General features: G+C 41.7%; 3 protein-coding genes, 4 long non-coding RNA genes and 1 pseudogene across 10 annotated transcripts; 4 read left to right on the forward strand and 4 right to left on the reverse strand.

Annotated features, from left to right (window-relative positions):
* Positions 1–9,316: 9,316 nt before the first annotated feature.
* Positions 9,317–58,764, reverse strand: LOC147911381 (uncharacterized). Its single transcript, XR_015551222.1, has 15 exons — positions 52,731–58,764; positions 37,515–37,660; positions 30,419–36,033; positions 28,662–29,675; positions 28,198–28,415; positions 26,841–26,948; positions 23,217–23,306; positions 20,928–21,228; positions 20,426–20,547; positions 19,546–19,619; positions 15,544–17,912; positions 14,573–14,785; positions 12,498–12,675; positions 10,521–10,639; positions 9,317–9,784 (listed from the first exon to the last, which is right to left on the reverse strand). It is a non-coding gene; the product is annotated as an uncharacterized LOC147911381 (long non-coding RNA).
* Positions 26,905–35,299, forward strand: LOC147911382 (ral guanine nucleotide dissociation stimulator-like). 4 transcript variants are annotated; one of them, XM_087428169.1, is made up of 10 exons: positions 28,369–28,466; positions 28,725–28,918; positions 29,514–29,624; positions 30,280–30,470; positions 30,614–30,990; positions 31,763–31,978; positions 32,346–32,449; positions 32,935–33,004; positions 34,624–34,692; positions 35,117–35,299. In XM_087428169.1, the coding sequence occupies exons 1-10, from the start codon at positions 28,374–28,376 to the stop codon at positions 35,297–35,299; spliced, it is 1,608 nt and encodes a 535-aa protein (XP_087284295.1). In that variant the 5' UTR covers positions 28,369–28,373. The 4 variants fall into 4 exon arrangements, with proteins under 4 accessions (XP_087284292.1, XP_087284293.1, XP_087284295.1 ...); XM_087428166.1 differs by lacking the exons at positions 34,624–34,692; positions 35,117–35,299 and adding an exon at positions 26,905–26,985 and having other exon boundaries at positions 28,359–28,466; positions 32,935–33,451; XM_087428167.1 differs by lacking the exons at positions 34,624–34,692; positions 35,117–35,299 and adding an exon at positions 26,924–26,989 and having other exon boundaries at positions 28,359–28,466; positions 32,935–33,451.
* On the forward strand, positions 36,028–37,190 carry LOC147911383 (uncharacterized). The gene is made up of 3 exons (XR_015551223.1): positions 36,028–36,282; positions 36,484–36,584; positions 36,891–37,190. It is a non-coding gene; the product is annotated as an uncharacterized LOC147911383 (long non-coding RNA).
* A 444-nt stretch (positions 58,765–59,208) lies between the features above and the next one.
* On the forward strand, positions 59,209–82,603 carry LOC147911384 (uncharacterized). Its single transcript, XM_087428024.1, has 4 exons — positions 59,209–60,045; positions 60,725–60,924; positions 81,968–82,364; positions 82,405–82,603. The coding sequence occupies exons 2-4, from the start codon at positions 60,876–60,878 to the stop codon at positions 82,601–82,603; spliced, it is 645 nt and encodes a 214-aa protein (XP_087284150.1). The 5' UTR covers positions 59,209–60,045; positions 60,725–60,875.
* LOC147911385 (uncharacterized) lies at positions 71,343–74,433 on the reverse strand (annotated as a pseudogene).
* Positions 76,582–78,456, reverse strand: LOC147911386 (uncharacterized). Its single transcript, XR_015551220.1, has 3 exons — positions 78,368–78,456; positions 77,926–78,014; positions 76,582–77,616 (listed from the first exon to the last, which is right to left on the reverse strand). It is a non-coding gene; the product is annotated as an uncharacterized LOC147911386 (long non-coding RNA).
* Positions 82,604–87,901: 5,298 nt separating the features above from the next.
* Positions 87,902–89,549, reverse strand: LOC147911387 (actin-like protein 9). Its single transcript, XM_087428025.1, is given in 4 exon segments — positions 87,902–88,665; positions 88,668–89,205; positions 89,208–89,420; positions 89,422–89,549. Coding segments are annotated over 4 exon segments (1,623 nt in total). The 5' UTR covers positions 89,530–89,549.
* A 21,867-nt stretch (positions 89,550–111,416) lies between these two features.
* Positions 111,417–118,936, forward strand: LOC147911388 (uncharacterized). The gene is made up of 3 exons (XR_015551219.1): positions 111,417–112,233; positions 114,549–114,641; positions 117,799–118,936. It is a non-coding gene; the product is annotated as an uncharacterized LOC147911388 (long non-coding RNA).
* Positions 118,937–136,188: the final 17,252 nt, after the last annotated feature.

Below are 136,188 nucleotides of genomic sequence, written 5' to 3' on the forward strand. Positions count from 1 at the left end.
AAGAAATATTACACAGTGGAAGACACCATTCTCCTTCCTCTCTCTTTCCTCCCCAAAGGTAACTACTGTCTTGAAGTTAATATATGTATTCTGTACACATTTTCTCTTGCAAAAAACAGTTGTCCCCAATTTGCTGAGATTTTTTATGTGTCTATCAAAGATACGCTTCTGAGCAGATGCTGTTAGAAACTCTGTCCTTTCAAAGTAAAGATGACACGTCAACCATTAGTTGAGAAACTGCCTGCTTTTTAGACATCATTTTTAAAAGAGCGGTTTGAAAATATCTCCATCATGTTACCATTGATCCTCCCTATTTGGAAGAGTTACATTCTATTAATTTTTAGCAAACACTGCATGAGCCAGACTGAACCAGTGCTCCTAGGGGAAGGACAAGGTTAGGTTTCTGCAGTCTTTGGTCGTGACATGTTTGGGAACCTATCAACGCATAGCCTTGTTTTATGTTTGTCTCTTTTGAAAAGACCTTATTTAGTATAGACTGTAGACACATTATTTGAACTCCCAGCCAATATCACTATCCATAACCCATGCCTGAAGGAAGCTCATCTAACACAAGTGTTTTCTACATAGGGCCCATCACAGGCTTCTTGTGCTTAGGAACACTGCACAACACTTCAGCACTATGTTTGCGGATCATTACAAAGAGGAAAAACAGCAGCAAGAAGCAAAAAAGGTGAAAAACGTACCATTTAATAGACCAGGAAAAGGACACTTGTTGACCTGAGAGCTGAAACAAGAGTGTCACCTTGTTCTACCTCAGCTGGGAACGTGCGCCTCAGGCAACTCCCACTTTCTGCCACTCTGCACCCGTCCAGGAATTACCAGGGAAAACACAGTGTGTGTTGGGTTTGGATTCACCTGTAAATGTTAGTGACTAGGTGAATTCACGAATATCAAATTACTGAATAAGGAGGATTGACTCTGTTCTGTTGCCAAAAACAATGAGTGTGTGAAACTCATACTTCAGAACTTCAACATGGAAGGCTTTCTAATCTGCTTTAAAATCTACATGAAGAGTTTCATGGTTTTGAGCCATTTGTTAAAAATGTCAAAAACATCTTCTGATTGGTTTAAAAGAACAACTGATTGACCTCAGGAATGGCTGTGTGTACTCACCATCTCTGATTTCTCTCATTCTCTCTTGAACCCATTCCAATGAACCCCCACCACCCCACTACAACTCTTTTTTCCAAGGTCACAAGTGACCACCACATTGCTAAATCCTACAGTCATTTGTCAGTCTGTGATTTACTTGATCTACCAGCACTTGACATAACTATTCACTATGTATGTTAATAAAGTCTGGTAATAGCCAATACATTATTTTGGGACAATCAGATATTCATTTGACAAAATATTAATAAATATTCTATTTGGTCTCACACCACTCCTTAAAAATCAACTCCAAATCTGAATATAATAAACAATAAAAGTTGAATGAATATTAAAAGTATTAGATTGTTTTAAAAAGATTATAGAACATCTTTATATCTTGGATAATAGACAGTCTTGCTAAACGAGACTCAGAAAGCAGAACTCTAGTCGACAAGATTCATAAAACTAACTACAGCAAAATACAACTTTGTAAGACCAAAGGCACCGTAAATTAAGTAAAAAAACAGAAGAAAACACTCCAACATGTAATCAAGGGTTTCTCTGCAGACTATATGAAGAACTCCTGTAAACTAATGAGAGACAAACCATCCAGTGGAAGTGTGGCAAAGGATACGAACAGCCAAACAATTCTCAGTGGAGGAAATATGAAATGCCAGTAACCAAGAAGTGTTCAACCTTCCCAGAGATGACAGAAATACAAAATAAATCAACAAAGAGACATGCCTTAGATATCAGATTGACAAACATTTACAAAGTTTGTTTCAGGTGTTGGTTACATGGAAAAATGAATCCACTCATACAGTACTGAAGCACAACTTTTGGAGAACAAATTGAAAATACCTGTTGAATTTCTCAAATGAGCATTTTCTATGACTCAGCAGTTCTGTTTATTAGTATCTGCCCAGGAGATACCTTCACACAGATGCAAAAAGAAACATGTATAAGAATATTCTTCATAATATTGTAATAGCAAAAAATGGGGACAACCCAAACGTGCACCAAAAGAAGAATGGTTCAACAAGACGTAGTTTATTCATAGTAACATGTCAGAGTGACAAAGAATGGAGTAGATCCAAGCAAATTGTTACAGAAGTATCTCCCATATAGTTTTGGGTGAAAAGAGGAGGCTGCAGAATGAGGTGCATATTATACCATTTTCTTTAAACACACAAAACAAAAAGAAAAGAATATTTTTTCTACAGCGACAGATATATGTGGGGCTGTGGTTAAAGGAGCCTTTAGCTTGATCCATATATAACTTTTAATTAATTAATGTTTTACAAAGGTACTGCTTCATATATTATTTGTATAATGAAAAATTAAAATACATAAGACTAATTAAGTTCATTCTTTCCTACTAGAGAATTTCAGCTACCCCAAAGTAACTAAGAAATCAGAACGTCCACAGGAAAATGTCAGCATAGGTGGGGGACAATTGAGCTTGGCTAACATGAGCAGACATTTTTCATACATTAGGGGAGCTGATATTTTGCTGTAGGACCATCTTTGCCATGCAAACCTTGGGACAAAAGTGCAAGTATTTGCCAGGATACAGCCAAGATATAAAACCAACCAGGTCTTGAAAATAAAACGGAAAAGCCCAGTTGTCACTCTAAATCTACCTCTTCATTGGCCAAAACCAGCTTTGAAGCTGTTTTAGCCTGTTTCTCCACGAACAAGAGCCACAAAATTGACGGGCCAGCATCACCACCTCATGGCTCTGCTTCTCATCGCAGGGTCCATCACCATACCCTTTGGCCCCCAAATCTCAAACCAAGAGTTCTGTCTTTTGGATATCCCTTCAAAGTTAAATGTTTTAGAAATACAAGAGACCCAAGTAGGGTTATGGATTTTTTAATTTTGACAAGTCAAGATTTTTTAAGAGACTACTATCTATCATCATTGCCAGTTTGTAAAAGAACAGCTATTTAAAACCAAGAAATCAGAAAGGCCATAAACTCATATCAGAAGACAGTCCTGCTTATCAAAGAACAGTTGAAAGTGGTATACACATTTCATAAATACGTAAATATCCCATAACTATATTAATAATTGTGATCATTAGTTAGGCTGTTAAATAGGTCAACTTGACCAGGTCATGAGGTGCCCAGATCGCTGGCTAAACGTTATTTCTGAGGGTGTCTGTAAAAGTGTTTCTGGAAGAGATTAGCAGTTGAACTAGTGGGCTGAGTAAAGCAGATTGCCCTCCCTGTTGTGTGTGGGCCTCATCCAACCCACTGAGGGCCTGAATAGAACAAAAATGCCGAGGAAAGTTGAATTCTCTGTCTCTCTCTCTCTCTCTGCCTGAAGGTTTGAGCTGGGCCATCAGTCTTCTCCCGCCCTTGAACTGGAACTTATACCATTGTTGTTCCTGATTCTCAGGCCTGTGGACTCAGACTGGAACTACACCGCCAGCCTTCCTGAGTCTCCAGCTTGCAGACGGAAGATCATGGCACTCCTATGTCTCCTAGTGGTTCTGTTTCTCTGGAGAACGCTGATTAACACAATCATATTTACATACTTCTCCTTTATCAATCTGTGTCTCAGCTTTATCAATAAAGGCAGAGCTGGAGACAAGGTCTTGTACATAGATACTTAATTTGGGAGGTACCAGGAGTGAGAGAGCAGGGAGAGGTCATGAGTAATACTGTCCTTCTCATGGAGAGGCAGCCTTCCTTTGATCCTCATTGATCAGACTGGCCAGACGGCTCTGTCAGGTTCCAGGCACCCCCAGGAAACCACTGCTTGTCTGTCCTCACTCCTCCTTGTACATGGCCTGAAAATTGGCTCAGAGAACTTATGCAATTCACCAGAGATAGACTCAAGTTGGCCTGGCAGAAGAGGCATTGAAAAACAGGCTGACACATGTTCTGGTTCCTTTCACATCAGATTTTATTCTTCCCTTTACTCACTTATTCTTTCAATAAAAAAGTCTCAATATCTACCATGTCTTAATAATGATAGCAACATTTATTGAGCGCTTACTGTATGCCTGGTACTGTTACTGCTTTATAGGTATTATTTCATTTAATCCTCACAACAGTGTTGTGAGGTAAGTGCTTTTAGGATCCCCCATTTTACAGATGAAGAACAAAACACAGAGAAGTTAAATAATGTGCTTGAGGCCACACAGTCAAGAAATGGTGGCGCTCAAATATGACTCGGGAGTTTGGGCTCCTTCCTAACTGCCAGATGTCAACTGTGTTTCAGCTGCTCTGCTTCCAGGTTTCAGGCTCGTGATGGGGCATAGAGAGAAAGAGAATGCACACCGGGAGACAGGTGGGTGCCATCCCAACCCAACACAGTAAGTCGGATGGAAGTGGGCACCCAGGTGCCATCGGAGCATGGAGGGGTACTCTCACCCCAGAAGTTGGGGCCACTGAGCTGACTCTTGAATGACAGAAAGTGGAGATGGGGCGATGTAAGTTGGGGAGGAGTCCAGGCAGCAGAAATAACAGAAGAATACCACTGGGAACACCACAGAAGTGTAATGGTTTCAAATTTCAGTGCACACGCTCAGGTGGCAAACCATGCCATTGCCTTTTTTCTTTGGGACCTTAAAGTCTATTAGGATCCCCCATTCTCTAGGTGTCAGAAATAATCTCCTTCAATTCAGAGGCTGAGTCCACCCTGGCCCTGGGACCGTGTCCTCAACTGGGGGCTTCTGTGGAGCCATGGTATGTATCTGCATGGAGGACAAAGGTGGAGAAACCATCGTTACTCATCATCAGTCCACATGTTTCTGCTGACACTGCCCACAAGGGGTCCTTGACACAGAATACCGACTTGCTTAGTAAGCCTGTCTTATCTCCTGCTTCCTTGACCTTCTGGCTTCCTTCAGTGATGGCTCTCTCTCTGCTCTCCTTCACTGACAAGCTTCTCCAAAGACTCTCATCACCATGTCTACACTTCTTCCCCTCCCAGTCTTCATTCACTATTCAACACACAGTGATGTGTATTCTGTTCCTACAACACACCCAAAATGTTCTGCTAAGATCGCCACTGGGCTCCACGTTGCTAAATCCAATAGATGCTCTTCTCTTCATCTTAGCTGATTTCCTGGCTATATTCAACTTTCATGACCCGACACTTTCCTACTTTTCTTTCTACAACGTTGACCACCTCCAAAAGTCATCCCTGATTTTTCTCTCATCTCCTTGATTTTACCTCTCCCCAAACATTTAATCTATCAACAAGTTCTATCAATTGTATTGTCAAAAATTACACATCAAGTCTATCAACTTCTCTGCAGTTCCGCTGCTAACACAGTGGCATATGCTACAATTCTCTCTCCCCTGGATGAGTGAAACAGCCTCTTCACTCATCTCTCTGCTTCCACACTTGCCTCCAACAATCCAGTCTCTGCACAGTAGACGTGGCATCCTCAGTTCTGTGCAACATCTCATCATGTCTGGCTCCAGGAAAATTCAGTTCTGTTTTTCTTATGAAAATCTTTGGTTTTGTAAGATATCCTTGATGTTTTCTGGCATATAGTTTTATTTATCTTCATTTTTACTGTCAAAAGACACATATAATCACACACACACACAGAAACTCTCATTAAGGGCCTATTACTTGTAAATCATTAGCTTGATATAGTGAGACATAAAAAGTAACCTCATTCTTTTAAAAAGTAACTTGATAACAGGGACTCTGGCTTAAGGAGCTCATGAATTGGTTGGAGAAAAAATAAAACAATGAAAATGTAAGCAAAGAGAAAAAGGTGTAAACAACAGTCCACCATAAAATATCATCACAAGATGGCACAAGATTAGTTGCCAAATTAAATATGAACAAATTATTTGCTACAGAAATTCACAGGAAGGAAAATACTGGAAGCTGGACTGGAAAGAAAAAACTTCAGGGAAGACAGAAAATAAATTTGAATTGGCCCCTGAAGAATGAGTAGGATTTATAAAAGCACAAAGAATTAAAAAGTCATAAAAGCTCAAGTAAACTAGTTTTGCTAAAGAAGAAAGTATGGTTTACTGAGTCATCAGAAAGAAGGCTCACAACAGAATGAGGTCAGCTCAGCGAGGACCACGAATGCCAGGGTGAGAAGTCTGACTGATTTTATAGGCAATGAGAGCCACTTAAGCATTCGATGTAGGGCTTCCCATGATCAATGTGGTACTTTAGGAAGATTATTCTGGCATGGTGTGAGACTGAAGGATGAGAGGAAGCTGTCACTAATCCACTCAGCCTCCCTATAGGGAGCTCTCATTTTTTTTACATAAGCTTTGTGAACAGTTATCCTCCAACAACAGTTTCTGGATGAGCATCTCCAGGATGGTCATGGCTGCACATATCTTGTTTAATTGGAAGAGACCACAGATAACTAAATCACAGGCTGACACATTTATGATGAGACTGAAGAAGACAAGTCTTTACTCAGCCTGTGTCCACTGGGAAAGCAGGAGGTGCCCTCCACTCTGCTCCCTCCTCCCTTACATCCAGACAAAACACCAGCATCTCCAGGCCACCTCCCTTTGTTCCAGTCAGGTTCATCTGATGCTGTTCCTTACCTTCTCCTTATATCTGACGTCACTGCTCATGCTATTAGGTCCTAAGACTTTGGGACTTCAGCTCCTTTGGCCTTGCCTTTCTTTGGCTATGACAGCAATGGTCATCTCTTTACAGCTGAGACAAAGACCAATTATTTGCATCTTGGTCTCTCCTCTTTACCTTTTAGGGCTTCATCCTCTGGGGCAGATGCTACAGAAAGAAGAATGCCAAAATGTTTTTGCTATGTGATGACAATAAGTTATTTCTACTCTTCAAAGCCCTGTAGATCTATGGGCAGGTCTGTGCATTCCGTAGAACAATATCTTGAGAATGAAGCTCAAAATGCACTCACTCCCATTCTGTGCCAGGCATAAAATATACCCGCCAGCAGAAAACTAGGGGATTGCAACTCCAACACTTCAGTCTCAGACTTACCTTTAGTTTATTAAACACTTTAAAGGATATAACAGTTAATGATGTATCTTCCTGCTCAAATATTATCAATATCTCCTAATATTTCCAAATAAAATCCTTTGGGAGGAAAGAAACTAATACTTTGGGGGATGTCTTAAGTACCAGGCCCTCTTCTAAGCAGTTTTCATACATTATTTATTTCATCTTCTAAACAACACTTTTAGGTGGGTACTATCCCCGTTTTACTGATGAGGAAACTAATGTTGAAGAAGGTTAAGTAATTTGGCCAAGGTAACACAGAATGTAAGGAGTGGATTCAACCTAGCCCCATCTTCACTGTACCACCCGGCCCACTCTGCCTTCACATGGCATTCAGGCTCCGAAGAGTGTGGCCCCAAACTGCCTCTCCAATCTAGTACACATTTTCCCATCTTTTATTTTGTTATATATAAATCACAGTTGTTTGTCCAATCTAATTTCATGATTTCAAAAACATAACATCATAGAAAACCAACCAGCAGCAGTTGCTAAGCTGAAATACACATACTTTACAACCTAGCAATTCTACTCCTAGGTAAATACCAAGAGAAACATGCACATATGTTCATCAAAGACAGGTACAGTACTCAGAGCAGCACTACTCACACGAGTCAAAAACAAAAACATGGGCATAACCCAAATATCTATCTACAACAGAAGGGACAGATATTTCTACAAGGAAAATATAAATAGCAATGAGAACAAACCGTAGCCATACACACGTATGAATCTCACAAACATAATGCTGTGTGAAAGAAGCCGGGCACGAAAAAGTATATGCTCTATGATTCCATTTATATGAAGTTCAGAAACAGGCAAAACTTATCTGTCCCACTGGAAGCTGGGACAGAGGTCATCTGCCCCCAGGTGGAGGGGAGCAGATATGACTGAAGAGAGATGACGCCTCAGCACAAATCAAGGTGGTTGCACCAAACTATATTAGAGTCATCGTAGTCTTCACAGGCATGACCTCACGCTGGAAAAAAAAAAAAAAAGCCAGTTTTACTAAAGAACATTCCTTTTCTGTTGTGAGGAAGATCAGCCCCGGGCTAACATCCGTGCCCATCTTCCTCTACTTTATATGGGATGCTGCCACAGCATGGCTCGACAAGCAGTGCGTCGGTGCGTGCCAGGATCCAAACTGGCGAACCCCGGGCCGCCGCAGCGAGCGCGCTCACCTAACCGCTTGCGCCCGGGGCCGGCCCCTAAAGAACGTTCTTGATGGAGCAGTAATATTATTTTTTTAAAAAATTTTATTTATTTTTCCCCCAAAGCCCCAGTAGATAGTTGTATGTCATAGTTGCACATCCTTCTAGTTGCTGTATGTGGGACGCGGCCTCAGCATGGCCGGAGAAGCGGTGCCTCAGTGTGCGCCCAGGATCTGAACCCGGGCCGCCAGCAGCGGAGCACGCGCACTTAACCGCTATGCTACGGGGCTAGCCCGTATGTTATTAACTTTATTCAATCTTGACCTTGAATATACCTCTTTTTAATATTTTGATATAATACGTAGTATGTGATGAAATGGGAAGTAGGCGGGAAGCACTTCTGTTACGCACTGAAGGACAATGGCTGTCTTGAGGAGAAGCACTTGTGTGACAATCTGAGCTGACCTAGCCACTCTTGATAGAACGTCATTTTTACTTGAAAGAACGACTGACAAACTGAGGTTATTCAGTTTTGGGTATTTGGCACACATTTTCTCAAAAATTACCTCCAAGAGCCTATCACTTCAAGGAAAACAACTGACAGTATTTGTTGACAATGACAAAATTCAAGCTCTCAGCCAAAATTATGGAAAACTTACACTTGATACAAAGAGCTTGACAGCTTTCCACTATGTAAGACTTTTCTGATAGGTCGGGGGCAGCGTTAAGCACTGTATGGTATTTTGTTTTGTTTTGTTTTCGTATAATGAAATGTGTCAACACTTGGAAGATCTGCAGAACTCAATGAGCAGAGGTCTAGAATAGTAAATCCTTAGAGACGGAACAGTGGTTGCTTGGGGCTGGGTCAAGTGATGGAGCAGGAATGGGGAGAGATGCTAATGTGCTCGGGGTTTCATTCTGCGGTGTTGAAAATGTTCTAAAATTAGACTGTAGTGATGGTTATAAAACTGTAAATATACTAAAAACTACTGCACTGTGTACTTTAAGTGGGTGAATCGTATGGTATGTGACATATATCTCAAAAAAGTTATAAAATAAAAACTCTACCACCGTAATAACATTGTAACATCTGGAGTTTATTTTAAAAAAAACAGGTTGTCAACCCAAAGGCCATGGTTTGCTGACCCCTGTTTTATTGTACAATGTACCATCATCTTTGAGTTTATCATTCTAGAACATCTCTGGTGTCCAGTATTTCAAAGTCTATCTTTAATCTACTATTTTTTTATTCTCCCAACATGCCCTCCTTTTATCTGTGCATCAAAAAAATGTTCTTTAAAGTGAGAATTGCCTCTATTAGTAAAACAAGCTTACTTCTAACCAACACTCCACAATCAACACACACAACAACAACAATAAAAGATATCAGCTGAGGCTACAGTCATCTGAAGACTTGATTGAGGCTGCAGGATCTGCTTCTAAAATCACTCATGTGGCTGTTGGCACGAGGCCTCGGTTCTTCACCTCAAGGATTTCTCCATCTGTTGCCTGAGTTTCCTCATGACATGTCAGCTGACTTCCTCCTGAGCAAGAAATCCAAGAGAGAGCAAGGAAGACACCTCAGTGCCTTTTCTGGCCCAGTTTCTGAAATGTACAACATCACTTTCACTTTCTTCTATTTGTTAGGAGTGAGTAGTCAAGTTTTGCCCATACTCAAGGAGAGGGGAATTAGCCTCCACCTTTTGAAGGGAAGAATATCAAAGAATTTGTGGACATATCTTCAAACCACCATAGCCACCTTGGCAGTATACAAACAGGCTCTCATCTCCTCTGTGGGAAGGCAGAGAAACTGGGGACCAGGCCCAAGACTCAATGGTCAGAACAGCCAAACTCCAAAGAAGGATAAATTCCCAACAAAGGTAGGTCTGCTGTACCAAGGTCAGGGCCCGGTTGGGAAAAAGATGGATGGAGTTATCTAGATTGATGTCCCTGAAGATCCTGAATCCCCAGATTCCCCTGAACCCTCTGAGCCTCCAAAGGTAGCCCACTCCTTTCCATTATGCACTAACCTCCTGTCTCCCACTTGCTTGGAGATGATGCAGAGGCTGCTTCCCCACAAGACAATGTTCACCCACCCACCTCCATCTCAGTGGGGTGTGGATATTCAGGATCTGCCCTTCCTGGCCACCAGGACTTTAATCCCTACAACTGTGATTTAATCTCAAAATTAGGATTAAGTCACAACATAACCCAGCTGCTGACACATTGAGGCTGACAAGGGAGCAAAGGGACTATGCCCCAGGGAGCTACAAAACCTACCCAGCATGGACCAGCATAAGTCAGGAGAGCGTGTGTGAGACTGGAGTCTAGGGTGCTTGATCAAGAGGACTGGAACATAAGTTGAATAAGGGAGAGTTGATCCATTTGCAAGCTCTTTCCTAGGATCCAGGATTCAACACTTACTCATCAAGAAAATGAATAGGCAAGCTACAGATTGGGGAAAATATTCTCAACACATGTATCTGACAAAAGACTTGTGTCAAGAATATATAAAGAACTTCTACAACTCAATAATAAACAGACAATCCAACTTTTTTAAAAGGACAAAAAACTTGAGTAGACAGTGAACAAAGAAGAAATGGCCAGTGAACACATGAAAAAGTTCTCAACATCATAAGTCATCAGTAAAATGCAAATTAACCCCATGAGATACTTCCACACACCCATTAGGATGGTTAAAATGAAAAAGACCGACAACACCAAGTGTTGGTGAAGATGAGAAACAACTGGAACTCTCATATTTTGGTGTGTAAAATGGTACAATCACTTTTAAAAACTGTTAGGCAGTTTCTTAACTGAAACCCAGCAATTCCACTCCTAGGTATACATCCAAGAGCAACAAAAATTTAGGTCCACAAAAAGCCTTGTACAAGAATGCTTGTAGGAGTTTCATTCACAATAGTGCCAAAATTGAAAACAGCTCAGGCGTCCATCAATAGAAGAGATAAACTGTGGTATGGTCATATAACAGAAAACTACTTTGCAATAAAATGGATTGAATTATTAATAATCATAATTTGCCTTTTTATTCATATATCACATAGTGATTAAATCTCAACCTCTTTGAATCCATTCCCTCATCCATAAAATGCAGCACCTTCCTTGCTCACTCTACAGGACTGTCATGAGGACCAAATTGGTTAAAGTTGGTGAAAGCTCTTGAACTATGTGCTTCACCTTGGAAATATGGTACAGTGGTATAGTCCTAGTTCTAGAATGCTTTAGACTTGCAGTCAAGGAGTTGTTATTTGTGCACTTATCTTACAGTCACATGTCATCATGCCTTGAGGGCAGTAACTTTTACAATTGGCTTTCTTTCACTGGTATTTTGCCTTATTTAAAAAAATATCTTCCCAACAATTTATCACAAATGGTCAAGCAGATTGCACACTAAACACCCAAATACCCACCACCCACATTCTACAATTGCTAACATTTTGCTATATTGCTTTCATCACTTATTTATGCAGATATCCTTCCATCAATCACTGCATGATGGGTCAGTTTATTTTTTATGGTATTTCCTTCTCTTCTCCCTTCTTGACCACATCCTTGATTCTGACCTCTTTGAAGCGTTTCTTTGGCAACCCTGCCTGAAAGTAAGATTTCCAATCTCTGGGAAATATAGTCATTTTACACTGATTATGTCTGCCATGTGTGGTTACTATTTCATGTACTTACATCTTATTTCTCCACATCAGTGGTTCTGAACCAGGGGTGATTTGTACCCGCCAGGGGACATTTGGTAATATCTGGTGATATTTTGGTTTGTCATGATGTCAGGGTGAGGTTCTGGCATCTGGATACCAGGTTTGCTGCTAATCATTTTATAATAGACAAGGCAGTCCCCACAACAATGAATGAACCAGCCCCAAATATCAATATTGCCAAAGTCAAGAAACCATGCACTAGATAAGTTATAAGTCCTCCAGCTTAGCAGCTGAGGGTGCCCATTGAAATACAAACCTGGAAAATACCCAAAAAGAATGTTAAATATGTGGTTAGACTGAGAGTGACCAGTCGCAATCTTTCCACCCATGATTTCATTATTCTAGGACACAAGTTACTTTATTCAATAACACTCTGTGGAAACTTCATGACTCCTGGCCTGTGTAGGTTCTGAAAGGGTCTTATTTTCATTGTGGTCCATGAATTTTTTTTGCAGAGACAACCCATTTTGAAACACATTCATCCAAGCAGATGCCTTGTGAGGAAGAGTGACTGGTGTGGGCTTACCCATAAACTGTGTCTCTACCCTCCGTTTCCGCTCTGTGCTTTGTTTCTGAGCTGCACCGTATGCTGCTGATTGAACACCCTGAAGACGCAGAGTCAGCACCACAGCCGCTTCTTCTTTGTTTCCGGCAGTTCCATAGGCAGTAACGTTTGCGAGGAGATCAAAAGAATTAGCTATCCCCTGCCATAAAATATAGAAAATGTCACTAAGGAAAATGGAAAGAGATGCCTGAAACTGAATATTCTGTGCCCAAGACCTTTCTCTAGAGATATGGAACTAAAGAAACACCTTCCTTGGGGATGCTTGTCTTCCTACATATCGAGATGATAGGTGCATTGCAACAGAATGCTTGGGAAATCAACGCAATTGTTCAAACCTAGTAGGAAGTAACTCTGTTCTCCTGTTATCGGGTCGCTTCTCGAAAAACTATGGATGAATACAGCTCTGCCTTCCTGTCCCACATTCTGTCCTTTCTGTCATTATTTTTCATGTATGTGTTGCTTTTCTTGTTCACGGTCTCCCTCTTCTGCTGTCTGCTATTCTCTTACCGTAAATATTCATTGTTAACCAATTGAGTAAAACAACAACTATATTAAAAAATAGTAAAATGAATGGAGTTAATCAATATGGTAAAAGAATGTGGTGAAATATCAGTGACTTCATGTATTGGGCCAGAAAAGAACACCTGTTTTCACCTGTTTACCTACTGAATTAAGCCAAATACATATAAGTCTATGGGCGTCTAGATTGAGGAACTTTTAGGGGGTGGGTGGAAGGAGAGAGAAGCATAGTATCCTCACTGCAGACTCACAGGCCCTCTTTTGGAAATAGTTTTAACTATTAAAATCTCTCCGAACCTCCCGTTCTCCTAGTGATTTGGATACTTATTCTGTATGTGCTCCCTTTTCCTTCGAAAATGAACTAGGATTCCAGTGATCTGGCCTGCTAGCCAGATGATTGAGAGGAAACCCTGGGAGCCATTTGTGATGGTTCTCAACCACCCTTGTATATTAGAATCATTTGACAAGTTAAACTATATAGACAATAGGGCTCTAACCTCAGAGATTCTGATTCATCAGAGACCCAGGTATAAGTACATTTTGTACAGCCTTCCAAGTGTTTCTAATGTATGGTCAAGTTTGAGAATCACCAAGCATGAAAAGATATTAAAATATTAGAAAGGATTTCAAACCTTTAAAGAGAGTGTTGCATTCCCATTTCCACACCTATTTGAGAGCCTCACTAAGTCAGAGCAAATCCATTTATTGTTATTCTGATAATTTGTGAAAGTCAGCTAGTAAAACACACACTAGAATGGCGATTTGGACATTTTCTTTATACCACAGAGATCTGGGCTTCATAGAAATATGTGTATTTAACTTGGGCAGCCAAGACTTTGAGTGGCTGATAGTTCATGTGACCATGATGTTGACTTAAAGCTAATTATGCATTTATAGATGGTGAGTACAATTTGCCAGTAGTTTTCTCAGGACAAGTCAATATGTAAAAATCAAAATCAGTTATAAGAGATTTAGTATCTGAATTGACCACTTGAGGGATATTTTCTGACATTCAACACATTTAGTATTAAAGAAAGGCATGCTCAACTGAGATTCAGAAAAAAAGGAAATTTTTTAATGCCATGACCTATGAGTTATTAAAAGATATAAAGCTGCATTAATTAAAAATGTTGTTCCTGTTAGGGAAATAAGAAAATAGGTGAAACGAAGAGAGCAGAGAGTGTAAGAACTAAATTCATGTGTGTGGGATGCCCAGCTCCAGGGCTACAATAGGGCTAATGGTCACTTCCCCACCCAATTCACAAAAAAATTGCAAAATAGTACACAGAATTTCTATACACACCTCACCATGTTTTAGTTATCACATTGCATTTTGAAAAGGAGCGTTTTAAATTAGCGGGTATCTAACGAATAAATAGAGCTGGTACATTTAGGTTCGTATTTGGAAAAATATCTACCACACAACATATTGAAAAATGTTGCGAGAGTCTTAAGTATATTCTATGTCTGCCCCTTCTCATGCCCAGTCCACAAGATGATGACGGTATGAAACTCACCTGGACTTCACAGTCTCTGGAAAATTTATTTTTGCCAAGTTGAGAAGAATTAGGGTTGATTTCTAAGAATGAAAAATAGAAGAGAAGCTGGAGAGAGTTACTTCCTCAAGGTCAGGAACTATTTGACCTTACAAGATGAAAAAACGTCTCCCCATTTTTCTTCTCACATTCCTGTAGCATCAAGTATCTAAACGTGAGACAGGATCAAGTTTTCTAAAAAAAAAAAAAAATGTTTTGGAGACCCAGGGAAACAGAGTAGCATTAATGAAGAATGTTTACCTTCAAATGTTCCTGAATATTTCTCTCAAACTCCTTATACCATCTCTATAGACTATTCCCTATACTAGCCATGGTCCCTGTTTTATTACATAAAACAGTGTAACCTATCACCAGCATTGGTGGGCAATAATTCTTGACATGATTTTTATGGCGTGTCCCCTGCCACCTTTTTTGACTACTGTTGTAGGTTGGGCTAAGGCAGTGGTTCTCAAACTCTGGTGTGCATCAGCACTGCCTGGAGGGCTTGTTCAAACACGCTGCTGGGTCCCATCCCCACAGATTTCAATTCAGCAGGTCTGGGGTGGGGCCTGAAAATTTGCATTCCTGACAAATTCCCAAACATTCCACTCTCCTGGCTGACACGGATGCTTCTGCTTCTGAAGCAAAGACAACTCTTACCCAACTTCATTAGTCTCTTCTCCTACCTGAAAGTGAAAATATCCAGTTATCAACTTGCACTCATTTCCTGACAGGACCATTTACAGAAGAAACCCTTGCTTCCTTAGCTTTCCTCAAAGCCACGTGGCATAAGGCCAGACCCTTCAATAAGCCCCTTCTAGCATCTTCTTACTGAGACACCGAAGCTTCCCAATGGGAGGTGCACTTTGCTGCAGCACATTAATAAACCTAACACTTTGGACGTCATATGCATTCCTGGTGGTCCGCAGGCACTGGGCTTTATCAATACTTACCCGTGCGTTCTTCCTCTTCATGTGTGAAGTTTGACTTTCCCTTACTTGGAGCCAAACCAGGTTGAGGGGTACGAAGGTAGCTTCCAATTGGATAGGTCCAATAATTTTGGGGTGGTCAGTCAGTGGCATTCATCCTCATCTGTGGAATGGAGCAAACAGTTCATAATCAAACCAGCTGAATGTATACGCTCCACCTATCCATTGGCAGTGGTGCCCAAGACGTTTCTGTGGACTGACAGCATCAGAAATATTTAGAGATAATTGTTGAAAATATAAATCCCAAAGTAAATCTCAGACCCAGTAAAACGAATTTCAGAGAAGTTGGGACTCAGAATCTGATGTTTTCAGAAAAACGCTGGGTGATTTCATTCAGCATACAGGTTTGGGAGCCACTGATAAGGACAGCTGGACTGAAGAGATAAGAGATTTTCCTAAGATATTAAGAGCTTAAAAATTATCTGAGTGTATGTTCTTTGGGAGAATTCTTAGCAGTAACAGCCTGCTGTGCACAGAGGCAATAATTCTCCAGTATCATAGAGATAATCAAAATGGGAATAGAAGACTAACCTGTTCATACAATGTCCACATCTAGGACAGGGACTGGATAAATGGGAAAAGTCAACTGTTATGCTGTTACGATTCCCATTTGTTTCCTGGGTTTTAATTTGATAATGTGCACAGGCTTCTCTATCTGCTTAGTAACGTTTCCAACTATGGATGGCCTTGGGCTTTGATTGAAAACCCTGGTCTATTAGGCTGTTATTGCAGAATGAGTTAAGACTCTAAGGTGTGGACTACTTTCAACATTCACTGTTATTTTTTTAAAGCAACCAATAAAAGAGAAAAATCAATTGTAGGCCTGGTGTCACATTTCGGTTCTATGACCTGTTTTCTTCCTGGCATCTTTGCTCACTTCGGTAGGTTTTCTCTAGAATTTCACGTCATATTCTAAGGAACTGGTTCAATTTTGCTGCAACTAACTCTGTTCTGATTTTTGAAGGCTGTTACTCTATTTGGACTTACCGTTGCAATCTTCTGTGCCATTTGTAAAATTCTCCCTTCCAGGACATGATATAAATCCTGTGTCAGTGGTAGATTCATAACCCTTTGTGATGTTATTGCACGTTGCATTTGGGGGACAAGTAGTGGAGACATTTTCACAGTCACAACAACCGTTAGAGTGGAGGAGAGGATAGGAACTCTGTTTAGACCCTGGGCTGCCTCAAGTCAACTTGAGTCTTGGTTACTTGAATCCTTTTATGTGCTGAGTGTGACACTCGGCAAGTGGTACTCACTTTGTAAACATTTGTTCAATGGATGATCAATGAACATGATTGGTGTTGCCAGCTTATGTTATTAGAAAAAAAATTTTTTCTTTCAGCAGGGACTCAAACTCTTTTGGAAAACATTGGAGCAATCCTCTTGAACTGTCCTACTCAAGGTGTGGTCTCTGGACCAGCAGCATCAGCATCACCCGGGAGCTTGTTAAAAATGCAAATTTCCTGGCTCCACCTCAGCCCTACTGAATCTAAGTCTGGGTCCTGGGCTAGGAATCTGTTTGAACAAGCTCCCCAGGGGATGACGATGATGCTCAGGCTTGAGAACCTCTGCATCTCAGCTGCTTCTAGAATAAAAGAGTTCTCTGATGAAAACCCTAAGAATTTTTAATAAGACTTGATTTAGAATTTCTTGACCTTTATTTCATTCTTTTACATCAACTCAGTGAGGTGTCATGAGTCACCCTGTCACTATTTAAAGCCATGGTTTTCCATCAGCCAAAATTCCCAGGTTCATATTGGAATTCTTAAACCTCAGATTGTTTTCAACACCAGTTCTATTTCTAGTTCTTCCTTCTTTATCACCTCACCAAACCTATTACTCATTTTCTCTCTCCTCATGAAGCTTTCTCTCTAATCCCCTCCATCTCCTCTCCTTTTCCCAAGATCCAAGTCCCTTTCATATCTTCTTATCCATTGTCCTATCTCACACCCTTTCTCCATCATCTCTGGAAGCAGATGGCTATGATTCAGGGGCAGATTTATTTGTATAAGATTTAATTTTTAAATTACTTTTAATTTCATTAGTTGTGATATTGAAACTTTTGTATTTAATCCAAATGAGATAAAATTATAAAGAAAGAGATTCATCCTCTAACATATGATAAAGTAAATAAAAATTTTTAAAAATGTGTGCCAAAACATGCATCTAAATTGTTCACCTGGGAGATTATGTACTCATTTGAATAAAATCACTCCATATAATATCTTTTAATTCTTTTCTCTTCCTTTTATTTTCCTTTTTATTTTTCTGGTCTTCTTCCTTTTTTCCTCCCTCTTCACACCTATACATTTTGTCCTTGGACTTTATTACTGAGAAAGACAAGAAAATTCACCTCATTTTCACTTTTTCTTCCAAATAGTATTTTTGAAAAGAAATAAAAGACATACCATCTTCAACTGAAGAAGAAACACCACTTTGAATACCATTTTGTATGATTTCTGACATTTCACTTTGACCAACCACCTGGGGAAAGGATGAAATGATCTGAATCCATTGAGCCCCTATGTAAGCCCTGAGTCCTGAACTCACTAATGCATTGCTTCTGCAGGCCTCTGAAGAAGTGTTCTTCATTGCTGGTGTGCAATAGAGAAGTCATCTTATTTCCAACATTATGATCAGTGTTTGAGTCGGAGGAAATAGAAACAACACTTATTGTGCACTTATTCTGGCGAGTACTGAAATAGGCAGTTTACTGGAGTTATCTTACTTAATCATTGAAGCAGGCCTCTTCATACAGTAACTCTTAAAGCCATTTTAGTGACCAGGAAAATGAGGTTCAAAGAAGGGAAGTCACTTGCCCCTGGTCTCCCAGCTGGTAGATTGCAGGATGGATAGAGTCTGGCATACTAGGGAAAAACCTTCATGGAGGCTATTACAGCACCATGTTTCAATGTGCACGCGCATGATTGTGGACACACAACAGCAGTTGTAATGGGGTCTCATTTTAGGTTTTCCCAGGAGAAACTACTGATGGATAATTCTGGTCTTTAGATTCCATGTAATTTTCAAATCATGTACAAATATTTTGCACCCTCTTATCTTCCTTAACAGCTATAAATCCATATCCTTTCTGAATCTAAATCAGCTTCCATTTTAGCGAGTAATGGAATACTCAAATGCAAATATCGTAGATTTACTTTCCAATGAAAACCTATACATGCTCATTTGATTAAGGTGTTATTTTTAGGGAAAAAAAGAAGTATATTCAAGTAGACAAAAGAGCCATATATATTCTGCAAAATATTGCAAAAATGTTACCTATTGTAGCTGCCCCTCTATGGCCGCAGGAAGTGAGGAAACAGTGAGATTCCTCTCTTCTGGTTATAAAGAGTGAGTATCAGAAGCATTTGAAGGGTCATGATTTTTACATAATGGAAACAATGGACAAAATGCCATTTTGCATTATTTTGTAATAAAGTTATTTATTAATAAAGGAGTGAAGCAATCTGCCTTATCTCATTTTGCCATGAAGAATCTAGTTAAATGAAGCTTTGATTAAAATAATGCCTATCACTACTAAGCATTTATCACACATAAGGCATCCCACAAAATGTCATTCAGATGTTCTATTTATTTTATTGCATTTCCTCAAAATAGCCATATCATGTAAATATTATCATTCACATTTCAAGTTGAGGAAGAAGCAACCTAGAGAGGTTCTATATTCTCCCCAGGTCATCTCTTGGTATCTATGGGAGCAGAGGTTCAAACTCACGATTGTCTACCTGTAGATCAAATAGCATTGGCCTCCATTCTCTGTATGATATTCTCTTCATTACTTAAGAAGCTCACTTACCATCTCTATGCCACACTTTCTCCATCGGAAACAGGTTGAGGACAATGTTTGTCTTTCTTACCTCCAAATGGTTGTAGGATAATATAAAATCACACACAGGGACTGTGTTGAAAACCCAGTGCTGTAGAAATGCAAGAGGTACTAACCACTTCCTTCACCAGCAACAAACCTTGGGTTGAACACTTTTGAATCTCAATGAAAGCAAGAAAGCAGTAGAGTCCTGAGAGAGAACAAAGATAATTTAGGTTAATAGCTGGCATCCACAAATGCCTTCTGGGTCTTGGAGTCGGCCTGGGGCTGACCTTTTTTGGCATCCTGCACATTGCAGAGTTCAGTACTGTCTCTTAGTTTCCGCCAAACCAGGTGCAGAAGTTCAATTAGGGAAATACAGTGTGCCACTGGCATAACTCCAAGATTTCCACTCTAGCCAACGGCCTTTCACATTTTTGGTCGTGGAGAGACCATTATAAGAGTGGATAATTGGCCCTTGGGAATCAGATTCGATGTTTATTAAGGGACTGTTTCCTAGGAGTTTCATTCTTTAGAAAATAAAGTATTGCCAAAAAAAAAGCAAAACACGAAAGTTGGACAGAAACTCAAGAGTGAAACAGAGTCAACAATTAGAGGTGTATTCTTATTTAGTTGGGATTGTCACCAATGTCACATTTTAATGACACAGGATTTTAAGGTGCATGTAAGATTAAGTCTGGTGGCTAGTACTTGTGAAGTCTCAATTTTATGATGCCATCTTTGCCATTATTATTTCCTTGACCTTTTCCCTCCCCTCACCTTTACCTCGACACAAACACATACACACACACACAACCACCACCACCATCAACAACAGGGGCACATGGATGACACAGGATGGATAAGGCGATGCTGCAGCTTAGCAGACTAAAAGAAGATGAGATGATAGTGATCTGAAGACAACTGTCTTTTAGGTTCAGCAGTTTATCTGCAGGCTTGAACTGCACGTTAGATCATTTTCTCCTTGGAGAGGGAATAAGCTGTTTAAGCCCTTACCCCAGAAAAGCAGCACTCCTCTTGTAGCCAGAGATTTGAGCGCTGTTTCCTGACAAAAGTCAGAGACACACCTGATCCCTTATTTCTCCCACCTGTTTCATAGAATCTTCAGCGATGATGGTCTAGTCATGTAAAACAATACACAATTTTCCTTATTACCAAAATTGCATGATCATTTTAGCAGAAAATCAGGTAAGCAAAGAGAGACAAAAATGAAAACTGAGTCAACTGTAAGTTCATCTTTCAAAGATATTCCCTATTAATATTTTGGTGCTTTGTCTTCCAGCCAATTTTCCTCTTATGTAGATAAACATAAAAATTTCATTTCACAACGTTGGTATCCTATAATAGCTAAACTTAGTTTTTGCTCAAAAAATAGACTCCGATTTGATTTTTAATGTCTAGAGTACTTAATTTGAATTTATTATAATAGCTTTAACCAGCATCCTATCAACAGACACTTAAGAGTTTGGAAAATTTTCAATATTATAAATCAGCTTACATGGAAGTTCTTCTTTGGTTCATCATGAATTGGACAAGGTCCCATTTTTCTCAGACAACAGTGGGGAAGGGCAAGTCGGACCTGATTCCAATCACCTTGTGACGGCCTTTTCCCCAGTTAAGGACTCTTGAATCACAAATATCTCCAAAATTTCCAGCATAATATTTAGAGCTCCGCATACCACTATCTCTGTCTCCTCAAACAGCCCAACAGCTTCACCAGCTCCTGTGGCCCCAGAAAAACCACAGTGACACCAGGGACCTCTGCTACAGCAACCAGTTTTTCTGGAAACCACTCCAACCTGGAAGGAAGAGAATAAATCCCCCTTTTTCTGCCTCTGTTTTATGTTTCCTGTGTGACATGAGCTCTGCCATTTATACTTGTATGACTTTCCAGGGCTGCTGTAACAAAATAGCACAAAGTGGGTGACTTAAAACAAAAGAAATTCAATCTCTCCCAGTTCTGAGGCCTAGAAATCTGATATCAAAGTAGCAGCAGGCCCTTCCTTGACTCCCCCAGCTTGCGGTGGTGGCCGCTAATCATTGGTGTTCATTGGCTGCAGCTGCAACAGTCCAATCTCTGCCTCTGTCATGAAATGCTGTTTCCTCTCCAACCAGTCATATTGGATTAGAGTCCACACTAATGACCTCATCTTAACTTGATCACATCTGCAAAGACCCTCTTTCCAAATAAGGTCACATTCATAGCTTCCAGGGATTAGAACATCAACATATCTTTTGGGAGACACAATTCAACCCATAGCAATAGCCTTGCTCCAAGTCAGGAGAGGTGGGTTTGAGTGTGGGAGACCATAAGTTTATGAGGTGGTTGCAAAACCTAGAAGACTCTGCCTCAGCCAGAGTCTTGTGTGTGTGTGCAGTTGTGCATCTTGCAATTCCCAAGTCAGTAGCCATGTAAGCCTTTCATTTTTTTATCTTAATATATTTTATTTAACCCAACATCTCCAAAGAATTATCATCTCAACATGTAGTTAATATATAATTATCATTGAGGTATTATACATTCATATTTTTATATAAAAGCTTTGAAACCCATTGTGTATTTTACACTTACAGCACATCTCAATTTGGACTAGCCCCATTTTAAATGCTCAATGGTGACATGCAGCTAGAGTCTACCAGATAGGAAAATATGGTTTAAAAAATAGATTTTATTTCTTATAACGTTTTACAGTTATAGGTTTATCGTTTTAGGTTTACAGAAAAATTAAGTGGAAATTATAGAGAGTTCCTATATATACCCTAATCCCCCCCAACATAGTTTCCCTATTATTAACATCTCATTAGTAATCTATATAACTTATATAACATTATTACTGTAACATTATTAACTACAAATTATTAACTTTAGTGTGGTACATTTGTTATAATTCCTGAACCAGTCCAGATACCTTATAATAAATGAAAGTCCATAGTTGGAATTAGGGTCACTCTTTGTGTTGTACATTCTACGGGTTTTGACAAATGCATAGTAATATGTATCCGCCATTACAGAACCATATAGAACTATGGTTTCACTGCCCTAAAATCCCCTTTGCTCCAGGGCCATAGAGGTGTGTAAGTGTGACCTTTGTCTTAGTCATAGATGTTTGGGGTGATGGGGAATACAGGGGCTCCTTCCAGCTAGTATCCTCTGCTTTAGGGTGAGGAAAGGGAGGAATTTCTCACAACAGCATTAATAATGGAGGAAACCAATGTTGAGGGTGCAGAAGTGGATCATCACAACATATTGATCCCGGAATTAACATGGTTAAAAGAACTGAGGAAAAGGAAAGGAGGTCAATTTTTAGAAAATCAAAATGCAACTTTATTTCTGCATTGATCTTGAGTTACTGATTTGGAATCTTATAAATTCAGCATGACTATTGATTCCCCAGGCAGGGACTCATGGGTTTGTGGTGTTTCTGCACTCATGATTGGTGTGCAGCCATGCATGGGTCACACACAGAATGTTCTGTGGCTGCCCTGGGCCCTGGGTGTGTGAGTCTGTCCCTCCCTATCTTGCACTTTGGAGGCATTGATGCTGGATTGTTCTTGTCTGAGCCCTGAGTGGCATGGGCCCTGTCTGTCACCTTCACCTTACACCTGACATCGCCTCCTCTGATGCAGTTCATTTGCATCACTGCAGAGGTTGTTCATGCAAATGGCTTGTTGACTCAGGCTTGGGACCCAATCTAGCCAAGAGCAGATGGTCCCTGGAACCTTGTTATCAATGGACATGGATGAAATCATAGAGTTTAGGGATACCAAATAAAGGAAATGTGCATACCTCACTAAGACTCTATACACTCGTCCTTGGAGATTACATCCTGTAAGAGATGCATAAACACAGTCTCCTCCTTTCTTCCTTTTCAGGCACCTGAGAATGGCATCAAAGTAGACATGGTTTCATGTCTCCCCATCCCACACAGCCTTACCTGTGGAAATTTGTACAGTTCCAGCAGTGTTCCAATCTGGGCAGAAATTGCACATGTTGTTCCAGTAAGGGCTGCTAGAGACTTGCTCTCTCTCCTACAGGTGTAATTTGGGATGTCGTTGCCCAGCCCTGAGAGCCAAGTGAGTGAACTCTCCAGTGTCCTCTGTTCATAGTGCAGGACATTATAGAGATCAACTCCCAAAGATATGTTGGGTAAAAAATGGTGGTTTCTGTTGATTTCCTCAATGGCAAAAACCAAGGCCACAACATACTTATAGTTCTTGTACTGAAACCTGCTGAGACGGATGGGGCTCCTTAGGGAAAAGACTCAAACCACAATTATCTTCAAATCCAATGTAATCACTTAATTAAGGAAGAATGCCAAGCCAACTCATTCCATCTGTGGCAACAGCTCTCCTGAAGCCTTAGAATTTATAGCTAAATCAAGTAACATCACCTGGGCTCTGGAACATCCTTACTGAATTCCACACACATGGAGAAAAGTGATTAAGTTTATGAGAAAAGTTTAATGAATGGAAAAGCAGATCACATTCAGAGTGCGTTTTGTAAATGGTTCTTTGGTTCAGGATCCAAAATGCTTGTTCATTTGAACACATCATCAAATGCTTCAGAGAACAGCAATAATATCAACATGAGATTGGAGATAGCCCTGCGGAGGAAGAGTAATTACAACTGGAGGCTCTGGGACAAGCAGAGAAGCACGGTGTCTGTGGGTTGAGAATGGTGCAGCAGAAGGCTGGCAATCAAACTGCCTAAACTTCTGCCCCATGAAACTCGTGTATCTGCCACTGTCAACAACCAGGCAACTAGGAAGAGCTTCAGAGCTCCCATGAAGAAGGAATCACCGTAAGGCAGGAACATCTGGGAGAAGTTTGAAGGAGTTAAAACTGAAAACACTTAGGAGTCTAAGAGACACAGCCTTGTACAGTTTAAAAATTGAAAATGTGATTACCAAAACTGACTCAAATATAAAATAAAGAGAGAATATTATACAAATGTGGCCATGTGGTTTCAAGAGAACATTTGAGAAAAAAATTTCAAATATCCACCAGGCCTGGAAGAATTTACATGGGTCGTTGCCTGCACGCCAACTTGGCCAGGAACAAGGTCTCCTGAGCTGGTGTGAATGGAGAGCAGAGGGCGAGAAGAAAAGCATTCAGCCTCTCGTCCTGCAATGAGAACAAGCTCTCCCTCCAGCATCCAGGTGCCTGAAGCTGCGGGGACACATGAGTTGAGCTTGACTTCTGCCCCCAGGAGATTCACCCCAGACCTTCCCTGACAACACACGTGTCATTATAAATAACATGTCAATACATTTGAACATTTAGATGAAATTCACAAATTGCCAGGAAAATGAAAGTTACCAAAACTGTCTCAAGAAGAAATGAGAAATCTGAATAGTCCCATATCTAAAGAAGAAACTGAATCCATAGTTTAAAACATTCCCACATTTCATCGTGGCCAACACCTCTGCTGGCAAATTCCACCAAACATTCAGGAGAGAAATAATACACATTGACTCTAGCTCTTCCACAGAACAGGAAAAATGGGAAAAACTTTTTGATTTATTTTATGAGAATAGCTTAACTTTGTTACAAAAATCTTACAAGGTCATTACAGGAAAGGAAATTTACAAGCCTCTTTTTTTCTGGAACTAAACTCATGTATTCCTAAAAAAAATTAACCTTCCAAATCCAGCTACATATTTGAAGCAGGCCACATCATGACCAAATTTGCTTTAAGCATTGCCATTCAGTGTGCTACTTCCTGAAAAAGGAGAAATAATAATCTGGGTAACTGCGGTTATTATCTATTATATATATCATGTATAATCTACTATAAACAGAACTGGTCATGTTCTGTTTGTTGGCCTGGGTGGTGTTAACACATGTGTACACTTTTTGATAACTTATCAATCTTTACACTTGGGTTTGTGCTCTATTCTGATTGTATGTCATATTTCAACAAATATGTTTATTAAAAAGAGAAAATGAAAGCACAACAACGAATGAAAAACACAACAGTTATCCAATTGAGAAGTGCCCAGAGGACTAACCAGAAAGTTTGGGGAAAACAAACCGAAACAGACCTAACAAGTTAAAATGCAGAGTTATTTAGAGTCAATACAAACCGGAAATTTACCTTATTGAAGGTGAAATTGTAGAGATATACACATGTGCATGTGAGTATTCTATCATGTATACATACATGTATGTGATATACATAGGTACATGCATTATATATATGTATGAGTGTTTGTGGACACACACGCACATATGCTTCTCTCTATATATAGAACTTATAGGGGGTATATATATGTGTGTGTGTGTGTATCTATACATATACATACGGCTGCTCTGGAGAGGGAGGGAGGGACAGATGTTTACTGACCACCTACAAGGTTTCTCAAACTTAATTTTTCCAACATTTGAAATGTCATTTTTTTAAACTTAATATATGTTTCAATAATACATTTGTATTTTAATGTGTTATACCAGTATAATCCCAGCATTTTTAATTTGTTCATTAATGGCAGAATTCTCCAGCTTGTATGCATTCTCTTGATGCTGTGATGTAATAGGCTGGGCGCTCACAGCCTCCCTTTTGTATTCCAGAGGTTGTGTGAAACCTCAAGTTTGTGGTCTCTCTCTGGCCTGCGGATTTGGACCAAGTTTCTGCACGTGCTCACTAGCTGTTCTCCAAAATTCACTCTAACCACCACTGTTGGGAGCATACACAAGGAAGAAGCCCTAGGGTGGAGGTGTGTGTATGTGAGGCACGCAGAGCACTGGGGGTGCCTAAGGGCCAGCTGGGGAGATCCATGGGTGAGGCATACCCCACAAGTCGTGGGAGACTTCTTGATGGAGTGCTCAGTGCAGTTACAGGATCCACATCCTTTAAAGCCCTCTAAGAGTACCTATCTGCCAATGCCTCCAAACTCTTCAACCCATCCAGACTCATATTTTTGTGCTCCAACAGAGGGCTGGAACTTCTCTTCTTGAAACCTGGACTTCCACAAAGGCCCTCTCCTCTGTGTGTCATGATCTAAGACAGTGTTTTCAGGGGTTTCCATGCAGCAGCTGAAAGGAGCTTGAGCTGGTTCACGGGCCACTGTAGGGTCCAGAGCTGGGACCGAGGTCTGTCTGCCTATTACCAGATGCATGGGTGGGTGAGACTCCCTCTGGGTCCCTTGCCATATGGTGCTGGATCCCACTTCTCCCACAAAGGCACTTTTGTCTATGGATGGATGCCAAAGCATTGTTAGTGCAGGAGTAGAAAAACAGGAGGTATCTTATTCCACCATGATGCTGATATCACTCTCCTTTGAATTACAGAGATTCAAATTTGACTCAGTTTTTCAGGAGCCTGCTATTTGCCTACAATTCTCTACAACCTCAGACTCTCCCAGACCCACTCTATGAAGGACATAGAAAGAATGTTCTCAGATCTACTTACAAGGGCCAGGCAAATAAAAGCCAACAAATTGGTTCTGGTCATTCTGCTGGGAACAGAGGGCAGTGGACGTCTCATACATTCTGGTTTGGAAGCAAGACTTCTTGTTCTCTGTGGATGAATAAACAACAAGAAAAGAGAGCCTGTGGTAGGTAAATACATGCTTGATTCATCTGAAAAGTTCATTTCCTCCCCTTCAACTTGAAGGTTAGTGTAGGGAGAGAGCACGGGTAGTTTCCACTGTTCACCTTCTCCCTTAATATTCAGAACAGAGAATCAGTTTTATTTTGGGTGGCAATTCAACAAACTAAAAGATAAAATTCCTAACCCTTCTTGCAGATAAGAGTGACCAGACCAAATTCAGGCCAATGATGTGTGACAAGAAGTATGGAGTGGGGGTTTGTGGAGGCTGCACAGATGGAACTGACATAGATGGGAGGGCCAGCATTAGACACATGTGACACCAGCCCACAGGTGTTGTAGGTATTATCTCATATACACCTGACGATGTTCCTAGAAAGCTGTTTTTAGCACCATCCCCATTGTGCAGGTTGGGAGACTGGGGAGATCTTGAGAGGCACAGTGGCTTTTCCAGGACACAGAACTGGTAGGATAAAAGAGGTGTGACTTCAGCTCTGTCTCCTCAAAGCTGGCCACTGGTTCCACTCCCAAGGAGCTGTGGGGAGGGTGGTGATGGATATTTGTGTACAGTGATGGAGATGACATGGGCAAGGAGGGAGAGTAGCCAACAGCCTAGCGGGGGCTTTGGGTGGGTCTGATTGAAGGAAGGGGCCAAGTAATAGAACCTTGAAGAAGTGACCTCACTTCCTTGGTGACAGCCCCAACAGAACTTATAAGTCTGGTTACCAGGCACCCACACTGTAACCACAGCCTCCTGTCCAGTTCATTTGAGTGGAGACACTCGACACAGCAGGATGTTCTCGTGTTGTCCCGTGACTTTCCGAGGCTCTGGCCCCCGGAAAGCCAAGAATGAGAGCATATTAAGTCGCTTTAGACATTGGCTCAGCCCTCACCTCGAATGTCTGTGGCCTTTTGGCAGGAGGAACCATCAGGTAACAGCGTAGCCCAGGGCAGGCCACTCTAGGTCAGGCCACAACTGTGATCCCAAATGGACAGCCCCACACCCCTTGACCCTCATTGTGTGTGTGTGTGTGTGTGTGTGTGTGTGTGTGTGTGTGTATGTGGGAGGTGGAGTTAGAGAAGGTAGTATGAGGAGGAACCACCCTGAGCAGGAGCAGGTAGCTAAATGGTGGAGATCTGGTTGTGTGTCATGTTCACACTGAAGATCTTGGCTGCAGGAGAGGATGGTGAGTGCTGGGGACCAAGCTCTTCTACCCACATGTGAATCCCAGGCCATCGAGGTGTCATCACATTCCTTCCCTGATGGAGACTATGCAGATGCCCCTCTGTGCCTGAACTGTGGTGGGGTTTCCCTCTGTGGCGAAGTCCAGGCAGGCCCCTGATGCCTCCTGGCCTGACTTCTGGGCACTGTCACTGCAGAGCTGCACCCAAGTGATGGTTGAGGAGCTGGTAGATGGTTTCCAGTTCGCCATCTCCCTGGAGAGGACACAGGTGCACCAGTCCATCAATGAAGAGGGCTGGTCTGAGGTGAGTGTGGGTGCAGAGGTGTCTTCATACCCAGGACTCTGAGAGGACCAAGGCACTACTAGAATGCAGACTCAAATCTGAGTCTCCCCTGGAACCCCCCAGGGTTTTCTCATTAGAGTGTTCCACAGTCCCACTCCCAAAGGAATCTGGACCTCCACTCCTTCCCACCAGCTACACAGGAGGGTAGAAAGTCACCTCAATCCTCCCGCTGGTTCACCATGATGTCATTGAGTGTATGTACCTCCTCCTCTCCCTCAGTGTGAGGATGAGTCCACCGTGAATTTCAATGAGGCCTGCAGGATGCGGGCCCTCCAGACAGGCATGATGGAGAAGCTGACAGAGTCCATCGCACCAGCTTTCCTGAGGAGGAACATCTCTAGCTTCACCACCTTCATGGTCAACTACTCGGCCTTAGACACATCCCACCAGGTCCTGGACCAGCTGTTTACTAGGTGAGTGGCCACTCCCTCCTCAGCACAGTGGTGACTCTGCCCCCTGCCAGCTGTGTGTCCTGGGAGTGTCACCAAATCTCTCTGAGCCTCAGTTTGCTCCTCTGAAAAGTAGGGTGGGAGAGGATAAATTTCATGGGGATCTTGTAGGAACTAATGGGATCAGCCATGGCGGGTGCTTACCTGGTGCCTGGCTCTGCAGAGAGGGCTGTGGACGTGCTGTGGTTGTTCATGGTGTTTATTTCTCTCTTCCCCGTGAAAAGTAGTCTGCCTCACCCATCTCTGAGATGCGGCCTTTCTGAGTTTGGAAAAGCACATGGAAACCACCCTGTCAAGGAGTTGGAGATTCCATCCAGCTGGTCCTGGTCCTTTTCCTTGGGGTAGCCAGTCAAGGATCTCTGGGGCAGCAGAGAGGCCCTAGGCCCACTCAGGTGTCTGGGATGGTTCTGGGTGGATTACATTCATTCAACCATGTAGATTAAGCACCTACTGCATGCAGGACATTTGGAGACAGTAAACCCAGTGAATGAAGGAGACACAATGCGTGGCCTCAATTTCCATCTGAGAGTCAGACATTGACATTAGACATCATTCGCAGGTCTTGTCATCCACCGTCCATCCCAAGGGATGCCCTCATAGCCTCCTTTACATCTGGAGGCATCTCCCCTTATTCCAGCCAGGAGGGCAGAGCGCAGGACCACCTAAAAAAGTGAGTGGTCTTTGGGTCCAGAAGGACGGCCTCCTGTCTCTAAAGAACAAGCTGTGGGGGGAGATGGAGGCTGTGGCTGAGGGGAGCCTGTCAGAAGCCGCATCTCACGCATCTTTTGATTCCCATGGGAAGGCAGAGGTCCGGTGGCTTCCACTCCAGGAGGACAGGAGTCAAAGAGCTATGGATGGGTGCCAGGACCCCTGGGAACCAGAGGGGTGGCTGGGCTGAGTTCTCCCCTAGAAACCCATTCCCACCACAGACCCATTTTAATCTGCCTCCCCTTCTCCACATCTACCTCTTCTGACCACCGCCTCCAGGCCCAGAACAGGAGGTGTGTGAGCAACCTGGTCACAAATCTGTCTCAGTGCTCAATCCAGTTGCACAAGTGCATGGAGGGCTGGGGTGGGCTGTGTCCCAGACCTTCAGGAGAAGAGTGTCAGTGGGAAGAGAGTCACAACAGACTCTGTGTCAACCTGCTGGATAAGCAGGCCTGCCACTGCCAGGACAGCCTCACAGGGGTCAGGGCTGCCATGTGGCTCTCACCTGGATGGAGAGGGGCAGGCATAGGGCCCAGTCCCAAGCCAGGGTGCCTTGGGTGAGAAGTGTGGAGGGAAAGGCCAGGCCTCTGACTCTGTTGCCCAATTGCCTCCCCCAGTGCCATCTCTTCTCTGGTGGGAACCTGCCTGGACCCAGGGCAGGATTTCTGGGAGCTCCTGCACTATCCCTGCTTCAGCATGAAGCTGGCCTCTCTGCATCTCAGCTTGCCTGGCTCGGGGCTGCAGGGCCACGCCTACCTTCTCCAGGTCCAGCTGGAGCATCCACGGCCCATTGAGGCAGAGCTGGAAGGTGAGGCGACTGCAGTCTGGGAAGACAATTTGCAGAGTGTTCAGAGGCTTGGTTCACTTCAAGGCAGTGGGGTCTTTCCTGGCTTTGACAGGCACAGGGGAAGTCAGCTACTTGAGTGACACTGTTTCTTTCTCCTGCTGCAGTACCATCTCCAGAGCTCCCTCCAGCTCCAGCGCCAGAGCAAGGGCCAGCTCCACGGCTAGATCCAGCTCCAGCTCTAGTTCCACCACCTGTGCTAGAGCTGGAGCCAGTGTCACCTCCATCAGTCCCTCCAGGGCCAGAGCCACCACCAACATCAGCTCCAGCCCCAGTGCCAGCTCCTGAGCTGGAGCCAGCTGGACCATTGGCTCCAGGGAGAATCCTCCCTCCACCTGGAGAGATAACAGCAGAGCCAGATCCAGCCCCAGAGCCCGCCTGCCCCTGGGACGTGACCACCAAGAACCTGCTGAGGGAGGAGAAGCCTGACTTCTTGGAGTTCCCTCCCCGGCTGGTGGCAGAGCAGTTGACACTGATGGATGTGGTGAGCAGCGGGGCTCTCAGGGCAGGTGGGGCAGGCCTTCCCTGTGCCATCAGCTGCCCCAGACCTGCCATTTCCTGATCCAGAATCCCATGATCTCGGTCCAACCTCTTGCTTCCCCACTTACCCTCATGTGACCTGAGCAGCCTTCTTAACTCCCAAGCCTTTGCTGTCCTCATGTGGACAGTAGGGATGGACTCTGAGAGCAGCTGCCGTGCAGAGTGGCTGTGCAGGTGGATGAGGTGGAGCAGAGAGGAAGTTGGGCAGAGTCTGCGCTTTGGTGGGGGAGGGGAGCACACTGAAGCGCTGTCTCGTCCTTGGGTAGTTCACTCATTTGCCCAGGAGGCCTCAACAGCCTCAGCACTAATTAGGCACCTCATGTGTACATGACTACAAGGCAGACAAACAAAGCCCCTGGTTGTTGCTGCCTTGGGGGAATGTGCATCTGAAAGAGGAGTCAGACCCCAGGATGGTCAGAATGGGTGGAAGATGCCCCTAGAGATGGTCAAGCAGGAGCCGAGTTCTGGTGCTTGGAGGAAGTGAGACTGGGCGGCGAGCAAATGCCACTTCCCTGCGCCACAGTATCGGTTCCTGGGTCATCCTGTGCTGGGTGCCCTCAGGGGACACAGGCAACACCCAGGGACTCCCACAAGCCTCAGGCCACATTCTCAGCTTCCTGAGCTCCAGCTCTCACCACTGACCCAGCCTGGGACTGGGGCTGCAGATGCTGAGCTGGGCTGTGGCAGGGCTGGGTGACACTCCCTGTCCTCCCCAGGAGCTCTTCAAGACAGTGAGGCCCCACGAATTCCTGGACTCCATCTGGTCCCAGGGTGACAACAGGGGCATTGAGCACCTGGCACCGACCATCCATGCCACCATGACCCACTTTAACAGAGTGGTCGAATGTATCATCACCACCTGCATTGGGGACCCGAGCATGACGGCCCAGGACAGGGCCAGGGTGGTGGAGCTCTGGATCCAGGTGGCCAAGGTAAGATGTGGGAGGCCCTGGGAGCCCCTCTCTGGAGTCAGGGGAACTGCCCCTTCTCCTTTATCAGCTCTCATGTTTGAAGTCCGTGGTCTGAGCCTTTGCACAATCCTTAGGCCCCTCCTGCCAGGCCTCGATGACCTGACTCCTGGTCCCAGTGGTGGGAAGCTCACCCCTTCCTGGGCTCCTTTCTTGGCTTGAGCTGAAATCCTCCTCCCTGGAAGTATTCCTCATCAGGTTCCAGCTGTGCCTTTCCCGGGTTCCCTGAGCTGCTGTCTCATCCAGGACAGGAGACGTCAATGAGGCGACAGAAGCCAGAGGAAGCAGGGCTCCAGCTCCCCCTCACAGCTCATTCTCTTCCCTTCCCCAGGAATGCCAAGGCCTGAGGAACCTTTCCTCTCTCCATGCGATCTTCTGGGCTCTGCAGGGCCCCTCCATTCAACGTTTAAAAGAGACGTGGAGACAGGTGTCCAGGTGGGTAGGCCTCTCTCCATGCGAGCACCACCTGGGTGGACCAGACACCCCCCACAGGGCTGGCATTGCCCTTCAGTCAGTTGGGACCTCCTGGGAGACAGCAAACCCTGGGGATAGGGTCTGACCTGGTTGGCAGGCTTCAAGTCTTTCTGAAAACTTAGGCCAGTGGTTCTGCCTCAGGAATCAGTTTCCCTAAGTGACAGATCATGGCTTGAACCAAATTGAAGATTTTCAAGTGTTTGCAGCAACAGAACTCTCTGTCCACGTGAAATTAAGACTGTTTAAAACACATCTGCTGAGAAAATAAGAGAATGGAGGCCCCAGGTGACAATAGGAGAGCCCCCTCCCCAGTCCCAGACACCTCAGGGCTCAGACGACACAGTGAAAATGCTCATCCAGGCTGTCTGGATCTTCTGGGTTTTCAAACAAAAGGGATTTACCCTCAAACCACTCCACAGTGTTTCTTTCCTTTTTTCCCTCCTCAGGAAGAACTGTCAAATAGTTAAAAAGATCTTCCAAACATGCCACCGGGAGAGCAGGAAGCTTCTCAAGGAGGTGAGTGGAGGCTGGAGATCTGGAAGGACGGGAGGTGAGGTGGGGAGGGACCAGGCAGGATGTGCTTTGGTAAGTTTTTCACTTAAGGTTCCCCGAGAAATAACGGTCTGTCTTGTCCAGCTGGACAGGAAGCGGGGGTGTGAGCTGCAGGGGCAGGTGGGGACTGTTTGGGGCAGGAGGCCTTGGTCACGGGATACAGTGGTGTCGCCTGGACTGTTCCAAGAGGTGAAGAGCTGGCAGAATGAGCAGGTGTCTGGCTTCCATGCGGACCCATCAGCTGGCCCTCATCATCCTCCAGGCTGGCGGGTGGATGGAGTGGGTGGGGGTTCCTTTCTTCCTAAAGCAGCCCAGTCTGTCCTCAGGAAGCCAGGCCCCTGCTGCTCCTTCTGTCTTCACTGCAGCTCGCAGGGGAGGGCACTCTGCCTGCCCCAGGGATGGGCACTGTGAGGTCACACAGGCCTTGTGGACACAGGGGCTGCACAGCCTTGGGCCAAATGGTGGATCTGGGACAGAACTGTGTGCTCTCTGGGACTGTGCACTCTAGCCCGATAGTGGTCACTGCTGACAAACCAGTGAGTCTCCCCCGGTGCCTTGTCGACAAGGATACGCCCCAGATGGCAATGAGAATTATCGAGGAACCTACAGATTCTTAATGGACCTTCCTGACAGATTCTTAATGGCCTCCATCGAGGCCCTGGCAGGAGGGGCCTAAGGATTGTGCAAAGGCTCAGACCACAGACTTCAAACATGAGAGCTGAGAAAGGAGAAGGGACATTAGAAGTTTCCAAGTGAAAAAGGATGCAAATGTCACCATTACACAGTGCCGTGTTCAGCCCCTACACTGTCACTCAGATATGGCACACAGGGGTCCCCTTCCTGAGTGAATGAAGGAGGAGTTCTGTGCAGGGACCATCCTGAGGGGATCCTAGGGAGCTGAGGCCTTTGGCATGGCCTCACGTCCAGCCTGGTGTCAGAGAATCCCAGGGGGCTGGAAAACACAGAAGCCACTTGCATGGGACCCCGAGACACCTTGTGCCTCTCCATCCATGGCTCAGGTTGACTGAGGGCCTCAACACACCCCGAGAGTCCAGAGGACAGGACATTGGTCAGAGGTGTGTCTGGAGGAGGAGTGAAGGCCGGGGGCCAGGGCCTCTGGCTGGGAGGGGGAGCGGTCTCCTCTGTGGGCCCCTGAGCAAGTCACTGCCCCTCTGTGGGCCTCGGTCTCCTCATCTGGGAAATGGAGGGAGATGATCTGTGGTGCAGGCCTCACAGGGGTGATGAGGTACAAGGGGGAGAGGAATGTGCAGGAGCTTTGTGCTCCTCCTCCTCGAGGGGGGAGGGGACAGCACTGGTGACAGTCAGATGACACTGAGTCCTCAGGGGACCCTGGGAGGCATGGGGAGTCCTCCTCACACTTTCCTGATGAGGAGAGAGGCTTAGGGGCCTGGGCAGGCCTGAGGGCACAGAGGAGGGAGTGTTGGAGCTGGGAGTGATCTAGAATCAGGGCACCCTGGAATGGGAGCAGCCATAGACACCAGATGTCCAGGGTCCAAGATCAGGGGCCTGGGAGACATGGGGAAGGGAACATGGCCTCCCTGAGCCTGTCCTTGACCCTGCAGGAGGTGATATCTGTGAGGGCCACCCTGCAGATGGACCCCCAGGGAGCCCAGGAGAGACAGCAGCAGCAGGTGAGGTGGCCTGAGGGGGAGGATCCAGGTGTCAGAGGAGGGGTCACTCACCTCACGGCTGGAGGCCTCCCTAAGAGAGGGGTCCCTCCTCCTCCAGCCCAGCTCCAGGAGCCCAAGAGCCTGAAAGGCCTGCCCTGGAAGTGACCAGGAGGAGGCCTGGAAGGGCTGGGCCCAGGATGGGTTAGGGAGGGGAGGGGCAGGGACCACATACCCTGGGATTTGCCAAAAGCCGCCCCTGGGAGGTGACTGGGGAAGTTGGGTGGTCCTGGAGGGGGTAACTGGGGGGACGCCGCTGAGGGTCCTAGGCTGTTCTCTGTGGGAGTCTGTGGTGGGCAGGAGGCTGGGGTGAAGGGATTTGGGGGAGGGTCCATGGGGGCACCTGAGAGGTGGGACTCATCTCACCACTCCCACCCTGATTTCACAGGGTGTCGTCCCCTTCCTGGGCATGTTCCTCTATCACCTGAAGCTGCTGGACATTGGGATGGCGGATGATCTGGAAGTGAGTGAGCCTGGAGGTGGGGCCAGGGAGCAGGATCCTGAGGTTTGGGAGGCGAGAGCCCTGCACTGGGACCTGAGCTCTCAGTACCTGGCAAACCTCCTCTCATGAGAGCCGCAAGACCACCCCTGGGAGCTGGGGAGTCAGGCCCATCTTAGCAATGTGTGAATAGACACTCCACATAAGCCCCCCACCAGTCTACCTGGGCTGGTGAAGCTCATAGCTGCCTGCCTGCAGAGCTGCAGGAGGCTGTGTCTGAGATGGATTCAGCCTCCCCCTCGGGCCCTGCCCCTGGGGGAGTGCCATCAGCCCCTGCAAGTGAGGAAGCACTTCTGTGTTCCAGCTGTCCCTTCCTCCCTGAGGCCTCAGTCTCCCCGTCTGTCATCAGAGAGGGTGTGCTACATAAGGTCTCTGGCCTCAGCTCCCCTGTCCCTCCTGCTCTGGAGCCCAGAGCCTGGCCCAGTGTCAAGTTCTCTTTGTGGAAGGTCTGCCCTCTGCTGGGCCCTGACATTCCTGCAGCCTGAGAAGGGGTGGGATGGGGGTTGGTTATGGGCTTAGGGGGCTGCTTCTGATGGACATTGGCTGTCTCCCTTCCAGGGAAATCGGGTCAACTTTCAGAAATGGTGTGACGTGAGCAGCTATGGGGAGGGTGGGGATGTGGAAATCAGAGACCTCCCCTGGCAAGACTTTCTCTGGCCTCATCCCTTGGGTCTTACATTTATTGGGAGAGTCAGATCCACAAAGCTGGGCATCCCATCACGTTGGCGGGTGCGGGAGGGGCTGGCATCAAGGACACCTTCCTGGATGAGGAACTAATTCAAGCCAACTGTGAGGACAGGCAAGTCCTGAATGGAGAGGGAAGGAAGGAGGGTTCCCGAGTGAGCACAGACCCCAGACCAGATCCTCACTCCGCACAAGTCCCTGGCAGCGTTCCCCACCCAAGCCCTGTCTGCATCCTGTCCTTCCTCCCAGAAATACAAAGTCATTAGGAGGATCCAGCTGCTCCAGCAGGCTGCAAATGCATATGACCTGGAGCCTGATGAGCGATTTGGGGCCTGGTTCCAGGCCATGGAGCCCATCAGTGTCCATGAGAGGTGAGGGGGACAGGAGTTGGGTGAGGGCAGGGCAGACTCTCTCTGATGGCCAGCTCCAGAGCCTGTGGCCTGGCTCGCTGATCAGCCACAGAACTCGTAGCGTGGTGACCCATGGGGCACCAGGACTCAGCTGCTGGCAGGCTCTGGGAGGGGCACCTGAGGTGTGGCTCCTGGTAGCTCACAGGCCACTCTGTCCTGTAGCTACTGGGTCTCCTGCCAGCTGGAGCCCGCACACCAGAAGGCGAGCAAAATGCGGCTCTTCAGGAGAAAGAGGAACCGGACATCCTGCAGTTCAGGGCCAAGTGAGTGTTGGGACCAACAGCGACTGAATCCAGGGGCTCAGTACAGCTTCGGGCTAAGCATGGGCCTGGATCCCAGCTCCACTGCTGAGCAGGCCTGGGACAGGCCGCTCCCCTCTCCTCTCTGGGATTCAGTTGCATCCTCTGAAATGGGTGATGCTAAATGATGCCTCCTGCATCAGGGACAAACGAGGTGCTGTTGATGGACTGAGCACTCGGTACAGGGTTTGGATCAGAGTGCAGGGGAACAGGGAGTTGTGCCATGAATCTCAGGAAGGATCCCCAAAATAGTCTGTTTCTTCTCTTCAGCCACCATGCCCTTGGTGATGAGCCGTCACACTCTGGAGACCACAAGTGCAGCTCCTCCTGACCAGCAGGGACACTGGCGCCCTCGGGGTGCACCGGGCCAGCTCTTCCCACCCTGAGTGAACGAGGACATCCTAAGACTTTCCCTGGTTTCCCCTAAATCCCCAGAGGGAGGGCACCACCCCCTCCCTCTCCCTGACATCACCACGCCAGCCACTGTTAACCCATTGGGGAGGAGTGATATTATTTCTTTAATAGTAAATGGTAGATTTGACTCTTACATTATATCCTGTTTCTGTCACAGCCTGGGTGTTGTGGTGTGGTTCTTTCACTTCTTATGCTCATGTAAATGAGACACAGAATCTCACTTTCCTCCTTGAATTAAGAACTTGTGTATGGTCACAGCTTATTGTATGTGGGAGAAGGGAGGAGGGCCAGCCTCCTCCCTGGCTACTGAATGAAACCCTCAAGTCCCCCTTCCTCAGAGGACAGGTGGATTTCAGTGTGGTTCACCTGGGCCAGGAGCAGAGACAGCCCCTCAGATCTCCCTGGATGTAGAGGTTGGAGGGACTTTCCCAGGCAGAGCAATAACCACTGAAATGTGGGTGTCTTTCAAATAGCACTTACCAGGACCATGTCCTTCCCCAGGACAGTGGCTGTCTTTCTACAGCTTTCCAGGAAGAAGGAATGTTTTTTGCTTCTCTTGTTGAGGTTTCTTGGATCAGATATTGGAACTTGCCGTTTTCTAATCAGTGTCTGGATTTGCATCAACACTAAATGAGGAAAAAATGTAAAAAGATAAAAGTTTGCATGTGGAACGGACAAGGACAGAGGAAGACCATGTGCAGATGGACTAAGGGCCGACAGGACATCCCCATCAGGCCGCCTCTAGGGCTCCCTGTTCACCCTTCGCCTAGACTGGAATCCTCCTGGGACCCTGGCCCATGCCCGTGGAAGTCCTTTTCCTGCTTGTTTCATGTCACTTGATGATGAAGTGCTGCTGTTCACGCCCAACTCGAGAGCTTTGTGGATCAGATAATACCCAGTTCATAACAGTCATCTCAGACTGTCCCATAATTAGGTATTTAGTCCCAACCAGCACCAAGTAGCAAGAAAGGTGCCATTTCTCAAAAGGAAAATGGATATCTGCATGGTTTTGTTTTAAAATCCTAGGTGCATGCATTGTCATGCTCTTGTGGAGGGCTGCCAGAAGATCCCGAAAACAGCCCTAAATGCCAAAGACCTGCTGATTCATATGGCCTAAATGGTAGAATAGCTTATACTGTACCCTGGACCAGCTTCAGAGACTTCTTTTGCTCTGAGCCCCATTTGAAACTCAGTAAATATGCAAAGTAAATCACTCAAATGAGACACATATTGGCTCCAGAACCCAAAGAGGCCCACAAAGCATTGGATCTTTTTTAATGTTAATAGGTGGAAGATACATCAACTTAACTTTCACATTGAAGGAGGGATCTCAGTATGCCCCAGAACCCTAGAGCCCTACAAACCCACCAAGTCTTCATGGGGTTTATCTCCCACTTATATATCTTACTAAAGCTTCCAGGGTATTTGCTACTTCCTGCCCAACAAATCTATTAGCATGATTTCATGGATTATTTAGCCTCGATTATGACAGAGAGGGCTAGAGCTGAAAGCAACAGTGAATGTTTTGTTGACCCGATGATGTGGAAGCAAATTACTTCTTGGTTGATGTAGAGAGAATAAAGCATTTGCCAGAACAATAGTTACACACCAGTTTTTAGAGACTGTGCTGTTTTGCTCCAGTAAGGAGACTACATCTGTAAAAGCAGCAGCATTTAGGATCACCACCTGATTAAGTGTAGGAAAATCTGCTACCACTCTCCAAAACCCCACTACCATGCATACAGGCCAAGTCAACACACTTGCATCTCTCAAGACTTGCCTGGTGGCATTACTCTCCACAGACTTCCTCAGGGATGCAATATTGCTTTTGATTTATTATTTTGGTTGAGCAGGGCAATTCCAGTGGTTTCCAGTTGGTCTTTCCTATTATATAAGCCATTGTTCTACAGGCAGGGAGCCAGTGTGAAGAGTCTGCTAGTTTGCAAATGTGTTCTTGAGAACTATAAATTCAGGTAAAATTTAGATACAAAGAGAATTCCTATTGGGTTGTATGTGTGGACCCACTGGGCCCACTGTGAGAAGGAATCAGACCAAAGAACTATTTATCATCTAATCTCTATCAATCTCCACTCTGACTATTTGACCAAAAAGCATTTGGGATCCCCAGGAATTAGCATCAACTCCAATTCTATCTTAGTCATTCCAAAAAGATCTGGCTGTTTCCCTCTTCCCATGCACAGATATCTTGGTAAAGGGTCCCAGGTCACTTTCAGAAGGGCAAAGAGGAAGATTTACAGTATACTATGTTGGCAGGGTTATAGCATTCTTCCTCAAAGGGACCCCACTCATATCTCAATTTCGAATATCTATTCCTGCACCAGTACCAAACTGTTTCTATTAATACAGCTTTATAATGTGTCTTGAAAATTGATAAGGCAATTCCTAATATATTCAAAGATTGTTTTGGCATTCCTTTTTTTTTTTTTTTTGGAAGATTGGCCCTGAGCTAACATCTATTGCCAATCTTCCTCTTTTTTCTTGAGGAAGATTGTCCCTGAGCTAACATCTGTGCCAACGTTCCTCTATTTTGTGTATGGGATGCTGCCACGGCATGGCTCGATGAGCAGTGTGTAGGTCCGCGCCCAGGATCCGAATCCTCGAACCCCAGGTCGTTGAAGCAGAGCGCAAGAACTTAACCACTATGCCACTGGGCCGGCCCCATATTTTGGCATTCTTATATATTTGCTTGTCCTAATGAATTTTGGAATCCATTTGGCAAAATCCACACACACAAAAATTCTATTAGCATTTTTATTGAGATTGTTTGGATTTATAAATTAATTCAGGGAACACAGAAATTTTTCATAACATTAAGTTATCCCGTCAGTGAACATGATATATCTACTTATTTGGCCATTTTATATCTTTTATTAAATTCTATAATTTTCTCAGTAGAAGTCTTGTACATTTTTGTTAGTTTTAGTCCTAATCGGTCTCACATAAAAAATTTAAAACTTTTATGGACTCACATTCTCATCCAGCTATTTCCCTTTCCACTTTATAGCCAAACATCTTGAAAGAGTTGTCTACACTACATGTTTCCATTTACTCATCTCACTTCCTCTTAAACATAAAGCAATTTGGATTCAATGAGCTCCACTTCATCAAAACTGCTCAGTCACTGATGACACACACAACTTTAAAAATCCACAAGTTTTTTCCTGACCCTTATCTTGCTTGATTTTTAAAAAATTTATACGTTTTCACTTTCAGTTTCCAGTTCTGCTCGTAAGGAGCTTGGAAGTTACCGCTCCATCCTGATAACAAGTAAAAAGCTGAACAGACTGAAAAATCAACAAACAACTATTCTTGGATCCATAAGACAGGGGAGGACACAGGGTAAACTGCTGCCCCCAAGAGTAGAGAGATGGACAAGCAAATACAGAGAGCCGCAGCTTACCAGAGCAGAGACTCGTGTGCAGAAACCACCTCCAGGACCAGTGCCAGGGTAGGAAAACCTGAACTGTAATGGACAGATTGGTGAAGGCTCAGTGTGGACAACTCTGAAAGTTAAGAACTCTGGGGTGATCCAGTCATAGAGGGGCCCCCAGAACATTGTGAGATTACCTCCAGGAGCTTGACTAGGTTCCCACAGTAAATATCTGAGAAAAATCCCCTTGTGCTCCTGGCAGGAGGAGGGGAAAAGGAACCATTCACTCCAGAGCACTCTGTTCTTCTTAACAAGGCCCACCCTCAGGGAAAACTGCCTAACAAGAGCTTAACCTACTGGAGTATTATCAGAGCCTAACTGACCTAGGGGAGGGGAAATACCCAACTCCAGCCCACTCTAGCCATCCTGTCTCACCTAAGGGGGCAAAAAAAACCCTGAGAAACAGTCATGAAGTTCACAGTGCAGAGGCGTAGGCTCACTGAAAAACTGAGACCTAATCTTAGGACTATAGAATGCTTCCCCTCCCCAACACCTCACTGCCACATCACTAAAGGCCTATTTACAGCAGTTCCTTTTACCCAGTGCATCATATACAGCTATCAAGAAAATTTACCAGGCATATACCAAAACACAAAAAACATAATTTGAAGAGACAGAGTAAGTATCAAAATCAAACATGGCAAGGATGTTGGAATCATCAGACTGGGAATTTAAAACAACTGTGATTAATATGCTAAGAGCTCTAATGGATAAAGTAAACAGCATGCAAGAACAGATGGGTAATGTAAGCAGAGAGATGGAAACCCTAAGAAAGATTCAGAAAGAAATGCTAGCAATAAAAATCACTGTAACAGAAACGAAGAATGGCTTTGAGGAGCTTATTAGTAGGCCAGACATGGCTGAGGAAAGAATCTCTGAGCTAGAGGATATATCAATAGAATCCTTGAAAACTGTAGAGCAAAAAGAACAAAGACTGAAAAAAAAAAAAAGAATATCCAAGGACTGTGGGACAACTACAAAAGATGTAACATATGTGTAATGGGATTACCAGAAGGAGAAAAAAGAGAGAAAGGAACAGAAGAAATATTTGAAAAAATAATGACCAAGAATTTTCCCAAATTAATGTCAGACACCAAACCACAGATCCAGGAAGCTCAAAGAATACTGAGCAAGATAAATGCCCCCAAAAATTACACTTAGGTATATCTTCAAATTATAACCAAAAATAAAGAAAAAATCCTGAAAGTAGCCAGAGTATAAAAACATCTTACCTATAGAGGAACAAAGAGGAGAATTACATCTAACTTCTCAGAAACCATGCAAGCAAGTAGAAAGTTGAGTAAAATATTTAAAGTGTTCAGAGAAAAAAACCCACCAACCTAGAATTCTATACTCTATGAAATTATTCTTCAAAAGTGAAGGAGAAATAAAGACTTTCTCAGGCAAACAAAAATTGAGGGACTATGTTGCCAATAGACCTGCTCTGCAAGAAATGTTAAAAGAGGTTCTTTAGAGAGAAGGAAAATAATATAGGTCAGAAATTCAGATCTACATAAAGAAAGGATGAGAGTTGAAGAAGGAATAAGTGAAAGTAAACCAAAAACTCTTATTTTTCTTATTCTTAATCTATCTAACAGATAACAGTTTGTTTAAAATAACAATGTATTTGATTATGTACACTTACGAATATGTATGCTTATGTGTGCTTACATATAAGTGAAATGAATAACAGCAATGATACAAGGGATGGGAGTAAGGAATTAGGATTATTTTGTTATTATAAAATACTTATGCTACCCAGGAAGTAGTATAGTGTTATTTGAAAATGGACTTGGATTAGTTGTAAATATATATTGCACTCTAGGGTAACCACTAAAAAAGTTTTAAAAAACTGTAACTGATATGCTAAGAAAGGAGAGAAAATGGAATCATACAAAATGCTCAATTAAAACCATAAAAGGCAGAAAAAGAGTGGAAGACAAAAACAGGAACAAAAAACAAAAGAAACAGGGGCCGGCCCAGTGGCGCAGCGGTTAATTGTGCGTGCTCTGCTGCGGCAGCTTGGGGTTCGCAGGTTCGGATCCCGGGCGCGCACCAACGCACCGCTTGCTAAGCCATGCTGTGGTGGCGTCCCGTATAAAGTAGAAGAGGATGGGCACGGATGTTAGCCCAGGGCCAGTCTTCCTCAAGAAAAAAGAGGAGGATTGGCATCGGATGTTAGCTCAGGGCTAGTCCTCCTCACAAACAAAAAAAAACAACACACAAGAGAAACAAATAGAAAACAGTAATGAATATAGTAAGTATATGTCAGCTATATCAAAAAACACTTTAAATGTCAATGATCTAAATGTACCAATTAAAAAACAGAGAACGTCAGAAGGGATCAAAAAACATGACCTAACTATATGTTGTCTACCAGAAACCCACTTTCAATACAAAGACACATATAGATTAAAAGTAAATGGGTAGAGAGAAATATACCATGCTAACAATAATCAAAACAAAGCGACAGTAGCTATAGTAATCTCAGACAGAGCAGACTTTAAAGTAAGGAAAGTTATCAGAGATAAATAAAAGCATTATATAATGATAAAGGGGTCAATTCTCAAAGAAAACATAACAATTCTGAACGTGCATGTGCCTAACAACAGAGTGTCAAACTATGTGAGGCAAAAACTGATAGAACTATAAGCAGAAATAGACAAATCCACTATAATAGTTGGCGACTTCAACACCCCTCTCTCAGAAATGGACAGATCTAGCAGGCAGAAAATCAGTAAGGACATAGTTGAACTCAACAGCATCATCAATCAACTAGATATAATTGACATCTATAGAGCACTTCATCCAATGATAGCAGATTACACTTTCTTCTCAAGCTTGCATGGAGCATTCACCAAGATAGACCACATCCTGAGACATAAAACACCTTAACAAATTTAAAAAAATAGAAATCATACAATGCCTGCTTTCAGACCACAATGGAATTAAACTAGAAATCAATAATAACACTTTACATGTTTTAAATTTACATAATACACTCTTTGTGATGTATATTTCTATGGATTTTGACAAATGCATAGAACTGTGTATACCATCACAGTCATGATCCAAAAAGTTTCATCACCCCAAAAATTCCTGCTTGCTGCCTCTTTGTGATCAACCCCTCCCCACACCCCACTCCTGGCAACCTCAGATTTGTCTTCTATCTCAATAGTTTAGCCTTTCCCAGAATGTCATATAAATGGAGTCATACAATATGATGCCTTTGGGTTCTAGCTTCTTTCACTTAACAAAATACCTTTGAGATTCACACATGTTGTTGCATGAATCCATCAGGGTTACTTTCTCCCTTGTGTTGCTAAGTAGTATTCCAGTGTATAGATATACCACAAACTGTTGATTCATTTATTCACATTTGAGTTGTTTCCAAGTTTTAACAACTAAAAATAAAGCTGAAATAAACATGCGTGTACAGATTTTTGTGTGCACATAAGTTTTTAGTTCTCTTGGGTAAATATTTGGGAGTAAGACTGCTACTCCCATATAAGAATAAGTAAACATATAAGCACTGTATATGTTTAAATTTGTTTGTTAAAAAGACTATTAAACAGTTTTTCAAAGTGGCCATACTGTTTTATAGTCTTATCAGCAAAGCATGAGGATTCCAGTTGTTCCACATCTTTGTCAACACTTGGTAGTGTCAGGATTTTTTTTTTTACCTTCTAATAGACGTATAGTGGTGTTTCATTGTGATTTTACTTTGTGTTTCCATCATGAGTATTGGCATCTTTTCATATGCTTATTTACCATCAATATGTCTTTTTGAGTAAAGTGTCAGTTCAAAACTTATGTTTATGTTTTTTGAGTTATTTCTTGTTGAATTTTGTGAATTCTTTATATTCTGAATAAAAGTCTTATTTTATTGAGGTATAATTGATATATAACATTATATTAGTTTCAGGTGTATAAAATAATGATTTGCTATTTGTATATATTGGGAAATGATCACCACAATAAGTCTAGTTAACATCTGTCACCATGCATAGTTACAAAATTTTTTCTTGTGATGAGAACTTTGAAGATTTACTCTCTTAGCAACTTTCAACTATGTGGTACAGTATTAACTATAGTTATTATGCTGTACATTACATCCCCACTACTTATTTATTTTATAACTGGAAATTTGTACCTTTTGATCTCCTTCACTCACTTTGCTCACCCCCCACCCCTCAACTTTGGCAACCAGCAATCTGTTCTCTGTAGGCATGAGCTTGTTTTTTTGTTTGTTTTAGATCCCACATGTAAGTGAAATCCTACAGTATTTGTCTTTCTCTGTCTGACTTATTTCACTTAGCATAATGCCCTCAAGGTCCATCCATGTTGTCATAAATGGCAAGATTTCATTCCTTTTTATGGCTGAATAATATTTCAGTGTATATATACACCACATTTTCTTTATCCATTCATCCATCAGTGGACACTTAGGTTGTTTCCATGTCTTGGCCACTGCAAATAATGCTGCAATGAACATGCAATGAATATGAAGTCTTTTGTCAGAAATGAGACTTCTAAATATTTTCTCTCAGTCTGTAGGTTTATCTTTTCCTTCTCTTAACAGTGATTGTTTCAGAACAAAAAGTTTTAATGTTTATAATTGCTCACGTTTTGGCAGCATTTGACATTGGCTTTCTCATCCTTCAAGACTCAGTTTCAGGAGGCCTACCTGAATTAGGCTCCTCCAGCTCCCTTATCTTAGCAAATTTCTATCATATTACCCTATACATTTTCTTTATGGCACCTCTCACAAACTGTAATTATTTTATTCATTTATTATGTTTATTATCTGTATTCCCCACTACATTATAAGCTCCGTGAGGAATGGGGGCTGCATCTGCTTTTTCACTAGTACTATCAATGACTAATACAGCGCCTGGCAAATAACTATGGAAAGGAAGGAAACAAGGAGAGAAAGAAGGAAGGCACAAAGGAAGAAAAGGAAAATCTTGAAGGAGAGGTCCAAGATTATTCTGAGAATTCAACTTCAAGAAACTAGCTAATTGTTATGATTTAAATGGAAATAGAAAATACAGGATTGAACAGCAACTCCCCACTTCCAGCCCACCCCCCATCAGCCCTTGGCAACCACCATTTTACTTTCTGTTTCTATGAGTTTGACTACTTTAGATACCTTATATAAGTGGAATCATGCAGTATTTGTCCTTCTGTGACTGACTTATTTCACTTAGCATAATGTCCTCAAGGTTCATCCATATTGTAGCATATGATAGCATTCCCTTCTTTTTTAAGGCTGAATAATATTCCATTGTATGTATGTACCACATTTTCTTTATTCATTCATCTGTTAATGAACATGTAAGTTGTTTCCACCTCTTGCCTATTGTAAATAATGCTGCAATGAACATGGGAACGCAAAATATCTTTGAGATTCTGTTTTCAATTCTTTTAAATAAATATCCAAAAGTAGGATGGCTGGATCATATGGTAGTTCTATTTTCAATTTTTTGAGGAACCTCATACTGTTTTCCGGAGTGGCTGCACCATTTTAATTACCATCAACAGTGCACAAGTGTTCCAATTTTTCAACATCCTTACCAACACTTGTTACTTTCTGGTGTTTTGACAATGGACATCCTAACAGGTGTGAGGTCACATCTCATTGTGGTTTTGATTTGCATCTCCCTGATAATTAGTGATGTTGAGCATTTTTCGTATACCTGTTGGCCATTTGTATGTCTTTTTTTTTTGTGAGAAGATCAGCCCTGATCGGATGGCACCCTAACATCGGATGCCAATCCTCCTCTTTTTGCCGAGGAAGATTGGCCCTGGGATAACATCTGTGTCCATCTTCCTCTACTTTATATGGGACACCACCACAGCATGGCTTGACAAGCTGTGCGTCGGTGTGCTACCAGGATCCAAACCTGCAAACCCTCGGGCCGCCGAAGCAGAGCACGCACACTTAACCGCTGCGCCACCGGGCAGACCCCTGTATGTCTTCTTTGAAGAAATGTCTATTCAAGTTTTTAGCCCACTTTTTAATTGGTTGTTAGTTTTTCGGCTATTGAGTTTTATGAGTTTCTTATATATTTTAGATATTAACCCCTTATTGGATAACTGGTTTGCAAATATTTTCTCCCATTCTGTAGGTTGCCTCTTCATTCTGTTGATGGTTTCCTTTGCTGCACAGAAACTTTTCAGTTTGATGCAGTCTCACTTATCTATTTTTGCTTTTGTTGCCTGTGCTTCTGGTGATATGTAAGAACAAACCTTTTAGCAAGGTACTCCCGGCTCTCAAATTCTGGCCCCAGCCTGCCTTTCTTCTTGGAGCTTCACCATCACCCCACTGCACAGCACAGTCCAGGCCACTGCACCACTCCCAGTCCCTGAGAATGCCATGCACGTGCATGTATCTCTGCATATTGTCCTTTCTTCTTGGAATATTCACCCTCTGCTGTCTACCCAGCAGGTGCAGTATTACCAAAGTCTCTGGTGGCTTTCCTGATCCTCTTCCTCCCAAGGAAGAATTAGTTGCATTCAGCTTTGTTTGGTCCCCTAGTGAAGTATGTACTAGAGTTGTTTACAAAATTGTTTCCTATTCTAGACTATATCCCAGAAATTAATATCTACCAGATAGTGTATGCTATTTTTTAAATAAATTTGGTCATTTTGTCTCGATTTCTTTATCTATAAAATGACAGTGCTTTTAAATTTGCTTGTCAATAATAACCAGCTGAAACTCATTTTTGAAATACAGATTCTAGGCTCCCTCCCATAGATTATGATTGCAGGGTTCCAGGAATTCATATTCGAAATGACCTCACTATGTGATTCTTATAATCAGGTATGTTTAAGAGAACTGAGTTAGATTACTCTAGGGCCCTACCCTGCTCTAAATTTTTTCCTTTTTTTGTCTATAATTTCTTACGGCATAGAAGAGAATAAAAGTGAAGGACAAAGGTGAAGGGCATGTTTTAAGATGACTAGCCGGAGTTTTGGTAACTGACACCCATCCCCTCTCCTTCAGTCCTTATTTTCAAGGGCAATTTTGAAATTTTAAGCCTGGTAAACATGTGGAAATATGATTAGAGTAAAGAGAAAGTAAGAGGAGAAACTGATTCGATGTATATATAAATTACAAAAATACCTTAGACAATTTTCCATCAATAATCAAAATAACACCTTACACCGGTACAATGCTTACAACTTGCAAAATACTTTCCACTTCCTTTATCTTTTTTACACTTTATAACCACACTGTAAGTTCAGCAGGGAAAAGCAGGACAGCAATCATTATTTCCATTTTATACAAATATTTTTTGAGTGCCTATGTCATATGAGGAAAAAATAGAGTATTTCATATAGAAAAAGGCTATGATCTTCTATGCGTCTAAAAGAGGTAAAGTTCTCAAACTGTATATGCCCAGGTAAAGAGTTATTGGACTGAGTTGGAAAGATATATTATCCAGATATTTCAAGGCCATCGAAATCTTTTTTTCCCACCACCTATGCAGAGTTATTTAGGGAACTGCTATAAATGCCCTCTTGACTTTTCAAATTTGAAATAATTTCAGAATTACAGAAAAGTTGCAAAAATAGTAGTTTCCATATACCTTTCATCCAGCTTCCTCTAATGTTAACATTTTACATACCACAGTACAGTTATCAAAATCAGGAAATTAATATTGGTACAATACTAGTGACTAAACTACAGACTTTAAACATTTTTCCACTAAGGTCCATTTTCTGATGCAGGATCTAATCCAGGATCCCACATTGCATTTAGTTGTCAAGTCTCCTTAGTCTCCTTCAATCTGAGATAGTTCCTTGGTCTTTCTCTCTCTTTCGTGACCTTGACACTTTGGCAGAGATACTGGTGGAGTTATTTTGTCACATATCCCTCGATTTGGGTTTGTCTGATGCTTTCTCATGTTTAGATGAAGGTTATGCATTTTTGGCAAGAACACCACAGAAATGGCATTGTGCCCTTCTCAGAGCATAAAGTCAGGAGACATGGTGGTCTCTGCCAAGTTTCTCCATGTAATTATTCCCCTTCCCTTGTCATTAATAAATATCTTAGGGGAAATACTGAGACTATGCAAATATCCTGCTTCTCCTCAAACTTTTACCCACTAATTTTAGCATCCTTCAATATATTTTGCCTCTGATAATTATCACTATGGTGTTTGTCTAATGAAGATTTTCTTTCTTCTTCTTCTTTTTTTTTTTTTGGATATCTGATCTTATTGGTTACTCTTAGAAAATTTCATTTTTGACTGGACTCAGACTTAGAGGTAGAAGCTCTCAGGACAGCCCCCGTCTCTTGGCAATCTGTTCCTGGTGTTTTTCTTTGGCCTCCTTCACTCTCTTGGCCAAAAGTTCAGCATATTCTGCAGCCTCTTCCTTGTTTTTCTTAGTACACTGTTTCTTCAGAGCAATAGGCCGCCGTTTGTGTTGCAGGACACGTGGAGTAACAAGATGCTGAATCCTAGTGGATATTGACAGACAATGTGAAGGATCATCACACTTTTGTGAGGCATGGAAGGGGATGGGCAGTGGAAAATTTTTTGGAGGGAGCTGAGGAATTAGAGTTCCTTAATATCATTTGCTCCTCCTTGTGAGTCCCATTCTTATTACTAAAATTTCACTTTCTGGCATTCAATGTAAAAACTCTGGTGTTAGACACAAGGTGGCAAAAAAAAATTATGTTGCAACGCAATGGGCTTCTTCAGTAACTTCCTGATCTGGTTCTATATTCTCAGACCAAAGGCAAATTGGCTTCCAATAATTGTCAAATTTGCTCCAATCTACTTTCATCTGAGAACTTTGTTTAGAATTCCTCTCTTTTCTAATGTAGTTTCCAAAACTCCATGTACAGTCACTGCCACACTTGACATTTTTTATATTTGGCTACCAAGTTCTCTAAAGCCCTACCTCAGTGACTATATAGTTGGAGTTCTAAGACACTATTGGAGAAAGCCTGTGTAAATGATTTACTATTGCATAACACACACACAAACAAGTTCCCATTTTAGGGCAGGAAAGTCTTTATTGCCTGCTACCCCACCTTGATTCAGCCAGTTTCACTTTCTCTGAGGTTTGTTATTTCCAACCCCATTCACAGTCAAACTGGAGCAGGACTCTTCCAGTTGTAATTGGCTGAAATTCACTTAAACCAGTTTAAGCAAAGACATGACATTGTATTATAAGGATAAATTATGATAAATAATTCAAAGATAGGGAGCAGACTCGACCTTCTCCAAGGACTGAGATCAGGAAGGTAAACTCTCAGGAAGGAAGGCAGCTGTCAGATCCGTGTCTGGTGTGTCAGCACTGCTCCAGGAAAGCACGGACTCTGCAGTCACACTGCTGAGTTTATTCCAGCTTTAGCCCTTCCTTCACTCAGTCCAGCTTCTCAGTTTCCTTACCTATAAAGTAGGGATAACAGCACCAACCTCGCAGAGTTACGACACTCAGAACACGGAGTGACGTGGTAAGTGATCTGAGAGTATTCTTCTTCTACAACACACCTCTCAATCTCCACATGCTGCTACCAAACATGGCAGCCCTAGCCTCAATTTACAGGTTTCTTAGAACAGATCAGCTGTCTGATAACTTTCTCAATCAAGTGTAAATTCTCAGGACAATCTGACTGGTCCAGACAGGGGTCAGGGTTCATCCTTGCTAAAGCCAGAGGCGTTAAGTCACCTAACACTTACACACCTGCTGAGGCCCACCCCTAAACGTCTGTGGATATTTCTCAGTGGTGGGGGATCACAAATCAAAGCTAAAATCCCCCCTCGAAAAAAAAAGAAAAGGATTTTCCAGTACTTCTCTCAACTCACTGCTATTCTGTTCTTCCATAGTCACAAAAAGTCCTGATATGAGTAACTTGCTCAGTATCATATAGCTAATAATGAAGCTGTGGTTCAAAACTAGGTCTGACTCCAAATCCAAAATTTATTTTCACTAAACAATGCATTAGAGTTGTTTATATTTATTGAGACCATACTAAGTAGGTGACCCTGTATTTAACCAAACATTTGAGATGCAAGACTTCGAGTACTTCAAAATTAGGTTTCCTGGGTTTTTTTCCTAATTTTTAATTTTTAAAAATTGGGGTATAGCATATGCACAGTAAAGTTCACAAAATTAAAATGTTCGACTTGATGAGCTTTCTCATACATATGCACTCATATCCACCCAGATCAAGATATGGAACATTCCCATCATTTTATAAGCCTTCCTTATGCCCCTTCCAAGTCAATACCCATGCCCAGAAAGGTAACTACTATCCTGACTTCTATCATCATAAATTAGTTTTGTTTGTTCTTGATTTCATATAAATGGAATTATATAATATGAATTCTTTTGTGTCTATTTCACTCAACATAAATTATTGTTTGCAGCAATTTATTCTTTTTTATTGCTGGGTAATATTCCATTGTATGAATATACTTCACTTTGTTCCAGTTTGAGGCCAAAATGAATCAAACTGCTAGGAAGATTCTTATACAATGCTTTTAGGAGACACCTGCATTCATTTCTCTTGGATATACACTCAGGAGTGAAACTGCTGAATTATAGGATAGGCATAAGTTTAGCTACAATGTACACTGCCTGTGAATTTTCCAAAGTGGCTGTAACCAATTTACACCCCCACCAGCAATAATACTTTCAGTTGCACTATAATCTTTTTTTAAACAAGGAAAATAATATAATCAGTCTATTGTGCTAGTCACATTTCTTAGTTCTGCAAACGTATTTTATTTGAGGCTCTTTTGTTGCTGGTTACAAGCAAGGCTTAGTTTTAGGCTAAGTTGTTACGTAGAATAGATCCTCCTCATTCATTAGCACCCTTACCAAACCACAACCCCCACCCACTGAGATTTCACTAAAAGATACTACCTAGTTTGCCATCCTTTATAGCCGGGTTTCTCAACAATGGCATTATTGTCATTTTGGGCCAGATAATTCTCTGTTGTGGGGGGCTGTCCAGTGCATTGTAGGATCTTTAGCAGTATCCCTGGCCTCTGCCCAATACATGTCAGTAGCAGCCCCCACCCAATTCATTGTGACAACCACAAATGTTTCCAGATTCTTGCCAAATATCCCCTGAGGTGCAAAATCTCCACCCACCACTGCCCTGTTAATAACCACTATTTTCTAAATAAATATTCTGGCCTCTCCACACTTCATCTAAACCAAATGTCATGAGTCAATGCAGTGTTAATACAATGATGTCCATAGTTTTTCAATACTAATGGCACATTAGAATCATCTTTTTAAAAGGGGAGCTTTGAAAGAACACATATGCCAAGGCCCCACCTTAGAACAATGGAATGAAATCTCTTAAGGTAAGTCTTGAGCATTTTTCTTTTTCTTTTTTTTGGTGAAGAAGATTAGCTCTGAGCTAACATCTGCTGCCAATCTTCCTCTTTTTGCTAAGGAAGATTAGCCCTGAGCTAACAGCTGCGCCCATCTTCCCCTATTTTTGTACATGGTTTGCCACCACAGCATGACTTGATGAGCAGTGCATAGGTCCGCAGCCAGGACCTGAACCTGCGAACCCCAGGCCGCCAAGGCAGACTGCGCGAACTTAACCATTACACCACCAGGCCGGCCCCTTGAGCATTTTTATTTTAAAGCTCCTTAGGTAATTCTAAACTTCGGCACAGCTGAGAACTACCTTCTTAACATATTACTCTTCCCAGGAATATATGCTTTCAAATAGATTTCTACCAAGGACTTTTCAAACATTAGTAGAGCATGAGGCATGTATCTGGGGAGTAAAAGACTCACAGAAATTCTCAAATTACACCAATTAAGTGTCTATAGCCCATAACTATAAACAGTGATATCTAGTGTTCAGTTCCCGATTGGAAAAAAAAAAGGTATATGTGTTAATTCTTACAGCTAACTCTAATATATTCAACCTCTCTTTCAAAGGGATATTTCCCATTGTCTTTGAAACACCTTAAATCTTTCACCTAAACAAACAAAAATCCACAAGCCCCCCCAAAAAAACAAACAGAAAAATTCATATTCACTCTCAAGTCAAAGTCAAACTGTCTGAGAGAGAAATTGAGACTCACTGATTCCATTTCTTCATTTATCACCTCCCACTCCAATCTGGCTTCTGGTCCTATTATTCCAACAAAATAGTTCTTGCTAAGGTAAATGACCCTTATGTTACTAAATCTAATGGATATTATTCAGGCCTTAGTTCACGTGACTTCTCAACAGCATTGGACACTACTCACCACTCCTTCCTTGAATCATTTATGCCTTTGTCTTCCATTGCACAACACCCATCTGATATCTGCAACTCCTTAGCCAGCTCATCTTCCTCTACCTAGCCAAAAATTAATTTAAATTCTTCATTGCACACTCCTAGGTTGTCTGCTAAGTCTATTTCATGTATACTCAAGACTTTAATTTCTCCCTACATACTTAACAGTTAGTTTTCAGTCTAGATCTTACTTCTCAGCTCTAGACTTCTATCCAAAAGCCTCTTGGATGACTCAAAGGCATCAGAAACTCAGTAAGTCCTACACCAATGATCTCCACACCTACTCATCTCCAAACATATTACCTTTCAAATGGATGTCATCAATCAGCTCCATCCCATTCCATTGTATGTACAGCTTCCCTCCTCCTCCTAACCTTGAATCCAATTGCATCAACAAATCCTGTGGACTTTTCCTTCCACAGCTACTCTCTCCTCCTCCATAACACTACCCTGGTTCATCAAGTTATTTCTAATCTTTTACCTGTTGTACCTGCCTAATTCATCTAAGAATATTGCATCTACTTTGACCTGCCTCGAATCCTTTTTTGGAATTTACAGCTAAGGTAAATTTTTCAATTTGCAAATCTCATCATTACCACCCAGTTCAAAATCCTTCAAAGGTTTCCCATTGCTCCAAGGGAAGAACCTGCTTCTTTTCCTGGCCTTTGGGCCCTGAATGGCCTGGCCCCTATGCAGCTTCATCTTCCTCAGTTCTGTCTGCTCCAGCAGTACCGAGCTTCTTGCAGTCCCTTATAGGTAGGATGGCAATGTAATTTATCACCCAAACCACTTCTTTTTGTGTGTGTGTGTGTGTGAGGAAGATCAGCCCTGTGCTAACATCTGCCAATCCTCCTCTTTTTCTGCTGAGGAAGACTGGCCCTGGGCTAATATCCGTGCCCATCTTCCTCCACTTTATATGGGATGCCGCCACAGCATGGCTTGCCAAGTGGTGCGCCAGTGTGCGCCCGGGATCCCAACTGGTGAACCCCGGGCCACCACAGCGGAGCATGCGCACTTCATTCACCGCCTGTGCCACCGGGCCGGCCCCCCAAACCACTTCTGAAAGTGCAAAAAGTCTATCCTTGGCAAACTGGGATGTTAAGTTGACACCATCTTTCTGGCCCTAGAATTTTTGCTCATGTTGTGTCTTTTACTGGGAAAGGAGCTCTCCATGTCCCTTTTGCCTATATAATTCTTCAGTTCTCTGACCAAGTCACTTCCTTCCAGGACTTTTCTGACTACGGTTCTCCATTGTGAATCCTCACAGCACTATATGCTTCTTCATACCATTTTTCTCAGTTATGATTTTGCAGTGTGATTGTTTTCTGCACTAGACTTGAACTCTTGAAAGTATGTTTTTGCTCTAATTCCCCTCCCCCACCCCAGCAGAGTGTCTGTATGCAATTTATTGAATGAATGTCAATATAATAAATAAGGAACACAGAGAGTCTGTATTCAAGGAGCTCACAATGTAGTATGGAAACAAATGGCTTATTACAATGACATGCTGCACTTACAGAATACACAATTTGATATCCAAAAAGGGAGGTAAGAGAGCTGCCTGATGTATCTCACATGGTGTCAGTACAATTGTGTCAGTTCTTGATGACTGACTTAAACAAACCTACAAGGTTTGTTCATAGGAGAGATGGACTATATCCACTAACAGTGAGAAAGATACCTTTCCAATGACCTGAAGAAATACGTGGCTAGAGTGTCGAGTGTCTGCTAGGAATGATGGGAGGCGATGCTGGGGTCAGATTGTGAACAGACTAAGTAATTAAAATATTATGCATGTATGCAAATGTATGTAGTATATTTAAATATACATATTTAGAGCAAGGGAGTGATTTCATTAGATTTCAGGTCTGAAAGGAGCCTACAGGGTGAGCTGGAGGGAAAGATATAGAGAAAATAGGGCCTAAGTAAACAAAGTAGTGAGGATTAAGAAGAAGGGCTGAAGACAACAGATATGAGGTAAAATGGACAGTAAATAAAGGACTTGGGGGAGAGGAAAGAGTGACATAGCATCAACACACCAATTTCTTTTTCTTTTTCTTTTTTATTTGAGGAAGACCAGCCCTGAGCTAACATCCATGCTAATCCTCCTCTTTTTGCTGAGGAAGACCAGCTCTGAGCTAACATCTATTGCCAATCCTCCTCCTTTTCTTTTTTTTCCCCAAAGCCCCAGCAGATAGCCGTACATCATAGCTGCACATCCCTCTAGCCGCTGCATGTGGGATGCGGCCTCAGCATGGCCGGAGAAGCGGTGCGTCGGTGCGCGCCTGGGATCCGAACCCGGGCCACCAGTAGCGGAGCGCACGCACCCAACCGCCAAGCCACGGGGCCGGCCCCCAATTTCATATTTTGAGGTTAGCTACTTAACTTTTTTCTTACTCTGTGTGCACACTTAATTTTGTCAGTAGAGGAAGTAAAATCTTTGTATCCACTTCAATGCCTATTAGATTTTATACATAGTTGCCTCTTAGCAATATCTTTAAGAACTTTCCATTTAAAATTTATTATGATTCAAGCATTTATCAGTAAAAATCTCCAAATACAGTGGCCATAAACAAGCTGGATGAGCTATTGGTAGATATCAGAACAATCTAGGATATTTTTCCAAGCACTACCTAGAATGTAGAAATTCTGCATATCAGAAGAGGGGAGGAATGAGAATGTCAGGCACGTGTAATTAGGAAAAAATTTCCTAGGCGACTGACTCCTGCTCCCTGCCCAACACTGGGAACCACAGCTCCTCTCTTATAATTTTTATGATTAAGAAAACAGAAAATGTACAATAAATTTTCAGTGTAGGTTACTTAGGATTTCATGTGTTCTATTTATAGAGGACTTTGTAAATTTAAGTATATTTGGAAAGCTCTTCCTGTTTGGCAAGGACCTGGCGGATGACGTCATAGGTTGAGATTCTAGGGTATTTTAATACTGTCCTGTTTTAGCAGCTTCTAATATGCAAATCCTCTAATTAACAAGAACATAATTATGAAATTAAAACCCCAACTTGGCATCCAAAACATTAACAGAAAGCAAGAGTTATCATTGTTTTTATGGTACACATCTCACAATTCTGGATAAGTGGTTCTCAATCTATCCCCACCTAAGGAAACTCATGGGTTTCCAGCCCTAGAAGAGCATATCAGAAGTAAGGACTCACAAAGAGCTGTCCTAGATTTTGTCAAAGTAATATTGTTTCCAAAGAATATGAAATGTCCCAAATGGGAAATTAGATAGGAATAAAAACTTCTGGTTGATGTTATTTTTCAGGGATTTTTGCTAGTCATGTGTTGAGATTATCAACTGTTTGTCTATTGTTTTTAGTACCCATAGGTAGAGATAAAGACCGAGTTTATTCAAACAAAGTGAAACTGAGAATTTAACTATGCAGATAACAAATGGTCAAACAAATACTTTTGCCTTATTTATCAAGTGACTTTTTAAAAGCTGAACTGGCAAGATTGTTCCAATTTTCTACTTACTTGTATTTCTCGACATTGTCAACAGTCATTCTAAAATTTTGTGGAGTCTTAAAGTATACAATGATTTTACAAGAAATATAAATCTCCAAGATTCAACAGGAAACATAAATCTCCAAGATTCAACAAGAAATATAAATCTCCAAGATGCAATATTTTATTACAATTTTGGCAAGATTTTTTTCCCGCAAAAAAAGGATCTAGAGTTTATATGTAGCATATCACATCCAAATGGCAAGTCAGTAGTTAAAAAAGGTTTGACGTGGGCTTTCAGAAAACATACAAAATAGATTAAGAACATACGGTAATTCTTTTTTGTAAGACAATTATAAAGTGTAGTATAATTGAGGACTTTATTATCTGAATTATATTTCTGATCACAAAATTCTTTATCTGGCGTGGCTACTGTTTTCCAGGGGCTTTTATTTTTCACTTACCACTCCAGTAATCCAAGAAAGAAATCAGAGGCACGGGAAGTTCCTATCATTAAGGCACTTTTATCATATTTTTAATATTAAAAATTAGCACTTGGTTCCTACTTTTAGGGCCTTCAGAGATGGAGATTTGTATGATCTTGTTATTCCTCACAACCCAGCGTTACAGCTATTTAATAACTAGGAAAAAAGGAAAGAACAAAAGAGGTGGAGCACAGACCATTTTGCAAACTGTGGTAGTGTTCCATTTTGTTTCACTCTTCATTGGTCACAGACACACTTTTTTTGGAGTAGACCAAGTGTACCTGTTGGCCGCCTCCTCCTTCCCAAGGGTGAATATACTCTTCCATAAAATGAACACATACTTGGAGTCATGTTTTGAGATCTTTTTGAAGGCTTTGACCCAAACTGTTTAAACAGCTGGTAGACTAAAACTTGAAATCCCCACACGCGAAAAGAACTATTTTGGGAACGCAGCTACCCCGTTCAAAGTCATTTGACTTGGAAGGTTGGCCTTTACACCAAATCAAATAACTGAGGAATGGGGTTAGAAAGTTTCAAAAAGTATCATTAACCTCGAGCGATTCAAGACTGATCTGTGGACGGGGGAAAAAAAATGAAGTGTAAAAGAAATGATTAAAAAAATGCTTTCAAAAAGAATGAAGCGGGACATCCCCAGGCTTGAAGAGACAGTGTTTCCATCGCCACATCTCCAGGGTTGTAACTGAGGCCCGCAGTGACAGTCCAGGAAGAAACCGTCCACTAAGTGGCAGCACGCTACGCTAAGACAGTTATCAACGTCCTTCGAGCAGCTTTTTCGTCGCCATTCGGCAGCGCACCCTCCTCCCGTCCTCCAGGGAGGGACCTAGAAAGGTTGTAAGAGCTTTTTTCTGAACCCACAAAGGAATCAAGAAGTGTCACAGGATGTCAACAACTCCGTCTCTATTTTCCCTCCGTCTCCTCAGGTGCCCCGCCCGCACGGGCCATCGGGCCCCCGAGGCAGCCTCTGTCGCAGGTCGCCTAGGCGTAGGAGGCGGCCGGAGGTGACCACAGTTGCCCAACAGTTGGGGTCCCAGGCTGCCTGGTGTGACGCAGCGGGCCCCTCTCCACCCCTCCCCACAGGCGCTCAGACGGGGCCGGGGGCCGGAGAGAGATGCGGGCCGAAGCCTGGGCGACCGGACCCCACGCACGACCCGGCCCCCTGGGCTTATCCAGCGCGGCGCTTCTGCGGCTCCCCGAGCCCCAACACAGTCTTCAGCATCTCGCCATCCCTCTGCTTCCCCGGTTCCTCTCAGTCTCTCCCCCGCAAAGTCCTTGCGCAACTGTCCCGAGCGACAGCAGCGTCCATACCCGCACGCAGCGAGCCTCTAGCTCCCACTTCCCGGAACTCAACTCCCGGCGGGTAAGGGAGGGCACCACAGCAAGCATCAGCGGCCCGCGGCTGTGGCCAGAGTCCGGCGGCCTCCGCGCGGCCGGCGTGCGCGCTCCCATCGGCGCGCGTGCGCGCACTCGCTCTCCGCCCCACCTCAGCACCAATCGCTTTCTTCCTACGCCCCACGACTCCACAACGTAGCCCCTCCCACCGCCCGCGCGCCGGCAGGAGCGATTCGGCGTGCGTGCGCCCGCCCCCTAGTCCGCCCTCTTCACGCCCAGTGGGGAAGGGGAGTGAGCAGGGGAGCTTACGTCGCGCGGGAGGCGGAGGCGACGGCGACCTCGGTGGCGGCAGCGGCTACGACGGAGACGGCTGCGCTTGCTCTCTCGGCGTTATGGCGGCTGCCGGGAGCCAATAAGCGGCGGGAGCGGGAGCGCGCACGTGGCTGCGGCGACGACGACGGCTCGTCACTTCTCGCTCTAGCTGCCCTCGCCGTTGGTGCTTCAATAAGGAATGCATCGTTGGATCCGCTCCGCAGGGGTCGCGCGTGGGAGCCGCGGGCCGGGGCTTCCCCTTCCCCCTCCCCCTCACGGACTCCTGCTTACCCCGAGACGCCCGGAGCCCGAGGATTCACCCGGCGGCGGAGACCGCGGGCCGGGCGCGGGGGAGGCCGCCGACCTGAGTGGGCTCCCTCCGCCCCCGCGAAGCCTGCAGGCCGCCGGTAAGAAAGGGGGCGGCGGGCGGGTCAGGACGTGGCGGGGGCGCCGGGCGAAGGCGGGGGGGAGGGGCGGCGGCGGCGGCGGCAGCGGCCGGGCTTGGCGCGCGGGGGGCGCGTGAGTGGCGAGCGCAGGCGGCCCCGCGGAGCGCGTCCTAGCGCCGGCGGGCGGCGGAGCCCGGGCCTCCTCGGCGTGGGCACGGCGGGGCCGCGAGGGCAGAGCCGCGGAGCACGAGCGGCGAGCGCTTGGCCGGCGCGTCGCCCCCGCCGCGACCCGGCCTCCCGGCACGTGGGGAGCGGCGGCGAGGGGGAGGGGGCGGCGGCCCAGGCGAGCCCGGGAGGGCGCGGAGCGGGGCCGCGGGAAGTGTGAGGCGGGAAGAGAGACTCAGGGACCGGCATGGAGGCCCTGGGAGGGACGGGGGTGGCAGTGTGCGTCTGGCTGGGAGACTGACTGGAGCGAAGCTGCGATGGACGGAGGAGGGAGGAGGAAGGTTTCCAGCCTCCTTTCGAGCACCGCTTCGGAAACTCAGCAGGAGCAGAGCAACTGTTCAAGGAGCGGGCACAGGGGAGGAGGGTTGGGGAGGTTTGACTTCATTGTTAAGACGCGGGAAAGGCTGGAGAGAGCTGCGTGCGCCTGGAGCTTCAGAACTTAGGGCTGTGAGAAGGGCCTCAGAAAGAGGACTGACTCGGAGAAGGCAGATGAGGGGGAAAAGGAAGTTAGAATGTCCAGAGAAAGCCGTTTTGAGGAGCGAAAGGAAGGTGAAAAGGAAAGAACGAAAAGAGGAGTGAACTTTCTCAACGCAGAGAGACTTTCGGGAAAGAGGCGGTTTGTTAGAGTACCTAGATTTTTAAGACTTGTTTAACAGTAAAGCTCTTTGACGGGTTGGAATTAGTATTTAACATGAGGAATAAATGTTGCGTGGAAGAGTTACTTTTTGGATAACCAGTTCTTGCAAAGAGTCTACTGGACCTTAGTCTCTGGAGAATTAAAATCTCGATCTAGATGTAGAGTTTGCTATGATTAAGTTGGCAACAGCCTGTTTTCCTCCTCTTTTTTTGTGGAATGGAAATCATCGTAGGACTGAATTCTCTTTGCTGAGGTCGGAGGACAGCTCTGCTCTCAGTCGGCTATCTCGGTCCTTTCTGGCTGGGGAAGGATCTGACGTCTCCTTCCCCCGCTTCTTCCTCTCCCTCCCCTGCCAGAGATCTCCTTTGTTTATTCGTGGATGGCTTGTAGGTGACTCTCCAGTGTTGTGCTGAAATCTTGAAAGGTGGGAATGCTGTGTCTTGGTCAGTGATTTCTGCCCCAAACCCGTTACTTAAAAAATCATAGTGTATATTCCATTACCTTTTTTTTTTTTAATGGAATCTCCGCAAGTCCAACCTGGATAAATATTATTTAAATTTTATCATTCCACTGTCGGCTTACCTGTGAAAGTACACATTTATTTTGACCTGTACAGTTTTTGCGAAGATTGTATGATACCCTTTTATTCTTCTGTTCTTATGTGAGCATTTTCAAAACTTTGCCTCATTCAAGTGTATGAAGTTCTTGGTGATATGAATTAGTGTTTGATTAAAGGTAACCTTTTCCCCCCTTACTTGGTTTGACAAAGTATCTAATAAGACTCCGTTTTCTATTCTTGGAATGTATGTATATGTTATATATTACCGTTTTTCTTTAGTTAGCTAGTTATCCATAATGTGTATATATGTATCGCTACACAGCTGCAGTTAGTCTAATAAAAGTTTTATCACTCAGCAGATATTCTGATTTCTTCTGTCAAAAATAAGCACTGGTGTGCTATAAATTCTAGTAAGTAGTCAGGAATGTAGTTAATGGAAGCCTAGGTATTTCTGATTGGCCTAGGTAGATTTGTATAAGTTCTAAATAGACTTATCTTTTTCTCTACAGGAAGTTTTCTTATTTTCTTAATATGTTTTCTTTAGGTGAATCAAAAAGGGTCCCAGGAAACCTGTGAATGTTGAAGAAAATTCGTCTGTGAATTTTTGGTATTCAAGGAGGAGTCAGTATTTATATTCATCTTTTAAACTGGGAAGATTTATATTTTATTTTAAAACTTCTTGATATTTACAATGAATGGACACAGTGATGAAGAAAGTGTTAGAAACAGTAGTGGAGAATCAAGGTAAGCACTTTATTATCAAGTATTTATTATGAAGAGAATGGAAAACTTGTGTGACTCTTTTTAGTTTTCTTAGTAGATGGCAGTTTTCAGGTTCAAATTCTTCCTCTTAGGTATCCAAACAGTAAAAAGTTTCTAATATAAGGAGCTTTGTTGATAATACAGGTTTTAGTTATTTTTTTCCTTTGAGATACACAAAGAAGAATTTAAGTATAGAAGTTTGGGTTACTTAAATCTCCTTGGAGGTATATATTGTTTGGGTTAATAACTGAAGCTAGAACAAGTAGGAAAAGAGATTTAAATTGATTTGACTGTTAGTGCACTCTCTAAATAAAGGCAATAAGAATTTCTTTCCTCATCTTTTTCTGGCATTTTATCTTCTACCTGTGCTGTCCAATATAGTAGCCACTAGCCACATGTGGCTGTTTAAATGTAAATTAATTAAAATTACACAATATTCAAAAATCAGTTACTCAATCACACTTGACACATTTCAAATGCTGAATAGTCCCATGTGGCTAGTGGCTACCATGATGGACGGTGTAGATAGAAAACATTACTATCACTACAAAAAGTTCTTTTGGACAATGCTGATCTGGATATTTGTTAAAGTATTGTTGCAACTCTTTTTTCCTCCTATTTTCTTTAATTTGAGTTTTAATTATATATGAGTGAGTTAAGAGTTCTTACTTGGGCCATGTCTTTTGAAGGAAGATATAGTTTATGGGAATAAGCCATATTAAGCTATTTTAATGTGAAAGAAGCCTCTTCAAATACAAAGACTCTTTAAATTCTTCTGTAGCCCCCAAATTTTGAGTTATCTGCATATTAATAATAAAGTCCATGTAGTTATATATACTTATCGTATGTAGAGATCAGGAATATGGACATTGGAGTGAGACTGCCTGGTTACTTATCCTGGTTCTACTTCTGGTTAACTCTGTGAATGAGGACAAATTATTTAACCTCTGGGGCCAGCCCCATGGCCTAGTGGTTAAGTTTGGTGTGCTCTGCTTCAGTGGCCCGGGTTCAGTTCCTGGGCACCGACCTACATCACTCATTGGTGGCCATGCTGTGGCAGCGACCCACATACAAAATAGAGGAAGACTGGCACAGATGTTAGCTCAGGGTGAATCTTCCTCAAGCCAAAAAAGGAAGATTGGCAACACATCTTAGCTCAGGGCCAATCTTCCTCAGCAAAAAAAAAAAAAGAGAGAGAGAGAAAAAGAAAAAATTAACTTCTGAGGCTTTGATTTTTGCAGTTTTGAAATGGGGATTACGGTATTATTTATCTTATTTGAAGTTGAGGATTAAGTGAGATGCTACATCTAAAGGTCTTAATATAGTTCCTGATATAATGAGCACTCAATATTTGCTTATTATGATTAGCATTATGTTTTATGTAACATAGGGTACTAGATAACTAAAACATTAATTATAGTGATAGAGAAATGTGATGGACAAGAAACAGGAAAGTTTTGGCAGTTAGGAGGGTTTCAGAAAAAATGTTGGGGTAGAAAATGAAGCAGTGGTATATGTATTTGACCTGAGACTTGGGATTTTCTGGTCATTCTAGGAATACTTGAGTTTATCAGCTTTCACAGGTGCACTGTTTGGATAACAAGAACATCATAGAGAAGAAGGAGTAGTTACGGAAAGCAGCATGATTTAGCAGAACAAGTGTTGGTCTGGAGTTACAAAACCTGAGTTGACACCATCTAACTAGTTCTCTGAATGATTTCTCAACTGTAAAGTAATTAAGAGTTGAACTAAATGATTTTGAAGTTTCATCCTATCACTTTTACAATGTGTAATAAAATTTTAGATAACAGAGTTTCTGGTGATTCTAGTCAAACTCTATCTAAAACTTTATGAATCACCAGAGTTGAGAGGTAAATTAGAAGACTTTTGGGGCCGGCCCCGTGGCTTGGTGGTTAAGTGAGCGCGCTCCGCTGCTGGCGACCCGAGTTCGGATCCCGGGCTCACACCGGCGCGCTGCTTCTCCGGCCATGCTGAGGCCGCGTCCCACATACAGCAACTAGAAGGATGTGCAGCTGTGACACACAACTATCTACTGGGGCTTTGGGGGAAAAAATAAATAAATAAAATCTTTAAAAAAAAAAAAAAGAAGACTTTTGAATCTCAGTTTTGATTCAGATCTCTACAGGTATATTGACTATAGTAAGTGAATAGGAGAGTCACATTGTCCCGCATTGTCTTATTCATTAGTGAGCAATGAAATGGTTGATAGGTAGAAATACCTAGAGGAGACACAGGAACAAAACTACCTGGAAAATAGGAAGTAAGCCTCTTGAGAGTAAATCCTCTTGTTGAGTATGCGGAGAGATCGCGTGCTGTTATGTTCTGACCGCTTACCTGTTCGAGTAATCTTTTATATATTTTACTGCCATATCTAAAGCAAAGGTGAGTAGTAAGTCAAATTAGATGGTATAGTTGAAAAAAGTTAAACCCTGTGAAAGCAGATTTACTTACAGGAGTCTTTTATAATGCATACTCATTTAAAATAATTGCAAAGCATATTCTGTAATTATTCTGAGTCATCATTTCTACCATACAAGGTATGTGCTTCTGAGAAGTATGATTGTCGAGTTATCTAATTCTTTCGACTGCCTTGGTGTTTGTTTATCAGGAGGAGGAAGACCTGCTTCTATTTTGCTTTCATTTTCTTCCTTACTGCTGTTATGCTATCCTTTTCCTTTGCTCTACTGTCATTGTTACTAACCCTGAGACCCCCTCCCCAAAGCTTTTATAACAAGGCAGTACAGAGAAGGGAGATTGTGCCTAGTTAGTTAAAAGAGTGAGGAGGTGAACTTTATAGACATAGGGATTTTCTTGCAAACAACAAAAGTTTCAGTAACTATGAATGTTAATATAGAGTGATGAGAGGAGAAATATGCTCTCCTTTTAAAATTAATATACACTGTAAATAGTTTTTAAAGTAAAATTTGATTTTTATTGGCTAGAATTTTTAAATGTATTTTTGCTTTAGCGTTTCTTTTTCCTTTATGAAAATGAAGTTTATGAAATGAAATAGACTTAAGAAGTCATTTAGCATTTTTGGTTGGTATAATCAGCTTTCTACTAAAAAAATGGCTTTTTGATTCTTTCCATGTAGAAAGCTCTCTATAACCATTGACTGAAGGGAAGAAGAATACATAGGAAAATGTCTCTTGGGCTGTGCTATAACGGACAGTTTTGAAACTTATTTACTAAGAAATCTGGGTCAGGATGCACCTGTACATCAGTTTCAGCTGAGCACAAAGTTTATTATGTAACTGAAGTTAAGCTTTCTGAAGATACTATGGGAAGATTTCAGAGCATCAATTCCTCACTGTGTGGATATGTTGTTATTTGCAACCAAATTTTTCAAATCCTGGGTAGATATTTTTTATTTTAAAATTATCTTGAATGATGATTTACTCCAGGACTAGATTTATGGGTAAAGACCAGAAATATATTATCATATTTTGCTCATTTTTGGATGATTGATACATGCTTAATACTCAGAAGAATTTCTCTGCTTGCCTGTAGATTAAATTTTTAATAATATGTTTGTCCATGTAAATTTGAGAATTTCTTTGAATCACTTTAATTAGTCTCTATCTATTATGCTCTTGAAAAATTCTTACAGGGTGAGGAAGGTTGTTAGTGATGTGCCATAATGGTCTTAACCATTTAGAATTAATCTCTAGCTGGCAATTGAGCTTTGTTGACCTGTAACACTTCAATTTCCTTGGCTTATAGAAAATATTTTAATTATCATTTTATGGTTCAAGAATCTTTGGATCTCAACTTTTAAAGTGTTTTGGGTAGGCAGTGAATAGGGAATATGATCACTGGAAATGTTCTAAATGAAAATCTCCTTTTGAGAAATTCAGAGTTTTAAAAGGCTTTTTAAAGGCTTTGAGAAGCCCTAGAGCCTAAATGACCTGTTAAATTTAAGGAAAACCAGTTCAGAGTTAATGTGAACACAGGGCGCAGTGTGCACCATGTGTCTGTTAGTGTCCTGTTGAATCCTACTATGGGATGCTGTTTGTGGAAACGTTGTGTTTCTGTACACACATACAGAGAGATTTCTTGCCATCAACATCAGTCAGTTTCCTTCACTAGATGAATGTGAACAGTGTTAACGTCAACACCAGTTACGATGGTGTTTGCTGAGCTTATTGTGCAGTCATCTCAGAGTTTAAACAAATGTCATTTTTTACATTTCCAGAGTTTGTGCTAAGAAACATTTTCAGGAGGATGGGAAAGTGTGAAATCACAAAGCCAGAATGGCTAGAAGTCATTGAGTTAAGGAAACTGGTTTTTAAAATTTTCTGTGATGTCATTAATTGCAGGAAAGTGTGACTCTCTTACATCTCATTTTTTGTTATTCCCTATTTCTCAGTTCAGCATGTGCTTTCTTCATCTTTTCCTCTTTTTTCTCTCAAATATCCTGTATATGCTACTAAATCTAAGATCATCTAAGATCGCTTCTTATCCTTTGAAAACTCAATAAATCGTTAAGCAGGAGCCTTAGTAATAGGATACTCTGTTTCCAAACAGAATTTACCAAATTAAAATTTTCACACAATTTCCTAGGATTGTGGTTAATCTAGGTTACTGTAAAGTATTTAGGCTTTTTTAACTGATAAGGCTAAGAGAATTGTATATGACTTGACTTTGCAAGACATTACTTTTATCTACATAGGTATGAGATCATGTGGGGGCAAACATTAATGTGTAGTTACCCCTTTTTTGTACAGTAGCCTCCCCTTATCCACGGGGGATGTGTTACAAGACCCCAAGTGGATGCCTGAAACTGCGGATAATACAGAGCCCTGTATATACTATATTCTTTCCTGTGCATTCATACCTGTGATACAGTCTAATTTATAAATTAGGCACAGTAAGAGATTAACAACAACAATAATAAAATAGAACAGTTATAACCATATACTGTAAAAATAGTTCTGTGAATGTGGTCTCTCTCTCTCAAGATACCTTATTGTACTGTACTCACCCTTCCTCTTGTGAGGATGTGAGATGATACAATGCCTACATGTTGAGATGAAGTGAGGTGAATGATCTAGGCATTGTGATGTAGCGCTAGGTTGATATTGACCTTCTGACAATACATGAGGAGGATCACTGAGCCATGATGATGTTGATGGTTGGATGTCATAAGCAGATGATGTCCATGGTTGTTAGAACACAAGCACTGTGATACTGCGATAGTCAATCTGATAACTGAGGTAGCTACTAAGTGACTAATGGGCAGGTAGCTTATGCAGCGTGGATACGCTGGACAAAGGGATGATTCACGTCCCAGGTGGGATGGAGCGAGATTTCATCATGCTACTCAGAACAGCACGAAATTTAAAACTTACGAAGTTGGGAATTTTCTATTTAATATTTTCAGACCACAGTTGACTGCAGGTAACTGAAACTGTGGAAGGCAAAACTGCGTGTAAGCGGGGAAGACTGTCCTGTTGAAATAGTTGCTTATTTAAGATCTTGACGACTGGTGGGTTACATATGATATAGTTGGGTTTAAAAATAAGAGTATTTTTTGTGGTGAAGAGATAAAGAATAGATGGAGAAAACTTTTTTGTATTTTTTAAGGAAAATTTAAAAACATGCAGAAATAGAAAAGTTGCAGCCCCAATTTTGGTCCTTGGACCAGCAGCATTGGCGTCACTTGGGAGCTTGTTCAAAATGTAAAACCTTGGCCCCTACCCCAGACCTTCTGAATCAGAATCTTCATTTTAACAAGATTCTCCAGTAATTCGTATTCATATTAAATTCATACGCATATATATGAAGCGGTTCATTCAGCACCTTGCCGCTTTTTTTGTTACTGATGTTGTTATACATCGTTTTTATTTTCTGGGAACTCCCAAAGAACGGTGTCATAGGCCCTGCCATCAAGAGGCTGGGTACATTTCATTGCTCTAGAAACAATAATGCAACCAATAATCATTGAGCTCTTAACTCTGACTGAGCCAGGCATGGTGCACAGTACATGGTGCATTATGTGAATTTATCACAGTTCATCCTCACAAAACTCCTGTGATGTTCACAGTATTATGAGTCCCATTCTCTAGAAGGAGACACCAGATTTATAACCATTAAAAAAAAAAAAAAGCTATTGGGGCCAGCCTGGTGTTGCAGTGGTTAAGTTCACGTGCTCTCCTTCCGCGGCCCAGGGTTCGCAGGTTCGGATCCTGGGCGCAGACGTATGCACCACTTATCAAGCCATGCTGTGGCAAGTGTCCCACAGAAAATGGAGGAAGATGGGCACAGATGTTAACCCAGGGCCAGTCTTCCTCAGCAAAAAGAGGAGGATTGGCAGCAGATGTTAGCTCAGGGCTAATCTTTCTCACCAAAAAAAAAAAATAAATTTCAAACTTCACTTGGATTTCATTGACTTTTCCATTAATGCCCTCTTTCTATTCCAGGATTCAACCCAGGGTACCATGTTATGTTTAATTGTCAGCTCTCTCCAGTGTCCTCTGTTCTGTGAGAGTTTCTTAGCCTTTGTTTGATTTCCTTAACAGTCATCAGAAGTACTGGCTAGGTGTCCTGTAGAATGTCCCCCAGTTTGGATTAGTCTGATATTTTTGTTAGGATAAACTAGGGTTATCAGTTTTTAGCACGAATATCACAGAGATGAAGTGTTCTTCCAGTCACATCGTATGGGGAGCATAATATCCACGTGACATTACTGTTGATGATAACGTCCATCACTTGGCCAAGGTAGTATTTGCCAGGTTTCTCCACTGTAAAGTTACTGTTTGTTTTTCCCTTTCCATGCTGTATTCTTTGGAAGCAAGTGACTGTGTCTGGCTCACTCTCAAGGGGGTGGAGGGAGTGGGAATTAAGTTCCATCTCCTGCTGGGAGGGAGTATCTACATATATTATAATGGAATTCTTCTGTAGAGAAGTCATTTCTCCCCCGTTTAGTCACTCATTCATTTATATAAGCATGGACTTATGTATATGTATTTTATACTTTGGGCTATAATCCAATAAATTTATTTTGTTGCTCAAATTGTTCTAGCCTTGCCCATTGTGAGCTTTCTTTCGAGTTGGCTTCTGTGTCCTTTTTACACATTCCCATTCTTTTGCCCTAGAGTCACTCATTTCTCCAAAGAGCTCTGGTTCCTTTTATTGGAGAAAAGGGTATTAGAAAGCAGATTTGGGTGCTGGGTATGCTCATTGCTACTCAGGTGTCACTACTTCTAGGCCCTCTCAGCAGACAAAGCAGACAGAGCTAGTAACATATGTATATATAGTAAACCACGTATATCGGCATATCTATAGTTCTTTCTGTATCTGTCCATCTGTATACATATTAAGGTAAACTTGAGTTTGTACTGATGTCTCCAGCTATAATCCTGAACTACAGGATTCATCCTAACCTTCCTTTCTTGCTCCTTTATAATTTCTATCTCCAACAGAGAAACCTGGTTCCCACCATCCTCTACCTACCATCCATACTCTTCACCCTCAGCATATGGGTAAAGCAGGTGCAGAATTTCTAGGCTATTCTCACAGAAGAAACAAATTTACCAACTAGAATACAGTGTTTACGTACAGTGTACAGTTCCTATTATATTTAGCCTTACAGTTTCTAGTCAAAACACCCGTTTTCCAAAGTTACTCAAGTTAGCTTCTGCCCCCCAACCCCCTTCAGTATGATGATATCATAAATTTATAATAATGTTAGATTCATTTGTCACAGTTTGCATTCCATCCTGGGATACTCAGTCACATGGGTTGATTTTTTTTAAACTTGCACGTATTACATACACTCTGTGCTACACGGTTTTGTGGGCTTTGACAAATGCATAGAATCATTTATTCTCTGCCACAGTACTGTCAGAATGATTCCTGGCTACCACTGATTTGTTGTCCTTCCCTACAGTTTTGCCTTTTCCAGAATGTCATACAATGGAATCATGCAACATATGGCTTTCTGTCTCTTTCGCTTAGCAAAATGAGTTTGATGCAAATTAAGGTATAATTTACATGCAGTTTAACGTACAGATCTTAAGTGTACAGTTTAATGCATTTTGATAAATGCATACACCTGTGTAACCTATTCCTCTATCAAGATATAGAACATTTTTCTCACCCCATAAAGTTCCTTCTTGTCCCTTCCCAGTCAATCCCAGCTACTGCCTCACCTCCCTCACGTCACACTTTGATGCAACCACTGTTCTGATTTTTTCCCCCAACAGAGATTATTTTCTGCCTGTTCTAGAAACCTATATAAATAGAATCATATAGTATTTACTCCTTTCTGTCTGGCTTCTTTTGCTTGGCATATTCCTACAAAAAATTTTAATTAATTCACAATAGAAGATGAAATACATATACAGTCTTTCCTATATACCAGGAAGTTTCATAAGTGCTTTACATATATCAACCAATTGAATCCTTAATACAAGTCTACAAAGTAGGCACTCTCATGTTCCCATTTTACAGATGAAGAAACTGGAGCACAAAACATGTTACTTGCCTGAGGTGAGCAGGTTATTAAGTGGTAGAGTCTAGACTTGAACGCAAATGGTCTCTCTCCAGAGTCCATACTCTTAAACTCTATGCTACAGAGCACTGCCTGAGTACCAGGTATGATTTGTGGCACAAGATCTACAGTAATGGATCACACACACAGTCGTTGCCATCATGGTGCTTACAACCTAATGGGGGTTGGGATGGAATAAATATTAGTCAAATAAATAAGTATATATAGAGTTAATTGGATGGTGATATGTGCTGTTGAGATGAATATCTCCCAATAATGATAAGAAATGTGGGAATTGGAGACTTGCTCATTTATCTGGAGTGAGAATGAATGCCTCTCTGTTCAGGGGACACTTGAGCAGAGACCTAAGTGAACTGAGAGTGAGCCATGTGGCTACATTGGGGGATATCAGTCTAGGCAGTACAGAGACCCTGACATTGAATTGTGCTGGGGTGAGGGAGCTACAGCAAGACCAGTATGGCTACAGTGGATGGAGCAAATAGGGGAGTGGTGGAAGGTGAGGTCAGTGATGTGATGAATCCTGATTATTTGGGGGCCCTGTAGGAAATGGTACAGACTTTTCATTATGCTCTCCATGCACTGATGTGTCACTAGGCCAGAATTATTCATGTTAACAGGACTAGGGTGTAGGGAAACCAAAGAGGGATACTGCATATTCAGTCACTGGAAGAGCATGGAAGAAAAGGTGAGGGGAGGGGGGTGAGTCTGGGGTCATAGTGGGCAGAGGGGAGACAGCTGCACCACAGGGGCTGAGAAGAGCTCAAGGGTAACATCCGGACCCCAGTTCTCCTGCAGGGATATAGTCACGGCATGGACTCATTCTCCTCCATCCCTCTGATCTCCTATCTGGGCTCCCCACTGACCAACCCAAACAGAAGCCTAAGGCAAATGAGCTCTTTGATATAGTCCATCAACCTCCCCAAGCACAGAGCAGCGTAGACTAGAGGGGAGAGTGCCAGTGTTTGCCATTCCTTATATACAGAGTGTTCCTCTGCAGTGTATTTCTCATGTGTGTCTTTAGGGATGAGGGTCCTCTGAAGGGTTTTCCATTTTGATGATATTCATAGAGTTTTCCCTTAGTGTAAATTGTGACGTGACTCCCGAAGGCTATCACTGAAGGCTTTCCTATAGCTATTGCATTCTTTAGGTTTCTCCCCAGTAGGTCATCTTCTGGCACACAGTAGAGTCAGAGTTTGTGTTGAAGGTTTTACCACATAGAGTGCACTTAGAAGGCTTCTCTCCAGAGTGAGTTAACGTGTGGGTTATTGAATGCTACTCCATATTGTCAGATTAGAAGGATGAGGGTGTGCTGAAGGCTTTTCTTCACTGAAGGCCAGACTCCAAGAGGATTCCCAGTGATCTCTGTCTCCTGGTATTCATATCCTGTGTAGTTCCCTCCCACTGTGTGGCAGGATCAGTCTGGGTGACCAACACAATCCAGATGAAGAGAGAATATGGCCTTCTGAGGCTAGGTCATAAAAGACTTATGGCTTCTGCATGGGCTCTTTTGGATCACTTCCTTTGGAGGGAACCTGCTTCCATATTGTGATGATACTCAGCACCATGGAGAGACCTACATAAGGAGAAACTGAAGGACCCCTGCCAACAACTGGCACTAATTTGCCAGGGATGTGAGTAAGCTACCTTGGAAGTGGACCCTTCAGTCCCAAAGACTTTAGATGACTGCATTTCTGGTTGACATCTTGCTTCTCATGAGAGATCCTGAGCTAGAACTACATAGCTAATCCATTCCTGAACTCTTGACCTACAGAAATTGTGAGATAATAAATGCTTGTTGTTTTGAACCACTAAATTTTAGGGATAATTTATTACACAACAAATAATTTATACATGCAGTGTGAGTCCCGAAGATGCCCGAGAGATGGCATATCAATGAATGCTTTCCCACAGTTACTATATTCATATCTACCTATTATGAATTCTCTTATGCACAGAAAGGTAAGAGTTAGTGGTGAAAGATTTCCCAAAATGATTGCATTCATAGGGTTTTTCTCCAGTGTGAGTTCTCACATGTTTCTTAACAGATGAGAGATTATTTAAAGCTTTCCCACAGTCACTGCCCTCGTAGGCTTTCTCTCTGTTATGTATTCTCTTGTGCACAGTAAGAGAAAAGCTACTGCTGCAGGATTTCCCACACTCATTAGACTCACAGTTTTTCTCCAGTATGAGTTCTCACATGCTGTGTCAGATGTGAGCTCTTCCTAAAGGCTCTACAACAGTCATGACATTCATAAGGTTTCTCCCTGTATGCATTCTATTGTGGACAGTAAGGGAGGAGCTCGTGCTGAAGCCTTTCCACAGTGATACATTCGTAACGATTCTCCCCAGTATGAACTCTCCTGTGCCTTTTGAGGATACCTCTAGTGGGGAAGACGTGAAAACACTGGTTACATTCATAGGGCTTTGCTCCAGTGTGAATTCTCACATGCAGTCTAAGGGATGAGGGATTACTGAAGGCTTTCCCACAGTCACTGCATTCATAGGGTTTCTCCCCATTATGTATTCTCTTATGAACAGTGAGGTAAGAACTGCTGCTGAAGGATTTGCCACATTGATTGCAATCATAGGGTTTTTCTCCAGTATGAATTCTCTTGTGCTGAATAAGATTAGATTTTGTGCTGAAGACTTTAAAACACTGATTACACTTGTTGAGTTTCACTCCAAGATGACTTCTCTCCTGTTGATTAAGAAATGAATGCTAACTATAATTTATAATATTTTTAATATTCAATGCTATCATAGGAATTTTTCTTCCAGGAATTCTGCTATGTATAACATCATTATAATTGGTGTTTTTGCCACTTTGAGTGCCTGTATATGATTTCTGCTGGTTTGAGTTCTCAGAAGTTAAAAAAGATGGATGCTTTGCCATAAGTCCTTATCAGATTCACAGAGCATCTTCTGATAAGTTTAAGACAAATTTATGTTTGAAACACTCAATATCTGAGTCACATTTATGGAAACATTTACTTGTGTGAACACTCAGGGAAGAAAAAATTTTGGAGATAACTTATGCTTCTCTCCAAATTCACAAGAGTTTCAGGGTATCTCTCCAGAGGGACAACTTTTTCTTGGGAAAATGAATCCCTTGGTAACTTCGTGGCTTTTCTAATTTATGGTATTTTCCTACTGTGGAAAATCAGAAATCTTACCATTTTTAAACCTTTAGATTGTTCTTCTCTAAAAACATGCTGCTTAGAAGTTAACCCTTGGACTTTAAGTAAGAGTCTCCAAATCCGAAACAAATTGAAAAGAAATTTAAGTTGATGAAGGAAAGAAAAGGTAAAATGCACATGTTAGTGAAGGTAGACCCGAAGGGGTTAGAGATTTTCAGGAGGTTTGCAATGAAAGGGACGCGAGTGTGAAAATTTTAGGTTTGTATTGAAGAAGACTCTAGAAAGGTTGAGATTGATGGTGATGGAAAGAAGGAATTGTCAGGAATGTAAAGTGAGAAGGAACTAGACAAAGAGCTCATATGCGACTTAAATTTAAGAAGGAAGAGAGAGATCTTTTTCCCTGCTCTGAGGCCAAAGTAAAGTATGAGATAATGAACAGAAAGTTAAAGAAAAAGAAAAGGAGGTCCACGAGGAGGCTCATACAAAACGTTTTTGGCCTTCTTGTCGGAAAAAAACGTCATTTTACAAATGTCTCTGATTGACATTTCCTAATGTAATACTCCAAACTGTCAAGCCACAGGCCAGAGAGGTTCCTGAGAAAGACTCATATATACCTAGTGCTCACCTGGACAGGTGCCTGGGAGAATTCCTCTTTCCTCTGTCCTCGCTTTATCTTCTTGCTCCAATTTGGAGAGCAGATTAGGTTTATCAACTTGATTCCCTATACATGGAGAAAAGACATATGATGTAGGGGACTCTGCATGGGACAAGAAGCCTCACCATGGAACTGAGGCCCACACTTCTATAGATGAGCAGGTGTGACTTTAGGAGCAGCAGTACAATTATCCTTAAATTCTAACAAATATAGTAAAACTATCTTTCACCAAGAAAAAAAAATGCAAGCATCCTCAGTCAATATCCAGGGTGACGGGGGATAACTGGTCCCAGAAGTTCATGCCCAGTTTCAAATACAGACTTAAAAGCCCCAAAGCTTTTATCCATGGAGAACATGAAGTCAGGCCAAGGAGTAGATCTTCAGTTGATAGGGAAGGCATTAGACCACAAGCTCCAGGATGGTAGGGACCTAATTCCCTAATTCCTAATTCCTAGCACAGACCTCATTCACCACCATATTCCTAATTCCTAGCACAGACCCAGGAACATAAAGGTGCTTAAGAAAGACTTGTGAGAAGTGATGTCAGTGACAGTGGTGGAGTAGGTAACTCTCAAAGTCCAACACTCTACAAAACACCAACAAATAAACTGGTAAAAACTGTCAGAATCAACTTGATTGGAACATTGGAGAGTTATAAAAAGTTTACAGCAACCAGAAGAATGCTTAATCAAAACAAAGAAGTGAATTTGGTAAGAGAGCTCTGTGACACTTTAACTGACCCTGGCCCATCACCTGTTCCCCACCATGGCAGTCACCTTGAAGACAGCAGCCTGTGTTCCTACTACTGGAGGGAGCAGAACGCATTTTATTCTCAAAGAGCTGTGGTTGCTTGTTTTGACCTGTGTGGTGGCTTCCTGAATGACTGGCTCAAAGGGCTTGCTTTTATTTTGTCTAACTCCAAACTCTCTCAGTGCTGAGGTGGCTATGAAGGGTGGAGGGCTGGGGCATGTGCCAAACACATTTAAATGTATTAGCCACTGCTGCCTGGGGCAAGGGAAAACCATTGAACCAAACAAAAGACTAACCAAAAAGTCTAAGAGGAAAGCAGGGAATAAGATGTTTCAGACAAAAAAGGCTTTGAAAAGCTCCCACATATTCCTAGGTATACGTAAGACCACGCACATACCCAGGGCTGGGTGCATGCTCCGAAAAGACCTGAGAAGGCAGTAAGCCCTCACCTTTGATTGACCTTCCTGCTCTGCACAAGCAGCAAGTGAAGGCTAAGACAGAGTTGTCAATCGCCTGATTGAGTTTTGAAAGCCCGCTCCAAAATATACACAGAGACCATTTGCAAAGACTGTGCGTTTTTGGGTTCTTGGTATTTAAGGAAATCTCTGACAAATCACTAGCTGGCCATTAAGCTAACAAAACAGAGACTTCAGTGGCCACACATGACTAATACAGACATTGCAAAATTAGTTCAGAAATGTCACCAAACAAACAACACCAACTACAACAAGCAACAACAACAAAACTTAGGGATGGGGGGAAATCTGATTTACAGAATTGCCAGACTACAATGCCAAACGTCCAGTTTTCAACAACAAAAAAAATGAGTCATGCAAAGAAACAAAAGTGCTTGGCCCATTACAGGAAAAGGAAATTAACAGAAATTGTCCCCAAAGAAGGGACTTTCCAGACAAAGACTTCAAATCAACTATTTTAAGTATGCTCAAAGAGATAAAGGAAACCATGTACAAAGAACTAAAGGAAATGGAACTCTTACCAAATAGAGACCATGAAAAAGATAGAAATTGTTGGGGCTTGCCCGGTGGTGTAGCAGTTAAGTGCACGTGCTCCATTTCGGTTGCCCAGGGTTCGCAAGTTCGGATCCCAGGCGCGCACCGACACACCGCTTGTCAAGCCATGCTGTGGCAGCGTCCCATATAAAGTAGAGGAAGATGGGCACGCATGTTAGCCCAGGGCCAGTCTTCCTCAGCAAAAAAGAGGAGGATTAGCAGATGTTAGCTCAGGGCTGGTCTTCCTCACACACAAAAAAATAAATAAACAGAGTTCTGAAAGAAAACAAACTGTCACCCACAAATTCTATATGCAGCAAAAGTCTCCTTTAAGAAAGTGAAAAGGAAATCCATAGAATGGGAGGAAATATTTGCAAATCATATATTTGATAAATGTCTAGCATCCAGAAGATATAAAGAACTCTTACAACTCAACAACAAAAAGACAAACAATCCTGTTCCCCCTAAAATGGGCAAAAGACTTGAATACACATTTTACTAAAGAAGATATAGAAATGGCCAACAAGCATAAGAGAAGATGATTCTTATCTCATTATTCTTTAGGGAAATGCAAATAAAAGCCACATTGAGATATATACCACTTCACATCTATAAGGATGGCTTTAATAAAAAAAAAAGGAAAATAAAGAAGTGTGGTTAAGAATGAGGAGAAATTGGAACTCTCTCATATTGTGGGAGGGAATGTAAATGGTGCACAGGTGTTATGAGAGGTTCGGTGATTCGATCGGAGACGTAAAAGACACTTTCCACTCCAAACAAATGGACTGAAGGTATATGTTATTATATAGAGGATAGTAAAGGCGACAGTCTGCAAACAGATCAAATAGGTCAAATATTAAGAGGGAAAAAAAACATCAGCCCGACTGGAAAGGGAAAACACCCACATCGGCTGAAGAGAAATGACACAAATCAACCGGAAAGAGAAACACCAGGTTGACCGAAAAGAGAACACATCAAATCAATTACTTCATGTCAAATCCATTACTTCACATCAAATCAGTTACTCACAACATCCACGCCCCACTGCCAGGAGAGCCCTGTCAATCGACGCGGCTGGGCAAGGATCACACGTCCTGGGCAAGGTGTCACTTCCACAGGTGGAACTCTCTCCGGGTCTCAGTCTCCAGTAGTTTTTATACCATCAGTAATTTTCAGAGTAAGCAATCACAGAGTTTGCAGAGCACGCATTTAGTGTTCCCATGCACAAAATGGTTATCAGTGGCGTACGTGCACTGAGCCCCCTGGCTAACGTCCCAGCCCAGTAGTTGTGTATGTGTATTGTTCTCTTTGGTTATCATCCCAGCCCGGCACAAATGGCCAGTCCATCCCGCGCTATGACGCTCCAAGAGCCTTGAAATGTCACAACTTGCAACTCTCTCTGTGGGAGAAGGGCCAGTTCCCACCACACAGAAAGCAGCTTTGTATTTCTGTTTGTGCTGGTGGCTGTAGGTCAACGGAGCAGCCAAACATGGCTGTACTCATGTCAAGACAACAGGTACTCTGCCAAACAGTTTAGAGCATCCTCAAAAAGTTAAAACATAGAATGACTATATGACCCAGTAATTCCATTCCTAAGTTTATACCTGAAAGAACTGAAAACAACTGTTCAAGGAAAAATTTGTACATGAATGTTCGTAGCAGCACTATTCACAATAGCTAAAATGTCCATCAACAGATGAGTGGATACACAACAAGTGGTATATATGCACAATGGAATACATTCAGCCATAAAAAGGAACGAAGCCTGATACACACTACAACATGGATGAATCTTAAAAACATTACGCTGAACAAAAGAAGCCAGACACCAAAGGCCATATATTGTATGATTCCTTTATATACAATGTCCAGAATAGGTAAATCCACAGAGACAGAAAGTAAATTAGTGGTAGCCAGTGGCTGGGGGTAGGCAGGACTGGGGAGTAACTACTTAATGATCATGGGTGTGATAAAAGGGTTCTGGAATTACAGAGTGGTGATGGTTGCACAAGACTGTGACATTATTAAAAGCCACTGAACTGTATATTTAAAATAGTTAAAATGGTCAGTCTTTCTGTTTTGTGAATGTTACATGAATTAAAAAAAGCCTTGTTACCTGAGTCAATAAATAAATGCAGGAATGATGTCAGGCTTACCAAGAGATGCGAGGTTCCTGCAGTTTTCCAGCATCACATCCCTGTACAGTGTTCTCTGAGAAGCATCCAGCAATGCCCACTCTTCCAGGGTGAACTCCACAGCCACATCCTCGAAGGTCACCAAGTCTTAAACCATCACAAACATCATGGCTTAGCCAAGGACCACCCTCACCAATGTTGACAGGAAAAGGGCCGAGGATGACAGAACTAGGGAAGAGGAACCCAAAACACACGATGTCCGGGCAGGTGCTGAGCTCTGCTCTCCTTTGCTTCCAGGCTCAGCCCTCAATGCTCGTCTCCAGTCTACTTACTTCCAGCCACTCCCAAGGTTAGATGCATGTCCACCACATACACGGTTGTCTTTTTCCAGTAAGACTGTGGGCTCTGTAATCTTATTTCTCTCAATCTCCAAGGTTGACAGGCTGGGACACTGAAGAAAACAGAGAAATACTCACTAGTAGCCGTCATAAATTACTTGAGTACAGGACACGGTCATGTCTTTCCTTTAAAAGTCTCAGCAGAACACAATATAGACGGTGACCGCGGAAGAAGCTTTGAAAATGTAAAAAATGTTGACATAGGCTGACATTTTCTGGGCAGCCCCTCACCCTCCATCAGATGCTCGGAGATCCTGGGATGCCTGAGGACCTGGTTTGCCTGTGAGGCTCCAGGCCACAAAAGATAAGTCCAATTTCTGGTCAAAAGAATAATTATCTGGAGAAAGGAATATCTGACTCACCAGTAACCAGCTTGCCAGGAAGCCATGAACAAGACCTTCCTCCTCTGTGCATCCTCTCCGAGGAGAGGCTGGGTGCAGGGGAGACTGAGCTGGAGAAGAAGGAAGGAGTCACAAGATTCCAGGGATGCCCTCTGTTCACAGATTATTCCCATTTCACAGATAAAGAAATTGAGGTTCGGAGGGACATCATTGTTACTTCATCAAGTTTATAGAAGGAATTAGAGGTAAAATTCATAAGATCCCACACACTCACCACACAGGTGACATCGCCACAGACACTCAAACCACTGAAGTCCCAAATCCCCAGAACCACATAATCAGATATCAGTGACCTCATGGATCCTGGGGCTCCACTCCCACATCCCCTGCTCAGCCTCCTCCCCTGTGGGGCAGGGCCCTTTAGCACCTGGACTCTGAGGGCTGTAAGGACCCAAGAACTTACCACAAGTTGGGGACAGAACCATGGCTGCCATCCTGTGATTCAGTAAATGTTCGTGAACAACAGGGCAGTGGAGAACCGGGATGCTCCTCCTCTTATCCCCACAGAACACTCAGGACAGGGCCCTGGAATAAATGGGAAAATACAAAGTATTCACAGCCTCTCTCCCTGTCTAGGTTACTGAGGACGAATCTGTCTTAGCCCGTCCGTCATGTTCTCCTTCAAACATAATATATTTGATACTGGGCCTTTATTTTGCTTAGCAGGTGATGAACTCAGGGCCATGTGATGGCAAAACTTGTCTTCTTCTGCCCCCAATGGTATGACCAATACATTACTGCTCCCCCCATTTTAAGTCCTTGGCTTCCCTGAGTCTCAGGGCACATTCTTCCCATCCGCGTGGTTGTCACAATCACAGTCTCAGCTACAACCCCTGTTCACAGAGACTTTGGCACCTGAGTCCCATTGTTATTTCAACCTCCAGTCCCACCTCACTTGGATGACGTCAGCGTCCATGAGGATGACTCTCACAGCATTAGGAGTTTGTCCCCATCCATCTTGGCCACACATTTCCGTGGGCACCACCCCAGGCTTTGTCATCACCTAACACTGCTCTACCATCTAGAACAATAGTTCAGAAACTTCTCTCTCTGAACCCAAACTCCCAAACATCTACCCTGCTCACTCATTTCCTCCTTTCAGGACATGTGTTCTACCACACATGGCTCCAGTCTACCCACTCTCCTACTTTATTGTTGTCCATCTACTACCTTCTCTCCTCACTTCATACTTACCCAACTTGTATTCCACTGTGTCTCATTTCAACATATTTCCTTATCCCTACCCCCTATCTTCACTCTGGCACAGCAGAACTCCAACCAAGCATGATTCCAATAATCTGCCTGCTCCGTGGCAACATCTGGGCAGGCCAGCCTGCACAAGAGATGTCACGTTGCCACCTCCAGAAAAACATGGTCTCCACCACGCAAAGAGCTCTTGACCCTGTAGGACAATCCCACAAGTCTCTGAAGCTTCCTACTCATCATACCTTCTCTAATGTCTCTAAATCTCTCACATCCTCACCTTTTCCCCTCTGGTAACCAGCTTCCTAAATAGCCCTCAATGATTCGAGCCTCCTGGTTGTCACACTCACATTGAATTAGGGCTGACCTGTGTGACCAACAGAATATTGTGGAGGTGACTTCTGAGGCTAGGTCTTAGAAAGCACTGTAGCTTCCGCCTTGTTCTCTTGGACTGCTGGCTCTAAGGGAAGCCAACTGCCATGTTGCAAAGACACTCAAGCAGCCTGGTGGGGAGACCTACGTGGAGAGGAACTGAGGCCTCCAACAGCCAGCACCACTGTGCCAGCATGTGAGTGAACCACCTTGGAAGTCAATCCTTCAGGTGACTGCAGCCCCAGCTGATATCTTGATGTGAATTCATGAAAGTCCCTGAGACAGAACCTTCCAGCTAAGCTGCTCCTGAATTCCAGAACCACAAAAACTGTGAGATGACACATGGTTATTGTTGTTTTAAGTCACTAAGGTTTGGGATAATTTGCTATGCAGCAATAGGTATCGATGAATACACTCTGACTTTCAGCAGATGGTCTTGCCTCTTACTTCTCAAAGCAATCATCCTAAGGAGTCCATTTTCCTGTCTTGTCACCAAAATCACAACCTGCACCACGGTTTCCTCCCTCTGCTGTTAAAAACCAGGAGCCGTCTCCCCTTCTCTGTAAGGCCATGCTCTGCAGCTCTGTTCTTTGCTCCATCCCGCCTGCCTTTTTAGAATCTGAAGCCTATCGATGATCTCTTATCTACACTTCCCCTTCCAGCTCTCCCACTCTCCTGGACTCTTCCTCCCACCATTTCAACCCTATGCAGTATTTGTAGCGGGGAAATAAACCTATCCTAAGTGCATAGTTTTCTTTCCAGTTACTTCCCACTCTCTCTCCCTCATCACTGCCAAAGTGTTTGCATTCTCTGTCTCATTTCCTCATGTCCCCAACACAGGACACTCTGGTTTCCACCACTTCCATTTCAAGGACAACACTCTTGGTAGAATCATCAATGATCTTAGTCACAGAACAGAGATGTAGATGGTAAATACTGATACTATTTCTTATCTTTCAGATCAATAAAAATCCTTTGTTGGAAAGTCTGTCTGGAAAGGCACTTTCATACACTGCTGGGGTACAACTCCTACAGAAGAAAATTTACCATAATCAAGCAAAACTGCAAAAATATGTATCCTTTCTCCATCATTCCCACTACTAGGAATCCATCTCAAAGATACAGAAATACTAAAATATTCCTCAAAGACTATTCACTGCGACATTATTTATAACAGCAAAGGAGTAGAAACAACACAAATGATCATCAGTAGGGAACTGGTTGAATAAACTATGGGATATTCACCTAGTGAAGAATCATGCAGCCATTAAAAAGTGATAAGATCTCTAGGTAGTTATAGAGATAATTATCCCCAATAAATATAAGGAGAAAAACATCAAGGTACAAAAGTGTATGGAATGATTCCTTTTTAAAAGAAGGGAAAGGCCAGGATATATACATATGTATATGTATACATATAAATGTATATACATTTGCATTTTATATGTATATGTATTGTATGTAATTGTATGTAAAATACAAATGTATTTTATATAATACATATATATAAATATGTGTACATATATACACACATATATTGCATATGTATATTTTTACATATACACACACCTATTTTCTTATATTTGCAAAAGAAACGCTGAAAGGATAAAACAAATGAATACAAACGGTAACCAAGAAGGGTAGGACAATAATTGAGAAGAGGAGACAGGAATTGAATTTAGAATTCCCTAAATATGGCTCATTATACAGTTTTGACTTCGGAACCATATTTTAAAAATACAACCACAATCCTCAAAATGGAAAACAAATAACTCAATGAACCGAATTTGCATATAAATTGGAAACATGACTACAACAGAGTTTGAAAAAGAATGCTTTCACGTGACTTTAAAACTAAGTATATTGCTAATTCAGCTGGTTTCCTACTGAAGGACGTTTGAGTTGTTTCTCTTCTTTTGCTGTTGGAAATAATGCTTCTGTGAATAACCATCGTGTGTAGATGTGGTCTTGTATTTTGGGAGGTTTACATTCAGAGTATATTTCCAGAAGCGGGATTGCTACGTAAAGACAGCGACTCTTCTGGGTGTAATTTTTTATATACACTGAAGCAGAATATCATTAAGTAAATAAATTAATGCTATTCAGAGGCAATATTTTTAGTATAACATATAAGAGATTAATATAAAATCAAAGAAAATTAAGCAAAAAACCACTGTAAAGTTAAATCGAATTAGAAATATCATGTTAAACTCATGATTTAAAAATTACGTATTCTCTACTGCAGAAATTGATAAAAGAAACCTTAACTAAATTGGAGTCAGGAAGGCCTGTAGTGGGAGCTCTCACACCCTCTCACGTATTGTCAATTACACCAAACAGGAAGTGACAGAGACTTGTGTCTTGGACACGAAGTAAAACTGCTTTATTACTGAAGCAAGATTTCTTTTTCCACCTGACAACATCCTAGCCAATGAGAAACATCACAGCTCAACCAACGAAACACGTCGCAGCTCAGCCACCGAGAAACGCCGCAGCTCAGCCACCGAGAAACGCCGCAGCTCAGCCACCGAGAAACGCCGCAGCTCAGCCACCGAGAAACGCCGCAGCTCAGCCACCGAGAAACGCCGCAGCTCAGCCACCGAGAAACGCCGCAGCTCAGCCACCGAGAAACGCCGCAGCTCAGCCACCGAGAAACGCCGCAGCTCAGCCACCGAGAAACGCCGCAGCTCAGCCATCGAGAAACGCCGCAGCTCAGACACCGAGAAACGCCGCAGCTCAGCCATCGAGAAACGCCGCAGCTCAGCCATCGAGAAACGCCGCAGCTCAGACACCGAGAAACGCCGCAGCTCAGCCCAGCTCAGCCAGTGAGAAACGCCGCAGCTCAGCCGCCGAGAAACGCCGCAGCTCAGCCGCCGAGAAACGCCGCAGCTCAGCCGCCGAGAAACGCCGCAGCTCAGCCGCCGAGAAACGCCGCAGCTCAGCCACCGAGAAACGCCGCAGCTCAGCCACCGAGAAACGCCGCAGCTCAGCCACCGAGAAACGCCGCAGCTCAGACACCGAGAAACGCCGCAGCTCAGCCAGTGAGAAGCCTTTGCTGCCTTGACCTTTACTTTCTCCCAATGGATTTTCCTTTAGAACAGCCCCTCCTCACTCCTGCTCTTCTCTATAAAAGCAGCTCCCCTCCTTTCTTTTCTGGATTTGCCTGTGGTTTGCCATAGCATGTATATCCTGAATTGCAATCCTTTTGGCTATTCCCAAATCAATTCAATTTCAGATGAAATAACAGGCAAATTTGCTTTTTAAGTTGACACTACTATATCCACTGAAAGGTCTTAGAAGCAATGATACTCCAGAGGCACTGAGCATACCTAGTGTCCAGCTCTTGGTTTTTAAGACTATTTACCACTAAAAAGAGCAAAGTACTCTATGCACTAATAATAGAAAAATCTCCAGTATATGTTAAAGGAAAAAAGGCAGAGAAAAATGCATAGAGTACTACAATGTTTTGTATAAGTAAAAGGGGAAATGAAAATATATTTGCTTGCATTTACTTAAAGAAAATCCAGAACGGTAAGAATGCATGATAAACCAATAAAAGTAATTACCTATAGGTGGCTAGAGGAAGGAGAATGGGATGGAAAGAAAAGAAGGTGAGGGCAAGACTTTGTAAGGTATATCTTTTTATATCACCTTAGTTTTGGACCAAATGCAAAGAAGAATTCTAATTAGATTTTAAACATTTGAGTATTTTATAAAAAATCGAGTAATTTCATTTTTAACCCGAAAGTCTTCCTGACTCCTTGTGGTGACAACCTAAGCCCAGGAAAGCCCACTGGCAGGTCTTCTGCACAGCGGAGGCTGATGGAACCTGTCGGTACCAGGTCCACACGGTACTCACCTGGTCACGCAGAAATCCGCGGATCAACGAGGACAGGTGGACCCTGAGCCTGGTTTCACCTCAAACTTGAGCTCCATGGATGCTTTTCTTGGCTGAGGGGGGAAAAAAGCACAGAGATTGCTTTTGAGACCTTTTATAGGGAGTAATACAGCTGATGGATGGAAAGCCACCCCATTCACTTTTCTTTTTTGGATTTACTGATTTAACTGTAACTGTTGGCTGAGACTGGATTTTCCCGATTCCTATCCAGACACCTGCTCCCCACTTAGTAAACTCAGTGAATAAAGGAGACACAATCGCTGTCCCTCAAATGTCGTCTGAGAGTAAGACAGTGACATTAGACATCTTTCACATGTCCTGTCCTCCATGGTACATCCCAAGTGATGCACTGTGGTTTCCTTAGATTTCAGCCCAGAGCTGGGCACATAGTGGGTGGTCAATGCATGTTTGTAGAATGAATGCGTGAATGACTTAAAACCAGAAGTGGAAGAAATTGGGGACGGTGGGCTTGGGAGAGACTAGACTCCAGGGGTGTGTGTGAATACGGGTGGGGGGACCTCTCTGGTGCTCTCAGTGCCCCGGGTAGGGGAGTGGCAAGCAGAGAGCACAGAGGTTTACCTACAACTCCTGGAAGGAGGTGGGATTTCTAACAACAGACTTGAGGTAGTGAGCTCCCCACCCCTGAGAGTGTGCAAATGGGAGGGGCACATTTCTGGAGAGTTCTAGGGGAAATTTCTGTCCCAGGGAAGGTTTGGGGCTGGGGAAACCTTAGTCTGGTCTAAATGAGAGCCCTTTGGGTTTGCCAGCAGCCCAAGAGTGGTGGGGGTTTGTGCATCCTCCTCACTTCCAGTTGCATATGGGACTCAGCTTGTCCCACATCCCTTCTGTGTGCATGTGGCTGGCAGCGCCCTGACCCCGTGGTGTGGGGTGGGTCTCCTTTGAGCTCTGGGATGCAGTCCTCATGGTTCTAAATTTGGTGCAGCCCTCAGCCCCTTGAGCTTGGAGGTGCTGCCCCCTGGTGAGAAGAAAAAGCAGTTCCTCCTCATCACTTTGTAACCTTTCGGGGGTTCTTGTTTTGGGTTTTTCATATATCTTCTGACATCCTTTTTTTTTTTTTGTGAGGAAGCTGTGCCCTGAGCTAACATCCTTTGCCAATCCTCTTCTTTTTGCTGAGGAAGATTTGCCGTGGGCTAACGTCTGTGACCATTTTCGTCTACTTTATATGGGACGCTGCCACAGCATAGCTTGACAAGCGATGTGTCGGTGCGCGCCCGGGATCCGAACCTGCGAACCCCGGGCCTCCGAAGTGGACCGTGCACACTTAACTGCTTGCACCACCTGGCCGGCCCCTTGACATCTTTTTGTTTTGTTTTTTTTTTCCATTTTTTTTAATCTTTTGTTTATTGCAGTAACATTGGTTTATACCATTGTAAAACTGTCAGGTGTACATCATTATACTTCTATTTCTGCATAGATTACATCATGTTCACCACCAAAATACTAATTACAACCCATCACCACACAGCTACCGAATTATCCCTTTCACCCTCCTCCCTCCCCCCTTCCCCTCTGGTCACCACCAATCCAATCTCTGTCCCTATGTGTTTGTTTATTGTTGTTATTATCTACTACTTAATGAAGGAAATCATACGGTATTTGACCTTCTCCCTCTGACTTATTTCACTTGACATCTTTTTTTATATATATTTATTTATTTTTTATTGCGGTGACATTGGTTTATAACATTGTATAAATTTCAGGCATACATCATTATACTTCTGTTTCTGCATAGATTACATCATGTTCACAACCCAAATACTAATTACAATCCATCACCACACACATGTGCCTAATCATCCCTTTCACCCCCCTCCCTTCCCCCTTCTGCTCTGGTAACCACCAATCCAATCTCTGTCTCTCTGTGGTTGTTCATTGTTGTTTTTATCTTCTAGTTATGAGTGAGATCATACGGTATTTGACCTTCTCCCTCTAACTCATTCTGCTCAGCATAATACCCTCTACGTCCATCCATGTTGTCACAAATGGCTAGATTTTATTGTTTCTTATGGCTGAGTAGTATTCTATTGTGTATATACACCACATCTTCTTTATCCATTCATCCCTTGCTGGGCACTTAGGTTGCTTCCAAGTCTTGCTATTGTGAATAATGCTTCAATGAAAACAAGGGTGTATGTATCTTTACACATTGGTGTTTTCATGTTCTTTGGATAAATACCCAGCAGTGGAATAGCTGGGTCATACGGTAGTTCTATTCTTAATTTTTTGAGGACTCTCCATACTGTTTTCCATAGTGGCTGCACCAGTTTGCACTCCCACTAGCAGTGTATGAGAGTTCCTTTCTCCCCACATCCTATCCAACACTTGTTGTTTCCTGTCTTGTTAATTATAGTCATTCTGATGGGCGTGAGGTGATATCTCATTGTAGTTTTGATTTGCATTTCTCTGATAGTTAATGAAGTTGAACATCTTTTCATGTGCCTGTTGGCCATCTGTATACCTTCTTTGGAGAAATGCCTGTTCAGGTCTTTTGCCCATTTTTCAATTCGGTTGTTAGTGTTTTTTGTTGTTGAGCTGTATGAGTTCTTTATATATTTTAGAGATTAACCTTGGGGGTTCTTGCTGATTCTACAGGTTGAGGCCGCCTGTGTGGGCCGGGAGTGGGTAACACAGCACAGGGGGTCCAACTCGCATCTTTGTGAACTGGGGATCTTGGCCTGTCTGCGGGGCAGTCCCCCCAGCTGAGGACCACCGTCTGGCCCAGGATGGGGCTGGAGACACTGCCCACTCCCCAGGACGCCATGGGACAGGGTGGGTGGGGATAGCCAGAGCATTCACCTACCCCCATTGTCTGATGGCAGATGTGACAGATGGGTGGGGTGGGCTCAGCGCTCCACAGATAAACGAGTTTCCACTCTGGAAAATTCCTGCCTAAGAACGATGCTGGCAAGTGAGTCAGAGACAGAGACTCAGGCAGAGACAGAGACAGAGAGAGCCTGTGGGAGATGCTCAGTGTACAGGGACTGGTTGAAGGAATGAAGAATGAATGGTTCCTTGGACTGAGAGAAGAGAGAACTTAGCATCTACATGGATAAGCTCTGGCAGCTCGTGCTTGTTTTGTTGGTAAACTGGGAGGACGTGTCTTGGGAGACATGTCCAGGCTGCTGGGCAGGGGTCCTGACGTCTGTGGGGCTGGATGATGGCGTGAGGCAGAGGATCCTGCCTTCAGCAAGGGCCCAGGGTGGCTGAGGATGAGGACAAAGGGAGGAGACAGTTGGGAGGATGCCCAGCTTCCCTATCCTGAGAGGCTGGACTCCCTCTCCAGGCCCCCGCAGGGACAGGATGGGATGGGAGAGGCCTCATAGGGCATCCTCAATGCAGGTCCCAAAGAAAGCTCCTGGGGTGTGTGTCCCAGGAAGAGGCTGAGAGAGGTCTGGGGAGATGGAATGAACTTGGAATGAATTACAAGCAGAATGGAGGGAGATGGGGGTGGGCAGCTGGGTCATGGTGGCGTGGGTAGCCCTTGGGAACATCACTGCCCATTGGTGTCTCAACCAATGGGATGGGACCTGGGGGTGGGTTCCTGGGCGTCTGAAAACCCCAGGGTGGGGTGTCCTGGGGGTTCCTCATGAGGTGACGCTGGGAGAGTGTATTTGGGGAGGGAGTTGGGAGGTCAGAACACAGGGGAGGGACCTAGGGCATTAGTGGGGTCATCATGGGATGGTCCTGGGGGCCAAAGCCTTCCTGGGAGGATTCCAGGGCTGAGGACTGGGGTCAGGAGGTGCACTGAGAGACAGACCATGCAGGGGTATTTTCAGAGGGATGCAGAATAAGGGGCTGGGCTGAGAGCAGTGGCGTCATCCTGAGGGTTTGGGGTTTCAGAACATGGTGTTCTTTGGGGGTACGAATGGGGGATGGGTTGTGGGAGCACTTGGATGGAAGGAGTCTAGGGGAGCAAACTGTGAGGGGAGGGCAGAGTTTGGGGGAGGGGCAACTTGGGGCATGGGATTTGGACGAGGGATCCTTTAGTGGGCCATTAAAGGGAAGACCCCTGATGGTCAGAACTTGGATTTTTGTGGTGAATGTGGGGTTTCAGCACTTGTGGGGAGAATTTTGGGGGTGCTCATATTATCAGAGTATAGGAGAACTTTGGATAAACAGCCAAGAGAAAACCAATGAGGGGGTGGATTTGAGGTGCTTAGAACCAGGGATGTCTTGGGAAGTGGATCTCGGGGGTATGTTTGGGAGGATTAGAAATTGGGGGCAGACTATGAGGGTGCACCTAGGGGTTGCAACACTCATGGAAAGATTCTGAGAGGGGGTTTGGAGCGCCCAGTGCAGTTCCTTGGGGAGGAACAGGGTATGGGGGTGGGTTGAGGATCCTTGATGGACATGGCAAGGGGGTGAATTGGGGAGCTTAGAGCCCAGAGGAATCTTGGGGCACTATGTATCAAAAGAAATAGGTGATGGAGGGGAGATTAGGGGTTAGAATCTGGGGATGTCTTGGGGGGGTGGGTGGGGCCCCAACCTGAGAGTGCCCTGGGGGACACAGATCATGGAGACAGGTTTGACAGAGTGAGGACATGGTGGTGTGTTGGGGCTTGATCCTAGGGGAGGTGGGTTTAGGGAATCAGAACTGGGGTCTCTCCCGGGATGGACCATGGGAGGTGAGTTAGGACAGGGCAGAACCAAGGATGTCTTTAGAGGCAGATCTTGGTGGGGTGGGTGTGTGGGGTCAGAGCAAGGCGAGTCTGGGTGGGTCCAGGAGTGGACGAGGCTGGGCCCTGAGGGAAGGGAGCACAGAGCCAGCTGGGTAGCGGAAGCTTTACTGCCCACAACACTCCCCGCCCCTGCCCCGCGTCGGTAGCACTTTCGGTACACGATGTGGGGGCCCTGCTCCTCATCCTCCTCCCGCAGGACCCAGCAGGACTGGAAGGCGCGCAGCGAGGCCAGGACGGAGCCCGAGATCCACACCGAGAGGCTCCTGCTGGGCCGGGCTGTCACCACCGCGCGGGCCTCGCAGGGCAGACCTCGCAGCAGCTCCGCGCGGAAGCAGCCCTCGAACCCCGCGAAGACCAAGGAGCCCCCACAGAGCAGCACGTTCTGGGCCACGTCGGCCCGCACCTCCAGGGGCACCTTGAGAAGACCCCGTGTGGCCATGGTGGGGAGGCCCACAGGAGACAGCCCTGGGATCGCGGGCGGGCTGAAGAGCAGCTCCGGGCACTGGAACAGCTCCTTGCCCAGCGTGACCGTCCCTCCGGCAGCTCCAGGCTCTGCCGGTCTTCCTGCTCCGGCCGGGCCTGCTCCTGGAGCAAGTGGGCCACCACGTAGCAGTAGCGATGCTTAATGTCCTCCACCGTGTCCAGGTCCTGCTGGCCCAGCTGCACGCCGGAGCCGAGCAGCATCTCCGCCAGGAAGGCCGTCAGGTGGGTGCCCGCCAGGTCCAGGCGCTCCGTGGCGTGGGGCAGCTTGTAACCCTGGGAGACCGGCACCCTGGAGGTGACCCCATGGCCCGTGTCCACCACCAGCCCGCTGACCCGCCCGTGTGCGTAGACGAACAGCACAGACTGGGAAGCCACGTACATGGCGGGGGAACGCAGCGACTCGAAGGCCACCTCCACCAGCTTCTCGCGGTTGGTGGCGGGGCTGAAGGGCGGGTCTGAGAAAAGCAATGGGTGGTCCTGGGTGGCCACGCGGAGGTCGTGCTCCAGCAGGTAGCGACAGATGAGCTCGGCTGCACTCCAGTCCACCACGATGCCACTCCGCACCAGCTGCACCAGCGTCACCTCACCTCGGGGCGCGCGCGCGTGGCCTCGCGGATGAAAGTCTCCAGCGCCTGCTGCCTGGTGGGGGCCGGCTTCTGGGGCTGGCAGCCCACGATGGTGGCCACGGTGTAGGTGGGCCTCGCCTGCCCCGCGAAGCCCACCTTACAGGTGCCTGTGCCCGTGTCGATGACCACCGGTCCGGTCTTTGGTGGCAGCCTGTCGCCCACCGTGCTGGGGGGGATCCTGCTGCAGGGTCTTGTTTCCCGGGGTTGAGCAGGGGGTCAGGCCAGGCCTGGGGGCCTCTGGGGAGGACTGAGACTCCAAGGGGTTGGAGTGATTTGTGTCCATGGCTGCAGGTGGCCGGGTGGGCTGCTTGGCAAAGCTGACCCCTTTCCTCTGGGGTGCAGAGGTGTGGGGGGAAAAGGTGAGGCCGGGCCTGTGGCAGGCACAGACAGAGAGGGAGAGGGGCCGGCCAGTGGTCTGTGACATCACCCTGCCCTCTGCCCCCTTTAGAAGACATCACAATGAAGGGGTGGGGATAGGGCCCCTCCCTGTCCCAGAAAGCTCCTGAGATACTCATCTATTCTGCATTCCCCTCAAAGTGCCAAATTTGGAGAAGGAGGAGGATAGAGGGTGCCTGAGGAGAGATGTCTGACCCAGCTCCCTGATCCAGAACCCAGTAAGACCCAGGAATCCGTCTCTTGGGGCCTTATCTTGAAGTTATTCACATTGTAGTATGCGAGAGCTGGCCACAGGCCTCCTTAGAATATTAAAATATTAATCCTTATAATATTCATCGGAAGGTGATCAGCTAGTGTGGCTTTCTTGTTTCCAAGAGGAAACAGAAACCAGCTTCAGGCGGAGGCAAGGAGAGGCACAGAGACCCCTGTACTAGGTTCTTTGACTCTTCTGCTCTTCCCACTGCCTGGAACAGCCTCTGTGCCCCATTCCTGCAAAGCAGACGTTTGCCTCTTCCAATCTCAGTGGGACACTACCTCCTCCTAGAAGCCTTCCCTGATTTCCACTCCCTCTCTCTACTACATAGTGGCAGTGTGGGGTGTCTTCCTTCTCTCCAGGGATTTTCTCTGCTTCCCCTTGGTGGGGAGGGGGCATCCATGGGGCTACCAAAAGGGGCTTTCAGTACAGATAAAAGGTGATTGCATGTGAGAGGAAGGAATAGTCTTGACCAAGGAGAGCAGGCTGCACAATGGATCAGGATAGTTGCTTCAAAACCTGTTTTTGGTGGTGTTAGGTATCACCTGTTACAACAAATAACAAGTTAAAAATTTGTGTGTGTGTGTTTGTGTGGAGTGCTAGAAATCATCATGACTAGTGCTGAATGTGCTGTGGAGATATCGAGCTGAGAGAGACTTCATTTCCTAGTTGTGTCTAGATTTATTACCGTGGCCAGAGAGCGGGGTTGAGTTTTTATCAAATTAATTAATCAATCAATTAATTATTTGTGTGTGTGGCCATTTTGAAACGTTCATTTACTCAGCCATTTATTGAGGGTCCAGGGGCTTTTATTTCCTCCAGCTTTATTGAGATGTAATTGACATACAAGATTTTGAAAGTTTAAGGTGTACAACATGTTGATTTGATACACTTATGTATTGCAAAATGATTACCACTGTAGCATTAGCTAACACCTCCATCAAGTTACATAGTTACCATTTTTGTGGCGAGAACATTTAATATCTGCTCTCAGCATATTTCAAGTATATAATGTTTTATTATTTCATTCAAGTATATATAATTTATTCATCTTCCAAATGGTAATTTATACCCTTTGACCGACATCTCTCCATTTCCTCCACCCCCCAGCCCCTGGTAACCACCATTCTACTCTCTGTTTCTATGAGTCTGCCTTTTTTATTTTCTGTATATAAGTGAGATCACACGGTATTTATCCTTCTCTGTCTGACATCTCACTTAGCATAATGTGTTCATCCATGTTGTTGCAAATGGCAAGGTTTCCTTCTTTGCCATGGCTGAATAATATTTCTTTGTATATATATACCACATCTTTATCCATTCATCCATTGATGGATGCTTAGTTTGTTTCCATATCTTGGCTGTTGTGAAAAATGCTTCAATGAATATAGGAGGACAGATATCTTTTCAAGACCCTATTTTCATTTCCTTTGGGTATATACCCAGAAGTGGGATAGTTGGATTGTATGGTGGCTCTATTTTTAATTTTTTGAAGAACTCCCATACTGTTTTCCACAGTGGCTGCACCAGTTTACATTCCCACCAGCAATGCACAGAGGTTCCCTTTTCTCCACATCCTCACTAACTCTTGTTATATCTTGTCTTTTTGATAACAGCCATTCTAACAGGTGTGAGGGGATATCTCATTGTGGATTTGATTTGCATTTCCTGGTGATTAGTGATGCTGAGCACATTTTCATAAGCCTGTTGGCCATCTATAGGTCTTCTTTGGAAAAATACCTATTCACATCCTCTGCTCATTTTTCAATTGTGTTGTTTGTTTGTTTTTGTTATTGAGTTGTATGAGTTCTTTACTTATTTTGGATGCAGGCACTTTTTTGGACTGTTCACAATGACCAGAAATATACTAAACAACAGCATCTTATCCATTATTTTCAAATTTAGTTTTCAATTTTACTTTTTAATTCTCAGAAGGCTGAAAAAAACAACAGGAGAAAATGAAGTCACCCATAATCTCACTGCTTAAGAAGTCAGGATTTTGCCTCCGACCTTCTGATGCCCCTGCTCAGAGGTGACCTGATTAATGCTTTGGTGCACAGCCTTTCTGTTTTCAAATATTTTTGGTTAAAGAATAAGAGTAAGCATTTTGGCTAGAAGTGTTTCGTCCTCATGCTTATACAAAGAGCCATAGTGGTGATGTAATCAGATGGTTTTTTTCTTTATCATTTGGAAAGTTTATTGAAATCACACTTTTAAAACAAATTTAAGGAAGGTTCATTTGTGGTAAAATAAACATAACATAAAATTTACCATCTTAGTCATTTTTAAGTGTGCAGTCCAGTGGTGTTAAGTACATTCACATTGTTGTGCATCCAATCTTCAAAACATTTCATCTCATAAAACCAAAACTCTAAACCTATTAAACAACAGCTTCTCATAGCCCCTGACCCCACCATCCTACTTTCTGTGTCTATGAATTTGACTCCTCTAGGGACCTCCTATAAGTGGAATTATACAGTGTTTGTCTTTTTGTGACTGGCTTATTTCACTGAGCATAATGTCCTCAAGGTTCATCCACATTGTAGCACGTGTCAGAATTTCCTTCCTTTTTAAGGCTGCTTAATATTCCATTATAAGTATATACCACATTTTGTTTATCCATTCATCCGTCAATGTAAATTAGAGTTGCCTCTGCCTCTTGGCTATTGTGAATGATGCTGCTGTGAACATGGGTGTACAAATATCTCTTTGGGACCTTGCTTTCAATTCTCTTAGGTATACACCCAAAAGTGGGATTGCTGGATCATATGGTAGTTCTATTTCTATTATTTTGTGAGACCATCATACTGTTTTCCATAGCTGCAACACCATTTTACATTCCCACTAGCCATGTAGAGGGTTTCACTTACTCCACATCCTCGTCAATGCTTGTTTCTGGTTTTTAAAAAAGTTACAGCTATCCTAATGAGTGTGAGGTTGTAATAGAGCTTTGAGCATCAGCATGTTAAAAAGACATATTTAGCTCAGATGGATTATTCCATTAAGAATTGAACAGACTCTGTTGAGGGCCCAGCCTTTAGTGCCGATAGTGATACAGCTGTGTGTGGACGGGGAGGTGTCTCCCATTTCTCCTCCTTGTTCAGCACATCTGCAGGATGGACCCTTGACCCCATGAAAGAGTATTGTGGTGAATTTAGGTTACAGCCACTTAAGACAATAATAAACATTTTTTTCCTTTAAAGATTCCTCATGGCAAGTGAAAGGGGTGCTAGATGACAGCTTGGAAGGGGGCATCATGATGACTTAGAAATGGGTACTATGACCATTTTTTCTGATCAGGAAATAGAGGCTCAGAGAGGTGAAGTGACTTGCCCAAAGTCACACAGCTGGGGCGGGGCAGGAGCAGGATTTGAACCCAGATCTCTGAGATACTGCAGTGACTGACTGTGTGTCTGGGAAACTGTGAGGTCTCAGATCCAGCCCAAACGGTGGAAGTGGAGGCTGGGACTCTCTGAGGGGATATTGTGTCTGGCACATAACAGATGCTAGATCCTGGGATACCACAGCAAACAGGGCAGAGACCGTCATGATTAGAGGCAGCAATGCCGTGATATTGTTAAGACCACAGATCTGGAGCCAGCTGCTGGGGTTTAAACCCCAGCTCCTCCACTTCATGGCTGAGACCAACTACTATTCTCTCTGTGCCTCATCTTCCTCATTAGCAAATTGTACTTAATAATAGTACTGACTTCAAAGGGCAGGTATGGGGAGGGATGAGTTATTTGTGCAAGGTTAAGGTCCGTGGATGGCGCATAGTAAGTGCTATATGAGAGTGTTAGGTAAATTACAGGTAATGTAGTCTGTATGTGGGTGTGTGTGAGCAAATGACAACTGGAAACATCCAAGTAACAGCTTTGAAATGGAATTATATAGGATTAAATGGATTTAAATAGGCATTTCCATTGAAAGGGCATTTCGTGCACACACATCAACCAGACTTCAGATACGTGCAGCGAACTCCTCCAAAGCCCACGTGGGCCGGCATCTCTATCCGCCCGCCTGAGGGTGCTGGGAGATGACATGTACAGCTTCCCGCCGGCAGGAGGCGCCCAAGACCACCAGCGTCTTTTCCTTTCCCTGCAGCTAACTGTGTTCTCTTGGTCAGGAGTTCTCAACCTTGGTTGAAAATTAGAATCACCAGGGGAACTTAAAAAAATCCCCAGATCCTGGCTGCACCCCAGACCAATTGAATCGGAATCTCTGCAGATGGAGAGCAAGCATCAGTGATTTTTAAAAGCTCCCAGAAGAACTTAATGTGCGGCAGTTGGAGATCTACAGATCTGGGTCTTCAAAATTCTTAAATTCTTCATTCCCCCTGATCATCTGAAACATGGACAGTGAGTCTGGCTTGTGAGGCAGTTCTCTCAGACCAGCGGGTCCTCTTGCTTAAAGGTATATGAGAATCTGCAGGAGGGCTTGTTAAAAGACAGAGTTCTGGTCCTGCCCAAAGATTCTGATTCAGCAGGTCCAGGGTGAGGCCTGAGAATCTGCATTTCTAACAAGCTTCCAGGTGAGGCTGATCCTGTTGTTGCTCCACTTTGAGAAGCTTGTAGCCTTGTAGTTTTGTTTCATCTGGGAGATGAAAGGAAAACTCACAATAAAGCTGGAACTACAGGGTTTCATTATTTTATTTCTAAATACATTTTTAATTTCAAAATTTGAAATTACAAAATATTTCAGGCTTACAAAACTTACACACATACACACAGTCAAAGCATCAAAAATACAGAATAAATCAGGATAGCCAATGTGCAGAAACAACCTAAGTGTCCGTCAATGGATGAATGGGTAAAGATGATGTGATATATATATATATGCAATGGAATATTACTCTGCTATGTAAAGGAAGGAAATCTTGCTATTTGCAACAACATGGATGAACCTTGAGGGCATTATACTAATGAAATAAGTCAGACAAAGACAAATCATGTGTGACCTCACTTACACGTGGAATCCAAAATAGCTGAACTCAGAAACAGAGAGTAGAATGGTGGTTACCAGGGGCTGGGGGGTGGGGGAAATGGGGAGATGTTGGTCAAGGGGTACAAACTTCCAGTTAGAAGATGAATGAGTTCTGGGGATCTCAGCACAGCATCCTGATTATAGTCAACAATACTGTATTGTGTACTTGGAAGTTGCTAAGAGAGTAAATCTTCAATATTCTCATCACAAAAAAGAAATGTGTGACGTGAAGGAGCTGTTAGCTGACACTATGGTGGTAATCATTTCGCAATATATAAGTGTATCTAATCAACTCATTGTACACCTTAACCTTACACATATATTATGTCAATTATATCTCAGTAAAGCTGGAAAAAATGCAGACTAAAAAGCCAAGATTAATACAGCATCCCTATTTGTTCTCCAGGGGTTAAGGCAAGTATGCTCAAGTGATCAATGGCTGATTCTCTTAATTTATTGCAGTAGCCTAACACATGGAAATTATATGTCTCAAAATAATCGGGTGGGAGAGGGGCAGTACACAGAATTTACAGATTAAACTAGACTGGCCATGAGATGAAATATGTGAAAGCTAGATGATGTGTACATGAGGGTTCCTTTTACTACTGTCACTATTTTGCATATGCTTGAAATTATCCACAATTTCTAAGTTAAAAGCACAAGTAATAAAATATATGTTCATGTTGGTTCCTGGGGATGGGAACAGACAGTATGCACAAAGTTAAAAGCAGTAGATGGAGGTTGTTCTTAGTGTGCAGCACACTCCCATGGCTATATGCAGACTCATAAAATACCACATTACAAGTAATTTTGTTAGAAAGTAAAGCATATATTGCTGAGAACTCTTTTTTTGCAACATTATTCATACATCCTTCAGAACTTCTACTTCTATGGTCAACTCCCACTATTCTAAACTCCATGGCTCTTATTTCAAGGCCATTTGTCATTCCAGTCCTGCCTTGTATTGCTAAGCTTTTCTGTCAAGTATCCTACATGGTAGGCACTGTTCTGAGTTCTGGGAGATGATGTTTATCAAAACATACAAGGGCATGTTCTCCTTCAAATCAGAGCCAATACTTCTTTGATTTCTCTAGTACTTAAAACAAAGTAGGACACAATAAGGGAAGGAAAGAGATACTTATTAAGCAGCTATAGAAGTCTAAGTTTTAAAGAAATAAGTGAACAACAAAAGTAAGGAATATTTTGACAGGAAGAAATTTGATGCCTTCCCACTGGATCTACATCCTGAATTAGATATGCTCATTGGGTCATTTACATACTGTTTTATGACTACATTTATGAAAGCATTCAACCAAGTACATCATTTTCAGAACTTTTTTTTAACATCATTGAGTTACTGAGGCAATTAACAACCACATAGGGTATATATTGAACTCTTTCAGAGAAGAGAATATTTATTTTAACCATAAAATGTGAGATATTTTAGTTACAGTAAAGGGTAAGGTGCTTTAACAAAGAGATTAGGAAAAAAACACAGTGGTGAGCCGGCCCTGTGTCTTAGCTGTTAAGTGTGCGCACTCCGCTACTGGCGGCCCGGGTTCAGATCCCGGGTGCGCACCGACGCCCCGCTTCTCCGGCCATGCTGAGGTGGCATCCCACATACAGCAACAAGAAGGATGTGCAACTATGACATACAACTATCTACTGGGGCTTTGGGGAGAAAAAGGAGGAGGATTGGCAATAGATGTTAGCTCAGGGCCAGTCCTCCTCAGCAAAAAGAGGAGGATTGGCGTGGATGTTAGCTCAGGGCCGATCTTCCTCAAAAAGAAGAAAAAAACACAGTGGCTTCTATAAGATATAATTGGCTTCTCTTTCATATAACAATCCCGAGGAGAGCATTCAAGGGTGCTGGGGCGGCTTTGATACACAAAGTCCTTTAGGATTATAGATCCTTTCGTCTTCTTGCGCTACCACTTCCCTGAAATATTATCTTCATCTGCGTGCTTGAAGCTGGGTCACAAACACATTATGTTCCTACCCACAAGAAGGGGGACAAAAGAGAGGAAAGCCAGCACATTTTTTTTATTTTTAAGCAAATGAGGCAGAAGTTGTCCACATCTCTTCTAGTCCCATTCTACGAGTGATCACTTAGTCATGTGGGCACTCTTGACCAAAAGAATTCTGGGAAACGTAGTCTCTAGCTAGGTGGCTATGTGCTCCCAAAGAAAGAGATAATGGAATGGTAGGAGGAAGGGGAGTCTGCCAGTGAAATTACTTTAGCTGTACTACCCGGAGAAACTGTTCTCTCGGGTTATTACTCCATTTATACATAACACATTAAGGAACTGCCAAAAGAATTATCATTCTAAGCACGTGCCTGTTGAAGAAAGCACTGTCATATTCTGTTCAGAATTCACATTGCCATTTTCCAAAAATTTACATATGCCCTGGAATAAGGCTGATAAAAGGCTTATCAGTTAACAGTAGGTTTTAATAAATGCTGTTGACTTACTATTTTATAAAATATGTACAATATATGAACCTTCCTCAAAGAGCATATGACTTCAAAGGAGACCAGCAGAATGCAGCATATATAGAATTCTAAGTACACAGTGCGTTTAGCATAAGCTCTGATACAATTTTGAAGTATGCAATATATGTCCTCTCCTTTTTCTCTATTTCAATACTCAGCATCTTCCCAAGAACACCACCAGCTGTTGAAAGACTCTTTAAACAAGGAGAACACCAACTCTTTGAAGAGTCTTCTCCCCATAGCAGAAAGATCATATCTGAAAATCCCTAATATCTGAATATAGTTTGTTCCAGTAATATTCTCCAAAGAATATTGACATTTTAATGGTGGTTTTGGAGGAAAAGAAAACAAATGACTAAACTATAATGGCTATATTTCAGGATTTAGACTCCTATATGAGGGAAGTACTTAAGGTACTCTGATCCTTACCAGCTCTTCCAAGTCATCCAATATAAGGAATCAGCTCATTATAAGCTACATACAGTCTGACCTCCTTGCATTCACATGCATTATTGTGCATTCACATGTACACGATAATGTTTGCATCCCCTACGTCTTGCACAGCTTCAAGTGTGCAGTTTACCCCTGAGGACAAAGCTTTCCCCCCCAACTACACTTTGACACTGTCACCAGGGACAAACTAGTGAGCTTGATGTTCCTTTAAACTAAATTATTATGTTCTTAGAAATCTAGTTTATGACAGTGACCCAGAAAACTGTAAGAACATTGCCTACTTCCAACCTTGAGAAATATAACTTAGTGAACCCAGTCCTTGGCAGTGTCACTCAGACTCAAATATTATTCCACCCACTTGTCCCAGCTGCCAGCTAGATTGCAACCAACATAAACAGATAGATAGATGATAGACAGATAATAGATTATAGATAGGCAGACAGATAATAGATAGACAGACAGATACATAATAGATAGAAAAGTGATTCATGTTCATTTCTCCAAATTCAAAGGCTGTTCAACTATATTCAAAGGTTATTGAAAACGTGAATGGTGCTGAAAGCTTTTTAGGAGTAAAATCTTAATACAGAAAAATAGCATATTCCAGGATTTTATTGTCACATAAAACAACAATTTATTATGACCCCTCACATTTCTGACTTGGCTGGAACAGTCAGATAGTTTTTGCTTGGAGTCTCTCATTGATTGTTTGCAGCAAGCAGAACTGATCTAAAAGCTCTATTGGACTGACATCCAAGATGGCTGACAACTGATACTGGCTGCAGGATGGGAGATCAGCTGGAGCTGTTATCCAGAGCTCCTACACATGGCATCTATAGTGGCTTAAGCTTTGGAGTAAGGTGGCTTTATTCCAAGAGTGTCTAGTCCAAGAGACCAAAAGTAGAAGCTGCTGTTCTCTTAAGGTCTAGGCCTGAAAACTGGCACAGCACTAACCCTGCCATACTCTATTGTCAAAGTAGTCACAGAGCTCACCCAGATTTAAGGAGAGAGGCCATGGACTCCTCTTCTCAATGGAGAAGGGTCAAAGAATTTGCGAACACCTTTAATTGGCCACACACGGCTAGACACTCACTGCAGATGTAAGGAACAGCAAAGAGATCATTAAGAACATTTTTTTTTTGTATTACCAGATAATTAAACTAAAAGTGATATTTCAGAACAAAATCATTTACTTTAAATTACTTCAAATGAAGTTCATCTGGCCTCTAAGGAATTACAAAAAGTCCTGTTATGATTATTACTTGGTAAGTTATGGAGTTCTCTTCAACAGAAGCAAAGAGCTTGATAATTAAAGTGAGATCCTAAGGTAGCAATAAATATAAAAATAAGAACTTAATGGTTATGTTCAGAATACTCTAAATTGTAAGGAAAAAAGTGAATAAGTCTTTCATGAAAAAGCAACAAGGATAAATTTTAATTAATATATCAGCTACCACCTGTTCATAATTCAGAGTGAATTTTAAATAGAGAGATCTAAATTTCTCCAAAGATATTCCATTTAAACATAAAACATTTGTAAACAGAAAGGCACTATGGCAGAGATAGGATGCTTGTCAACCCTATTTTCTCTTTCTGGGCCTTGGTAAGACTACGTACCCCTGCCTCCCTTGCAGTTAGTCAGGGCTACATGATTGGGTTCCAGCCAATGGAATGTGCTCAGAATTGATGTGCACCACTTCAAAAGCTAGCTGTAAAACTACCTATACAATTCTGCATGCTTTCTCTTTTTTGCTTCTTAGCCAGGCAGATGAAAGAGATACAGTGGAGGACTCCCAGTAGCCTCTAAGGGTCAACAAAGATGAGTCATCTTCTGGTAGAGATTTGCCCTGTCCACGTCTGACATGAGCAAGAAAAGAAAATCCTTTGTTGTGCTATGCCAGTGACATATGAGAGTTGCTTGTTACAGCCACTAGCATTAATACACTGACTAATACAGAAAGTAAAAATTAGTATTCCACCTCCTTCCTAAAAGAGACACTGTAATCACCTTTTTTGGAATGCTTAGTGTATCTTGGAAATTCAAAGTTGGCAGGCACCCTGATGATTAGTGATATTCAGCGTCTTTTCACGCGTCTGTTGACCATCTGTATGTCTTAGGAAAAATGTCTTTTCAGGTCCTCTGTCCATTTTTTAATTGGATTGTCGTTTGTTTGTTTTGTTTTGATATTGAGTTCTATGAGTTCTTTATATATTTTAGATATTAACCCATTATCGCATATATCATTTGCAAATATCTTCTCCCACTCAGTAGGTTGCCTTTTCATTTTGTTGATGGTTTCCTTCTATGTGCAAAAACTTTTTAGTTTGATGTAGTCCCATTTGTTTATTTTTGCTTTTGTTGCCCTTGCCTGAGGAGACAAATCCAAAAATATGCTGCTAAGACTCATGTCAAAGAGTTTACTGCCAACATAGACCAATGTCAAAGAGTTTACTGCCTACATAGACCAATGTCAAAGAGTTTACAGCCTACATAGACCAATGTCAAAGAGTTTACTGCCTATGTTTTCTTCTGGGAGTTTTATGGTATCAGGTCTTACATTTAAGTCTTTAATCCATTTTGAGTTTATTTTTGTATATGGTGTAAGAACGTGGTCCAGTTTCATTCTTTTGCATGTAGCTGTCCAGTTTTCCCAACATCATTTATTGAAGAGACTGTCTTTCCCCCATTGTATATTCTTGCCTCCTTTGTCATAGATTAATTGACCATATAAGCATGGTTTTATTTCTAGGCTCTCTATTCTGTTCCATTGATCCACGTGTCTGTTTCAGGGCCAGTACCGTACTGTTTTGATACCATAGTTTTGTAGTATAGTTTGAAATCAGGGAATGTGATACCTCCAGCTTTATTCTTCTTTCTCAAGATTGCTTTGGCTATTCAAGGTCTTTTGTGGTTCCATATAAGCTTTAGGTTATTTGTTCTGGTTCTTTTAAAAATGCCATTGGTATTTTGATGGGATTACATTGAATCTTCAGATTACTTGAGGTAGTATGGACATTTCAACAGTATTAATTCTTCCCATCCATGAACACGGTATGTGTTTTCATTTGTGTTGTCTTCAATTTCTTTCATCAACGTCTTATAGTTTTCGGAGTACAACTATTTTATTCTTTTCAACGCAATTGTAAATGGGATTGTTTTAATTTCCCTTTCTGACAGATTGTTATTAGTATATAGAAATCCTGTGCAACAGGTTTCTGTATATTAATCTTGTATCCTGTAACTTCACCGAATTCATTTCTTAGTTCTAATAGTTTTTTGGTGGAGTCTTGTAGGGTTTTCTATATATAGTATCACGTCATCTACAAACAGTTCGAGTTTTACTTCTTCCTTTCCAATGTGGATGCCTTTTATTTCTTTTTCTTATCTAATTGCTGTGACTAGGACTTTCAATACTATGTTGAATAAAAGTGACAAGAGTGGGCATCCCTGCATTGTTCCTGATCTTAGAGGAAATGCTGTCAGCTTTTCACTCTTGAGTAGGATGTTAGCTGTAGGTTTGTCATATATGGCCTTTATTATGTTGAGGTATGTTCCCAACTTCATTGAGAGTTTTTATCATAAATGGATGCTGAATTTTGTCAAAAGCTTTTTCTGCATCTATTGAGATGATCGTCTGATTTTTATTCTTTGTTTTATTAATGTAGTATATTACATTGATTGATTTGTGGATATTGAACCCATCCTTGCATCCTTGGGATAAATCTCACTTGATCCTGGTGCTTGATCCTGGTGCATGATCCTTTTAATGTCATAATGGCCAGCATCAAAAGACAACAAATAACAAGTGTTGGCAAGGAAATAGAGAAAAGGGAACCCTCATGCACTTTTGGTAAGAATGTAAATTGGTGCATCCACTATCAAAAACAGTATGGAGGAGCTGGCCTGTTGGCGTAGCAGTTAAGTTCGTGCACTCCGCTTCAGCAGCCCAGGATTTGCAGGTTTGGATCCCAGGCGCACACCAATGCACCACTTACCAAGCCATGCGGTGGCAGGCATCCCATGTGAAGTAAAGGAAAGATGGGCATGGATGTTAGCCCATGGCCAATCTTCCCCAGCAAAAAGAGGAGGATTGGCAAGGGATGTTACCTCAGGGCTAATCTTCCTCACAAAATAAAAAAAAAAACCGGTATGGAGATTCCCCCCAAAATTAAAAATAGTAGTACCATATGATCCAGCAATTGCACTTCTGGATATTCATCTGAAGAAAACAAAAACACTAATTTGAAAAGATATATGTATCCTATGTTAATTGAAACATTATTTACAATAGCCAAGATATGGAAGCAACCTAAGTGTCCATCGATAGACGGACACTTCTATATACCATAAAGAAGTTGGGGGGTATATATATATACATATATATATATATACATACATATATATATACATACATACATACAAGGAATATCACTCAGCCATAAAAAGAATGAAATTGTGCCATTTGCAACAATATGGATAGACCTAGAGGTATTATGCTAGGTGAAATAAGTTAGACAGAGAAAGACAAATACTGTATGATTTCACTCATATGTGGAATCTAAAAAACAAAACAAATGAACAAACAAAACAAAACAGAAACAGACTCATAGATACAGAGAACAACTGGTGGTTACCAGAGGGGAGGGAAGTGGGGGATTGGGCAAAATAGGTGAAGGGGATTAAGAGGTACAAACTTCTAGCTATAAAATAAATAAGTCACGGGGATATAAATATACAGCATAGGGAATATAGTCAATAATATTGTAAAATTTTCTGTGGTGACAGATGGTTACTAGACTTACTGTGGTGATCATTTCATAATGTATATAAATGTCGAATCACTGTGTTGTACACCCGAGACTAACATAATAATGTATGTCAACTATGCTTCAATAAAAAACCAAAAAACAAAGTTGATAGGCACTATAGATGTCATCTGACTGATCTATTTTCTTGATGCCAGTACCACACACTGCCACCAATGAATAAAACACTTACAACCAGACTCAGAGAAATACACATTGTAGAAAGCAGCAGCATGGAATCCTATGTTGCCATGACAACAAGAAGATAATTCCATTTCAAAAGGATCACCAGCTCCTGTATGAAAAATAAACTTCTCTTCCAAGCAACGGTTGTTAAATGTTGCATGCAGGAAGGAAAGTATTGAACATCTCACTCCAAATAACTGATTACATCCTTTGGTACCATCAGTACCAACTACAACCAATATGAAAAAGCCACTTTGCTTTCTCCAGGTGTCCCTAAAATGTGAGTGCCAGCAACGGAATGAAACTTCCAGATAGCATATCATTCCCTCTGCCAGGGAATAAAGTAGCTTTTCCTTGAATAGTAACAATCATGCAATCTCAGCAATCTCCTCAAAATGAAATGTTTTGATCTAATAAACTAACCTTATGAATAAACTCATATCCCAGAAGTCTTGCTGTTTTAAATAAATACACCCTTAAAAATTACATGACACTGATGTTCTTTGAGGCTATGTGATAGTAATATTATAGATATAGATTACTTTAGAATTACAAGTAACCCTACAGATCATTCAGTCCAAATTCTTCACATTTTGGATTAGAAAATTGAGACTCAGAGATGCTTAGTGACTCAATCAATGCCGCAAGATGAATTAATACTATTTTGTACTATTATACTGTTTTTGTACTACTGCAGCATTGATACTATTTTTATACTGTGCAGTGTTTTCTATTAAAAATAATCAAAGTACCCACACTTCCAGCAATTACTTACATGAGCAATACTGTAATCTCTAAGGATATTTTAAAATATTTTGCCAATATTATACTTCCGCATGTAGAAGTAACTTCCAATGTAATCTTTTTAACTGTAAGGAGTTAACGAAAGAATAAACTGATGTGTTTCCAAATCTTCCTTGTCCTTCACTGTCTTTTGAAAAACTGGTACTATAAAACTTCATCAAGTTTTTATTAATTGTAAAAACACTATTTTATCTAATGAAAAGTGTCCATTATTATATATCTAATTATAAATATAGTATAATTTGAAGTGTGTGGCTTTATTATCCAGTTGTTTACATTAACTGAGCTACTCAACATTAAAGTCCTACTTTAATGAATAGATAAAAATAATTTTAATTAAATTATTGAAGTACCTGAAATCTAATTTATATACTTATTTCATAAATAGCAATTATACTATATTAAGTTTAGAGTGTTTCTAAACTGGCTGAAAATAATTATTTTGCCTAATTAGGTAGATATGCCATTGAAATTTCACTTACTATTAATTTTCTTAGCAAAATTTTCATTGAAAACATAAAGGTAAATTTCAGTTAAGCCTCTCTTCAAATTAATATTCATTCATAATTAATGAAATTTGAAATAAAATATTTTATATGTTAATAGTGACAACATTTAAATAACAAAAAATTAAGTGTGCAGGAAAATATTTATCATGATATTTTCTAAAATGAAAAGAATAGGGAAGCTTGAAGAAAAGAGCTTACAAACAAATATATCCTTTTCCACCAGCCCCTTGTCAATCTTAATTACTTTCTAAGCCTTAGCATTACAAAATAATCAATTTAGAAAATAGACCTATCAATATTCTGCCCCAAGTAATTCTTCATACATTTTAGATAAAGGTAGAAGAGCAAAACTACAGAGAGAGGCAAATATATAGACTGATATGGTATGAGCTTCCTTCCCATCTTTTACGGCCACGAGAACCTTCTCTTTCTGAACTTTTCATTTCCTCTGTAAATGTCGACCAACCTTAACAGTCTGATCATAAGACGGACCAACTCCCTCCCAGATTCCCCCACCACTGCCACCAGAAAATGCTGAAAAGGAGATTCAGTCTTACTGCCACTATTGGCCATATATTAGGAACAAGACCTGAATAAAAGCAGAAGCAATGGGATACCTACCAGTCAGCTCATCCCCTATGCCACCATATCTAATCTGATGCTTATTTAACAAATGTTAAATTTAACCTTTCTTTGATTTAACCCTTTTTCCATCCTGGCAAAGTTAGTACAACATTGGAAAGAGATTATCATTCATATTTTTTTTCAGAAAGTAGAAATAAATATCCAAAAGGAGTAAATGATTTTAGGAGCAGGAGAAGATTTACAAATTGTCCCTTTATCAAAAGAACAATACAGTCTCCTTATTCACACACATACCTGGGTTGAGTTACTGATAGAATGACATAAAAATATGATTTAAAATAATAATAATAATAATCAGGACTAGATACTGGCCCAGGGTATTTGTCTCTATCTCAGTGTAAAAGTTCTTAGCACAATCATAAAACATAAGTTTTCTTGGTTTCTGTTTGGCTTGGTTTGGTTTCAGAATAATTCTTCTTGCCCATCTAATGTAAGGGAACTGGCAACAAATATTAACGTGAAAATAAAAATTCAAACTTCATTTTAAAATTTATTTCTATTTTTAATATAACCAGAAGATCAAATTTTTCCAGCACCACCACTATCACTTTCTTTTAGAATGCCAAAGTCTAACCCCAATGTGGGGACTTAGGAACCAATCCATCCTTTTGCCAGTTAGGTGGCCTTGGGGAGAAATGGTCCAGGAGCTTTCTCTCCATTTCTTTCCCCTTCCACTCTTCTCTGTAACAGCCTGAGCACATCAGCATTTCTCTATGGAAAAGAAGCAGTCATCATTGAAGATATTTGATGAGCAAAACTGAAAACGAACGAAATGAGAAAGATTAAGAGACTGAGTAACTCACCACCTAGGAACTAAACAGGAGTAAATGAGTACAAAATGGCTCTGAAATATGTGGAAATGAATGGTTGTACTCCTTGGGTATTCTAGATTACATTTTCAAGCACTAAAAGAAAATAATACTTCCAAACTCACTTCTTAAAACTAATTTCAGAATTTCCATTATACTACAGTCCGGATGTGTCTTGTAACATTTACATGTGTAAGGAAGGAAACGTAAGTTGCTCTCATCACGCTCTGGCCAATGTTTAGTGCATTTCCAATGCCAGTCCCTTAGGGACAATGGTCAGCTCTCCTGCCTTTTCTTTTCCCTTAAAGACTAGTAAACACCACACTAGATTAGAAGCCCCACTAATTAAGAAATACAGAAGAAAGAACATTAGTGCCTCTTGAACAATGAATGCCCTACCCTATAAATGGGTAGTCTGATTTATATTATTTGAGTTTAGTTAGCAAGAAGGGGATCAAATTTTTTTAATCCATAGTTTAAGATATTTGCTGTTGCTTAGAGATAGAGAAATGAGAAAATAAAATCCAACCCCCTCAACTTCATCAAGTCACAGAAAAACACCAAACCAGACTAGGATAACAGCCGAGAATTGAAGTATAATTTACCAATGTGAATCATGAAATTTACAGATTCATTTTCTATAAGGAGAGAATTTAAGAATGCATATGAGTATAATTGCAAAATAATACATAAAAGCTTGAGTCTAACAAAATGTTATTTTAAGGGTTCTATAATATGGTTGGATATGCTCTTAAGATCTAATTTGTATATAAAAGATATGTTTATAAGTTTCTTTATAACTCTTTGCAATATGTTATATAATAATTTTACTTGGTCAACAAATATTTTAGAGATAGTTATTACTATTCAGAGGTGGTTCATAGAAATATTGGGTATAATGGAATGCCTCAAACAAAGAGTAGCACTTAAAGAATTTTATGAGAAAAGACAAGACAGAGATTAATAAAATGTATACACTTGAACAGCATTTTTAATGCACTGGAAAGATGCTGTGCTATGTACATGCAACATTTGAATTAATAAAACACTACATATACCCCAAACATCTTTATGTATACCAAAGCCTCTGATAACTAGCTCTGAAAACCTCTATGCATGTCTATGCCTATTTTATTATCATGCACGTGAAAATTAGTTACTCAAATCATTCTGTGTAGCACTGAGAATATCTGAGAGCCTGCTTTTAGAAAGAAAGTGGACAGTCACACTCAACAAACAGATTAAAAATGACAATAGCATTCCTTTTGGTTATTCTTTCTCACTCAGTTCATTCTTGCTGGTTAAGGTATAGAAGGAAGGAAGATAAACAAGTCCTTCTCCAAAGATGTTTACTTGCTCTAGAAGCTACCATGAATTTAATTAAGTGCCACCCATCCCTTCTCTGCAGAAGCCTTAAAAAAATATTAAAAGGCTGTTTAGTTTTCATAGATACTTAGAGTCTCCTAGATCAAGTCTTGAGAAAGGCTAAGAATGTCTCCCATATTCCATTAGCTTGTCTCTAGTTTGATTTCAAAAAACTCTAATTCTCAAGGCAGCCAGGGGCCACAAAAAAATGTAGGGAACAGAGAATATCAGAAAAAAAGAAAACGTAAGCAAACTCAAGAAGAATTAAAAAGAATGAAAAGACAGTGACTTAGAAATGTCTTTCTCTTTTCTTTTACTTTGAGATTATCATAATTTCATTCTTTAGAATCTTTCCTTTTTCTTTATCTAACTTCCATTATATTACTTCTTGGCCACGAGATAAAACCTACTTAATCTGCCTAGCATTTATGTCTATGTCAGATCATTTAGTTACACCCTTCTGCCTCCACTCCCTGAAACAGACCCTCCATAACCACAAGCACACCCCAGGCATTAGGAAGTTGATTAGGAAGATTAGATTAGGAAACTGAGGCCCAGAGAGACTGAGCCTTGGCCATTGCCTTGACATTTAATTGTCTTCTTATGATCAAATGTAAAGTTTTGATATTTTGCACATATTGTCAACTAACCCCTAATGCAACACCAGGGAGCTAATAAGCTCTATCAAGACACATACCCAAGTTTCCCTGGCAGTCACCTTATTAACTATTTCTTTTTAAAAGAATTTACAGGGATATCTCAGTGTAAAGACAAAAAAGAAACAGAGATGAGGAAGACTGGCAACTCAAAAAGCCTTATCTAATTATTTCAGATGGAATAACCTCTCACTACTTATTTCTATATCTGATTGTTTTATTTCCTCTTTAAAATTCACCTTTAATGAAAAAAATATAGAATATTCAGAATTTTTACCTAGAGGAGATCCTATATGAATCCTTTTATTTTTCTCCCAGAAGTAGAATAATTCAAACCAAGAAAAGAACAAAACTGAAAAGATTAAAAAAAAATTATACCCACACATAATAGTTGACTCTTTTCCTCACCATTCTGCACCTTTATCTGCTGAATTTTTCTAAAAACCATCAATTTAAAAACATGTGACTTGCGGGGCCGGCCCGGTGGCGCAAGCGGTTGGGTGCGCGCGCTCCGCTGCGGCGGCCCGGGGTTCGCTGGTTCGGATCCCGGGCGCGCACCGACGCACTGCTTGGCAAGCCGTGCTGTGGCAGCGTCCCATATAAAATGGAGGAAGATGGGCACAGATGTTAGCCCAGGGCCGTCTTCCTCAGCAAAAAAAGAGGAGGATTGGCGGATGTTAGCACAGGGCTGATCTCCTCACAAAAAAAAAAAAAAAATACATGTAACTTGCACTTTTATTCTCTAGTTCTTTTATGTCTGTATAATGTTTTCCAACACATTATGCACTGTTGTACATATTAATTGCATTTTTAATATAAATGTATTCTTTTGCATTAATAGTTTAAACCTGTAGGCCATTCATTATGATTAGTTATTTGAAGTAAACAAATGAGTCCTTGAAATCAGTTTGTTATATACCACGAGGAGAGAGATTGTTCAGTAAATACAATTGATAAACTATGGGACTGAGGACCTCTGCTGGCAGTTTTGAGGCATTATTTTTTTTAAACCATAATACTGACAAGAGGAAAGGTGAAACTCTCTCTTTAATCTGAAGTATTCCTTTTTACTTAGAATCCTTTAATTGCCTTCCTAAAACTTTAATTATTGGTTCTACCGCACTTTCAGCAATTTGAGTCTTTCATTTCCACAACAGTTGCTTTACTTTTTAAAAAGAAAAACATTAAAAGTAAGACTATTGGATGAAAATATTAATTTTAATATTATTAATGTTTTAAAGCAAATTAAATTTGTTCATGAATAATGACTTCATTTTTATTTGACATAGTGGCTGCATACAGATATATTTAGATGAAGTGTGTATATATAGATATAGATACATCCTCATGACACAGAACATGGAATTTAGTATCAAATTAGAATAAAATTTTAATAACATAATTATTAAGAAATTTCTCATTTTTCCAGAAACTAGACTTGTTTCATACCTAATATATATCTAGACACCCTTGGAAGACAAGTTTTTATCTAAATGTTCAGAGCAATTTTTTAAAGCTTGAAAATGCAATTGGACTGGTAACCCTTCACTCCACTTCACCCTAATGTCACTTACTTGTGCATTCTTTCTATTATTCATAAATTCATGTATTATTACGACTGAAAGAGACCTTAGAAGTCGTATAGTTCAGCCCTTTCATTTTACAAGGAAGACATCTGAGACCCATAGAGATGAACAACAGCCTCTACCTGTCCTTGCCAAGTCAGGACGAGACCAACAGATAACTCCCAGAGACACTCATCTTCTAGGGACCTATCTCCTCAAGCAAGAGAAGGGACATGGACAGCAGAGTTGCAGCTCTGGGCCACAAGAACCCAGTTCTGCTGTGGATACAGGAAGACCTAATCTGAGCTTGGTTCCAAGCATTCAAGCTGCTAGGAGGAAGTTTGGATTCAGGGGCAGGAGCAATAATAATAATCATGACAAACGTTATTGAGCACCAAGTATGTGCTAGGCAGGCACAGTCCTAAGCACTTGACATGGGATAACTCACGTAATCATCACAGCTATCCTGCATAGGATAAAACTGCTAGTATAATTAAGGAAACTGAGGCACAGAGAGATTGAGCCACTTCCCCAAGGTCACTCAGTGAAGGTTCAAATCCATGCGGTATGGATCCACAGCTCATGCTCTTAATGTCACATTAGGAGAAAACATAACAAGCCCAAAAATTGGTCCCAAAGGGTCCATCCTAGAATTATAGGTGCCCTGCATAACCTTGAATCAGATAGAGATCTCCTACAGCCCAATTCTATTAGATCTAGAGTTCTAGAAATTTAAGAGCTGGAAAGGGCCTTGGAGAACATGTAATCTGGTGCTCTTTAATCTCTTTTGGTTTACAGACTTCTTTGAAAATCTGCTAAAAGGAATAAAACTTGTCCTCTGAAAAATGCATAAACACACATGATGGCACAGCAACAGACACACACAATTATGCATAAAATTTTGTGTTGCTTATGGAATCTCTGAATCCCATTTATAGATCTTAGGGGACCATAGGACCCCAGATTTAAAATTTCTGACTTAGACCAAACTTCACAATTCACATTTTATATAAAATTGTCTGTCTCATATCTCTGTACTCAAAGCAAAGAGGCTAGCTTTATAAATGACAATGCTGTCTGACTGTTTTCACATGATGGCACATATAGAAAATCATAATACTGCATGGCACCCAGGCATAAAGAAAGAAACCTTCTCAAGACCAGAGGTGACCGGCCCCAAGAACCCAGCATCCCCAGACCTCACCAAACCACCCAAGGACTGAGAAGAATCAATATCTCCAAATATCCATACCCAATTCACAGCATAGCTGTTGGGAAGCCCTGCCTTAGAGTCCTCCACTAGATGACAAACTACAAACTGGCTTAGGATACCAGGGCTTAAATTTCCTTCTCACTCCTGAATCCACTTAAAATTCTCACTCCCACCACTAGCCCCAACTTAGTTTAGATTTTAAACCTCACTTCCCAGATCTTCAAAATAATAGCTAGATGGGGCCAGCCCAGGGGCGTAGTAGTTAAGTTCATGCACACTGCTTCAGCAGCCTGGGGTTCACAGATTCGGATCCCAGGTGTGGACCTGTGCACCGCTTATCAAGCCATGCTGTGGCAGGCGTCCCACATATAAAGTAGAGGAAGATGGGCACAGATGTTGGCCCAAGGCCAATCTTCCTCAGCAAAAAAAAAAAAAAAAGAGGAGGATTGGCAACAGATGTTAGCTCAGAGCTAGTCTTCCTCACCAAAAAAAAAAAAATCCTAACAAAATAATAGCTAGATGTATTAGTTATTGATTGCTGCTTAACAAATTAACCCAAACTTAGTGACTTAGAAGAGAAGTATTTACTATCTCACAGTTAGGGCGGGCAGCAGCTTAGCTCAGTGGTTCTGGCTCATCGTCTCTCCGTCAGGCTGCAGTCGGAGTGTCAGGTGGGGCTGCAGTTACCCGAGGCTCGACCGCGTCAGGAGGATCTGCTTCCCAGCTCAAGCACAGAGCTCTCGGCAGGAGGCGGCAGCTCCTCGCCACCTGGGCCTCTCTGGGACGGCACACAACATGGCTTCCCCCACGGCAGGCAATACCAAGAGAGACAGAGAACCTCAAACGGAAACTGCAATCTTTTTATCACTTCCTCTCAGAAGCGATGCTTCTGCTGTATTTGATTGTCACACAGACCAACACAGGCACAGTGCAGGGAGGAACCGCACCAGCGTGTGGATACCAGGAGGCGGGGTCATTGGGGGCCGTCTCAGAGGCTGGCTCCCACACTGGTGTTTATTGAGTGTCTACTCACTTACAAGCACATATTTATAGAGTATTATCTCATTTATTTTTTACAGTAGTACTCTGAGACAGATAGCCCCATTTCACCATATTGGTCAAAGAGCCTAAGGCCAAGGGATGTTAATTGCCCGAGGTCATACAGATGATAAGTGGCAGAAGAGAAAGTCAAAACAAGGCCTATCTGTCTGTAAGGATTCACATTCTTTTCAACATGTTATTATATTTCCATGATGTGCTTTGCCTTCCTGAATCTCAATTTTTCTAGACCTCATTTCTCATCTATGAACCCCCTGTCATTTTCTTTTCAGTTCTGACTGATCATTCTATATTTTGCCCACTCGTGCTGCCAATTCCACACCCTCTGATTACTTAGGTCAACAGCACTTCCTCAGACCATATTTCACCCCATCTTCTCAATAATCATGTGAGATGTGCAAAGCATTATGTATCAAAATATAATTGTAACTTTAGTAATAGCTATTGTTTAAAAAGATGTAAAAAAGAAAAGTGTAAAGATGTTGAAGAACAAACCTGAAACATATAATTGTTTCATTTGCAGAGATTAACAAGTGTATTCCACTGCCAGTAAAAACAGGCTGAAGTTTCAATGAGGAAGGAGAATGAGGCAAAGTGCAGGTGCCACTGAAATGATTTCCACACGTTTCCTGAAGACTCTACTGATTAAAATGGATACACAACAAGCTACCGGATGAAAGTGGCCCTGTAGAATATCAGCTGGCCATTCAAGTTTTCACTTCAAAACAAACAGGAGTCAAATATGAAAAACTGCCTCACTTGCTGGCCTTTCTGTCTACCAACTGCACTAAGTAGGTTTTACTGAATGGACTGGTGGGTGTATATTAATTAAAGGAATCCCATCCTAATACCAACCTATCCAGGTATTAACTTCCCTGGATATCAATTGGTCAACATGATATGAGCCAAGTAGATATGTCTAATCTAGTTTTCTTTCCACATATAAAAGAGCCTTAAAAATTGTGCTTCTTGAGATGCATCAAATCTGAAGTTACCCCTCTCTGGTCACTCTGAATAGGCAGTGGTAAAAATGTGTTGGAAAGATGGTGTATGCATATGTGTGCGTGCATTTGTGCATGTGTGTGAGTAAGTGTATGTTTGCATGAACGTTGTTCTGTGATTAACAGTGAAAATCAGACTTCTTGTCCTATTTGTACAGTGTTCTAAGTCACTCTCACTAAAGTCATGTATTTGTAGATATGACTTTCCCATTTTGAGGGAGCAGGGGATGTAGTCATAATCTTCCCCAACTTAGAAAAAACCCTGAAGCTTAGACAGAAGTTGTGGACCATATAGAAGAACCAAGACTTAAACTCATGTCTCCCAGCTCTAAATCTAATTCTCTGTCTACTACACCAAACCAGAGAATCACAATCAGAGAAAAACTATTGGGAGACGAAGGGCTTATGATATCGAAGTAAGAAATAGTATCTCCTTTCTCCATCTGATTTTAAAATTAAACAAGAAAAGGAGGTCCTCAAATTCTTTGAAGGGATAGAGCAATCTTACAAACACTGAAAAAAGCTAAATGGTATAGCCCACCAGCCTTAAAATATTTTACCACTGTCTAAAATGTTCTCTAATTAGTTTCATTGTATTCTTTCCAAGAGACCCTTTATAAGACAAATGTTAATTTCTCAATTAGGAGCACTATACATTTCATGTGATGAAATAACCATGTTAGTATAAGCTAGTGCAGAAATTTTCATCGTCCATGGAATCCTGCAGCCTCTGGAACAGGATCTTATAAACTTCCTGGAATACGAGGTGCGTGGGTGAGTCTCTACCTCTCCCATACGTCTTTTTTTACAGAGCTATCTCATGATTTTGTCAGTTTTATGTGTTGACATTTTGTTTGAATAAAGAGTTATATTGTTTTTAAAACTCTGAAAACCACTGTATTAATTCATATTATAAGTTCTCTTTTGGTATGAAGATGCTGGGTAAACATTACATCCCTACGACAAGTAGAAGGAATCACAGGACAAGGCCAATGAAAAAAATCAAACCCAGGGAAAATGTGAAATTCATGAATTCTGTCAATAGAGGGAGTGCTAGGCAAGTATGGAACTCAGAAACAAAAATTTAAAATGAGGAGACAATTCCAATGAGATGAGCCGGTGAAGGGCTTTCCTCACTCATCTGCAAGACTCAGGGTTTGTTGTATGCTGGGGCTGGCCCTGCAAAAACTGGTGTGCAGCCCTCCTAAAAGAAGCTATGTTCACTGTAAATTTTGAACGTTTTCAAGAACATCTTTGGCAGAGATCTTATGAAGCTAGGAAGGATACAACTGTGCCAGCAAGTTATATATAAAATGCATAAACCTGAGCACAGAGGATTTTTACAGGAGTGAAACTATTCAGTGTGATACTACAATGGTGGATGCATGTCATTATATATTTGCCAAAACCCATAGCATGTACAACACCAAGAGTGAACCCTAATGTAAACTGTGGACTTTGCGTGATAATGATGTGTTGATATAGGTTCATCAATTTAACAAATGCACCACTCTGGTAGAGGATGTTGATAATGGAAGAGGCTATGCATATGTCAGGACAAGAAATACATGGAAAATCTCTACACCTTCTCATCACTTTTACTGTGAACTCTTGCTCCAAAAAAATACAGTCTATTTAAAAAATCTGTAAACTTGTCTTTTCCCACTATCAATTGTTATTAGTGAGAAAATTGGATATATAAAGACCAATTTTGCCCAACTGCTCTGTACCACACACAGATTATAAACTTGTTTTTTTTTCTAGAGACCCATAAACTATTCTCTCTTAACTGTTTCTCCCATTAAGAATGAAGAAAGACCTTCATCAAGAGAGGTGGCAAAAGTAATACAATGTAATCAATTATCTAGGAAATGCAAATAAGAGTTTCCCCCCCATCTGAAGTGACAATGGTCGTAATATTGCCCTTTATTTATATAGCTCTCAAAAGAGTTTTTACATCAAAAGACCACTCATGTGGTCATCAAAATTACCCTAAAACATGTGTAGAGTAATGAGAAATGAGAAAATCATGCCTCAGAGTATTAAGTGACTTTCCCAAAGTTGTGCCACCTGTATGTTGAACCAAACCTTTTGCTCTTACACAGATGACAGGATTCCTGTTAAGAGGGAGAAGAGGGAGAAGACATGAAAAAAATCCAAGTCTGGGCTGATTCTTCACAAATTTGGTAACAGAAAGGGTAGGTGCCTTTCTCCCAAGGCAAATCCTTCATCTTTATTTTAGATCCTATCCAATCCTACTTCCCAGGAATTGTACTTAATCAATGATACCCTATTCTTATTTGTCTTCATATCTCCATTTCTACTGGATTTTTTCCTCTGATATATATATGTGACTATCCCAAGTCTCTCAAATACCAAACGAATAAACCAAACTTTTCTTGACCCTATGTCCTACTTAGATAGACACCATTCTATCTCTTCTCAGTTAACCTTCTCAAAGACAGTCTATAATAATTGTCTCCACTTTCTGACCTCTTATTTATCCTTCAACGCACATCCCTGTGCCTTCTACTTCTTCTATGCCATTGAAATAATTATTGCCCACTTAACCAATGACATTTTTATCAATAATCTCAATGGGAATTTCTCAGTTTTGAATTACTGGACTTTTGTGCTGGTTTTGACAAAAAACTGATTGCTGTCATCTTATTGATACTCTTTCCTTCCTTGGCTTTTGTGTTGGAGAAGGATGGAATGGAAAAGGAACAGAAAGCTTTCAAGACAAAAACAACAACATATATAAAGACTCCAGGGCACAAGGGAAGTGAATCAAAGAATTAAAGGATAGCCATTGTGATTGGAATATAGATAGTAGGGGTGAGCACAGCAGAAGGTGAGCTGGAAAGGTAGGTAGAAACTAGGTAATGCAGACCATTTTTAAGACTATAGATTTTACCCTAAGAAGAAAGGATGAAAACTGAGGAAGGACGTGATATAAATAGTTTATTAAAGATCACCCTGGCTACAGTCAGGAGAAAACATTGGTAGGTTGGATAGTGTGGACAGGCCACGTAGGAGGCTACTGTAATAGTTCAAGTAAAGACGATGATGGTTGAGAATAGGCTGGGGGTGATGGAGATGAAGAGACATAGCTGGAGGCCACTTTATTCTGGTTTTGATCTGACTTTTCTGGCCACTTCTTTTTTTCCATGTGACTCCTAATTTACCATCCCTAAAATATCGATGTCACCCAAGATTAACTTTTTTCTACCTTTGAACCTTCTTCATTTCATTATTCACCATTGTATCTAAGTTAGACATATATATTAGTATCACTTGTATAGCTTTCAAAATAAAAATATGTCCAGAACTTATTTCTTCTAGCATTTGGCATATGTGATGGCCATGAGAATGGGCCTCTCAGATCTCTGCCTGCAGGCAATGTGACTCGGTCAGTTCACTCAGGGCCCCAGCAGCACTCTGAAACCATCACAGTTTTATTGAGGCCATGCTGGAGGCCAGGCATTTCCCTAATTAATGAATTTCTTCTACATTTAACCCTATCTCGGTGTCTGTTTCCTGGATGACTCAAACTAAGCTCAGCTGTACCAAGAGTAAACCAAGATAAAGGCAGTAAGATCAAAATTTGGGTTGGTTACCCTGCTACCTGGCAGTTGAATAGGATGTCATCTGGTTAGTAGGGTGGGCACGGATTGTCCTTGACACAAAATGGCAGCACAAATGTTAAAATTTCAACTGTAGAAACCTGGGGAAATGTCCCGGTGGAGGAGAATGCTATGCCATGTGCAATGATAGGCATTTGAAAAATGATCCTAGTCATTGCCAAGTTGTTTGACTGCAGAAGGATAATGAGAGACTAAGGGATGTTAACAAGCCATTAAGCGTTAAATGTGAAAGCACTATGTCCTCTCTAATAACCCACAGGATGTCCTTACCTCAAATAGAAGAAGGGCAGACAGACATAGCTGAGCAGTAAGCTAAAGACTTAATTGTTAGTCTTAGAGTCCCAGAGATGTATGAATGCTCAGCCAAGGCAGGTGTGTTATGTAAAAGTCAGCTTCCTGGTAGGAAAACCTAAGGCCCTTAAACATCCCGAATGGATGCCCCTGAGGATGTTGACTCTGCAACCCCTGAGACCTACAGATTTACACAAATGGTCCACACTTCCCTAATAAGAGCTATCACTTCTGCCTTGCTAGAACATGCTGCAGAGGCCTCTCCCTCACAAAGCATTATGTGCTCCTCTCAGGAACTTCCTATTTGATCTACCAGGCTGATAACTACCAGAGGTAAAGCCCAGCAGAACCAGACGGGATACATAATGGATCAGATAAGAGAGGAAAGAGATGATATACCTCAAGTGTTGCAAGAATTAGTCAGCATTTGCCAGCAGGAGCTAAGGGAGAACTCCTAGGACAGGGTTTTGAAGGTATTTGATCAAGTGAAGGAAGACTATAAGACTGGAAAAGTAATAATTCAGTGATATGGGGGCATTTTCTTGGGACACAGGATTTAGCACCTTAGCAATGGCTCCAAGGAATGGCCAATTCACTGCTGGGATGACTCTTAGAGGGCTGGAAAAAATGACAGCCACTGTCAACAAAGCGGAAATGCCTGATTTGTCCTAGCAGAAAATAAAGAAAGGAATAGAGACACTGGGAGAAGTGGTATAATATGTGAGGGCAGAAGAACTACCAGAGGATTATGTTGCATGGGAGGGCCCAGAGTCCACACTGTTCACCAAGGCCATCAGGAATGTGCTGGTGAGAGGGGCGCCCGCACCACTGAGAAGTTCAGTGGCAGCTCTCCTCGCAGACCAGGTATGGTGGCAGGAAAGGCCTTCACGGAACTGGGCTAGTTTTATCTCAGAAGATGATGGGATCCTGAAGTAATTGAGATCAGGTGGTGTGATGCTCTACTGCTGGACCCACAAGGCTACAATTACTACGAGGACCAGCAAGGTCAGAGGGGTAGCCAAGGCCACTGGACCTGCAAGGAGTTGAGACAGTTAATAGAGAATGGTGAGGGCCGGCCCCGTGGCTTAGCAGTTAAGTGCGCACGCTCCGCTGCTGGCGGCCCGGGTTCGGATCCGGGCGTGCACCGACGCACCACTTCTCCAGCCATGCTGAGGCCGCGTCCCACATGCAGCAACTAGAAGGATGTGCAGCTATGACATACAAACTATCTACTGGGGCTTTGGGGGGCGGGGGGAAATAGAGAATGGTGAACCAAAAAGCAAAATAGACAGCCAGCCAACCAAGGTGTTGTTAACATCTCTAATGTTAGGGAGAGGGGAGCAAGAATGGAGGAACAGGACATCACATTGAAGGTGATTGCTCCAATAAAAATTTACAATCTTTGCTCATTTTCCAGACCTGAGCTGATTTTCAGGACCAGAATTGGAACCCACTGGCTGAAAAGATGGCCAGGCCCCTAGGAAGAAGACCCTGCATTATATACTGGTGATGATTTTCCCAGGCCTTTCCCCAAAGGGACATATAGCCATTTACTTGGGTGAATGAACACTGGGAAAAGAATAAACATTTGTTGATGATTTAAGAGAAGAAAGCAAGCTGGCAAGAAGGCCAGAAGAGTTAGGGAAGGTTTTAAGAAGAAAATAGGCTGAATCAATAGGATTAATTCCCATCTACTACTTATCATTTTAAAAAGCTGTGAATCAAGTTATAGAAAGTATATTCTATGACCACAGTGAAATTCAATTTGAATTCAATAACAGAAAGATATCTGGAAATCCCCAAATACTTGGAAACTAAATAGCACAGTTCTCAATATCTCACAGTTCTGAATACATCAAAAGGGAAATAATAAAATATTTTGAAATAATTAAAATACAACATATCAAAATTTATAAGATACAGCTATTGCCTGTATAAAATACTCTCTGCCTCAGTCTGTAATAATTTTAATTAGTTTACTTTTATTCGGTTTAGTATCTAGAATATAAACTCTGAGAGCAACAATTTCCTCTTTTTCTACACTGTATCCCCAGTTCCTAGCATAATGCTCAGTCCCAATTAAAGAAATATATATGTAGATGAACTCCACCACTCAGAAGCAACCACTACAAAAATTTAAGTGCATATGCTTCCAGAATTTTCTAGGTATGTATAAAAATATTCATATTATTTTTTACAATAATGGAATAATATTATCCACATCCATTGTAGACATTTCCCCAATTAACAATATATTGAGAAGCAATTTAAGTGTGAATAAATAAAGATATACATCACTTTTTAGTGGTTGTATAATATTGTATTATATATATTTATCATATCATAAATTCTGGTTATTATTCAATCTCTAGCCATGGACATTTAGCCTTCTGGTTTTTTATACTAAAAAAATAATGCAATAACTCACACACACACATCATACTTATCTGACTATTTTTTTAAGGAAAAATTTCTACAGTTACAATGGCCACTTAAAAGGTATACAGATGTAAATGTTTGATACAAAATGACAAATTCTAGAAATAATGTACAAATTTCACAACATAATAACCTAGGTATTTTTTTTTTAAAGCGATTATCTTGATCTTAGAGTCAAGTGTACATCGATAATTCTATTTGCCCCTTTCACTCAAGTAATGGTTAAAATGACAATTTTTCTTTGCAGCTTCCTAGTAGTCCATTAATAAATATTGCTAACAATTGTGCATTTTCAGACTTTTTAAACAAGCTGTTTTTGTTGTTATTTACAAACTGTTGATGAATGAAACTACAGTACCAATAAGGCTAATTGTTGAGCAGAATGAACTTGATCAAGCACTTATTTTGCAAATGCCTTAAAATTCGAGCAGACTACTTGATGTAAAAAATATTTACTCGAGGATGAAGCTATTCTTTCTCTTCTCCTACAGATCTTTTGTAGCTACTTTGGAAAGTAGGTGCTCTAGGAACCAAATTCCAAGTTTAATACACTGTTATTCCAAAATAGTATTCATTTTAGCCTCAATTTCTCCATTGACAAGATACAGATTATTATCACTTGTTAGCACTTGTATAATAGCTGCCTGGCAGAAAAATGATGGGATGTATGTCAGATAACTACTAGATTCCCCCACATTAGTTCCAGGCACTTTACACTACTATAATTGTTGTAATCTCACCATGAGATAAGTAGGAATATTATGAATGAAGGAACTGGAGCAACAAAAATTTAATAGTCAGGGGGCCAGCCTGGTGGTGAGTTAAGTTCCTGCATTCCGCTTCAGCAGCCCCGGGGTTCATGGGTTCAGATCCCGAGTGCGGACCTACTCACCACTTATCAAGCCAGGCTGTGGCAGGCATCCCACATATAAAAGGGAAGAAGATGGGCACAGATGTTATCTCAGGGCCAGTCTTCCTCAGCAAAAATAGGAGGCTTGGCAACAGATGTTAGCTCAGGGCTAATCTTCCTCAGCAAAAACAGGAGGCTTGGCAACAGATGTTAGCTCAGGGCTAATCTTCCTCACCAAAACAAAACAAACAAACAAACAAAATTTAATACTCAGTAGTCAAATAGGCAGAAAAAAACGCTATCATAACTTAGATTTTCCCACATCATATTTCAGCTATCAAATAACTGGCCCCTGAATAGGAAAATGCAATGGATCATGTTCTTAACTAGTAAGTGATTCTTTGAATGTGATAGGATTTAAATAGCACTCGATAACTCAGATTTGGAGAATAGATGGCACCAGTCCTACATTCCAAAGGGAGGTTAAAGCAGGATCAAATCCTAAGCAGGATTTGGATATGCAAATAAGGCATCTGAGAAACTGTTTTGCTCCCCCATCCCAGGATCATGTGGGGTCACACAGACCCCTTAGCCAATCTGTCACCTCCAGCCAAAAAAAAAAATGAGATTGAAGAGAAAAGGGAAGGCAAAGATTAGAAGAGATTAGGAGGAGGAAGGAGGTTGCTGTGGCCCACTGTGCATGCACTAACACCACCCTGAAGCCCGGGGAGAGGAGCATTGATGGCATAGTCAGAAAGCTTGAGATATTTGCTCTGGAATTTGGAGATCACACCTGCCTGACATCAGACTCACGCCTGATAAATCTGCCTGGCCTGGTGGTTGACCATGGCTGGCCTCTCTCTCTGAACACTGAATCAAGAGAGATTGTTCCATTGTAGTCGATGTGTTCCTGACACAAGAGACAATTGGCCTGGGTGTTGTCCTGCTCAAGAAGATTGCTTTCCTACATGAGATAATCCAGCAGGGAGTAAACCCTCTAAATTCCTAAGAACTAAAGGAGGAGCTATACACAGTCAGCCAGAAAATGTATTCCTCAGCATCAGGGAAAGGTAGGTGCAGTATCTCCAATGATGGAGGAGGGAAGGTGCAGTGCTCTCCAAAGGGCACACAGAACACTTTTGCCAGTAAAAGTTGACTTTCCACATCTGCCATGGCCAGAGGAAACCAACACAAATCAGTGCCAGACAAGTAGTGCCCATAAATATATCTGCCTTCCCCACACCTCTTTCAACTCTAGAAAAAGAGTGAGAGGCAACCTCAAGAGTGGGGAAGGAGGAGAAGCACTCTGTGGAGAAATAAAGAAGCTAACTAGGCCCCTCTTTCCACAGCTGGTGGCCAATCTAAAGAAGGGGAGAATCTTTAACTTCAATGAACTTAAAAATTCTATTTCATGCAAATAAATATTTGAATGACCTGAGATTGTCCGCAGGACCAAAAAGTAACCTGAAAAGTTATGAAACCAGCTTTAAGTTTATCCATGGAGCAAGAGGAGAATTGGCCCCACAGAAAAAGTAGTATAGAATAATGGGAGACGAAAATTAAGCTGCCTCGTGATTGCACACTCCCTCTGTGTCCCACTATTTCAATATAATGATTCTACACTAAACCAAAAGAAAAGTGTTATTTTTATTAGGCAAAATATAATAGCATCTGTAGACTACAATGCATCAAGTATGACAGTCACAGTCTGTCAAATAACAATTGGATATCCACAATAGGAAAAAGGCAAGTTCTTGTTATGGATCTTCAATTAAAGAGGCATTGTTAAGTAACACACTTCAGCTTTATAATATGAATATCAATCAGTCTAAAGGTATTGATTAAGCTCCATCTATGTGTCCATTTCTCTTTCCCTCTCCCTCAAAGGAGTAAAGATTCTGATTAAAGAAGCATTAAAACACTTAAAAGGTGTGGTTCCAACTAAAAGTTCAATACAGATTTTGAAATTAAAAAAAAAAAGAATATTAGAAGAGGTTAAGAAAGCTTACTTTATGAAAAGTTGAGTTTTAAAAATGTGTGTTTTATTACTCACATAAGCTTGGGTTTGTTTGAATTTGACATGTGCTTATTCCTGAAAATAAATAGGATATTTGAGGGGCCAGTCCCGTGGCTTAGCGGTTAAGTGCACACACTCCGCTGCTGGCCGCCTGGGTTCGGATCCTTGGTGCACACCGACGCACCACTTCTCCGGCCATGCTGAGGCCGCGTCCCACATACAGCAACTAGAAGGATGTGCAGCTGTGACATACAACTATCTACTGGGGCTTTGGGGGGGGAATAAATAAATAAAATTATTTTTTAAAAAAATAGGATATTTGATACTAGAAAATCCTGAAAAAGAGCTAGAAGTAAAGATACAATATCTAATTTATGCAAATCAGCAGGTGGCCCAAATCTATTTACACGTCATAAATATTTCAATTATAGAAACAAAAGAAAACAGCAACATAAAAACCAAAGAAATCAACACCACAGAAACTGCTAACAGCATATGATGCTTTTAACCTCTTTAATATAAACATATTTTTCATATATTTTTATTTCTAAATATCTTTAGCAACCATGCATTTTTTTCTTACCTCAGGGTTCACTAACACACGATAAGAAATGGACTTTTTAAACAATTTACTTAAATGCATTATTATAAAAATAATTTTAACAAAAACTAATTTATTAAATTTAATAATTAACAATTAAATTAGTTAATTAATAAGTCATTATTAAATAATTAATTATCAACTGCAATAAACCTTACAATCATATTTTATTGCTAAATTATTTTTATCTCCAAAAACAAGTAAAAAATGTTAAAAGAGAAACTTAAAAAACAACAAAAATTATATAGGTATACTATCTGATTCTTTTTGAAATTAGGAGAATATTGAGCAAGAAGGGAAGGAAAAAAGAAGGAGGGGGATAGAGCAAAAGAGGAGAAGTTGAGACAAACCTTAAATAAACAAACAAGCTAATAATATATCAAGTGGCAAATAAACTAAAAATAAACGAAATGGTTGCAGTTTCAGTAAGAGCAGGTAACATTTTGATTTACAGAGTCCCATTAAAATTGGATCAATGAAACTCACTAACTAGATTTTATTGACACTATAGGGGGAAAAATCTGTCTATGTCCTGGAGTTCCAAAATGGAAGAATAAATCAGGAGCTACTAGAGGCCATCCTGCCCATAGAAGATGAGAGCCGGGCTGAGAATAAACACAAAAGAAAGCAGAGCTGCAAGATGGAGAGAAAAATCCCTGTCAACATCTTTGACCCCTTGGATACAACAGGGTCTATAGAACATAGCCCTGCGACTTTCATTTAGGGGAACCAATAAAGCCCCTGTTTTTTGTCTAAGCCAAATTGAGTTTTTTTTAATAACACTTGCAAATGAAAGTGTCCTGATTAATGCAATTCAAAAGTGAAATTTATTATACACAAGTAGTTAGAAAGTTGAAACTGATTAGCTGAGTGTTGGTGTGGTAGTGGTTCTAAAGACGTTCATGTCCTAATTCCTGGAACTTGTGAATATGCCACCCTACGTGGTAAAAGGAACTTTGTGGGTGTGATTAAATTAAGAATTTTGAGATGAGGCGATTATCTGGGTAGGCCCAATGCATTCACAAGGGTCCTAATAAGAGTGAAGCAGGAGGAGTCAGAGCAGAAAGAGAGAAAGCCAGACGCAGAGACTGGAAGAGGGAAGCAGAGATTAGAGGCATGACCTTTGAAGACGGAGGAATGGGCCACGAGCCAAAGAATACAGGTGGCCTCTAGAAAAGGGAAACAGATTCTCCCCCCACAGCCTCCAGAAGGAATCAGCCCTGCCGACATCTTGACTTTGCCCAGATTTGTACTTCTGGATTCCATAACTGTAAGAGAATACATTTGCGTTATTTAAACCACCAAGTTTCTGGTAATTTGTTATAGCAGCCATTAGAAAATAATAGTAGTTGGGGCTGGCCCAGTGGTGTAGTGGTTAAGTTTGTACGCTCCGCTTCAACAGCCCAGGGTTCACAGGTTCGAATCCCAGGGGCAGACCTATGCACAGCTTATCAAGCCATGTTGTGGTGGCATCCCGTATAAAGTAGAGGAAGATGGGCACAGATGTTAGCCCAGGGCCAATCTTCCTCAGCAAAAAGAAGAGGATTGGCAACAGATGTTAGCTCAGGACTAATCTTCCTCACCAAAAAAAAAAATAAATGAAAATAATAGTTGGACATTTCATGGAAGCATTTTGTGTGTTATTCCAATATCCTCTACATGATTAAGAGAATTATCCTTCTAACAAAGCTAAAATTAGATTTGGGGTATGCTGAATTGAGAAACAAAATATTGGTTTGTACTTAAATATTTTCTCTACTCTGACTACTGAAACATCCCAGGAACAGTGATACCCCAATAACAATGAGCACATCTAGCAATCAAATCTTGGTTTCTAAAACCATTCTCCATTAAAAGAAGCAGCACCCATTAGAGAAATGTCTGATTCTGGGGCTGGAGTTGGGAAAGTACAAGATGAGTCTGGAACATCTTTTTGAGCCAGAAAGTAATAAAATACTCAGTGAATGAAAAGGACACGTCAAACTGACACAGAAGCCAATATAAAGGAAATTCCACTGACCAAATCAAGAACAGTGTGAGCATCAAAATAAATAATAACAAATTACAGCCCATTTTATAAAATAGGAGTTTGTGAATCCATATAAATAAAAATAAATAAATAAATAGGGAGAAGAGAATCTTATACTATACTGGAAACTAGTAAATATAGAAGGAATGCTTAAATCAGAAAAATCAAATATTTAGCAACCATTATCATAATAATACCATTAATTCAGCCAAAATATATCAATGGATACTAAAATTAATGGGTGAAAGTTTGACAAAGAATAAGATATTTACATATTAAAAGAACCAAAGAAATTGCAAAAAGAAAAAGATAATTATGGCATTAAGCTAGCCCTGAAGTCTAATCTACCCTCTGCATAGAAACTCTCCCCAAATACTTATTAATTATAAAGAGAATCGAGTAACTTTTGAATGGACAAACCTTATAGAGACCACCTCAATCAAGGATTCAAACTGAATATCACCAATGATGGAACAAATTAAAATCATAGACCACCTGATAGGATGCAATAAAAAGAACACACCATCGCTTCTGTGTTTCTGCGATATTCCTGCCACATAACATAATCTGAATCTAAGGAAACATCAGACCTACCCAAATTGAGGAGTATTCTACCAAATAATTGGCCTGTAAAGGTCATGAAAGTCAAGGATGACTGAGATTCAAGATTGAAGGAGATTAAAAAGAAATGAAAATTAAATGCAACATGTGGTCCTTGACTGGATCTTTTTGCTATAAAGCATATTATTGGGACAACTGCCAAAACATGAGGGGGTAGGCAACCGTCTAGAAGTAATGTAGCAATGTTAATTTCCTGATTTTGATGATTATATGGTATGTAGGTGGGAGCATGTCCTTGCTTTTGCAATTACACATTAAGTATTGGAGCGTAATGGGCATTATGTCAGTAACTTGCTTTCAAATGGTTCAGAGAAAAAAAGTTCATTGTACTATTCTTGCAAATTTTCTACAAGTTTAAAATTATTTTAAAATAAAAACACTCAAAACTGTGATTCAATTTTTTGAAAAAATAAACCCAGAAACTACAGTTAGATTTGTGTACCTCTGATGCCAAAGTCAGCACCATGGACAGACAAGGTTAATTATGTTGTCTTGATTATGCCTGGTTCTTAATAACCAAATCCCAAAAAAGATGTGTATAAGTTAAAAGACCACTTAGGGCCGGCTCCGTGGCTTAGCGGTTAAGGGCGTGCGCTCTGATGCTGGCGGCCCGGGTTCGGATCCCGGGCGCGCCCCAAGGCACCACTTCTCCGTCCAACGCGAGGCCGAGTCCCACGTACAGCAACTAGAAGGATGTGAACCTACGACATACAACTGTCTACTGGGGCTTTGGGGGGAAAAAAATGAATAAATAAAATCTTTAAAAAAAAAAAAAAAAAGACCACTTGATGGAATTTGAAGGTGCACTAGCCACAACTGTTTCCTCGTTTCAACATCTGTTACTGACACTGATGCATTTCTAATCTCCTCCTCTATAGAGAACATAACCTATATAGTAGACACCATGGTTGTCTACACGGTATCTATTCCTCCTTCCTCTTTTCTAACACAATCCCACTCTTGCTTAGGCATCTACTCCTCGCACCATCCCCAATGTTTCTAAATTTATTTATTTATTTATTTATTGTGTTTGTGTGTGTCTGAGGAAGGACAGCCCTGAGCTAACATCCATGCCAATCCTCCTCTTTTGCTGAGGAAGACCAGCCCTGAGCTAACATCTGTGCCCATCTTCCTCCTCTTTATATGGGATGCCGCCACAGCATGGCCTGACAAGCGGTGTGTCCGTGCTCGCCAGGGATCTGAATCCAGGCCGCCAGCAGCAGAGTGTGCGCACCTAACCACCAAGCCACAGGGCTGGCCCCAATTACCAATGTTTTTAAAAGAAATTTGATGGACCCCGGCACCAGAGTTGGGCCTTACTTATATAAAAGTAATCCCATTCCCCATGCTAGAGATTGGTTCAGCTAATCCAATTAGTTTGTGGTAGTCCCCTAGCCTCAAAAATTGGTTCAGGAATTAGCTTGTAACCTAATAAGGACCAATGAGTCATGAAGGAGGGTTTTCTGGATGTTTCTGATAAGAAGCTTCTTAGCTTTTAGAAGCAAAATAGAGTACTTTCATCTTCTCCATTATATGGAGCCTAGAACCTCTAAAAGGCATTTTACCACCAAGAGGCAAATCAGCCTAAGGAAATCCCATCACTCTAGAAGGAACAAAACCAAGGAAACTGCAAAGAAAAGGAGTTGTACTCATGGTGTTAAGCCAGCCCTGAAACCCATCCTGCCTTTCTATGTTACTTTGTGAGCCAATTTAAACTAGTGGGATTGAACTGAATTTTCTGTTACATACTTCCAAAGTATGCTGATACAATCTGTATTTTCAGGTTTGAAAAGGTGGCACCCACAGGCCAATCTTTCCAGGTAATTTCTTATTTTATTCTCCTCTAAAGCCTAATATGAGAATAGTGGGAAGAAGAAGAGAAGGAAAAGAAGGTAAATAGTCTATTAGTTGAAAAGAAATTTGGAGTTAGAAAGGTATTTGCATATACATGTAAAATAGGGAAAAGTATTTTATTTATTTAACAAACATGCATATGGCACTTATGTGTCTGGCACTGTTTAGATGTTTTATAATGTTAACTCACTTAATTCCTATAAAAATTTATGAGAAATTGTTATTACTATCATCCCCATTTTTTGTGTGTGTGTGAGGAAGATCAGCCCTGAGCTAACATCCATGCTAATCCTCCTCTTTTTGCTGAGGAAGACCAGCTCTCAGCTAACATCTATTGCCAATCCTCCTCCTTTTTTTCCCCAAAGTCCCAGTAGATAGTTGGATGTCATAGTTGCACATATCATCCCCATTTTTAATTGGAGAAATTGAGGCACGTGGATGTTAAGTAACTGGCCTAAGGTCACAGCTAGCAAGAGGCAGAGCCAGGATTCAAATCACCATGTTATATTAATCCCAGACAGAGAAAAGATCATCTAATGAGGACACTTCAGTATTATGTATGTACAAAAGGATACGGCATGTGGTCAATTCACATGCAAACCTAGGATTTGCATCAGATAAAATCAACATTTCTCATATATCAGAAAACATAAATGGAACTATTAGTCATTTACCTAAAAAAAGATAATTACTGTATGTCTATGTTTATCTAAAACCAATACATGAATAGATAGTAGCACAAACTCAGTAATTATGAAGTAGGGTCTATTATAGTAGAAAAGCCTGTTAAAAATAGAAAAAGAAAAATTCCTCTTGTTAAAAATAGAGGGTGTTTGGAACATATAGTGGAAAATGTGAATAATTTTAATTGTCAACTGGGAAACAGTACCAGACACAATTTTCTTTTTTGTCCAATACAATCAAGACTTTGCTTATTCAAGTCTGCCTAATTGACGCCTGAACTTCATTTCCCATCACCTTTACCTAATTAGTCTAGTCTATGGTTTCCAGAGAAGGTAGGTCTAACAAATCTTCTCCAGGCTCGGGAGGGAAAGAAAAGCAGCAGGAAGACCTCTCAGCTATGCTAAAGAAAGTCCTGTGTTGTGCCACGGTTTGTATATGACTTAGGGGGGCTGCCTGTCTCCCCTTGAACAAATCCTCTTTGAATATTTCCCTTTCAAAGCTGTCCATCATGGTCGGAGTGAGTGTAGAGAAGAGGCCTAATGATAGAACAAAGAGAAGAGTAAGATGGGAACTCTCTTCCACCCACCATGACTGAAGTGCTCAATGATGCCTTTAAGTGTTTAAATGCTGCACTGTCTAAATTTTAAATCGACAAACATAATATCAAGCATACAGTAAGGTTAACAGCATAATTTAAAATGTCTCTACTTGCTACAAGGAAATTGATCAGAAACAAGCCAGCAGTAAAACTTCACCGGACAGTTTTTAAGCTGCCTGCCCCATTCCAATCAGTCCCCAAAGCCCAGCTACATTCTAAGAGGGCGATCAACATTACTGGTAAACTGTTTTGTTGCTGTTGTAGTTAGCATCTTGATTCTATCTATATCAAATGTGTGTTAACTTTACTTTTTATGTTTTTTCCATTTCTGAATGTCAGAAAACATGTCTTTACATTGATATTCCCCACAGTATGTAGAATATAGCAGCTATTAAACAAATGCATTTGAATAAAGGAATTACAAAGACAACGCAGCAGGCGTCATGAGCAGCGGTCATAACTCATCGCCCTTAACCTGTCTTGCTCCTCTTCTGCAGCACCGCCTGTGGAAAGCAAATGAATGGTTGGTTCTGCTCATTCATAAGCTCAAGTTCATTTTCCTGCCACATTTCAGAAATCGCCTGGTTTCACTGATTGCACGATACATGAGGCCCTGCTCTGGGGGTTCCTTCAGCCCAGAACGCCCTCTCTTCTCACAGTCTTACCCATTTTTTAAAGTGCATCTCCAAGTGTTCCCTCCCTGACATAGAAGGAACATTAGCTAAATTTAGAAGGACTGAATTTTAGTCCCAACTCTTACTCTGACTTGCTGTGTAATGTTCGACAAGTTATTTAACTTTGTTCAGTATCAGTTTGTTTTTTCAAGTCGAAGGTTGAACTGCAAGGAAAGTTACAAAATGATACCCAATAGGGTTGTATATATGTTTCCTTTGACCACTCTAGTGTGGTGTGTGTGTGTGTTTTAAATTTTAAATGACTTACCAACATTTTAAAGTTGAGTAGAATTTTTTGAGTAGAATCTCAAAAAATAGCGAAGACATTTTTCTAATTTTATTGCACTTATAAAATAATTTGATTAATAAGTTTATTGTAGGCTTATCATTTTATCTTTGCTTTTATAATATGTTGCTAGTTACAATCTTGACTTATTTGATGGTGAGTAACTGAGCAGGAATGCAATTGCAATTTTAGGTTCCTGTGGGAAAAGGCAATGTGTTTATAATGCATTTTCCAGAAATGAATTGGAAAAAGTAACGGTTATCTTGTGATTTTTGTTATTTTATAAGTTCACATGCCCACTAAACTAGATTTAACTCTTGTTATAATTAGTTGTGATTTCAGAGTTTATGAGGTTTGCTGATACAATCAAATTTAGATTGTGGCTAAGGTTGTTAATATTTTCTTAAAAGTAAGTTTAGTTGGTAGCTGTGGAGCATAAATAGTGGAAATTGGTATCAGCGCCAAATTTGCTTCTGTTTTCTCTCAGCTGCTTGTCTTTCACATTAGAAAATAAAGGGGAAAAAGAGCCAAAAATCTCAGTCGTGCTTACCAAGTACTTGAAGTTAGTTTTCAATTGACATTCAAATAAATTGGGGAAAAGAAAAAACGGTCATAAAGGAGTAATACAGATACATGGAAAATTCTACAGGGGAATTTTACTTTAAAATTCACTGCATGATTTAAATGAGTGTATACAAGTGTCTGTGTGTGGATTTCTGACACACATTAAATAACATCAATTAGATAGATGTACATGGGATAAAGTAAATAAGTGGCAAACCTATGATTAATGCAATGGTGTTTGTAGGCTTTGAATAGGCTGCCTCGGAATTAGGTTAGATAATGTCATCTTCTGAACTAGAATTGAATATGCTTTCATTAAATTAGTATTAATTATCTGGATAAGTAACACACTGAAATAACATTTGTAATTGTAATGTTAGTGAATCTAGCATTTTAATAGCATTTTATCTAGCATTTTAATAGTCTATTAAAATCCTTTCAGGGAAACAAAAAAATAAATACAAAAAAAAAAGTAACTTGCAGTCTGTATGACATTTTTAAAAACTAGACCCAAAAGGTAAAAATTCCTTTGTCGCTAGTTCAGCCCTTTCAGGAAACAGAGTTCCTAGGTGTGATGGTTAACTTTACGTGTCAAATTGACTGGGCTACTGGGTGCCCAGATATTTGGTCAAACATTATTCTGGGAGTTTCTGTGAGTGTTCTGGGGTGAGATTAACATTTAAATTGGTCTGAGTAAAGCAGATTGCCCTCCCCAATGTGGGTGGGCCAGGCTCATCCAATCTGTTGAAGGCCTGAGAACAAAAATGATGACCCTCCCTCGGGAAGAGACAATTCCTCCTACCTGACTGCCTTCAAGCTGGGCTTCAACTTTTTCCCGCCTTCAGACTCGAACTGAAACATTGGCTCTTCCTGGGTCTAAAGCCTGCCAGCCTCAGCCTCAGACTGGAACTATAGCATCAGCTCTCCTGGGTCTTCAGGTTGCTGATCACCCTGCAGATCTTGGGACTTGTCAGCCTCTGTAATCATGTGAGCCAATTTCTCATCATAAATCTATTTTTTATATATATGACCCATTGCTTCTGTTTCTCTGGAGAACCCTAATACACCAGCCATCCACAACATTAGTTCACTGGTCTGTTCATCACATATGTTCCTATTTTAGAGATGGGTCCATGACACTATCTTATCCTGAAGGCATTATGCTTTAGGAATATCCATCTCTTTTTTATTTTCTTTAAATATTTTTATTAACTTTCTGATATTAATTTTATTTCACATGAAGTCTCTGTTACAGTAAAAGAATAGGTAGACCACTAAATATGTATTTTCCAGACTTCTCATCTAGCAATTTCATTTTTAACCAAGTGATTTGTGAGATTAATAAATCAGTTTCTTTAGAATGTATCTGTCTCCCAAAACCTGGTTGTTCTTGAATGGACTCACAATTCACAGGTGCTCACAACAAAGGCTAAAGAGCAAATTCCATGTTCAAGGTGGGCTCCCATGGAGTACTTGCTCCATATGACCTCTCTGAATCTTCTCTCCTTCTCCCCCACCCTTCATCTTTCCACTCCACTCCACCCCATTGGCATCATAGTTACATTCCAGAATTTTCCACATTATACAATCTTTAGGGAACAGATGGTAAGCGTATTTGAATCTCAATTTCTGATTCAAATTCATTAGTACTGGCTGTCTTACCCATTATGTTGAGAATTAACAAGCAAGTGTAGACCATTGGGAGAAATGATTAATTAGCTATGTCAGCCATAGATGAGACAGAAAGCAGTGGCTGCAAAAGTCATGCATTCACCATCCCTGCTCCAGATTTTTAAGTTGACACCCTTCTAAAATATACATGAAGAACAATGTTACAGGAAAATTTATTGAGATAATAATTTCTGTCTTATTCCCACTCCTCTATGAGACTCTCACAGGAAATGCAACTTTAATTTCATTACAGTTACCCAGACCCTTAGAAATAGGGACTTCCAGCATTGTACTCCAATTTCCTTTAGTGTTCAGGCTTGTTAACAGCTTTGCGTTTCAGGGGCAGAAACAGAGATTGTCTGGCATCCAGGAGACAACTCCTTGTTAGGCTTTTGTTTGGGACTCAAAGCACCTGTGGTTACTAGGTTGCGTAATCCCAGTGGGGAGAGGGGAAGAAGGCTATGCTTGGAGTAATTTTAGAAAATTGCTCATCCTAGAAAAGAAAGAATAGCTTCTGAGAGACTAGTGCAGGCACAGGAGGACTTTATGGTTTTCATATCTGGTGCACACTCACAAACCCTTGGTCCTAATGGCAGATACTAGGGAGGACTGAAAGCCTTTGGACATCTGTGGAAGCCTGGCCTCTACATCCTGAGATTCTTCATCACAGAGAAAAGAGTCTCTGTGACGAAGCCTGAAGTCAGTACAGAAAACCTGTGTGAAGTCATCTGAGTCCTTCTGGAGCAGCAGTGCCTGAATAATGGTAGAGAAGCAGCTGTTTGCAGCAGCATCACTTGATAGAAGGAATATTAAATGAAAACCAACACAATGGACTAAGGACCAGGGTCTTCTTCCGTTTTTCACACACTCGAATATTTGCACAACCCTAAAGAGAGGTAGTAGTCTACCACTCCCCTACAAAAAAAAATATTAGACTAAAAGTAGGGGGCTCAAATCCACATTCAAGTTGTAAAAAAAAAAAAAAAAAAAGAATGTTGTCTATTGTTCCCCAAGAATTGCAGAGCAAAGTCATACCTAATACACAAGAATTACAAAATGACAGAAAATACATGATAATTTAAAATGAGTTCAAATTCATTGGTATCATCAGAAATTCCACAAAGCTGGGAGAAGGGGTCAGAGAATCTCATGGGTGAATGAGAGAAATAAAGAATGAGGATTGAGCACATATGTGTGGTGATGGATTATAATTAGTATTTGGGTGGTGAACATAATGTAATCTATGCAGAAATAGAAGTATAATGATATACACCTTAAATTTATACAATGTTATAAACCAATGTTACCACAATAAAAAAAAAAGAATTAAAAGAATGAAGATTGAGGCACTAACAGCTTAAGCCATTTGTCCAAGATCACATAGTGAGTATGAGAGAACTGAAATACTAACACAGGTTTTCTGATTCCTGTGAGACTAAAGGAGCCAGGGTGATTCAGTATTAGGAAGCATGATTCATGTTGTAGTTTTGGGAACCATGTAGGGGGCCAGAGATCAGGTGGCTGAAAGTGATCCATGGGGGCCCTATGCATGATAGGGAGGAGTGAACAGAGTATCATCAGGAACAGGGCGGTACAACCATGACACCCCACAACATGTGTGACAGGTGAGGCATCACAGCAGATTGAGAAACTATAAATGGGGTTTGGAGTTAGGCAGGTCTGAATTCTTCTGCTCTCTGAACAAGTTCTAAATGTGTCATTATTATCTAAGTAATGAATAATTGTGGGTGTGATTTCAATATGGAATAACCTGCCCTCCGCTTTTATTTCTTAAGAGGTGTAATATAACTTCAATTGCTTTCAATGGGATGTGACATCTTCTGTACATTGATAGATGTATTATTGACATGCATGGTCTTGATGTGGCGAATTCTCTTCTATCTTTGATTAAAGTGAATCATCACATTGCAGCAGCTGCTCTCCCCACTGTCAGTCTCACAGCCAGCTTACTGCTCATTCACCACCACACTGAGGGTTTAAAAAGCATGTTCAGCAAATATCTTTGTGTTTCTATATCTGCAATCCAGTTTCCTTTTTCCTGATATAAGAGGCATGTAAACCTCTACTGCCCTGCAGTAGAAATCTATTGTTTTTGCCTGCCTGACTGCCTTTCCACTTCTGATCACAGCAACCCAATCTTCCTATGGAGAATCTCCCCTAACCCATTTTCAATCCTTGTGATAGGAGTGGGTCTGATCTCACCAGTCCCCCAACCACTTCATCTCTAAGAATAGGCATAGGAATCAACTTGGCCAATGAGATTAGTCTGTCTTTGGTTACAGAAGCAATACAGGTAATAACTATTATTTGGGCATTACACTTAATAGAAAATTAAAAATTGGCCTATTTTTTATATATGAAAATAATATATATATAGGATATAATATTGGCTTATTTCTGTATTTAGTGTCACTGAAATTTCCATTTGATTGCAATTAAAATATCTAGAATATTCAGTCTCAAAGAAATTATAAATATTAATGGAACAACATTTTATTTATTTTGTTGCAATGGGTATAAAATTGAAATGTGACATTGAAGGTCATAGGAGCTCTTGGGAAGGCTCTAATAGGATGAAAAAATGTGATAATTACCATTATGGGCACAACCAATTTTGGGATGGGTCATGTCAGCTGTTTAGTTCTAGTTCTTATATTAATTTGTTGTAATAATAAACCAGTTGCATATTAATACCTGTCTCACAAAAGATTAGATAGGTTAAAAAATGCTTTGAATTAAAAGAAAACTCACCATATAAATTCAAGGAATCATTCTCAGTTTTCTTCTCCCAATTCTACAAGACATCTCCTAAGTCCATTTATATTTGGACCTCAACCCATGGGTTGAGAATCTATTCAAGTTCAATATTAAACGAAGTAATTCAACTAATAATGCTACAGACACTTATTTAAAGAGATGTTCTGAATAAATTATTTATAAAAATCTGGGTTAATTGGCCAAACAAATGCTTAAAATTTTTCAAAATTAAATAATCAATGCTTTATTACTTAAAGGGAAAATTGATGGCACAGAGTTTTAATGATTCAATTAATGGAAAATTATAATGAAATTTCTTTAAAATTGTTTTCAACATCCTAGTGTACCACTAGATTCATTACCATTGTCTTTACATTCTATTAATATCAATGGAATAATTGAAGACAATCAAAATGGAACTCATTTATATCCAATTCTCCTTTTCCCAAGGCTTTATATTGCAGGTTTATGTAGCCTTTGGATTGAAAACAGAAAAAAAATTTTTCTTGGCTAAAAAAATTAGCTTTTCTGGTTCTTTCAGAATAAACAGAAACAGAAGAGTGGTATGTCGAATGGCTAATTGTTTGTTTCATTAGAAACCCAACTACCAGAAGACAATAATAAAACCATACTCAACTAATCTAATTTTTATTTATTTATTTATTTTTCCCCCAAAGCCCCAGTAGATAGTTGTATATCATAGCTGCACATCCTTCTAGTTGCTGTATGTGGGACGCGGCCTCAGCATGGCCGGAGAAGCGGTGCGTCGGTGCACACCCGGGATCCGAACCCAGGCCGCCAGCAGCGGAGCGCGCGCACTTAACCGCTAAGCCATGGGGCTGGCCCAATACTCAACTAATCTAAACGGCCAAACTGAAATAAATTTCCATTTATTTCAGATGTCCAGAACAAAAACACCAGCACTTCAGTTAAAAGCAAACACACAGCACAATTATGTTGTTGATATGACTATAATAATTAATCCCATCAACTCTAATTAAACCTTAATGATCAAATCCCTGGGAATTTCTTCAGAGTTCATAACAGGCAAGAATTTCATCTATTATTAAATCATCCATAGAAAGCTTACAGTGACACTGTTAGTGATATGCTATATTAAGCTACACTAGACCGTACTTGCTTGACTTTTTTAAATAAAAGAAAATGTAAAACGTAGCCTCAAGTTTTATTGTATTTGTTGAGAATGATACAGAAGAAATGGTGAATATTAGTTAGCTATTGAAGTGTAACAAATTGCCCCAAAATTGAGTGCCATACAACAGTATTATCTCACTATTTCTGCAAATCAGGAATCGAGGCACAGCTTAGCTGGATCCTTCAGCTCTGGATCTCTCACAAGGATCATCTTGGAAGGCAATCAAGCTGTCAACTGGGTCTGCAGTCACCTTAAAACATGACTGGTGGTGGAACTATTTCTAAGCTCGAGAGGGGCTGTTGGCAGAATTTAGTCCTCTCCAGCTCTCGGATTAAGGGCCTCAGTTGCTCACTGACTGTGGCCAGATGCCAACAATGTCTTCAGCTCTTTATCATGCAGGCATCTCCATAGGGTAGCTCACCACATGACAGCTTGCTTAATCAGAGCAAGCGAGTAAGAAGAGCCAAAGGGAGAGTCTGCAAGAAAGATGGAAATCACAGACTTTTACAACCTAATCTCAAAGTGACACCTCTTTTGTCTGTTCTATTTGTTAGAAGAAAGCCACTAGATCCAGTTCACACAAAAGATGAGGGGATCATACAAGGGGTGACCAGCAGGAGGTGGGGATCATTGAGAGTTATTTCAGAAATGGTCTACCATGTGGTGCCAGTACTACTAAACTATAGGGGTTGTCTGAGTAGAATAGTGTGCCCTAATATTCATATCCTTCTCAGCACCTCAGAATGTGACCTTATTTGGAAACAAGGTTGTTGCAGGTATAATTAAGTGAAACTTATGTCATACTGGAGTAGAGATCAGCCCCTGAATCCCATGTGACCAGTGTCCTTCTAAGAAGGCAAGAAGACACACAGAACATACAGGGAGAATGCCAGGTGACAGCAACAGAGGCAGGGATTGGAGTGATACCCTACAAGCCAAGTTGGATGCCAAGGATTTCCAGCAACCACCAAAATCTAGGAAGATC

This window comes from Ceratotherium simum, unplaced genomic scaffold (assembly GCF_057802395.1).
Source record: "Ceratotherium simum simum isolate JZ-2026a unplaced genomic scaffold, ASM5780239v1 HiC_scaffold_43, whole genome shotgun sequence".
Classification (NCBI taxonomy): domain Eukaryota; kingdom Metazoa; phylum Chordata; class Mammalia; order Perissodactyla; family Rhinocerotidae; genus Ceratotherium; species Ceratotherium simum.

Bases quoted from the DNA above. Each gene is read 5' to 3' on its own strand.
- LOC147911382 (XM_087428166.1), top strand. From the start codon at position 28,374: ATGGTTGAGGAGCTGGTAGATGGTTTCCAGTTCGCCATCTCCCTGGAG. The intron at 28,919-29,513 runs GTGAGTGGCCAC...CATCATTCGCAG, and splicing joins CTGGACCAGCTGTTTACTAG to GTCTTGTCATCCACCGTCCA. The intron at 31,979-32,345 runs GTAAGATGTGGG...TCCCTTCCCCAG, and splicing joins TCTGGATCCAGGTGGCCAAG to GAATGCCAAGGCCTGAGGAA.
- LOC147911384 (XM_087428024.1), top strand. From the start codon at position 60,876: ATGGACACAGTGATGAAGAAAGTGTTAGAAACAGTAGTGGAGAATCAA. The intron at 60,925-81,967 runs GTAAGCACTTTA...ACAACATCCTAG, and splicing joins AACAGTAGTGGAGAATCAAG to CCAATGAGAAACATCACAGC. The intron at 82,365-82,404 runs GTGAGAAACGCC...GAAACGCCGCAG, and splicing joins AGCTCAGCCCAGCTCAGCCA to CTCAGCCGCCGAGAAACGCC.